Below are 144,179 nucleotides of genomic sequence, written 5' to 3'. Positions count from 1 at the left end.
CTATGTAACCTTTGATGCCACCTAGCCATTACACTTTAAGCTCCCCATCAGTAAAATGAAGGTTGATTCATATAATCTCTAAAGTCCTATGCAGAACTTGAAAAACCAAAGCAAAACTCTTTCACTCAGGGTTTCTCTGGAGCAAAATTAAAGCAAAGTAAGAGTTCGGGACATTGAAAGAGCAAAAACTGCTTTAGTGAGTGTTGGTCAAGGATAAGCTTCCTTCATTTCCTTCAGCCATCTCCCGGTGCAGAGATCCCACCTCCACAATAGCTAATAGATGGCCCCCAGTCTTGTCTTCAATACCTCCTGTGATAGGGAGCTCACTCTTCTGAAGGCTTTATCTGCTGCTGGGCAGCTCGCTTTATGTCTTCATTTGCTTCTATGGGAGGTCAAATTTCCTCATTATTAGCAGGTCTATTATCTGGAATTACACTAAACAAATCCGTTAAACTTGAGCTTGGTCCCTCTTAGTCATTCTAAAGTATATTTAACTGTTTTCTGAGGATGTGAGGATGTGGTTTTTGGACTCTTCACCATCTTGAATATCCAGAGCAAAATGGTTGTAGCTTGTATAAATGTCTGAATGCTGCTGTGACAGTCATGGCTTCTCCTCTTCAATCTCCTCTTCCATTGCTGGAATGAGAGCACAACTCAGACTCTCCCTTCCTGATAAAAATTTGTGGTTCTCCAGTGTGGGGGCTCCAGGAAAGGGGCTTGTGGAATGGCCCAGGAACCTCCTGTAGATTGTTAGCCATGAGTTGGCTGGAACTGAAGGCCCCTGTTTCCTAGAAAATCTATTAAGTGAAAAATTCAATCCACATGTTTTAAGAAGAGAAATTATATCCAAAATTCAGGGCAGGGCTGTACCTGGACCCTATTTGGGAAGGGCATCATGGCCTCTGGACTAGTGGTTTCTTTCTCATAGTGGGAGGAGCTATGGATTCCCATGGACCCTCAAGGATTCCAGGTCCTGGGGAGCTAACATTTCTCGGTACTCCCACAGTCAGCCTGCATTTAAGTTCAGGTGGCTTAGCACCAGAGACTGAGAAACTGTTTCTTCCCTTCACTAATAAGTCCACTTTCAAGCTTGTACCATAAAGAGGGCAGGGGTCTCCAAACTTCCTTGGATTACACGTTTCCCTAATAAGACTTGTACTTGATGCCTATTCTGAACGTTTGGAATTTACCCTCATCCACGTCACCTGGTTACAGTGTACACACACACACACACACACACACACAGGCATGCACATGTGATTCCCCTCCTAATTTCTTCCCTTTGCTGAGGGATTATGTCCTGGTTTTCGGATATAATTTCTCTTCTCAAAGCCATGTGGATTGAATTTTTCACTTAGTGTGTTATCTGAAAGCAAAAATATTAATTCCAACCACCTGTCTCTTACTCAAGAGGCAATACATGTTCTTACCCCACAAATATGCCTGCCAGCTAAAGATAAATTCTGGGGGAAGGAGGTGCAGGGGTCTCCCAGGCCTCCAGAACGTCCCTCTCTGGGTGACTCCTCCATTCAGCGTCTGGAGCACAGCCACACAGGGAACAGGAGCTGGTGTTTGTCCAGACTAATCTCTACCCCCTGAATCCAGCGTTCCCATAGTTTCTGTTCCCTCCAACCTGATCAATTATTATTCAAGCTGGCCTCTGGTCCCTTAGTCATCTTTCTGTTCAGCATGGTACAATTGACCCTCCATCACCAGCAAACAAGAAGGGGCAATGTCTTCTATTGGCAGGAAGTTCTAGGGTGGCAGTTGTCCATCTCCCTACTGGGGCAGAATTAGGGAACTTCATGAAGTTAAGGGACTTACAGATATCAGCTAAAGAATAGGAGGCCCTAGGGAATAGTTCATACCTGTTCTTTATGATCTGTTAAGAAACCTCTATATCATCTCAATCGGGTAAAAAGGCAGAGCCATTTCTTGGATCAGAAAGGCCCATTTATCTTATAAAAACAGATTAAATTTCCTCTGCATGGTTAGCACTTGTAGCATGTCTTCTGGCTATGACACTTCACTGTGAATATTTCAGCCTACTAATAGTAAGAGCTAGTTAGTGCTTATTTGGTATTTACTATGTGCCAGACACATTTCTGATTATTTCACAAATTTTAACCCTTTGAATCCAAAGAACAGGAATATGGAAAAGGCACTTGTATTAACTCCATTCTATAGATGAAGGAATGGAGGTGCTGAGAGCTGGTACTCTACTCTGGGTCACTCAAGGACATGGCAGACCCAGGACTGGGACCTAAACATCCAGTCTTCCAAAGGCAAGGCCTAATCACTGCGCCACCCTGGCTCTCCAGACATTACCACCCCTTCAGTATGGCCCTAGCTTACCTTTCCAAGTCAATCTTTTTACTTCCCACTAGGAAAATTGGAGAGCATTCACCCTTTTCTTTACAATATTCATTTTCCCCACCTTGGCGTCCTCTCATGATCTTTTCTGGGCCTAAAACACCTGTCTCCATGTCACTCTCTGCCTGTAAATCTCACACCCATTTAGGGGAGAATCCATCTCAAAGATACCAACAAAGCAAAAGAAACCAACATTCACTAAGTTCCTACTATCTTTTGGGTAACATACTATGGAAATTCACATAAAATATGTTTAGTCCTCAATCTGACTTTTGGACATAGGATACAAAGAAAAGGTTTTGAGTTGAGTTCCCTGCTCAGCCAGGAAAGGGCAGAGCTGCACTGTCTGTAGAAACGTGCACATGCCATGGGCACTAGGGTGTTCTCTCTTTTCCTATCCCTCCCACATAGTACTTTGAGCATCTTTCAGGACACTTTGCCATACCATATAGTACAGGTATTTGGGTAATGCCCCTACAACAAGACCTCTTCTTCTCTCTCTCTCTTTTTTTTTTTTTTTTTTTAAGATTTTATTTATTTATTTGACAGAGAAAGACCACAGGCAGGGGGAGCAGGAGAGGGAGAAGCAGACTCCTGGCTGAGCAGGGAACCCAACACCGGGCTCAATCCCAGGACCCTGGGATTATGACCCAAACTGAAGGCAGATACTTAACCAACTGAGCCACCCAGGAGCCCAACAACAAGACTTCTGATAGCAGAAATTGTGTCATGCTTCTTTTCCTCCTTGGGGTGCCCAGCCTGGTCCTTTATACCAAAGTCAATTAATGAAAGTTTGTGTAATTAAATGACACTGAATTGAGGATCAGGGAGGCAGCCTTCATGGGGAAGACAGGCTCGTGCATGCCAACCCCAACACTTCTTCCAAGTTCTGAAATAATGAGCTGTCAGTTTCCTTGAGTTGCTAAGCCTTTTGGGAAGGAAGATGTGAACAGAAACAAGCAAGTACCTGCCTCATTCCACCAGGAGGAAGCTCCTGCTTTCAGACATGACAAATTCAAAAAATATGTGGTGTTAACTCCAATAGCGTGCATCTAGCACAACCTGAGACTACATAGGCATGTGCAAACCGGCTCGGGAACAAAGAGACATCCTAACCCAAAAGGTGCCAGAACATATGACAACACCACAAAAGCAATATTAACTTGAATATTGCATGGTGTCTGCAAAAAGAAAATAAGTTGTAAATTTTCTTTTATCATATGCCATGTTTTTACTTAAGTGTGTCTAATTAGCCTGTGTTTGTTGTGGGCTAGCTGTGCAAGTAATTAGATAAGGAGCCCAGGGTACCATGTCTATTCCACCATGGCTGGATCCTGATTTCCAAAAAAATTAAAAAAAAAAAAAAACTTTTCAATTTTTGTGGCCCTTTCCTCTCTCATTCTGAAGCGGAGGGCTGAGAGCCATAAAGGTAAGCCTGCCATTCAGGGATTGCAAAAGAGCTTCAAGTTGCGAGCCCTCTTTATCCTGTCTTGATTCCAGATGGCTGGAAACATGAGTGCCTTTAAAATGCATAAACCCAATGATACTATTGCCAATTAAATACTAGAGGAAGAAAAGAAGGAGGTTAGCTTACATTTCATCCTATACATAAGAACACAGGGAGGTTAACAGTATGATGTGGTAGAAGTTGGGTCTGATATCCATCAACAAGTCTATACGTGGGAGTGATCAGTTTCAAGAGGGAAAAGAAATGGGTCCAGTGAGACCCAGAGAAAACCATTGTAATCATTTTCTGGAAGATGATAAGAACACCCTGTGTCATGTGAGAAGGACTGATGAAGCAATGACAAATCTGAGAAGTATCAGGGATATATTGGGAAAATGTGGGTAATCGATTAGTTGAGGATTGGTGAGGGAGCAAGGATGATTCCCTTTCTACACACCTGCTGGGTGGATAGTTTGTCAGCACCCGAAATGCAGAATACAAGAACAGCAGGAAGTGTGAGTAGAAGATGGTGTAGAAGTTATAGCAGCTTAAGCCTGCTTGCTCCAGTGTTCTGGGTAAGTTAAGATGCATCGCCACCTCCTAATAATGAGAGGCGTAGGAGTGCATGGTGAAGGTTTACAGTGGTAACTGAATATAGGGAAGACGCTGAACAAAGGTTAAAAAAATAAAAAAGCAAAGGGCAGAAGTGAGGACTCAGCAGAGCCTGGAGAACACAGATTGTCAGAACAGTATGACTTTCTCTAGTAATGTCAACTGCCCAGCTGTTGGAAAAGAAAGAGCAAAATGGGCACAAATGGACCCAGAAATAAGCTTCAAAAAGGTGACATTCTATAAGTCCGATTCTGGTCTTACGTACTCTGATTGCTAAAGTCTTGGCTGAGATAGGGAGTACCTATTCAGGCCAGACACTGATCTGAAGAGTTTTTGTTTTAAATGAATTGCTGTGTGAAGAAACATACTTTGAATAATCAATGTGAGAAAGATTTGAGGGAGCTAGGGAAGGAGGAAGGGAGACCCACCAGGAGGCAGTCTGTGCAAACAAGAAGGTTCTGGTCTAAGACATTATTAGTTGAGATATAACTCAGGACCTTATAAAAACAACAGAAAGGTGGATTTTTCATTTCTCTATTTGTTCCTCTGCATTGTTGTATGAATGAACATTTAAGAGAGAAAAAAATGCAGGTGTGTCATTTATAAGAGATGGTATGATTAGGCAGCTAAAAACACAGGCTCTGTTAAATCCCCTCCCCGCTGGGTTCAAATCCCAACTTTACATGTAAGAGTTGTGTGATCTTTGACAAGTTACTCAACACTCATCTGTAAAATGGAAATAAGGGTCTTACTTAAGTTATACAGTTATTGTAACAATTAAATATGTTAATACAGAAAAACTGCCCAGTCCATATTAAGAACTCAATAAATGTTGGTATTATTCTCATATACACTTAACTCAAATGTCATCATCCCTAAGAGTCATCTTGTTTTTTCTTTTTATTCAAATTCAGTTAGCCAACATATAGTATATCCTTAGTTTCAGATGTAGAGCTCAGTAATTTATCAGTTAATTATAACACCCCCTGCTCATCATATCACATGCTTCGTTAATGCCCACTACCCAGTTACCCCATACCCCCCGCAACCTCTGTTTGTTTCCCATAGGTAAGAGTCTCTCATGGTTTGTCTCCCTTTCTGATTACTTCCCTTTCAGTTTTCCCTTCCCTATGATTCTTTTTTTGTCTCTTATATTCCACATATGAGTGAAACCGTATGATAATTGTATTTCTTTTATTGACTAATTTTACTTAGCATAATAGACTCCAGTTTGATCCATGACAATGTAAATGGTAAGTATTCATCCTTTCTGATGGCTGTGTAATATTCCATTGTATATATACCACATCTTTTTTATCCATTCATCTGTCAATGGACATCTTAGCTCCTTCCACAATTTGGCTATTGTGGGCATTGCTGCTATAAACATCGAGGGGGCAGGTGCCCCTTCAGATCACTACCTTTGTATCTTTGGAGTAAATACCTACTAGGTCAATTGCTGGGTCACAGCGTAGCTATATTTTTAACTTCTTGAGGAAACTCCATACCGTTTTCCAGAGTGACTGCACCAGCTTGCATTCCCACCAACAGTGTAGAAGGGTTTCCCTTTCTCTGTATCCTCGCCAACATAGATTGTTTCCCAACTTGTCAATTTTAGCATTCTGACTGGTGTGAGGTGGCATCTCATTGTGGTTTTAATTTGTATTTCCCTGAGGTTGAGTGATGTGGAGCATTTTATCATGTGTCTTAGATACTAGCCCTTTACCTGATATGTCCTTTGCAAATATCTTCTCCCATTCTGTAGGTTGACTTTTAGTTTTGTTGGCTGTTCCTTTGCTCTACAGAGCTTTTTATTTTGATCAAGTCCCAATAGTTCATATTTGCTTTTGTTTCCCTTGCCTTGGACACTTGTCTTGTCTTGCAAGAAGCTGTTGTGGACAAGGCTGAAAGGTTGCTGCCTGTGTTCTTCTCTAGGATTTTGATGGATTCCTGTTTCACATTGAGGTCTTTCATCCATTTTGAGTATATCTTTGTGAATGGTGTAAGAAAATGGTCCAATTTCATTCTTCTGCATGTGGCTGTCTAATTTTCCCAACACCCTTCGTTGAAGAGACTCTCCTTTTTCCATTAGATACTCTTTCCTGTTTTGTTGAAGATTAATTGACCATAGAATTCAGGGTCCATTTTTAGGTTCTGTATTCTGTTCCATTGATCTATGTGTCTGTTTTTGTGCCAGTACCATACTGTCTTGATGATTACAGCTTTGTAATAGAGCTTGAAGTCTGACAATGTGATGCCACCAACTTTGGTTTTCTTTTTCAATCTTCCTTTGGCCATTTGTGGTCTTTTCTGGTTCTGTACAATTTTAGGATTAATTGTCCCAGCTCTGTGAAAAATGTTGATGGTATTTGGATAGGGGTTGCTTTGAATGTGTAGATGGCTCTCAGTAGTATAAATATTTTAACAATATTTATTCTTCCAATCCAGGAGTGTGGAATATTTTTCTATTTCTTTGTGTCTTCCTCAATTTCTTTCATAAGTGCTCAGTAGTTTTTAGAGTATTTTTTAGATCCTTTACCTCTCTGGTTAGGTTTATTCCTAGGTATCTTATGGTTCTTGGTGCAATTGTAATAGTTCAATTCCTTAATTTCTCTTTCTTCTGTATCATTATTAGTGTATAGAAATGCACTATTTCTGTGATTTTTTAATAATTTTTTTTATTTTTTAATAAACACATAATGTATTATTAGCCCCAAGGGTACAGGTCTGTGAATTGCCAGGTTTACACATTTCACAGCACTCACCATAGCACATACCCTCCTATTTCTGTGATTTTTATGCATTGATTTTATATCCTGCAGGAATTGCTGAATTCCTGTATGAGTTCTAGCAATTTTGGGGTAGAGTCTTTTAGGTTTTCCACATAAAGTATCATGTCATATGAGAAAAGTGAGAGTTTGACTTCTCCTTTGCCAATTTTGAATGCCTTTTATTTATTTTTCTTGTCTGATTGCTGAGTCTAGGACTTCCAGTGCTATGTTGAACAACAGTGGTGAGAATGGGCATCCCTGTTGTATTCCTGACCTTAGGGAAAAAGCTCTCAGTTTTTCCCCAATGAGAATGATATTTGCTGTGGGCTTTTTGGTAGGTAGCCTTTATGATGATGAGGTATGTACCCTCTACCCTTACACTGTGCAGAGTTTTAATCAAGAAAGGATGCTGTATTTTGTCAAATGCTTTTTCTGCATCATTGAGAGGATCATACAGTTCTTGTCCTTTCTTTTATTAATGTGATATATCATACTGATTGATTTGCAGATGTTGAACCACTCTTGCAGACCAGGAATAAATTCTACTTGGTTGTGGTGGATAATCTTTTTAATGTACTATTGGATCCTATTGGTTAGTATCTTGGTGAAAATTTTGATATCCATGTTCATCAAGGATATTGGTCTGTAAGTCTCCTTGTTGGTGTGGTCTTTGTCTGGTTTTGGGATCAAGATGATGCTGGCCTCATATGACGAGTTTGGAAGTTTTCCTTCCATTTCTATTTTGAAACAGTCTCAGAAGAATAGGTATTAGTTCTTCTTTAAATGTTTGGTAGAATTCCCCTAGAAAGTCATCTGGTTCTGGACTCTTTTTGGGAGAGTTTTGATTACTGATTCAATTTCCTTTCTGGTTATAGGTTCAGGTTTTCTATTTCTTCCTGTTTTGGTTTTGGTAGTTTATAAGTTTCTAGGAATGCATCTATTTCTTTCAGATTGCCTAATTTGTTGTCATATGGTTGCTCATAATATGATATTAAAATGGTTTGTATTTCCTTGGTGTTGGTCATGATTCCTCCTCTTTCAGTTATTATTCTATCAATTTGGGTCCTTTCTCTTTTCTTTTTGATAAGTCTGGCTAGGGACTTATTGATCTTATTAATTATTTCAAAGAACCAGCTTCTAGTTTCATTGATCTGTTCTAACGTTCTTTTGGTTTCTATTTCATTGATTTCTACTCCAATCTTTATTATTTCTCATCTCAGTTTGGGGGTAGGCTCTATTTGCTATTCTTTCTCTAGCTCCTTAGGTGTAAGGTTATCTTGTGTGTTTGATACTTTCCTAGTTTCTTGAGAAAGGCTTGTATTGATATGCACAGCTCTCTTAGGACCATTTTTGCTGCATCCCAAAGGTTTTTAATAGTTGTGTTTTCATTTTCATTTGTTTCCATGAGTTTTTTAAATTCTTTTTTAATTTCCTGGTTGACCCATTCTTTCCTTAGTAGGATATTCTTTAACCTCCAAGTATTTCATTCCTTCCAAATTTCCTCCTGTGATTGAGTTTGAATTTCAAAGCATTGTGATCTGAAGAAATGCAGGGAATAATCTCAGTCTTTTGGTACTGGCTGACACCTGATTTGTGACCCAGTGTGTAATCTAATCTGGAGAATGTTCCACTCAAGAAGAATGTGTATTCTGTTGTTTTAGGATGGAATGATCTGTATATATCTGTGAAGGCCATCTGGTCCAGTGGGTCATTCAAAGTCCTTGTTTCCTTTTTAATCTTCTGCTTAGATGATCTGTCCATTGCAGTGAGTGGGTTATTGAAGTCCCCTGCTGTTATTGTATTATTATCAATATGTTTATTTTATTTTGTTATTAATTGGTTTATATAATTGGCTGATCCCAAGTTAGGAGCATAAGTATTTATAATTATTAGATCTTCTTGTTGGATAGACCCTTTAAGTATGCTATAGTGTCCCTCTTCATCCCTTACTACAGTCTTTGGTTTAAAATCTAATTTGTCTGATATAAGCATTGATACCCAGATTTCTTTTAATGTTCATTAGCATGAGAAATGTTTCTCCACCCCCTCACTTTCAATCTGGAGGTGTCTTTGGGTCTAAAATGAGTCTCTTGTAGATAGCATATGGATGGGTCTTGATTTTTTATCCAATATGATACCCTGTGTCTTTTGATTGGAGCATTTAGCCTATTTACTTTCAGGGTCACTAATAAAAGATATGAATTTAGTGTCATGGTATTACCTGTAAAGTCCCCGTTTCTGTATATTATCTCTGTTTCTATCTGGTCTGTGTGACTCTTGGGCTCTCTCTTTGCTTACAGGATCCCCTTTAATAGTTCTTGCAGGCCTGGTTTAGTGATCACAAATTCTTTTAGTTTCTGTTTGTCCTGGAAGCTCTTTATCTCCCTTTTCATTCTGAATGACAGCATTGCTGGATAACGTTTTCTTGGCAGTATGTTATTCTCATAATACCCTGAATATATCATGCCAGCTCTTTCTGGCCCACCTATCTCTGTGGAAAGCTGTCGAGCTCTTGTCTCAAGTTACATTCAGGATTTTCTCTTTAGATCTGAAGTTTGAAAGCTTCACTAGTATATGTTGGCAGTGTCAATCTATTCTTATTGATCTTGAGGGGGGTTTTCTGTGGACTTGAATGCCTGTTTCCTTCCCCAGTTTAGGGACGTCCTCAGCTATGATTTCCTCAACTATACCTTCTCTCTCTCTCTCTCTCTCCCTTCTTCCTCTGGGACCCCAATAATTCTAATATTGTTTTGCTTTATGGTCTTGCTGATTTCTCAAAGCCTGCCCTCATGCTCCGTTGGTTGTTTTTCTTTCTTTTCCTCAGCTTCCTTCCTTTCCATCATTTTGTTTTCTATATCACTGACTCTCTTTTTTTGCCTCATTTACACTAGCCATTAAAGCATCTATTTTATTTTGATTTTTTAAAAAGATTTTATTTATTTATTTGACAGACAGAGATCACAAGTAGGCAGAGAGGCAGGTGGGGTGGGGTGGGGGGAACAGGCTCCCTGCTGAGCAGAGATCCCAGGACACTGGGATCATGACCTGAGCTGAAGGCAGAGGCTTAACCCACTGAGCCACCCAGGCACGCCTAGAGCATCCATTTTAGACTGCATCTCAGTTAAAGCATTTTTAAAACGATTTTAAAAAATTTATTTGAGAGAGAGCATGAGGGAGAGAGAGCACAAGCAGAGGGGGAAGTTAGAGGGAGAGGGAGAAGCAGACTCCCCGCTGAGCACAGAGCCAGATGCGAGACTCAATCCCAGGACCCGAGGATCATGACCCAAGCTGAAGGCAGATGCTAACAGACTGAGCCACCCAGGCACCCTCAGTTAAAGCATTTTTAACTTTGGCCTGATTAGATTTTATTTCTGCACTAAGAATTTTTTGGTGTCTATGTTTTTTTCAAGTCCAGCTAGTAACTTTGTAATCATTATTCTGAATTCTAGGTATGACATTTTGTTTATATCCATATTGATTAAATCTTTGTCAGAGAGTATTACCCCTGGTTCTTTCATTGTTGTGAATTTCTCCTTCTAGTCATTTTGTCCAGAGAAAAATGGATGAATGAGAGAACAAAATCAAGGATATCTACCACAAGCCCATGAGGCATACACTAGACACATCCAAAGAGATCAGAAACCAAAAAGGAAAACAAAAACAAAAACAAACCAGGGTTGAGGCAGAGAGAGAATATAATCTAACAGACACTTAGGGCGCCTGGGTGGCTCAGTGTGTTAAGCCTCTGCCTTCAGCTCAGGTCATGATCTCAGGGTTCTGGGATTGAGCCCTGAGTTGGACTCTGCTCAGTGGGGAGCCTGCTTCCCCCTCTCTCTCTGCCTGCCTCTCTTCCTATTTGTGATCTTGCTTTCTCTGTCAAATGAATAAATGAAATCTTAAAAAAAAATTAAATTAAATTAAAAAAATCTAACAGACACTAGATCCCAAAATTGTAAAGAAAGAAAAAAAAAATATATATATATATATATATTCACAAAAATAAAATTGAATACAATGAAAGGAAGCCCAAATGAAGAATATATCTATAAAATATAAATGTAAAAATATAAAATGTAAAAATGACTAAAAATTTAAAAAGACTTAAAAAAAGACTTGATAAAATAAACTACTTGAAAAGGGGGGAAAAAAGAAAAAGAAAATTTTAAACTGAAAGACTAAAGACTCATGAGAAAAAAATCTTGAATTCTATATACAATTTTCCCCTAGTTAAGGAGTTTTCCAGTCTGTGTGCTCTGTAAACTTGGTATCAGCCTGATGATTCTGCTGGTCTTCTGGGGGAGGGGCCTGTTGCCCTGATTCTCAGGTGTGTTTGCCTGGATGGAATTGCACCTCCCCTTGGCAGGGGACCAGGCTCAGTGTAAGCTCCTTTGGGTTGCTCTATGTGGCTTTTGTTCCCTGAAGGTTTTTCTTATCACTTTAGGGGAGGAAAAAGGAATAAAAATGGTGCAGCCCCATCTCCAGCCCTGGAGCTGAACAATTGCCGCCACCACTCTTCAGTGCACCCTCAGGGAAAAGCAATCAATCTCTTTTGTTTGTGCCAAACTCCACACACCCACTCCAATCCTCCCTAAGGAAGGAGGGGATGTCTCACTAGGCTCTACTGTTTGCTGGGCCCCTGCTCCAGGAGTGTTTGCCTGATCCTGCACACACCTGTGGAGCTTCTCACCAGGAGAAGGAGGGAGGTCATGTTGCTTATTGGGCCCCTGCTTAGAGAGCAGTCTTCAATCTTGTCTTGGTTGGCAGTTTATGGCAACACCTAGCTGAGAGGTTCAGCTAATTGAAGGTTCACTAATTGAAGCCAGCTTCCTGCTCCAATGCTTGGGAATTCTGCTGCACTCAGCTACCCCCATGCTTTCTGTGACCTTGGGGATCCTGAGACCACACTGCCCCACCTAGGATTCTGCCCTGCTTCACCACCTGAACACCCTTCAGCCAGAGAGTCCCTCAAAGGAGCAGAATTCTAAAAGTTCTGATTTTGTACTCCATTGCTCTATCACTTTCCAGCAGCCCAGTTTATGGAAGCTCCCTCCCCGCCCCCTCTGTGGTTTATCTTCCTATATATTCACTCAGATTCACTTCTCCACATTTCCTATCTTACAAAAAGTGATCACTTTTCTATTTGCCAAATTGCAGCAATTCTTTCTTAAATCTCAGGTTGAATTCACAAGTGTTCAGAATGATTTGATAGATACCCAACTGAATTCAAGAGATCAGATGAATCGAGGGTCCCCTACTCTTCCTCCATCTTCCCTCCCTCTCAAGACATCTTCTTTTTGATATTAAAATTAAAATGGCCAAAGAGCCTATCTTCAGTGCCCTCCCCCCATTCATGTACATTCCTGTAGCTTCTAGCAGCTCTTGCTCATTGAACTTTCACTTTTTTTCTCACCTCCTCTGCCACTTCTCTTTTATCTACCTATTGGTCCAAAGATAGAACACAGCGTCTTGTCCTAGATTTCCCCAATGTATCTCCATCACAAGGCAAGTCAGAAGAATTTTCTCTGAGGCTTTGAGGATAGCTTTGAGGCAGCTTGTAACACAGAGCTGAAACTTACCAGGGACTATCACACACCTCTGCTTTCAGCAGTCCATTGGACATGCCCATTTGCCAGGAATGTGTCCCTGCTGTGTCTCAAATGTTCTGTTCCTGAGCTCTTCCTCTTTCAGCTTCACCTTCTTCACCTTCCTTCCTTTTTAGTCTAGATGCTTCATGTTCTCTTTCCTGAGCTGCCAAAGGAGCTCCAACTATTTTTCTTTATTTTTCACAGCAACTAGCTTTCTCTTTGTGTCACACTTCCACCTTCCAGAACCATGTCCTATCAGGGTGTTTTGTCAAGTAAAAAAATAATATGTTCACTAGAAAAATGTTGCTGTTGACTTTTGAAATAATTCTTTTCTCACTAAAATTGCTTATGTTAATGATAAATGCTACATAGTGCTGTTCTACTATTAATGTCTCATTCTTCGATATATCAATGATTCTCAAACTCCAGTGAAAAGTCTCCTTTTATGAAGAAGTTTTCCATCTTTGTTCATGAGAGAGATTGATGTGCAGTTTTTTATTGAAATATTCTGGACAGTCTTTGGTGTCAAGATTATTCTGGCCTCAGAAAATTAGTTGGGATGCATACTCTTTTTCTCTTCTCTGGAAGAGTTTGTATAAAAGTACTGTTATGGCGGCACCTGGGTGGCTCAGTTCGTTAAAGCCTCTTCTTTTGGCTCAGGTCGTGATCCCAGGGTCCTGGGATCGGGCCCCATATCCAGCTCTCTGCTCAGCAGGGAGCCTGCTTCCTCCTCTCTCTCTGCCTGCCTCTCTGCCTACTTGTGATCTCTGTCTGTCAAATAAAATAAATAAAATCTTTAAAAAAAAAAAAGTACTGTTATGTCTTCTTTAATGTTTGGAAGAGTTTACAAGTAGGAACATTGGACCTGGACTCGTGTGTGTGTGTGAAGGTTTATTGATGGGAACTCAGATTGTTTTTGTTCTCATGTTTCTTATATGTGGAAAAAAAGAGAACTAGTTATAAACTCCACATGGTCCATAATTCCTATATAAATGTAAGGACAAAATTTATATGCTAAAAACCAACCAATCTATAAAAACCATAATAATAAAAATTAACAATATTATTTCAGTGGGATGGATTATTGTTTTCTTTGGCTGAGTTGCAATTTGAAATGTAGATGTAGTGTCGTTTGGGTCTTCTGAGTTTGCTGTACCTACACTCTCTCGTGCCAAGGGATGACTCAACCCTCCCTTCCCTTTTCTTCATCTGCGGTATGAGAACCTTTTCTCATAAGGTACACAGTGACATCACTGGGCCTTCATTTAGCAGAAATTCCTCATCTATGCATTAAGTCCTCAACCACTAGTTTTTACCCTAGTCTTAATCATTAAAATAGTCCATTTATTACTTGGTTGCAAGAGGTCGTTTCAAGTTGTCAGATCAATCTCATTTATTAACTAATATGTGAGATCGAGATTGCATGCTTTGGGAAAATCTTTTAATAGAAAACTATCTTTCAAAAGAGAACTTGCATGTTCATAACTGGTAAAATAATTCAACTTGAGTGTCATTGAGAGTAAGGGATAGTCATTTCTGTTTTGATATTAGGATACCTAAGGTCTGACTGCTGATACAACATCAGGCAAACATGCTTCCAATGCCTTAAAACTTAGATGTGGTCACTAAAAGTGATTCCTCTCAGCTACTACAAATGCAGGTGCAGGGGCTAAAATTGCATGATAGTATTCCTTGAGGGTAAAGTGGTTGTCTAGATGATTACTAATGTGTTGATAATATTTTTAAAGATTATCATCAAAAAGAATATGTAGACTTAAAGAATTTCTGTAGGGAATGTGTGAGCCATTAAAAATATACTTACAGACCCCCATGAGTCTAGGGACACTGGTTGAAACACTATTCCATATTAAGGAATCATTTTTTAAAAATTCTGCTACTGTCTGATGGCCTATTCATCATCCAGTTCTTTTTTTCTCTCCTGCGTGCAATCTGCTATTCTTGTCCCAAAGCCAAATTTCCCTTTTAACAGGGCTCTCACTGTTGGGCAGAGAGATTTCAGGCTTTGCATGTGCACATGTGGAGTTTATGCCAAGTGTTGAGCTAAGAAGACTTTGCTCTCCTGAACAGATACTGTAAAGGGAATGGCTGCCTACTATGGGGGGGATCATATTCACCCATGTGGTTTTTGTTATTTAGTTATTTGTTTATCCTGTGACCTGCCCCTCTTGGGACTAGACTAGAGGCTCCTGTTGTCCAGAGAAGAAATCAGGCCAGCAGACCCAGAAGATAAATGCCTTAAGTCCTTGGTTTTTAAGTGTCAAATGTCCTATCCTATCAAAACTGCCAAGTCTGTTTATTAGCTCTTCTGCTCCCTGCAAGGATGGAGTTTTAGAAGGAGTTAGGGGAAAACCTCGAGTAGAAGTAGAAAGCAGGATGATGGTGAGGATCTCTAAACAGGTGAGCTGCACCCTGCTTCTCTGCCTTATAGTTACCTCCAAGATGCGGGAGTGGGTAGATACTAGAACAATTCTTCAAAATATGAGAAGCCTTGAGTGACGGGGACAGGTGCTCTGCTTCCTTTCTAGAAATCTGGGAAGTGTTCATTCAGCAGCAGCATCTCATGCTTAGAGACAGAAACACGGAGAGCAGGGCTCGAGGGGTCTCAGGCAGCCCCTTCAAGTCTCCTGCAACCCATTTTAGAAGATCAAGGCGTTGGAAGGAGAGCCGAATTTTTCCATACCCTCAAGAAAGCACAAAAAATAGCTATGAGCAAACTGGCAGATCTGAAGTTGTTAGATCAGCTGCCAGGGGATATCATTAAAAGACAACAAAGGATGGTATATCTAGAAAGTCACTAAGAATGTGATTGTTTAGAAGCTGCCAGCAAGGAGTGGCGGGACCATGGCCATGGCTGTGACTGGGCAGGTGACTGTGGACAGGTGACTAAGGACTAGATGTCTCCCCGGATGCCATCATGGTACATGAACCCCAACTTAGACACCACCTCAGGCGAAGGAGGGGCAGGGGACAATCCCCAATGACTGAACCCAGGACAACTACAATGATCTGAGATTGACTAATCATATTTTACAAATTTTTCAGTATCTGGCAAAACTTTAAAAATCATAAACTTAATTGATAAGTATTGTCCTGTAAACATATTTACCAAAGAATTATATCCTGAGAGCAGGCACAAAGCTATTTTCTGAGAAGATATCTGGGCTCCAAACTGTTGAATTAAGAGTATGTCCAGTTTAGGCACATTTGCTGAGCTTTCCAGGTACCTTCATAGAGGGAGATCTTCTCTGGTAGACAAAATCTACAAAACAGGTTTATTTAAAGGCATCAATAATTTAAAACCTAGTAACCATAAAATGTAAATTTGAGAAAATTGTAGCCATTACATTTCTTGAAACACCGTATTTAAAAAGATAAATTCTAGAAAAGATAGTTAGACATGATGTTGAAGATAGGTAATGTAAAACACTGAAGTCTGTGAATATGTATAAACTAGAAATTTTTATATATTCTTACAAGGAAAGACAATTTTAAATTTTATTTATGAATAACATGGATATATAAAAGAGCAATAATAAGTGTTGAGTTCACTGAATTTTCATAAACTGGAATCATCCATCAGATGAAAAAAAAAATAGGACACTCCCAGGACCCCAGAAGCCCTCCTCCTCTGTCTGCCTACCCCTCTCAAGACAACCACTGTCTTGGCAACTATCACCATAGATTAGCTTTCCTGCTCCTTGAATTCTATTTATGACTTCTTTTGCATCTAGCTCCTTATGCTCGGTATTAAATTTGTGTGATTCATCCGTGATTTTGTATGTAGTGGTAGGTTGTTTATTCTCATTTTTATGTACCACAACTTTTTCATCTGTTCTTCTGCGGGTGGACATTTGTGATGTTTTCAGTTCGGGACTTTTGTGACTAGTGCTGTAAATGGCATAAGTGTGTTCTTGTGTAAGTCTTTTGACAAATATCTGTATGCTTTTCTGTTGGGTCTTATGGGTGGAATTCTTGGATTGTACGGTGTACATAGATTTAGCTTTAAAAGATGCTGCTAGGGGCGCCTGGGTGGCTCAGTGGGTTAAAGCCTCTGCCTTCAGCTCAGGTCATGATCTCAGGGTCCTGGGATCGAACCCCACATCTGGCTCTCTGCTCAGCGGGGAGCCTGCTTACCCCTGCCTCTCTGTCTGCCTCTCTGCCTACTTGTGATCTCTCTCTCTCTGTCAAATAAATAAATAAAATCTTTAAAAAAAAAAAAAAAGATGCTGCTAGACAGTTTGACAAAACGGTAATAGCGACGTACATGCTTATCTGTGGTACCTGTTCCAGATCCTGATGGCATCTTTATCCTGAGTAACATCTGCAGTTCTTCTTGTCCCACTTCTTTCTCCTTCTTTTTATCCTCTTTCCCTTCCTTCTCTTACTCCTCCTTTCCCCCTGCTTATCCTTCTTCTAATTTCTCCTCCTTCCTGTTTCCTTTTCCTCCTCCTCTTTCTTCTCTTCCTCCTTCTTTAGCTCTTTTTTCTGGTGGATATCTACTGGTAACATTCTGTGAATAATTTGCATTTCCTTGATGTCTAATGAACCAGACCATCTTTTCACATGTTCTAGCCATTTGAATATTCCCTATTGTGAAATACCTGTTCAAATCTTTTGCCCATTTTTAAAAACTTGAGTTACCTGCCTTTTGCTTATAGTTGTAGAGGTCATTACATATTCTGGATATGAGTCCTTTGTCAGATATGCATATTTCAAATATATCTTTTCACTTAAAAATTATTACTATTAAGTATGACATGTACTATACAGTTTTTATAATACTCCTTATCAGAAAATGAATTTCCTTTTGAGTCCTAATTTGCTGAAGTTTATCATAGTAGAGTGTTGCATTTTATTAAGTGCTTTTTTGCATCTCTCAAGTTGATCATGACCTTTTTCTCCTTTTTTCTGTTAATGCATGTGAGATACATTGATTGCATCTGGAATGATAAACCAACTTCAAGTTCTTGGAACAAACTCAATTTGGTCATTGTACACTTTCTTTTTCTTTATGTTTCAGAATTTTATTTTTTAGTATTTCATTTGAGGTTTTTGTATCTATATTGTTCAGAAATAATGATCCATAATTTCCCTATCTTTTTATGTCTAGCACAGGGTATCTCCAGGTTTTGATGACCCCATAATACAAGCTAGTAAATACTCTGTTTTTTCTATTCTCTGAAAAACATTATATAAAATCAATTGTTGATTCCAAAAATGTTTGGAAGAATTCACGGGTAAATCTATCTGGGTCTAGAATTTTCTTTGTGGGATGGTTTTAAATTACAGATTGAACATCTTTAATACATATAAAATTATTCAAGTTTTCAATGCCAGTTTTTGGAAGCTCTATTTTTCAAGGAACTGGTCTAGTTCATTTAAAATTTCAAATATGTAGACATAAAGTTACAACTTTTCATTATCATTTTAATATCAGTAGGATCCATAAGGATGGTTTTTTCCCCAATTCTGATATTGTATTTACAGTTTTTCCCCTTTTCCTTGATCAGTCTTCTTAGGAGTTTATTCTTTTCATTAGTCTTTGCAAACAACCACCTTTGGATTTGTTGAGTATTTCTATAAAGTACCAGCTTTCTATTTTAATAATCTTTGTTCTTTATTATTATTCCTCTTTTCTGCCTCCTTTAGATATAATTTGCTAATATCTGCATTTCACCAATACATTTTCTTATAAGCACAGCTTTAACAGCTCCCACACATTTTGATATGCCATATTTTTATTAACCTTTAGTTAAAAATATTTTTCATTTTCTGCTGTTATACCTTCTTTGATCCATAGTTAATTTCTAAGTAGTTGGAGATTTTTAACTTCTCTTTTTTTGTGGCTGATTTTGAGCTTAATTCCACTATCTTGACAGCATACTTTGTATGGCTTCAATATTTGAAATTCTTTGAGGCCAATGACTAAGTACGGTAACTATTCCATAGATAATTGCAAAGGAAGTGTATTCTGAGACTGTTGGTGCAGAGTTCTATATATGTAAATTAGAAGAAGTTTGTTACTCGTGTTGTTCAAATTGTGTATATCCTTACAGATTTTTAATCTGATTATTATAGCATTTACTTAGATATATATGTTAAAATCTTCTATTATGTTTGTGGATTATATAAATTTCCTTTTAGTCCTATAAGTTTTTGCTGTATATGTTTTGAAGCTAAATTATTAGATGACTATAGATTTAGTATTTAATGTGTTATAGTCAACTAACCCCTTTCCCACTAATAAATGACCTTTTTTATCTTTTGTAATGCTTCCTGCCTTAAGTACTATCCTGATACTAGTTAAAAGTTACCAATTTGGGGGGCCCCTGGCTGGGTCAGTCAGTTAAGCATCTGCCTTCAGCTCAGATCACGATCCCAGAAATCCCAGGGTCCTGGGATTAAGCCCCGCTTTGGACTCCCTGCTCAGTGGGGAGTCTGCTTCTCTCTCTCCCTCTCCCTCTCTCTCTTTTACTCTCTCTCAAATAAAAAAAAAATCTTAAAAAAAAAAAGACTTACTGGTTATATTTTGGTTAGAGTTTTTATGGGATATAATTTTCCATCCTTTTTACTCTTATTCTTTGTTTTTATATATCTGTTATAATCAGCATGTATTTGTGGGTTTTTAAAATTGGGTCTGACAGTTTTTGTCTTTTTATTTAAAGTATTTGTTCTATTTCTGTTTACTATAACTACTAATATATTTAAGTTTATACTCACCCTCTTACTACTTGTGTTCTCTTTGACCCACCTGTTCTGTTTTTCTCCACCTTCAATTTCTTTGGATTAATGAAATATTTTATTATTCTACTCTTCTGCTTGATTAGTTTGTTAATTACATACTCTAATACCATTCTTACACAGCTTGCCCTAGATATTACACCATGCATTCTTGACGGATTGCAGACTAATATGAATTGTCACTGTTACTACTTTTTGGATAATGCAAGAACCAGAGAACATTTTATTCACTCTTCCTATCCTTATGTTATTCTTGTATTCTGATTCTACACATATGCTAAACTCCTTAAGACATTATTGTCAGTGTTTTGTAGAAATAGCGTTTACTTAGATTAACTCCTCCCACTCTTCATTCTTCATTTCTATGCTTCCATCTTAGATCATTTTTCTACTGCTTAAAAAGTCTCTTAGTGTTTTTTTAGTAAAGGGTTCAGTTTTTCTCTTAAAAATAACTTTATTTTACTTTAGTTTTTTAAAAAATATTATCCTCAGTTTGTGTGGCAGTTACTTATGATCAATACTTTAAAAATTGTTTATCTTTGTCTTCTGGATTCTGTTATTTTTACTGGTAAGTCAACTCTCAGAATTATTGTTGTTCCCTTGAAGGTAATGCCTCTTAACCTGGTTGCTTTAAATTTATTTTGTTTTGTTTTGTTTTCAGTGATTTGATTATGCTGTGCCTAGGTGTGGTTTTCTTTGTATTTATCCTGGGTTCATAGGACTTTAAATTAGGCGATTTGATATATTGGTCAATTTTAGAAAATTCTCAAATATTGCTTCTGCCCCATTCTTTTCCTGAGTTCCAATTATTATATTGGAACTTATGTATATATATATATATATATATCTATATATATATATATCCCATTATATATATTCCATTATATAATACATATATATTACATATTATATATATATATATTTCTGTTTGTTTAAATTTAAAAAAAAATTTTTCCTCTTTTTATGTTTTAGATGCTGTACTACATCACTCACATTCCCCACTTAGGACTGAGAGGCTTATTTTCCCAGCTGCTGGGTGTGTTGGTGCTGACACTCTCAAGTGTTAAATACTACAGATTTAGTATTTAGAACCCCCACCCAACCAAGTGTTGGTCCTTTCCAAAAATTTAATTCAGCTGAAGCTAGCCACCTTCCCGAGGTTCATGCCCTCTTCCTGGGAATAGCCTGCACAAATCGATGATTAATGCAGAGGCATAAAACTGGGCCTTGTTGACCCCCCCCCCCTTAGTGAAATTCTGAAGGGCTCTCCCAGCTTGAGCACTTCCCGTTGGGTTGGCTGACCAAATAGGATCTGATTTTTCTCTGGGCCCAATTCTACTTCCTTCACTTTTTTTACTTCCCTCCAGACATTTAACCCAAGAGCTCTCCTGCCCAAAGTTCCTGAATTCTCATCTCTATCTTAAGAGTCTGCTTCCTGTGGAATCTGTCCTGCAACACTATCCTTCATTTTGCAGTTTTTCTATTAATCTATCTTGTAGTTCACTAATCTTGTCTATGGCTGTGACTAACCAATTCTTGCGTTTTTAAGTTTAGTTATCTAATTTATAGTTCTAGTTCCCTTAAGGTTTTTTTTTTTTAAGTAGATTTCACTTATTTGAAGAAACTCTTCGTCTTGCTAAAATCTAATGTGATAACCATAATATCTAAATCATCTGTGGGGTTTTCCTTTTGTTGTTCCTTTTTGCTAACATGCTTGCTGATTTTTTTAAATTGAATGTTAAACAATATGAAAAACCATGAAGATTTGGGGTGAGGTCTTTTTATCCCTCCCAGGAGAATTTAATTTTTTTCTGGCAGACAGAATAGGGTAGATTACCTCAATGCAGTTAAGCATAGATCTGACTTGAAGGTGAATACAAGCATTTGCAGAAACCTGTTTATTTCTGGCTCCCCTTGCTCCTGTGTTTAGGTGTGTAGGAGTCCTACTTCGAAACATAAAGTTTGTAATAGGCTCCTCTTACTTTTCTGGGTCCTGACTTCTATTTGTTTGTTTTCCAGCAAGTAAGACTTCTGAAAGCTCTGTTTATTTTCTCAGGCTCTTATCTGATGCTTTCTGCTCAGTTCAGGCTGCTAATTTGAAACAAATGCTCCAAATGAAAAAGTGTAGACCTACTGGGTTCACATCAATGATGTCTTCTCTCTGACGTCATGGTCTTCAAGCCTCAGACTCCTAGATAGTTCTGTAGTGTTTCAAAAGAAATCTTAAAAAACTTTCAATTCTAACTTCCTTGCTTTTCTTGGAGAGATGATTGGTTTCCAACAAAATTCTTGCATTAATTTTTAATGTTTAGGTAATCAAGATAAGTTTCTTTCAAATTTTGTTCTAATGTACAAAGGTATATTTTTAAGGGAGAATTTTCTTTTTAAAGAGCTTTTGAATAGAAGTCTTATACATGGATACCAAAATAACAAGCTGACTTATTGATAATGTTTATATATGCATTTATTTCTAGTGCCCGTTTTCCTTCCCCAAACTGTCCTCAGTTGGAAATAACACCACTGTATAACAAAGAATTTTAAACCTCGAATGCAGAGGCCTAATTTGAATCACTTCAGTAGAAAGTCATAGCCTCTCCTGTAATTACCAGACCTAAGAGGGTCAAGTAAAATCTCCTGGAGTGCTTTGTCCATAACAAATAGTAAAATTGAGGCCATACTGCATGCCATTTAACTCACCTGTGTGACTGTGAAGACCTAGATGTTGGAGAATGATAGTAGAGTATCAGAAGCTTAATCAAATGGTCACTTTAATTGCAACTGCTATTCCTGGATCCTGGGTTGTGATTCTTGAGCTGATTTTCATCTCTTTTCAATTATTTTATCCTTCTGTGTTATACTTATTCATTTTCACATCTCAAAGTATAGCCAGTAATTCACATTTAAGATAATCAACCAAGCAAAAAATTAAAATCACTTCTAGTTGCTCTAATTAGTATAAGTAACCTCAGATCTCTAAGTGCACCCATATCCTTACTTTCAGTTGATATAACAACGATAACCCCAGCCCCACCCAACTTGGTTTACTCAAGTACCATTAGAATCCATTTCCTTATTTATTTATTTATTTGGCCTACTTAGTTTTATTATTGTCATTACAAATATGTGGTAGGTTGAAAAAAGGGCTACAAATTATTTGCCCCACTTCCACCAAAAAGTGGAATCTACTTTTCTACTTCTTAAAAATGAGCAGGCTTCTGATTAGCTTTAACCAACAGAATGTAGAGAAAGTGATGTTGCTCAGTTTCTGAATTTAGGCTTCAAGAGGTTTTGTAGCTTCTCTCACAGTGGAAACCATTCTACTACCTTGTGAACAAACCCAAGCTAGCCCATTGGCGAATTCGAGATCCTGTGAATATTTCTCGGCTATCCACTTAAGATCCCAGACGTGTGAGTGAACTCAGATATGAATAATTGATCCCGACCCAGACCAGAAGGACCACCCAGGCCTTCTCAGCCTAAATTGACAACCAGACTCACGAGCTAGATAAAACTGTTGTTGCTTTAAGCTGCTAAGTTTTGGGTTGGAATGTTATGTAGCAATAAGGAAAATTAATTAGCAAAGTTTTGTAATTTTTTTGGCATGTGAACATTCTCCTCCTGGATTTGACTTTCTAATTGGTCTCCTGGGGAATGCTGGGATATAATCAAAAGTCTGAGGGCAATGAAAGATGGTATGTGTGGAACCTGAGGACACTTCAAGCAAGAATAGTGTCGGGCAGGCTGATGTGACTCTCAAAGGATGATTAGTTGAGTTTGGGGAATTCAGAATCCTCCTATTCCTCCCAGATGTTACCTAATTCTCATGGTTCCACTCTTCTTCGTCAGTGCTGTTTCACATAAAATACATTGTAAGTCTCAATGCCCCAACCAACATGACGAAACTCTGCATCTGATTTTTATCTATTTTATCTGTTTTATCTATATATCCATTTTATTTATATCTGTTTTTATCCATCTGTTTTATCTCCCTAGCTAGCTGTGTCATTCTTAAGTGGTTTTTTGTTTTTTCTTTTTAGAGTAACCTGAGAAACTCCTTGGTTCTCTGTCTTTGTCTAAACATTTACAACACTAAGCCTGCAATTTTCTTTAAGTTCTGAAGTGTAGTTAAAAGCCTTTAACACTCAGCACTCACATTTCATACTGTGCTATGGAAGAGACCCTCACATGCCTAAATCATTTCTTCAACAGGCACTTTCCGTGTATGGCTGTAAATGATAGTTTTTGTAGCTCTTTTGCCACTGCTAGTTGTGAATTCTAAGTATTCCATTCTTTTTTTTTTTTTTTTAAGGGAGAGAGAGAATCTTTTTTTTTAAGATTTTATCTATTCATTTGACAGAGAGAGAGAGATCACAAGTAGGCAGAGAGGCAGGCAGAAAGAGAGGGGGAAGCAGGCCCCCTGCTGAGCAGAAAGCCTGATGTGGGGCTCGATCCCAGGACCCTGAGATCATGACCTGAGCTGAAGGCAGAGGCCCCAACCCACTGAGCCACCCAGGCGCCCCCCGCCCCGTATTCCATTCTTAAATGGCGAACGGATCCTCACTCCTTTGCCACCCAACCAAGCCAGATAACCAGTCCCCTTCAGTCCCTGTACCTCACTGAAAGTTCAGTGGTAGATGACAGAACCCATTCAAGCTAGTCAGGGAGTTAGGGGAATTAGGAGAGATTTAGTTAGGGAATTAGGTGCTTATAAAACTTTGAAAGGTGAAGAAGCAGTCTCTAGGCTGAGCTTCTAGGAATGACTCCCAAAACGTTACCAAAAAACTTGTCTACCAAGTGAGGGAGCTTGTGCCTCTGTCATGACTAAGAACCTGGGGAAATAGGAAGCTGCCTCCACAACTGCTGGTTCTAGAGACCCTCTCACCCCTGACCTCCACCACGATATGGACAGTAAATGGATCTTCTGCTCCTTACTTCTCAACAAAACTAGGGATGGTCTAGGGAGCCAACTTCTTTTATGTCTGACACAGAAATACCCTTAAGACATTGTTTCCCAGAGGAATAGAGTTGTGTTCTATTTTTCTAGATCCCCTAGAATGTGAATCTTCCAAATTTCATGCAGGTGTAACTGCTTAGCCTAAGCTATGTGACTGGCTGAACTATAAAGGTATCTGAGAAGTAACCATTTTTATACTTTTCATCCTCTGTCTCCTGATTATGCAGAGTATATCTGTTGCCTGATGACCTCCTCATCCTCTGGAAAGGGATAGCCATGAGTGGGCTTATCTGTGGCCTATGACACAAGGACTAAAATATACATGATATATTTTGGATGAGTGCCAGTAACATGGGTAATGCTTAATTCATGCTTTTTTTTTTTTTTAAGATTTTATTTATTAGAGAGCATGAGCAAGGGAGGGGAGAAAGAGAGGGAGAAGCACACTCCCCTCTGGGCAGGCAGCCCAAGACAGGGCTGGACCCCAAGACCCTGAGATCACGACCTGAGCCAAAGGCAGATGCTTAACTGACTGAGCCACCCAGGCACCCCCTTTGTTGTTGTTGGCCTGGCATTGCTCAACAAGAGGGAAAAGACGGACTCCAGAGCAGGGACAATCTGAAAAATCAGGCCAGAGTAGAAACATGCCTTTTTAAATCTTCTTTTTGCCACCAGTGTTGTGCTCTTATGAAAGGCTTTTCCAAAATACCAGTACTGGAAGGGGATTCGTTTTCAATGAGCAGTTTTTCACACTGTCTCTCTCATCATTAACTCCCTTCAGCAATTACCTCAGTTTCCCACTGGAAACAATTTCACTTTCAGTCCTCGTCTAAGTTTCTCGATTCCCTCTGGTTTCCTCTCTTGCTCCCCTCCCTCTGTCTCCATTCCTGCCTTAAAAATAAGGATTTACATTATTAGAAACACTTTGTATTCTTTTTTTAGAGCTTTTGACTTTACTACTGTTGAGTTAATATTTGTAAAGCATTTAAAAGATGCATTTAAATGCATTTAAAGCATTTAAAAACACATAGTAAGCGTTGCTTGAAATATTCACTTTAATTTATTGACTAACTTAATTTACTAACTAAGAAATGACCTGCCTTAGGCATACTCCAGGGCCCACCATGCCTTATAGTGGTGTTCTTTCAAAACTTCAGGAACTAACCTGCTTTGGCTGTGATCCAAGATGGAACAATTGAATCCAAATTTTGCTCCTGAGAGAAGAACACTGGGAGATGATTCAGTGTTAGTACAGCAAAGATCCTACCCCCCCATAAATACTGTTGAAAACAAGCTGGTGCTGAATGTCAGGTCTAACTGCATGAGGCTAACCTTAAATATGATAAATAAAAACATCCCAGTTGTTGAAGATGCTCAGTTTCGCAGATCTTCAACACCTGTTCATGCGTACTTATACTCCTGCCCAACAAGACCAGATACAGGTTTTCCAGAAGAACCCAGGAATAACTGAAAGGGAATTGCACACCTATTCATCACACACACGTTTATGTTTGAGACAATTTTAATTATATCCTGAACTTTTTTTTTTAAAGCTTTTATTTATTTATTTGACAGAGAAGAGATCACAAGTAGGCAGAGAGGCAGGCAGAGAGAGAGGAAGGGAAGCAGGCTCCCTATGCAGGGCTCGATCCCAAGACCCTGGGATCATGACCGGAGCTGAAGGAGAGGCTTTAACCCACTGAGCCACCCAGGTGTCCCTATCCTGAACTTTTTTAAAGGCCTTGAAGTCCGTAAGAAAACAGGGATACACTGACACAGAATGAACACTTTCAAGTCTGAGAGAATGTACCAGAACCTACATTCAGAGCCTGAATCCTGGAAAGCCCATATCCAGGAGAACCTTGCTGGTGAAGATGTCATTTAAGATTCACAGGAGGCAGACAGTGGTTGTCAGTGGGAAAACCTGACTCTGGCTCACCTGGGCCCTTAGAGCTCTTAGCGGCTTTGTTTTCCTGTGCTTTAAGCCCAGTTGGGTTTAATAAGACTGGTTGATGGTCTTTTTTGTCTACACATGCTTCCTTATGTTTTCCTTAGCTGTGACCAGCGGATATGGAGACAGCTTGAAGAGCTCTCCACCTCTGAGATAGTAGTATTATCTCTTAAATCCATTCAGAGGAGCGTTTTATGGTCTTGGCCTCTCAGGTTTTGAATGTGAGGAAAAGATCATTTTAAACAAGGGTTGCAAAAGACCTCAAATTGGGCACCTTCGTTGTTAGATTTACCTCAGGAGTAAACAAGATGGCAGAATGGGAGGCTCTCAACCAGAATAGCCATTAGCACGAACACCAGGCTCTTTGCCAATCATCCCTTCCATGGAAGTACATACGTTGGAATGAAAGTTCTTCAACAATGCTGATGAAACCCCTAAATGATTTGCAGCCAAGCAAGGATCCAGCTGTTTTTTCCAACTCCAGTGTACAGTAGCCGGTATAGGCAGTGTGACTAATGACTACCTTACTGGTAGAAGGACTGTATAGCTCCATTTTCCAGACAGTCCTTGTTCATTCATATTGATTGTCCTGCATTCATCCAGCAAATCATCCCATTTAATTTCAATCGTATCTAGATTGATCTACTTTCAGGTATATCAATTATCAGGGTGATAAACTTTATGGACAACTTACTTTTAAAAAAGAGGTCAGGAAAAATAGACAGGATAATACAGCATCTCCTCTTGCCCTCTAGAGTTTCTGGAGTCCTGATGAATTATTGGGATTCGTGCTAGTTGAATTGGGACCTTAATGGAAACTTCAGTGAAAGTGGGGGAGCCTCCTTCCCACAGATCCATACCCTTCTGACTGCTGTGCCCTCCCTCTGGCCTTCCCTTAAAACCATACAAGTGTCTTGGCATCCATTAGCTCCTCTCCAGCCTTCCCACTTCCTCTCCATCTCCTAGCTGCTGCAACGATTGTTCCAGATTGCTTTTAAATTACGTTTGGGACTCTTCACTCAACAATTTCAATACATATTAGTTGTCCTATAGGAAATTATTTGTCTTAATGATATGCTCTCCTGGTTACTTGTTTATTTCTTCTGTTGTTTTATTTCTTGTCTCCTATCTCTTTCCCTTTCTTGGATTAGATTTTTATTTTTGAGTAATATTTTCATATTTATTTTTGAGAAATTATGTGGGCAGCAAAATTTCCAGATTGTTTGCATGTTCAAAATTATCTTCATTTTGCCCTCATACTTGAATGCTAATTTGGTTGGAAAAAGTTTCCAGATCTTTTTTCCTCGGAATATTTTGGCTATTCCTTTATGACGTCCTAGCTTCTCCACTTGGTAGGGAGAAGTCTGGTGCCAGGTTCAAACACACATTTCTAAATTGTAACTTTATTTGGAGTGGGAGATTTTCCTTACATGATGGTTATTAAAACCCCTAGACAAACTATTTAGAAAATAACCTTTTATTTCAGAAGGGTGTTGCTTACATGGTTTTCTGTCCTCTTATCTTCTCATTATTAATATTTTCTTTATAAATATCTTATCCCCTGCAATCAAATCAGATGACTAAATACTACCTGTACTAAGATATCTGAGATAAGAAGACTTGGTTCAAAGGTCATTTCTTTTAATTGTCAAAACACTTATTTTAGTTACAACAAAGAAAATACAGATAGAATTGATGAAGCATTTTTAAATCAACAAAATCCTAGAATGTACATCATAATACAGATTCATTGCTCTGAGCTTTAAGAAATGTTTGTATGCAGGTCTTTTTTTTTTCCCTCATCCGCCATTTCACCCCTCCCCCTACTCATGTCCCCTCTGTAGCCATCGGTTTGTTCTCTATATTTAAGAGTCTGTTTCTTGGTTGGTCTCTTACCCTTTGCTTGTTTCTCAAATCGCACATATGAGTAAAATCCTATGGCATTTGTCTTTCTCCCACTTATTTCACTTAGCATAATACTCTCTAGCTATACCCATGTTATTGCAAATGGCAAGATTTCAGTCTTTTTTATGGCAGAATAACATTCCATTGTATATAAATACCACCTCTTCTTTATCCATTCATCAGTTGATGGACATTTGGGGTGTTTCCATAGTTTGGCAATTGTAGATAATGCTGCCATAAACATAGGAGTGCATGTGGCCTTTTTGAACTAGTGTTTTTGTATTCTTTGGGTAAATACCCAGTAGTGTGAATCCTGAGCTGTAGGGTAGTTCTATTTTTGCTTTTTTGAGGAAACTCCATACTGTTGTCCAGAGTGGCTGCCCCAGTTTTCTTCCCCACCAACAGTACAAGAGGGTTCTTTTCTCTACATCCTCATCAACACTTGTTGTTTCTTGTGTTTTTTATCTTAGCCATTCTGACAGGTATGAAATGATATCTCATTGTGGTTTTGATTTGCATTTCTCTGATGGATGATGTTGAACATCTTTTGATATGTCTGCTGCCCATCTGCTGTCCCCTTCTCTGGGGACATGGCTAATCATGTCTTCTGCCAATTTTTTTACTTGGATTATTATTTTTTGGGGTATTGAAATGATTCAGTTCATTATATATTTTGGATACCAACTCTATCAGATATATCCTTTGCAAATACCTTTCCCATTCAATAGGTTGCCTTTTAGTTTTGTTGTTTCCTTTGCTGTGCAGAACCTTTCTATTTTGATGTAGTCCCAATAGTTTATTTTTGCTTTTGTTTTGCCTCAGACATATCTGGAAAAATGTCGCTATAGTGGATGTCAGACAGATTATTGCCTGTGCTCTCTTCAAGGATTTTTATGGTTTCAGGTCTCACATTTAGGTCTTTAATCCATTTTGAGCTTATTTTTGTGCATAGTGTAGGAAAGTGTCCAGTTTCATTCTTTTACATGTGGCTGTCCGGTTTTCCCAACACCATTTATTGAAGAGACTGTCTTTGTTCCATTGTATATTCATTCTTCCTTTGTCAAAGATTAATTGACCACATAATTATGGGTTTATTTCTGTATTTTCTGTTCTAGTCCATTGATCTATGTGGTTTTATTTTTATGCCAGTCCCACACTGTTTTAATTACTACCACTTTGTAATAAACTTGAAATCTGGGATTGTGACACATCCAGTTTTGTTTTTCTCTTTCAAGTTTGCTTTGGCTATTTAAGGTCTTTTGTGGTTACCTACAAATTTTAGGATGGTCTGTTCTAGTTCTGTATTGGTATCTTGATAGGGATTGCACTAAATCTATAGATTGCTTTGGGTAATATGGATTTTTTTTAAGATTTTATTTATTTATTTGACAGAGAGAGATCACAAGTAGGCACAGAGGCAGGCAGAGAAAGAGCAGAGGAAGCAGGCTCCCTGCTGAGCAGAGAGCCCAATGCAGGGCTTGATCCCAGGACCCTGAGATCATGACCTGAGCCGAAGGCAGAGGCTTTAACCCACTAAGCCACCCAGGTACCCCGGTAATATGGATATTTTAACAACATTTTTTCTTCCATGAGCATGGAATGTCTTTCCATTTCTTTCTGTTGTCTTCAATTTTTTTCATAAATGTCGTAGTTTTCAAAATCAGGTCTTTCACTTTTTTGGTTAAGTGTATTCCTAGATATTTTATTGTTTTGGGTGCATTTGTAAATGGGATAATTTTCTTAACTTCACTTTCTTCTGCTTCATTATTAGTGTATAGAAATGCAACAGATTTCTGTAGCTTCATTTTGTATCCTGTGACCTTACTGAATTCATTTATCAGTTCTAGTAGTTTTTTGGTGGTCTTTTTGGGTCTTCTCTACATAATATCATATCGTCTGAAAATACAGAGAGTTTTACTACTTCCTTGTCAATACGGTTGCCTTTTATTTCTTTATTTTTGTCAATTTGCTCTACGTAGGACTTCCAGTATGATGTTGAATAAAAGTGGTGAGCGTGGACAATCTTTTCTTGTTCCTGACCTTAGGGGAAAGGCTCTTAAGTTTTTCTCCATTGAGGAGGATGTTGGCTGTGGGTTTTTCATGTAAAGGCCTTACTTGCTGAGGTATGTTCACTCTAGACCTACTTTGCAGAGGATTTTCATCATGAATGGATGTTGTACTTTGTCAAATGCTTTTTCTGCATCTATTGAAGTGATCATATGATTTTTGTCCTTTCTCATGGTGATGTGGTTTATTATGTTGATGTTTTTGCAAATATTGAACCATCCTTGCATCCTGGGAATAAATCCTACTTGATCATATGTCCGATTCATAATGAATTGTTGGATTTGGTTTGTTAATATTTTGTTGAAGAGTTTTGCATCTGTGTTTTTCAGAGGGATTGGCCTGTAGTTCTCCTTTATTGGGATGTCTTTATCTGGTTTTTGTATCAACGTGATACTGGCTTCATAGACTGAATTTGGAAGTTTTCCTTCCTCTTGTATTTTTTGGAATAGTTTGAGAAAAATAAGTATTAACTCTTTAAGTGTTTGGCAGAATCTCCTGTGAAGCCATCTGGTCCTGAACTTTTGGTTTCTGGGAGGTTTATTTTTTATTATTATTATTATTTTTTATCACTGATTTAATTTCATTGCTGATAATTAATCTGTTCAAATTTTCTATTCCTGTCTCAGTTTTGGTAGGTTATGTTCAAATCATTTTAAACTCACATTAGCACAATGTGTATAAGAAACTGTTAATACAGATTAATAGAAAAATAATTATAATAGGAAAAAAATGGGTAAAGGATATAAACAAGCAAATTTCCAGTGATGGAACAGTGGTTATAAACATATTTCTAAATATGTATAAAATTTATGTTAACTAAAATGAAATACTATTTTCTCCATCATGAAGACATTTATCGAAATGACAATATTAAGGAGTTATCAAATTTTAAGGAGATGAATACTGTCTATTCTACTAGTGGGAGAATAAATTGATACAGTTTTGGAGAATAATTTGACCATTTCTATAAAAGTTGTATGTGCTATTTGGCCCACCTAGAAAAACACCTGCTGGGATTTTTGTAATAATGAAAAAATTACAAACAACAAATGACAGTGACTTGAGAAACAGTTAAAATGTGCTCTATTAAACGATGGAGTCATAGTGAAGGTGATAAACTCAATCTACATGAATCAATAAAAATTTCAAAAAATTTCAAAAAAATATGTTGGTAAAAAGTTATAGAAATAAAGATAGCATATAAACTTATGTTTAAAAATGATACAAAACAATTTCATATTTTTATCTATGACAAAGTCTACCAGCAAACTCTTAATACCAACTCCCCCTGAGAGTGTGAAAGTAGAAGCTTCCAGGCCTCTTGAAGAACTGGCATAGGATCCTTTCAACTATATGCTCTTGGTTAGAGCAAGTCTGAAGACCAGCCCAGGTTCAAGGGCACTTCATCTCTTAATGGGACAAGTGGAAAGTGTATGGGCAGAGCTGGTGGTTGTGGGATTTATGGCCACCGTCTTTGTAAACCGAATGCCATTTTCTTTCCCTTATTTCAGGCAATCAACATCCTCTAGCTTTTGGCTCCTTCACCTGCTCCTATATCAAAGCTTGCTTTTAAGGGAAGATTTTATAGAATTCTTTTACTTTAATTGAGAATTTAAAACAGATACACCATTCTAACAGGACATTTATATTTTATATCTCTCTCTGATCGTGGCAAGAAATAATTTATCTCTTAGGGCAAGTTCAGGCATTAATAAGTGGGAGAAGTGTTTTTCAGAGCCTTGCTTTTGAGTCACACTTCATAGTTTTCTAAGTGCTTCACCTCTTCCACCCTTCTAAAAGCTGGCTGGGGATAAAAGGGTAATGTCACCCTGGAGGGACTGAGCTCTCCATTCACAGATGCTGCCCAGAGCTTGGCTTGGAGCCTCTGAAGAGGTGTTCATTGCCTGGAACAGAGGTGTCTTTAACCATATTTTTTCTGGGCCACAGTTAGTTATTGGCCATGTCAGATATCAAATGGAAGGAGGGGGACAAGAAGAAGCTATCCACTCAGAAATACCTGGTGAGGACATTGTAGCTGGATATGATGCAGGGCATGGATGTACCAGTAGTGAGCAAGATGGGCTGAGAATGCCCTTACAGAGCCTCTAGTCTGGTGGGTTGTTTAGACAAAGAACCAGCAAGTATAGTATGTGTTAAGTATGATAGAGGGAAGGTGCTACAGGAAGACTGCAGAAGGATCTAAAAAGTGGGGTGCTGCTACGTTTACAACAACTAGGTTTACCAATGAAACAAAACTAAACTGTAAAGAAACCCCCTGATTTGCAGTATATGACAATTTTCCTGGTGTAGATTCCGCATTAATTTCATGCTACTGAAATGATCTCACCAAATGGAGTTATAAAGAGATGCATCCTGTGCAAGCCAGCACAGGCCAACCATGGCACACCACTGGCTCCAAGCAAGTCGCCAAAATACTGTCATAAAGCTCTACTAAACAGTACTTCATTTCATAACAGGATTTAAATAGAAAATGAACCATGTGATGAACATACTTCACAGGTAAGTTACTTGATGAAACAGTCCATTTTCTTTTCAGTTTCTTGAACAGCAAGATCATTGCCCTCTTAGCAGTAGCAAGACCCTTTTAGTAATGGCCGGCCCTCAGTGGCTGGCCAAGATGTATACCGTTAGGGAAAGAGCTAAATGTAAAAATGGCAACTGGTTTTTGGTCATCCTTAAATTGCCGCTTTTGCGTAAGTTGAAAGAAATGCTGATTACCCATCTGGGAACAGAAGTTTGGGCTGCAGATCAGACCAGGTTTAGACAATGTCTTACCTAGTAAAACTTGGTGGTTTTCCAAAATTTTAAGTTCCAAAGCTGGCAGTGATAAAACAAATATGTCCATCACTTTCTGGAGAACAGACAAGTTTTCCTTTCAGAAGAGAATACCAAGGACTGGACCATAAAGAAATCATTCTTGAGTAGCTTGTTTACAAATGACCCTGATAAAATGCTCTATGACCCAGTGTCAATGGAGCCTGAGCCATGAACAAGGAAGAATTGGGTTTCTGTCCTGTTCCCAGAACCTCCCAGGGCTGGTAGAAAATCTTCAGCTTCGGAACTCTTAAACTGAATGTCAAACTAAGTGTAAAGATTGCTGTGTAGGAGCCTTATTGCTGGAGCTACACATTGCCTGAGTCAGGCTGGGGACTTAGAGACCAGGAAGGCCAAGTGCAATGTGGAGGCCATTTTACTATCACCCTGTCATTCCTGGAGCCTCAATTTCCCTTTGGCAAAACAGATAGATACATTTTCTTATGAGTCTTGAAGCTAAGCAATTTGACCAAAATTACACTGATTTGGAATAATTCAGTTTGCAGTGAGTTCATGTTTTCTTTGGTCATCTTTTGTAACCCCGCCTTTGGTCTGGCCTGGCCCATCCAAACCACATGCATGCATGCATATGCACACACAAAACTATTCTAGAATTCAAGTGGCACACAGTGATGGAAACCATAACATTTTGTACTATTATGAACAGAAACTCTTTAAAAAAAAAAAAAAAGGAGCCCATATCCTATACACCAAAGTATGTGAATAAGGTTGTTTTGTTTTTTACAAAAATATTTTATTAAATTTAAGAGTGCCTACATTTTTAAGATGCACCATTGTATCACATATGACTAGAAGAAGAAAACTGCCAATTGAGACCCAATGCTTTTTAAAATTTTCATCAGTCTTGCCAAAAGTTTCTCAATTTGGAGTTTTCCAAGGAACTAGCTTTTTGTTTCCTGATTTTTCTCTATTGTTTTCGGCTTCACTCATACATGCTCTTACCTTTTACTAACTTCTTTCTGCTCCCTTTTGCTTTATTTTGCTCTTTTTCTACCTTTTTACTGTAGGAACTTAAATTATTGATTTGAGACCTTTCTTCATTTCTAATGTAATTTTTGAGGGCTACAAATTTCTCTCAGCACCACGTTAGACACATATTATATTCTGATGTTATTTTTTCATTTTTATTCAGTTCTACACACTCAATTTTCCTTTAATACTTTTGCTTTGACCCACAGATTGTGTAGAAGTGTATTCTTCAATTTCCATACCTTTCTGCTATTGGTTTCTAGTTGATTCCATTATGGTTAACAAACATCCTCCCTATGATTTCCGTTTTCTCTAACTGAGGATCATGCCACCCAAGACATGATCTATCTTGGTAAGTGTTCCCTGCATGCTTGAAAAACAAAACAAAACAAAAACTGTACTGTGTTCTTCCAGGTGGAGCATTCTATATATTTCAGTTAGAACCTTTTGGTTAAGTGTATTGCTCAGATGTTCTGTATCTTTGCTGATTTTCTAATAGTTCTATCAGCTTCTGAGAGATGGGTGCAGAAGTCTGCAACTATAATTATGGATTCATCTTTCTCCACTTGGTTTTTGCTTCAAAAGATAAAAGGCATGGAGAAGGTAATGTCTTTTGAGGCTCTGCTATTTGGTGTGTGTGCAAATTTAGAATTAGTATGTTTTCCTGCTGGATCACCCCTGTCAGATACATAATAAAAGGATCAAAGAACACCTTTATGTCTCCAATATTTTCTTTTCTCTTAAGTCTACTTTATCCAATGCGAATATAGCTACGCCCACTTTTCAATTTTTTTTTTTTTTTTTGCATGTGTATCTTTTACACCCTTTTACTTCCAACCATTACCTGTGTCAGTGAATTTGAAGTGAGTTTCTTATTCAGTATATAGTTAGGTCATGATTTTTATTTATTCCTTTAATTTTTTTATTGGTATACTTATACCATTTACATTTGATGTAATTATTGATGTTATTGCTTAAATCTGCCATTTTATGATTGCATCTTTGTTTTTTCTTGTTCTCATTCCTGTTTCTCTTGACTTCCAGTGGTTTAAATGTTTTTGAGAAATTCACCTTTAGTTACGGTATTTCTCAGTGTATCTCTTTGTGTAGTTTTTGTAGCAGTTGCTCTGGGACTGTAAGATACAAATATGACTTACATAGTCTACTGGTATCAACATTTTACCACCCAGAGCAAACTGGGAAAACCTCAGTTCTAGAAGTCCCTTTTACCTTCTTCACTTAAAAAAAAATCATTGCCTTGAATATTAGGTGATGATAATTTCTGTTTCAATCAGAAAATGTTATTTATGAAGCTCAGGAAGAAAAAGGTAGTCTATTGTGTGTACCCATATTTCTGGACCTTCCTTTGTTCTCTCCTGATTTTCTAACAGTTGAGTGTTTTTTTTGGTTTTTTTTTGTTTGTTTGTTTTTTGTTTCTTTATCATTTTCTGTTTGAAGAATATTCTTCATCTTTACAGGTAGGCCTGCAACCATTCACTTAGTTTTCCTTTCTCTGAGAATGTTATTTCCCCTTTATTCCTGAAAGATAGTTTTGCTGGATATAGAGTTTACTGTTGGAACTTTTCTTCCGGCGCTTGAAAAATGTTGTGCTGGTTCTTTGTGATCTCTATGTGTTTTGGTAAGAAAAGCTTAGACATCCAAATGAGTGTTCTGTATAGGTAATGTGTTTCTCACAGGATGCTTTCAAGACTTTTTATCTTATTTTCAGAAATTCTGATGATTGTGTGATTTCTTTGGGTTTTGCTTTTGAGAACTCACTGAGTTTTTTAAGTGTGTAGCTTGGTATCTTTCCAAATTTTTGAAGTTCTCTGCCATTGTTTCTTCAAATTGTCTTTTAGCTTTAATCCATCTCTTTTCCTTCTGGGACTCTGATAATACAAATGATGACTTTGTTTTTGTCACACAGGTCTATAGACCAGTTCTTTTTTTTTTTTTTTTTGGTTCAAATTAGATGAATTCTATTGATACTTACTCAGGTATGCTGATTCTAATTCTCCATCTCCATTCTACTGAGCACATCCAATGAGTTTTTCTTTAAGTTTAATTTCCATTTGGTTCTTTTCTTATAAACTTCTGTTTCTTTGCTGGGATGTTCTATTTTTTCATCTGGTTCAACATAATTTATAATTGATTATTGAAGCATTTTTAGGATGGCTCCTTTAAAATTCTTGCTAGGTAATTTGAATATCTGATTCATCCCAGTGTTCATATCAGGTGATTATCTTATTCAAATTGTCATTTTCTTGGTTCTTGGTATGGTGGATGTGTTTCAAGTACGTATCAGACATTCCGTTAAAATATTTCATCTTAGCAAGCAGTCACTCTGTTTAGATTTGGCACACAGGTCTTGGACTGCTTTGGGGCTATAGTACTCATCAGCTTAATTTTAAGGATCTTGTTTTACTTGGTCTGCTTGGTTTTTATGATTTTTCTGGGGCTTGTACTGATCTCTGCTCAAGCTGCCTGTAAGATAATCAAATGTGTTCTTTAAAGTTACTAAGTGTGTGGTAATTTGTTATAGCAGCAAAAGGAATCTAATACAGAGTAAGTGGGAGGTGTATGCATGTATGTGTCTGTATGTGTGGAGTGGGGAGTCATGGGAGAAATTGTGTTTTGTGTGTGCTGCTCTCTTTCTCCGTCTTTTTGTCTTACAACTTCAGTGTGTCCTTTGGGATTCAGCTTAACGGGCATCTGCTGCCAGAAATCTGACTACTCTTCTTTCCCCAAACTTGATTTGGGCATTCATTCTCCTTAGAGGTTCCATGGAATCCTGGGTATATGGCAGGCCATTTACCATTTTATATTATAAATATTTGTATACATGTGCCCCCTCTCTATACATAAGCTCCTTAAAGACAAGGACTACTCTGTATTCTCATGCGTAGGATGGTATCTGATGCATGGTTTTCACTGCATGCTTGTCCTTTAATTATTCAGCCTGAGTGGCAAGGAGGAGTATTCCCCAGAAGCAATTGACCTAATCTAACTCACTTCCAAGACCAAGCTGCAGAAATCATTGCTGCAAAGTATGCTTTGGAGATCTCTGATGATCCCTGACTTATGACTATCAAGCATTTGTACTAGAGCTACAACTATGCTATAAGGGCTTTCTGATTTCCAATGATTTCAAGCTAAATCATCTTAGGAATTGTATCACACAGAAATTACACCAACAGAAATGAAGAAAAAAAACTGAAGCTCAGTAAAATTAAGTGGCTTGCCCAAACAATGTATCTGACATCCTGGTCTATTGGCTATGCTACACCATTCTTCTTTAAGTCCTTTGCATGCCCCACCTCTGGAGATGTGCTGCCCCATCCTTTCAACTTCTGCTCTAGTCATTAATGACTGTTTCCTAATTGTGAATTGTACTCTCATCCAATTCTGCCTTTAGACTCAGCTGAAAATCTAAAAATGGGTAGAAATTGGCAGCATGTCTTAGTTTTTTCCAGAAAATATAAATTGAGAGAAAAAGGTCTACTTTTTTGTTGTTGTTAAAAAAGGAATATATAATCTCTGTAGAAAATTTAGAAAATAACAGAAATATTGGAGGATGAAGACTGACATCACTTACAATCTTACTACCTATGACATCTACTTTTATCATTATGTCTATTTCCTTTTTTCCTGTTTCTATTTTTCTATTCCATGCATTTTTAATATGTAAAACTGGTATAATAAAGCATTTATTCTTTTTTTTCCACTTTAATGTTACACCATAGTTTTTCATTTTATTAGTGATTATTCAAAAACTTTTTTAAAAAGATTTTTATTTATTTGTCAGAGCACAAAAGCAGGGGAAGCAGCAGGCAGAGGGAGAAGCAGTCTCCCCACTGAGCTGGGAGCCTGACAGGGGCCTTGATCCCAGGATCCCAGGATCATGACCTGAGCTGAAGGCAGATGCACAACACACTGAGCCACACAGACATTCCCCATTCAAAAATATTTTTAATGACTAGGCCTATTTCAGCCTATGAAGGTCCTAGAATTTATTCAATCATTCCATAGTTTTGGACTTTCGGAATGCTTCAAAAATGTACCTGATTATATAGTGATAGAGTACATTAGTAGACAGAAGTGAATTCACTTATCTGATTTCTTCCTAACAACAGATTCTTAGAAAAGTTAGTGGATCAAAAGCCATGAACATTGTATTTCCTAGTTTCCTGTTGCTACAACAAATTGTTACCAATTTAGCAGCTTAAAACAGCACTCCCTTATGACTCCACAGATCTGGAGGTCAGAAGTCTGGAGTCGGAAGTCTAAGTACTCTCCTTAAGGTGTCCCAAGCTTTAGATCGAAGTGTTGGTGCCCTGGGCTCCTAGCTGGAGGCCCAGGAGGAGAACCATTTTCTTGGCTCATTAAAGTTGTTGGCAGAACTTTCCGTTTCCACATGGTCTCTTCTGTCTTTAAGCCAGCATTGGCAGTTTGAGTCCCTCTCATGCTTTGACTCCTTCTGACTTCAGGTAAAGAAAGTTCTCTGATTTTAAGGGCTCATGTGATTAGATCTCTGGGGGGCAATTCCACCTAATACATCTTTCGGGATCTTTAAGTGTTGCCAGCATGCTTTCCGGGGAAGCTGAGCCAAGATTTCTGCCACCAGCGCTGAATAAGTGTTCTGCTCCACACACTCACCAGCACAACGGATTAACTTTTCTTCTTTTAGTAATACATCAGACAAAACAATTGTACTTGTGTTTCTACTTGCATGTCTTTGACACCTAGAGAGATCAAATAATTTATTTATTTTTCTTCAGTGATTTCCTATCCATTGACCATCTTCTATTAGATTCTTAGTAGTTCCCTTATTGGTTTTTACCTCTTCATACATTAAGGATCTCTTGGTCTGTATTTTATAGGAGGCGGTGTTTTGTTAATTGCTCTTTAATGCACTGCTATATAATCCCATCATTGCCCTTCTAATTTCCTTTACTGTGTCTTACTTCCTCAGGCAGCTGTCCTGTCATTCTTCCTAAAATGCTATATGCTTATGTACATATGCTTATGTATTGTCTTTCTTATTGCATTTCTCCACTTTGTTGTGTGGTATGAAGAAAGGCTCTAAACTGACTTTTTTTTTTTTTTCAATCAGTTTCTTCAATATGGTCTATTGAGTAATTAGTACCCAATATTTTCTTGGGAAAAGATGGTCACAAGAATACATGCAAATCTGCTTCACACATGGATGAAAACAGAGTCAAAAGCAAATGATACAACTTCCGAGCTGGTGAATAAGAGCCACATGAAGAGATTTCTTCTGTTTCATCTGTGTGTGCCTGTAACAAGAGCTGAAGAAACTAATGATGTTGATTACAAGTGGCCACAAAGGATTTTTGAGGTCCTGGGCCTATCTAAGTGGTAGTGGGTCTCCTAACCAAGAGAAAAAGTGACTTAGCAAAAGTTATTTTTAGACAATTACCTGTAACATATAAAACAAGAACTCTATTTGCATGTATTCAATAAAGCTCACTACCAGGCAAGGAAACCTACTACCTACCCCCACCCCAAAAAAGAGAAAAAGAAGACTTATTCTCTGCATTTGAAAATCTAAACATTAATAATAATACGATCCTAATTAATTTTATCTCAGTAAGACAGAAATTGCAGAGCTGCAGGCTACAAAGACACAGCCCCAGAAAGAATTAAGATACCTTTTGGCAAATGAATAGGCATGTCATAGACTGAGAAAATATATTTGCCATCTCACAAAGGATGTGTGTCCAGAATATATAAAGAACTGACACATCCACAATAAGAAGACAAACAACCTCATTCTTAAAATGGGTGAAAGATTGGGACAGACTCTTCACAAAAGGAAACCTGAATGGCCATGAAACACATGGAAAATTTCCAACACTAGTCACCAGGGAAATGGAAATGAAAATCACAAATAAGGAACCATTTCCCACCCACTGTAAAGGCTATGAAGTACAATGCCCAGTGTTGGCAAAGCTATGAAACACCTGGAGCCCATATATATTCTTGGTGAAAATGAAAACGGTAGAAAGGCTTTGGAGAACTACTTGGAACTTTCTTAGAAAGTCAAGCACACAACTTAGCACACAGGTCCTTTGAGTCCCACCACCTGTTGGTTTTGACCCAATCCTCTCATGTTGCTTTCTTTCTTCCATGTCTTGCATGTCCTTATTTGACTACTTTCATATTTCTTTTCTTTTTCCATCCCAAATGAATTCTCTCTTTTTAACCATAAAGAGCCACATTTTCCCATATCCATGCTATAGGTACATATGTGATGACCTAAATGAAAGTGATTGAGGATTAGCTGTGTATTTTGCCAAAAGAAGATGGTGACTATTTTTCTTCGACAGCTATAAAGGTTAGTTACATGTCAAGAGTACAATGAAAATGGAACATATGCCAGTAAACAAAAGACCATATGTCTTAAGTCTTTTTAAAGACTTAAAATGTTTTTCATATACAAATATTTAAAGCCTTCAACAACAGAAAATCAAATCATGGTCATTTGAAAAGTTCATTTATTATACCAATATACACTTTCTGTAATAAAAAAAAAAAAAGCCTCCCAGTACATTGAACCATCTTATAAATGAAATAAGAAAATAAAATTTTCATCTGTTCATAAATGGGGTTAAATTATCCAGTACAATATAGCATATGTAAGTCTGCCCTGCAGTCTGTGTAAGTTCTAATCCTGAATATGGCCATGAGAAGAAAAATGGTGCTTCATTATTTGGCACTGTAGTATTGCTCTTGAATATCTGTGTAATTGCAGAGGTTGATATTTTCAAGTTAGTCATATAAAAGGTGTAAAGCATTCAAAATATATATAGATTTTATACTTTCCCAATTTTTTGAATTAATCTTTGATATTTACATTTAAATACAATCAGATTAAAACTTCTTTTAACACTCAGAAGGTACCTTTTCCACTTTCTATTTTGAAACAGTCTTTAGGTGAACATAATTGGAAACCAATCTTAAAGATTATATTTGGCAAGTATTCTCCAATAATAATGACATAAAAATTATGATAGTTTTTAGTAATGTTCAATTTCCATGACGAAGTGCACCATTTGACAGTATTATGCCTCTAGAAAATGATACATAAAACAAATGTGTATTTTCTTAAGGCACATTCCAAAGCAACTATTGAAATATGATTTAATATTATACTGCTATGATACTTGTATTTCATACTTGGCTTTACTAAAATACAAAAATATACAATAAGTGTTCTTGCTACTGACTTGGGGGGAGAAAAGGGTGGCAAACTCCAGAAATTCTAGGCAGTGAGTGCTAGTTCTTAAATCCATTTCATGTAAGTGTGTTGCAGAAGTGAGCAAGAATAATAGTTTGTATTTCTCTGTAGTGTCAGCACTCCTATTTTTTATGGAGAGCCATTTAACATTGTGTTAAATGACAAATGAATGTCAGCAGACTCCTGTGCAAGCCAAAAGGAACTAAATCCTATTTTAGACATGCTCAGTTAAAAGAACAATCTTAGCACTGATAATTACTTGCAAACAAGGAACTTATTTTCTTGTGAATGATTGTATTATTATTGTAAACATTGGCGAGCATTCCTGAACTATGTATAACTTAGGTTTCAAATTTAAAATCCCCAATAGACAGATACGTACAAATGGATTTTTGAGCCCATCAACTTAATTCCCTGCCCTCACCCTCAATAGTATAAACAGTTTGACTGTGAAGAGAGAAAACTACACATGTAAAAAATAAAAATCAAATGTACCATACATTAAAATTCTGATGACTACAGAATAAGATTATATACATAAACATATAGCAATCACAGTTTCCTGCACTGAATGTTTACCAAATAAAAATGTATCAAACAATACTGGGTAATGTAGGTCCACATGAATCGTGGTCTATCTAAAACTTCTGGATGACAATGGAAGACGAGAGGGAGAGCATTGTTCAATGACAAGCATGACAAGAGGACTAGGAATAGTATTGAAAAGCAAATGCTTCCAGATCAGGCAGTTTAGCAATAAGAATTATTTTTGTTGTTGCTCTATCATTTAAATAAAGCTCCTCTCTCTGTTTAATAAGATGTTTTAATGTTTATAAAAAAAATATCAAACGAAGAAGGCACTCATTCAATTTCACAAACAGAATGGGCAAAACATTCCTTTACTGTTGACAATAAGGTGTTCTAGCCTGGTGTCTCATCATTCATGTATGTACCTTACAGGGACAGGTCCTAAGACATGCAGGCATATCTCGGACATTGCAGGTTTGGTTCCAGACCACCGCAAATATTACAAAAAAGCAAGTCAAATGGATTTTTTTTTTTTTTTTTTTGGTTTCCCAGTACCTACAAAAGTTATGTTTACACTATAGTCTATGAAGTGTGCAAACCTATTCTGTCTAAAAAAAAGCACATACCTTAATTAAAATATTTTATTGCTAAAAAATGCTAACCATATCTGAGCTTTCAGCAAGTCTTAATCACTGACCACAGATCACCATCACAAACATAATAATGAAAAAGTTTGAAATACTGTGAGAATTACCAAAATGTGACACAGAGACACACAGGGAACAGATGCCTTTGGGAAAATGATGCTCCATGCAAGGTTGCTGCAAACCAATTTGTAAAAAAAAAAAAAAACCCAAAAAACAAACAATCCCCCCAAAAACCTCAGTATCTGAACACAATAAAGTCAAGCAGAATAAAACAAGGTATGCCTGTGTTTAGTAAGATATTTCAACATTTACCAAAAATCTACTGGATGAAGAAGTTACTAATTCAATGTCACGAACAAAATGGGCAAGATAGTCCTTACTGTGGAGAGTAACGCATTGTAGCCTGCTGTCTGATCATTCATGTACCTTACAGGGACAGTTATAAGACCTGCCTTCTGCCTCTGTTATTCAGTAAACCCAGAGTATTGGGTGTTGGACTGCGGAAAGGCATTAAACAGTTAGATAGCTTTGCCTCCTGGGCATTTCTGTTTGATGTTCCAAGAATACAAGTATTTGGTAATTTGGGGGGGGGGAGGGTATTATCTGAGGACCATTACCTGCAGCTACCCTTACTCTGCTTGCATAACAGCAAAAATACATCCTCTCACACTGCTCTAGGAGAACATGGGTAGCAACATGCACCACAGGTTTTAAACACATAAACAGCCATTCTTGACAAAAATGTTGCTTTTTCTCTTCCTCAGGTGCCTGGTGATGTTACTCTAGACATCTTTGGAATCTTCCTGTTATTTCCTGTGAATAACATTCCAATCAACAGAACTCAATGTCTTTTGCAGCATAATTTTCAGCCATTTCCAATAGAAAAAGTATTTTTTTCCTTGGGTTAGTGATGCTTGGAATTTGGGGGATTGTAAATCCAGTCAATTATAATGAGTGCCATGCTTCCAATCATGAAGATGATTCCAACCACAAGGAAAATTAAAGCCTGTCAATCAGAGAGAACTGGTTAGGACACACAGAAACCATCTTTAGCACAGCTTGCTCTTCGTATGTTGTTTATAACTGAGGCAGCAATCTGATTGCATATTGAATTGTCTCATCCTTATAGCCCAGTTGGCTGTGCCTAGCGGCTCAGTGAGTTTAGAACCTGAGTTGGGGAAAGAGGGTGAGCTTTAACCCAAATCCTCAAAACAGAGAAATGGTTGACTTGGTACATTGAAATGATAGAATAGCCTGTAATCATTAAAAATCAAGTGACAGAAAAAGATTTAATGACATTGGGGGTGCTCACAATACTTTAGGTGAAAAAGGGCAGGTCCTAGATGGGTGTATCATAGTATATAGGATAGGATTAAATTTTATAAAACAAACAAATAAGAACAAAACCCTAATCTATATTTCATATTCCTTTTTAAAAAAAAAGGCGAAGTGTGTGTGTACACACACACACACACACACACACACTTGAAGAGGTCGTCTATATTACCACTCAGATCAATGTCTTCATTTTATATATAAGGAAGCAACAGTTAAAAAATTTTTATTCACTAGAAAGGATGTAGGAGACACTTTGGTTCTTACACCTGGTCAAACTCAGAATGGGTCACAAACAGGACAAGTAATCTGCCAAGTTCACACTGCCCTAAAAGTCCAAGGAAGATGGACTAAAGAGGGTAGGAATTCAGGGGTGAGCTGATGAGAGGAGCTTTTGATGCCAAACTGTTGTGAAGTCCCTGAACAGTCCTGAGGGGTGAATGACTCTCAGGCAAAATTCAGCGTAACTCACTAAGGGGCATTGTTTTTAAGCCTTAAATGGAAGACTTCATTAAATAGTCATTGATAATATTTAATTACTGGAAAAACAATTCTTTCTGGCATATGTTTCTATACCATCATTTTAGGAAAGAAATATGTTCTAGTTTAAAAAATTTATATCTTCTATCTTAAAAGGTTAACTGGAAAAGGAATGATTCTGTTCTGGATCTCTGTCCACACCAAGGTACTATGGAGGGGGAAACAAAGCAACATTTTTTCTTTTGGCCTCACAAACCTAACAGATATGACTGAAATGTTTAAATTATTTCCTAACACCGCCAGGGAACCCATTTTCTTCCCACATAATTTCCCGTAGATAGTGCTGCAGTCTTGGGTGGAAATTGGTATACATGTATGTCTGTGGGAAAACCCCATGAGTGTTCGACAGGTAGGAAGGACTCAACACAAGATACTTAATATGAAGGGAAAAGATCTGGAAGCATCTCAGTACCAGAAATCCACCCCCTGTTCTCTCCACTAGAGTTCCAGCCCATCTGATTTTTGGTTCTCCTTCATCAGCTTTTTGGAATTGTGTATTTTCTGCTTTAAGTAGTGGAAGAGCAACTTAAAAATGGGGGAAATTGAAAGCCTTACTTACCCCAACCTTTTGCGGTGACCTAAGGGGTTCTTTCTTGACAAGTTTAAGATAAAACACTGCTGGAAGGATGAAGATCAGCATAGTGGCAGAAGAAGCCCCTGAGGACAGAGGCACAGGACAGGTCAATGTCTTACTCACCAAAGCAGAGACCCAAGGTCATGAACTTCAAAGAAACCAGATCTAACCCCACCCTAATCTTAGCATTAAAGGTACCATCAACTTGTCTTGGTTGCTTATTCAAAGATCTGTTTATCAAGAAAATTTTAAATATACCTCACATCACAGTTGCATCCTAAGTGCACATAATATACAATTAACAATAAAAGGCTGCCTGTTAAAAATTCAAAGGAAATTGATAATGCAAACACATACTAAGAAAGCTGAGCTCATCACATACTCCTCCTATCCACTTCTAACTCTTCAAGTTGTTTACACCTAATTTTTAAAAAATCTTATATTGTCTTTATGAGTCATCCCTCAAATCGGGAGATGAAAACTAAGTTAATAGGCTACCCAGTTAAGAGAATATGCTTTGTAAGGCCAGCTTCCTCTACCTCCAGAGACAGCTGGCAATGCTCAGCTGATGCTCCCAGAGCTGAGAAAGCATCCTGTAGGTAAAATCAATCTTCCTTACTGTCTGATGCAGCTTTAAGACCTAAATCCAAAGCCTAGATCTACTGCAAGTCACAGGTATTCCCCAATTTTGAAAGTTCACATTACGCCCCTTTGGTTTTAGGGAAGACCTACATTAGTACCCATTTTTGCTAACGGAAAGAAACCTGAAGAGGATTTTTGGCTTTCTGAAAAAAAGGCAAAAAATGAAAATAGCATTCAGACTTTGTTGTGCAGCGAGCATGAAGAGAGGCAGTGTATCCTGAGCAGCGAGAGTGGCGTCGCCAGGTTCCTTCCCTGGGAGCTACCCTACATCTCGACATTAAGCTGCCTTAGCTTTTGAACTATGTCTGAATATCTGTGTTTTCTCTCAATTTGTTTTCTGCATTTGTTACCAATATGTCTCCTAAGGTATCAGAAAAGCCCAAGAAGTTGATTTTTTTTGGGGGGGGGGTCTGGGATGCTCAAAAATTTTCCATATAAACGAATGGTAATTGCTTCTTTGCTTTATGCCTTTTAGGCTTACAAAAGTTTTCCTAGGAACACTCAACTTTTGGATGGCGGGGGGAGGGTGGAGAAGCTTTATATGACTTGACTTTTATGGGGCTCAATTTCCTCATCTCTCAGCAAAGGCAGATGGATTAGATGGCCTCTAAGGTTTTTTTCTCATCCTATGAATAATTTTGAGTCACCTGAGAGGGAGGGAAGGTGACCAGCTGGAGCCTGGCTGGGCTAATAGGCATCCCATAAGCCTAAGATGGGACCAGGGATCCTTGACTCCCATCCACCAGCTCCCTGTCTGCCCTTTAAGGAGTTATCAACTTGAGTTGATAAAATAAAAGCTTTTCTCAAACTTACCTATGAATCCAAAGATGTATTTTATTGTTGGTACAAGGATGACCAAAACATTATTCAGTGCAAGAAGTATAGCTGCAATCAAGAAATGTCTTATCCAACTGAAGGGTCTTTTGGGAAATAAGAGCGTGGTCACTGATGTACGAATCTGCAAAAAGAAAGTCCCAAGTTGATTTTCATCTACAATTTCAAATATGTTTGTCCCTCTAAAGCATCTTCTGTGTTTTTTCTTTTTCTCCCTAAAATGATCTCAATGCTGATTTATCTTTCAAAATTTCATTATTGTGGTAAAGTATACATATTTACCATCTTACCCATTTTTAAGTGTACAGGTCAGTTATTAAGTACAGTGATACTATTGTGCAACTTTGATGCGGACATTTGTTTGAGAGAGTGTTTTCCTTGTGCTCACTTCCTCAGCTTTCAGACTTTAAAAATCTCAGAAAGATGAGGTACCTGGGTGGCTCAGTTGTTTAAGCAGCTGCTTTCGTCTCAGGTCATGATCTTGGAGTCCTGGGATCAAGTCCTACATCAGATGCCCTGCTCAACAGGGAGTCTGCTTCTCCCTCTGACCTCTCCCCTCTCATGCTCTCTCTCTCTCAAATAAATAAATAAAATCTTAAAAAAAAAAAAAACTCAGAAAGAGATAAAATAACAGGTAAGGCATAGAATTTAGGGACACGGTAAAACCTTTTCGATTTCTAAACACGTCTGTTAGACTGGATTAAGTTTTAAGGACAGGCACTGAATTGATTTATATACTGCTCATGAATAGAATTTTTACAAATCTTTTTAATTTGGCATTGTATTTAGCATTTTTGCCACACAATGTTTTTAAAAATATGATACTCTTTGTGTTTGCTCCTCTCTCATTTTTCCCTTCTGCCTCCCTCCTTCCCAATTCTAGATTATAAATGCAAGGCAAAGAATAGGGCCTAATAATTTTAACATTCTTCAAAGTTTGTAGTTTGGTGTTTTGCACAGAGCAGGCACTTAATACACGTTGAATTAAATTGAACGGAACAAATGCCTTCCCTCTCTTCAGGAGCCTTGGACAGACCTCAGCCCTATTTCGGCGGCTACAATAAATAGGTGAAGGGTCAAGAGAGGCTCCATTTGCAGCAGCCTTTCAAGTTACTGTGCTGTAACCCTGGATAAAAAGATCCTTTTGGCTAGAGGGAATGCTCTGCATGTTTGAACAGCTTAACAAAGTAGAAAATACTCTTATCGCTGGAATCTTTTAGAGGACACTTTTTGACTTAGGGGAATTACTCTGTTGGCTTTTCAATAAGTGAGCATGTCAGTGAAGCTAAGACTTCACATTTTTAGAAATGCTGGGGTTGATTTTTCACTTAAAATGTTACTTCTGAAGTCTCTTGCTGGTGGAGAGATGGGATCTCATTTGAGAGAGAAAATGTAAAATGCATTTAGAAACACATGCATGCACGACAAAAACTACCAGCAGAATTGCTTGTAGTGTCTAATGGGACATTCCTTTCATACCACTGCACCAAAAATTAAAGCCATCTGTTTGGGTTTCAAAAGCAATTTCATTTCCAGAATGGCAGACCAGATAGTCTCTGGAAATGGTTTAAGAGTGACTTTGTAAAGGATTTTAAAAATTGGATTAGTGAAAATTATGAAACTTGCTCTGAAAAGTAGGCTGAAGAAAGCAAATGGTTTGAGAACATTTTCCCCAGCTGCCCATAAATTCTACATTATGATCCACAATTCGTGCTTATTCAGTCTTGTCCAAACTGGTCTCATTAGGCTTAAAAATGAGCTTTCTATGGTATAGCCACATGGCTTCAGGACTTATTTGTCTGAGAATGCTAAACATCCAGAATGAGCAAGTAGCATGCAGGTTATTTTCAGGCAGAGGTCATACATATGTGCTTTTTTTGTCTTTTGTTAAAATAATACTATTTACTCAAGAGGCTGAGTTAGAGGTAAACCTATAGGTACAGGGTCCCCGAATGTAAATTCGGTTTCCTACTGTCTCCTGGCCCCCGGGAAGGCGAGGGTGGGGCTTGATGATGTAAGAGTACAGAAGTTTTACAGGACTCATGGTTGGAACAAGGGTGAAAGCTGGCTTCTCACGGCAAAGACAGAAGAAAATCCCCAACAGAACTGAAGGCATTTGGAGCTGCCAGTGCATTCCTAGGAAGGATAAGAGGGCACACTGGGAGGTCGCAGGTTGCATCTGGTGGTGGGGTGGGGTGGAAAAGAATAGAAGGAAACTTGCTGGTCCTTCTATGTTAAAATGCAGCCTTGAGAGGTGAGCCTGGATCAATGTGTCCTCCACAGTCTGTTTACCTATGGTCAGGAGCCTCAGGAGCAAGGGGGCTGGCCTGTTACCCACAGTGCAATGCCTGCTGTTCCACTTATCTAAGCGCCTTTTCTCTACTGACACAAACTGATAAGAACCTGGAAATGTGGGTCAGGTGCCAGGGTGGAGGGAGGAGGGAAGGCCCTAGCAACGGCCATGGCCTCTGACCCAGAATGATTCTAGAAAGGTCCTTGGAAGCTCTAGAAAAAAAAAAAAAATCTGTTATTTCCAGAGAGCATATTTGGAATAGGGAGTCTGTGAGGGGATGCCATATTCCAATCTGGGGACCCATTGAGAGGCAGAGTAGAAAGTGGAAACATTTATTAGGTCTGAACTCTCAAAAAAAAAAAAAAATCAAGACTATTGTTTAGAAGTGAATCACAGTTTCACTTCTAAGACTGCTTGGAACGAGGGTGTTGGAAATATCTGTGGATCATGAATATATTCCAGTTCACAGCAATATTCACCATATTTCTATGCCTATATCTAACAGGGGTTCTGAAGGCAGCAACCGTGAAAAGAAAGATTTTACTATCATAAAATAGAATAGAAGTAGCTAGAGAATCTGAGATATGATCTTTTTTTTTTTTTTTTTAAGGTGTGCAAATGGAATGTGAGTCTGTGTTCCTGATAAACTCATTAGGATTATCTGGTTTTCTGTTTTTCATGGTGATATGTGAACTTGAGAACATAAAGGGAAGTATAAGCTGAAAATGATGTTCATGGTCTTTGTGAAGGAGGTACAGTCCCATAATGGACAGCCCTGCCCATACCACCACCACCCCAACATTAGAAGCAGAAAGGTTGGGACACTAGTGAAAAAGCAATTCACTTCATTTATTCATTTGATTGATAATCATTTTTCACTCAAAATGTGTCTTTGTTTAAGAAGGAAAAAACTGACCTAAGTGGAGAAAACTAAGATAATAAATGGAATAATCTAAGGAAAATCCATCCAAACACCCAAGTACAGAAACACCTCTGTTGTCTCTTCTTGGGCTCCTAAGAAAAAGAGCCCACTTGTCATTTGTTGAAAGAAGTAAAATATAAAATTGTTCTTAAAATTGAGAGATTTTAATCCTAATAGACTAGGTTTTGTTTGTTTTTATGATTTGTATGTGGGTATATCAAAGCAAAGTAAATAAATTTCTTATTGGTCAAGTGTTTCATAATTCAAAGAAACCCTCAGGAGAACACTGCCACACATGACTGCATTTGACATGTTGAAAGTCATGGCTGTAAATCATAAGGAACAAATACACCACCAACTTCTTGCACTTTAGGGGGAAAGTGTCTGAAAGTAGCCTTGTGGGTTTAACTGGGACAAGGAGGCTTGCTTTCTTTCTTTCTTTTTTTTTTTTTTTTTTTTTTTTTGCCCTCCATGTTCACTTTTATGCCCTCCATCATACCCATGGAGGCTTGGATCATTTAGCCCAGATTCTCACCCAAATGAAGTTGATGGCAAATGTCAACAAGTGGAACAGCCTCTGCTTTTGCCGGAAAAGGCAGTTTATATGAAAAGGCAAGATTCCTTTGGAGACCATTTTTCTTAGCAACCACTGCTGAGCTCCTGAGCCAATCACTGTGCACATCCCTAACCTCCAGGACTTTTAACCCAGGGGAGAAGGTGGGCACTTACACAGATGATCTCAATGTAACATTGGAAGGTCAAAGACAGAATTACGTGCAAAGCGTTTCATAAACGTTAATGTTGGGTTAAAATTCTTACTTAAGGATAACAGTTATTTTTTGGAAATTTGGTTCTCATAGTCTGTTGATCCTAAGGGCCATCTCATAGGAGATGTTTCCCACCTACTACTGTACCTGATAGTCAGACTTATACCAGTGCCTTATCTGTCATGAGAGAAAGAACTTTTATGGAGAGATCTAGATTTCAAATGTTGAGGTGAAATGACCATCAGTATATGAAAGGCTGACTTCCACTTCCCATTATCTTGACCCCAGCCATCAGTGTCCTGCTGGGAGCACTGCATTGGTCAACTGTGACTGACTAGCTTCATGACCATGGCCAAGCCCATTAATCTCCTGAGACCACAACATGAAAGTGTTATATTTAGGGCACTTACAGAAGCACATAACAGATTTCTTTTCTACGTTACTTTGATTCAATAATGATGGGAGTGCCTCCTAAGTGCCAAAACTTAGTCGGTGATATCTTTACACACAAAAAGAAGGTCTTTCAACATTCTTTCCTCAGTCACTGTTTGCTTAGAAATTTTACCCTATGGTATACTTTCTGTCTACAGCTGTCTTCTGCTTTGTTCTCCTGATAGAGCTGATTTTAGGCTAAAGCTGCATGCACGTCATTGGAAATACTTTCAGACACATGAGAGGCGAGATATTATTTAAGAGTAAAATATTAGCCCTCCTGGCAATAAGGATCCGATTTCATGCACTCATGAAAAAGGAATGTGTCAAAAAATATTTCAGCACACAGGCTGCATTTAAAGTGACCACAGTGTCATTAGAGGAGTAGTTCTCATATGCTGGGCCCTACATGGAACATTCTGTACAGGACGGCGCTGGTTACTAGGTCGCTTATTTTTCCCCCTAAAATGAATGAGTAAATTCAGTGTTTATGAAAGGAGAAGAGTTGGCAGGAGAATGCAGACCCGTGTTTATCCATAGGTGGTGATTTTAACTCATGCAGCCCAAATCTCTTCAACCAGCCCTACCCTGTGATCTCATGACAAGTGACGCCAAAGGCAAATGCCAAGAAGAGGTAATTCCAGCAGGAGTCTCGCAGAGGACGTGGATCAGTTTGGGGGGTTGTAGAAAAGATGTATGATCGGTAATATAATTATTTTTCAAGAAATTTAGTTCTAGCATGTAATTTACTTAAGAGGATTCCCCTTCTCATTGGTCTTCAAGGAATCCAATGAAGGAGACTTTTTAATGTTACTGCAGCAGAACCCACTGGGGGAGGGGGGGAATTAAATACCATCAGAACTGGTGAAAATGCAATGTATTGAAAAGTAATGTGGTTTTGGCTTTCAAGTTTCAGAAGTTCTACAAACTCCTACTCATTTCTACTAACCCATAAGATCGAAACTCAGATCTGTTTTTTGAATTTGAACCTAACAATAAATTTTGACCTCAACAAAGCTGGAAAATAAATAAAGAAATACACTTGGTGATCCCCCCCCAATATTTTATAAGTGTTTAACGTCTAAATATTTGTTGTATTTACATATTAAATTGTCCATTTTAAATGGTTCCAAAGTGCTGTATAAAAATGACTTCTTCAGGCACTGCAACTGTAAACTCAGATCATAATGAAATCCACATCAAATCAGAACATATGTACTAATCTAGGAGGTTCAGCTGGATTCTTCCACCAAAGTTTCATGTACTTACTGGGAACAGGACAATAGGCACCGTTAGTGTCACTGCCACAAGGACTGCCAGGCGTACCATGAGGAGAGGGGTGTCGAATGTGTATACTTTGCTATAAGCGTGTAGTAATTCATCTTCAACTTCTCCTACAAAGAGGAAGAAGAGAATGGGTTCGCTTGGTGCTGTCAAGTCAATACCAACAGTAACATTTTGCAAAGGGAACACAGTATAATGGGAAAACAAAAACAAAAACCAAGCCCAGGTACGGGAATCTAGACCCCTCTGTTTTAATCATATCTCTGAGCTTATTAGTTGTGTGACCTTTCTTCAATGAACAAGGGAACCCTGAAGTTTATAAAGTTGCAGAAGCTAGAATCCAATTATGAAGGTGCCTCTCTAGCTCATTCACTTCATAAAGTCTATCTCTACTGCATAGAAACCTGGCAAAAGAGGTGACAAGCTGAGGTGCTCTGTTGAAGGGGATGAAAGAGCCAAGCCCCACCAGCCTGTCCCTCACAGCCTACCACCGCCTCCACTCCCACCTGCCCATGAGCTTTGATGCAGCTTCTCTGAACCTAGTATGGAAACCTTATGACAAATGAACTCTGACTTTTTTTTCAAGTTTAACAGTTATGACTCTGTCATGACACAGATACACAGACTTCTGGGGATTTTTCAAGCTTTTGCTTGTCTTATGAAACTCATTAGAGTCAGTATAAGGAACATGCAAGGATGAATTAGCGTGATTTTTACTGGGTCTCCTAATTAATATTGATCTAAGATTAAGATGTCACCCACCGAGGAAATTTATTCTTTCAGAATTCCAGATACAAATGACATGGAGATGCTTATAGAATCAGATGTAGTTCGATTTTTTTTTTTCTCCTTACTCCCATCCAAAGCAGACAGAGGGGAATAAAAATAGATTCCTTGGTATTAATCTGATTTTTTAAATTCACAATCCAACAAAGAGCTCATGTCCAATCATGTCCAAAGAGTGCTTGGTTAATAGTGAAATATTAGTCAAATGGAATAAAAAAAAAAAAAGTAAATGGTACCCTCTCCCCAGTCTTTTCCTCCACAATTTGTCTTGCAATCAATTTGATTTATTGAATCAGAAAAAAGAAAACTAAAGTAAAAAGTTAAAGAGGTTTATGTAAAAGATAGGTTTATGTTGCTAACACTGATTCATGACAACAGGTCAATGTTAGAATCCCTGAAATATGTCTATAGGGATTTTGTGTCCATTAAGATGCCATAGAGAAATTGTTTTTAGACATAATCTAAAGTGTCCATAGTTGCTTTTCTTTGTTTTTGGTAGTACATTCCCAGATTGCAGGGAATTGTCATGTCGTCTTTTTTTGGGAAACCATTCACTATAACAGAAGAGAATGAGATGAGCCAGAAAACTTGCCAAACGCTCCAAGCCTGCAGATCCCACTTCCCTGGTAAACAAAAAGCAGATTCCAACTCCAGGACTTTGTACTTTTCCTACCACTTGTTGGGTAGTTAGTTATTCTACCAAAAGAGTTTTCCAAAATACAACTGGACTCACTGTCATTGTTTCTAGCTTGAGATGGCCTACGGAGTCAAGCCAAAGAAATACAATCTATCCCTTAGGGAAAATAACTTAAATATGAAGGCTGGTTTTCATAAAATATGCGTGAATTCACAAGTGGTTGTATCCTGTTAACCAGGCTGGTTCAGGTCCCATTTTCTTAGGTCAAATGACAAGGCTCAAATAGCCTGTTAAATGATTATGTGTACTAGAGATCATGCTGCTTAGAGAAGGCGATTAAAAGAATTATACCTACCCAGGTTAATGATCAGCCCAACTAGGATTTGCACAAAGAGAATGACTTTGACAGGGTGACCTACCATAGAAGGTTAGGTAACCAAAGAGGGCAGCAAGCAGGTACATGACAAGCATTCCCGTGATGGAAATATTTGACACTGTTTGCATCTTCCTCCGGGACCGACTGAAAAGGAAACACCAAGCTTTGTGGGTTTTGTTTTGTTTTTTAACTTGTGAAAGTATCTCTTTTCATAATTAAAACTTTTAAAAAATAGTGAAAGAATGTATGCTTGTGTTGCTTTTATAAAACCACATTTCTAGTGCAGGAAACCTAGCTTGTTTCGATTTGTCTTTGAGAGCTGAGGAAGATTTGTCTCCATTTTTCTTTTTCTTTCTTTTCTTCTCTTTCTTTCTTTCTTTCATTCTTTCAGGTATTTATTTTGGGGGGAGAGAGAGAGAGAGAGAGAGAGAGAGAGAGAGAGAAAACATGAGCAGAGGGAGGGGGAGAGAGAGAGGGAGGGAAAGAATCTCCAGCCGACTCCCCGCCGAGGGTAGAACCCGACACAGGGCTCCATCTCACGACCCTGAGATCATGACCTTGAGGACCTTATAAAACACCTTTGAACATATGAGCACATTTTCAAAACAAATTAGCATGCTAACATGAGGGCTGCCTTACTCTTTAAGTTCGCTGTAGATGGGCAGGACCTCGGGGTGGCACACAAAAGCAAATGCTAGAATAGGAATCGCGTAGGCTGTCTGAAAAATAAAGATAACAATGCTGGTGTAGCCTTCCAACACAGAGGATGATCCCAAACCATTTCCCCTCATAAAACAGAGATTCGGCTGTAATATTAGGCTCATCACTCACCCGGGAGTTGAATACAAAGTATTTGGGTTGGCACTTGTCATCACTGTGTGCTTCATACTCTACTCCACTGCCATGAAGAGAACCCTTGGCCTGGTTCTCATCTAGCCCTGCAGGATTCTGGTGGGTGTAATCCATCATGAAGTTCACCCCACTACTCTCAGAGTTGTTAGGCAGCATTACCACGTGCACTGGAAGTGTATTGTTGAATGTCAGGTTTCCAACACTGTGATCCAGAACAGGCAGAGGGCAGGGTATTTGGAATTTCTTGTAAATCACCTAGGCCCAGGCATTAAAAAAAAAAAAAAAATCAAACTTTTGAGGAAAATAATGAAACAAAAATCCATATTTGTGGCTTATGGGGTAGAGGTGAGGGGTCTCTGCTGAGGACTTCTTTTAGACTAATGGACAATGGAGACTCCCTCCAGCCTCTGCTCTAAGGAAAGAGTTGGTACAATGGTTGCTCCTGAGAGTCAACAGGACAGTATTTTGCATGAATCCATCCTAAGCATCATTGATATTCTTCTGTGAGAAAGGTGGTCATTGCTTTACTACATTTTATCTCTTTTAGTTCTTCAAACTAATATAAAAATGGGTTACCAAAAATTCTCCTCTCCTCCTTTGCCTTCTTAGGGAAATGCTCTATACAACTTGGCATCCATGATATTATAAAAAGAAAAAAAAAAGTCTCCCTTTTGGTGCAGAGTGGGGGCAATGGGGAGAAGGATTTCTTCTTTAAATCCACTGGGTTTGCCCTCTTTTCACGGGTGGAATGTGCAGCAGAAAATGGCAGGTTGATGTAGATGTGGATAATTCTATAGCCTACTCATTTCTCCTCACTTCTTCCTTCACTTCTTCCTTCACCTTTCTAAATGATCAGTTGTTGTCACATTACTGCTTGAAGGATTCCTTTTGTCCAAATATACATCCTGTGTGCTTTGAACATACTACCAGCCATGGCCTTGGCATTCTAACTAAACTATTTTTAAACTCATGACTGTCCCTTTCCTCATTCCAAATTAGGATACTAGAAAATGGCTTGTGATGCAAGAAGCATTTCATGCTAGTGAAGTGCTTGAGAAAAATGAGGACACTAATTTAGGTACTAAGTGTCTCGTGCTCACTGACCTACAGGGATCATGTCAATAAATCACTTACCACACTGACAAAAAACACCATGCAGGTAAGAGAAAATCCACTGGTATAACCAAGGTAACCTAAAAGTTAGCAGAGAAATTCTGGAAGGTGAATATGGTATCTACAATTGGCTTACCTATTAGAATATGAAATGAAAATAAAAACTGAAAATGACTTTACCTAAATTTTTAAGAAGAGAAAGTGGAAGAATGATTCCAAGAGACACAAATATGACGAGGTAGTTGCCATTGAGGTACCATTCTCTGAAAGAGAAAGAGCGGCAAGGATATTAGGATGTGCCTGGGTGGCTCAGTTTGTTAAACATGCAACACTTGACTCATGATCTCCACATTGTAAGATCGAACCCCGCTTCAGGCTCCTTGCTGACCGTGAGCCTGCTTAAGATTCTCTCTCCCTCACCTCTTCCCCTCTCTCTAAAAGAAAAAAAAGAAAAAAAAAAAGGAAGGAAGGAAGGAAGGAAGGAAGGAAGGAAGGAAGAATCAGGATCAGAATAGACCAAGTAGAATGAGTCAACAGATGTTACAGAGAGAACATAAGACATAAGACATACCCAGTATTTTCTTCAAGTCCCATGAATGCTCTGATTACTTCAGGTAGTTCATATTTAATGATAAAGAGGTAGCTTGACATCGCTAAAATGGAAAACGTGACAGCTTAGTGGTGTACATAGCACTAAAGTCACAAGCAAGTTGTGAGAAGTCCCGGCATTTGGGACATTCAGTCTTCTGGTAAGATGAGCACCTAATCCCCCAGACAGAAAGAAAAGCCGCCCAGTGTGTTTTGTACAGCTTCCAAGTTCTTTTCCAAAATAGATATTTGGCCCTCTGGCTCTTGCACACAGACCTTTGCTAACAGTATCAATGGTGATTCTCTTTTTTTAATCCAGCTCTGAGGTTTTCAGTGACATTGCTCTTTCAAAGTTTCCCCCTAATTAGCTGTAAGTCATCATGGCCTATACGGAGTGCTTGTTTTAGTGTCCTTCACTTGGGCAGGGGTCTGGCCACAAAAGGCTTGGGACAGAGGAAAGAGGGAAGTTCCTAAGGGGGTGCTAGTCTAGTCCTCTGTAACCTCCCTGAGGGGCACCCAGCTCTTCAGAGCACAGATCATCTCAACTGGAGGCTGACTGGATTGATAAAAGAATGTAAGAGATGATAGCTTCTCCCACCTTGGTCAACAGATTTGCTTTCTCTATATCCCAGTCTCCCTTTCCCTAATAAGAAATTAAAGAGTATGGCAAAAGTTCTTGAGCATCTACATAAGTGATAGGATATGTGATAAATGTGATGAATGATGTGTTATCAGGTACTCTTCTGAAAATCTGTCGGTATAATCTATAAACCCTCTCCCTGGAAAAATGCGTATGTATACATACTCATAACATATAATGTTGCCTAAAGTTGTAGGGCTTGAGGCAACATCTCTTTCCCAAGTCCATCCATGCCATGAAGTATAATGCTAATTTGACACAGGGTCCAGGAAGTTAAAAATAAAATTCATTTTATTAATTTAAATTAAAAATAAGATTGACAAGTTTTGCATTGCAATGTTTAAGTGTATCCTACATCTTTCTGGTGAATTTTTGCTCACAGACATGTGAAAGCAGATATCTAAGTTGCAAATTGTACTATTAATAGTTTCAAAGGATTTCTTTAACCTCCAACAAAAGTAATAATGGTGATATTGATTCCTTATATTGGTCAGTCCTGCAGATTACTCCATTTGAGCAGCTGAAAAGCCATGTAAGACAACAAGGTGTAGGCTATTTTCATTCCACAGGTGAGGGTATAAAGGTTTAAAAGCTTCCTTGACATGTCCAAGATCTCACAGATTGAGAACAACAGACCACAAGCAAAATATAAGATCCCTCACTTCAGGCCAGTGTTTCTTCTCTATTGTGAAATGAAATTATTTTTACAATACCTGATGTGTCTTCTGTAAATATTATTTGGTTAATCTTTACAAAGACCTTGGCTAAAGCTAAATCTTACAGAGCGCAAACAGAGGAGATATTTCTGATTAACTGGCTCAGTGAGGTACCCTTCAATTTTAGAGCTGTTAATTGCTGACTTTCAGTGATGTCACCACTGTTAATGTGTTTGGTCTTTGAAAATTTAGAATGATCCAGACCTGTCTGGGTAATGTCAACATTATTCTGCTAATGTTGAAACATCTGCGGTAAATGTTAATTTTTCAGGGGATTGAGAAAATTAAACATTCTAAATGTGGAGTTGCTAAATACAGAAATACAAGTGATTTCCCTTAGGCTAATATAACTACTAATCACATAGAATAACCAAAGTGAGAGCATTTTCAGGAATGGTAGATGAAATTTTGTTTTATTCCCTTAAAGCCACACTTCCTCCATGGGTGTGCATCTTGACTGAGAGACCATTTTATCGTTTATGCCATTATTTAGAAGCATAATGGTAGCTACACTGTGAGCAAAAGACAGTGTTGTTGCCCCTTAGCTCATTGGGTTTAGGGCTAAATATGTGTTTGCCCAGTTATTTCAGTTATCCAAACAAGTAAATTAGATCAACTATGAGGTGATCTTATGAAATGCCTTACATTTTAAGTCTTGAAAAGGCTGAAAATTTGAACCAAATGTAAAGCAATCTATTCTGTGGGGGGTGGCTTGTGGCCCCAAACCAGTAAAATGTAGGAAACAATCCAGGGAATTACTGCCAAAATAGTCTCAATATATACAGATATGAAAAGAAATAAATACAAATCATTAAGAAATGCCTGGATTTTATTTAGCTGCTTACCAACCATACATTAGTAGGAGCAGGTTTAGTTGGATAAAACTTATTAAGAGAATTGCCTTATTCCAGAAATCCTAGATAACTCCAATGATTTTATTTAAGAAGGGTCACCTCCTTGCAAGATCTCTGTGCAAATTTACTTATTGCAGCAATTATTTGTCATAGTGAAAAATTGGAAACAATCCAACATCAATAAGGGATTCAGTAAGCCCATTATGGTACATTTGCGCAATGGAAAATTCAAAAGCCATTTAAAAGAATAGTATGCAAATACATTCAAGGCATATTGTCAAGTAAAAAAAGGAAGCTTCAAATCAGTATTATAAGATGATTTAATTTTATCAGTAACAATATATTTATTAAATTTTGCATAGAGGAAAACCTTGGAGTAGTTATTTCTAAGAGTGAGTTATATAAACATTTCTTTATAATTAATATATTTATGTAATGTTTTAGTTTTTCACAATTAGCATATATTTGTCTTATAATCATAAAAATGCCCATTTAAAAAATAATCAGGAAGGCTCCAGAGACATTGAATCCAAGAATGAGGGAGGAAAGGATGTACTGAACCCTTATTATGGGCCATATGTTATCTGATTTCACCCTCACAATGACCTTGTGAGATGAAATATTACTCTCATTTTTATAGATGGAAAAATTAGACAAGTAAAGTCACAGTGACAAAAACAGACTCAAATTTATGTGTACCAGACTCCCAAAGTCTATTCTCTACTCAAGTGCTTTAAAATATTTTAAAAAATCAGTGTTGTCTGATACATACAAACAGGGCCAAGGGAACCCGGAGGGACTAATATGTACTAGTCTAGAGAAGCAATGGGTCATGGGAGCAAACAGAAAGAAGATGTGTGTGTGTGGTGGGGGGTGGATTTGGGCTGGGGGACTCCAAGAGTAGGGGAACTGAATATGTTTGTTACGGTACGACAGGACATATAGAAGATAGCTATCTAGCTAGGTAGGTATGGGGATGGTAGGAAAGATATCCAAAAGGTACGCAGAAAAAAGATGAAGACCCTTATGTGATCGGCCAAGGAGTTTAAGTTTTATCCTGAAAATAACAAGGTCATGCTGAAGAATTTTATGCATGTGAGAAGCAAGACTAGATTTGCATCTGAGATAGTGAACTTGGAAGATAAATCGGAGATAGGAGCAGGAAGAAACTCAAGGTAGGAAGCCCAGTTAGAAGGCTACTGCAAGAGTCTGAGCACAAACAGTGACCACCTGAACTGTGATGGAGAGCTGGAAGGAGAGAACATCTCAAGACAGGTAAAAAACCAGAATGGACAGGAGCTGGTATTTGATTGGATATTCAGGGTTAAGGAGGGAGGGAGAGGTTATAGGATGACACCTATGATGTTTGGCTCAAGAAACTGGATGCTGCTGGTATTGTTCATTGAGGAAAGAAAGAAGAAAAGAATAAAATGGCAGGTTTGGGGACTGGAGAGGAAGTGAGGAAGTAAGCAGCACTGTGGGATGATAGATTCCAGGTGATCTAAGAGGATGTAGGCAGTAGGACATAGGAATCAAGGGTCTGGATGCCTTCTAAGGGTCAAAGACTCCATAGGGCTGGTGAAGCTGATGGGCAAACAGATGACCTGGAACGCTATTAAAAATACATATTCCTAGGTTCTACTCTGGTATTATAAGAATTTATAGAACCAAGGGATTTGTGGTTTTAATATAATGCTCCTGATGTCTACCTAGCCAGATTTTTCCTTTTGCACAACTTCTCGGGACACACTCCAATAGGCCGGCTCTGTGCAGGCTTCCTCAAGGACCCCTCATATTTTGCTATGCCTCTCAGATACTTAATTTTCAGGTTTATGAAATAGACTCAGTCATATGTATGAAACATCAACTGTTCTGGCAATGACAGAAATAAGCACTAATGCTTTAATCTTGTAAATTTAAATGAAAGCCATAATAGCCTTTGAAATCAAGAAAGCTTTTACTTTCTATTTTACTTCTAGAATTCATTTAGTGGGATCCTATATAATATTTTCTTAGATATTATTTTTAATTAAAGAAGGACAGCAAATCTACTTAAGAATCCTTATTTTTAAAATTTCTGAATATAAAGCAGTTGTTTTTCTGTATTTAAGGTGTTTGTTCATTGCTGTAAGAGTTTTCTGGTTTATTGAGCATTCTTTAGAAAGTTAAGTAGTAGCGAACATTATATGTCCTTACCGCCAATGTTCTGCATTGTAATGGAAACAAAAGCTCCAATTTTTCCAGGCCATCCAAATGCCTTTTCCCCTAGTTTTTCATAAATTAAAGACCCTATAATAAAAAGTAAAAGAAACAAAAAACAACCTTTTGAAAGTATTGTTTTAATGACTAAACTATTTCTATAATTGTACATTAGAGTCTCAAAGGTGTACATAAACACCACATAGAAATTATAAACCCCAAAGATGCAATCTTAGAAGCCAATACAAAACGTGTTAAATGTTCCGCAGATAAGAAGCAATGGCTTCATTCATCTTAGCTCTGTGCAGCAAGTCAGAGCTGTTATTTCTGTCATCCATCAAGACTCCTTTTTCCTATTTGGCTTGAACCTGAGCCAGTTGCCTTTCACTTCTCTTAGCTGCCCCAAATTACTAAAAACATTGAGAAGCCATGTTATTGGGGTCAGAAGAAAATGAAATGTGAAATTGACTAAAATCCTCCTGTAGTTAGAGAGTAATAGACTGAATTAGCTTTCAACAAGGTTCCAAATAGAACATCTTGGACTTGAGGGATAGCATACCTCCTTCCTTGGCGGTCTTTAATAAAAGGTGAACTGAGTAGAGTGATAATATTGCTACAGCAAGCAGCATGATTCTGGGAAGGGAACAGAGAGTAGACAGTAAATTTCTATAATAAATAAGACACACTCATGTTAGATATTATCATAAATTATCACACTGGTCCTTTCAATCATTAACTTTCCAAAAGTATGTGGATTTTGGGGAAGCTGAGAAATTCTTTGGAAGTCGCTCTATTTTATGTGCTAAAACATACCACCGGAAATTCCTCACATTTCTTTTTCTTTCTTTTTTTTTTTTTTTTTTTTTTTTCCCCCTTAGTAAAATTTGTTTCTTAACTCAGATGCTAAATGTATAGCAGAATTAGCAAATATTCTATCCACTTGTTCAGTTTATGAATATATGTCCATCATATTTGTGAGCTATTCTCAGCAACATTTATAATTGAAGGGCTACTTGACAAGCTGGCTAGCCTTTAATGTAAAATCTGGAAATACAGAAGCCAGAGCACACAGAGTCTAACCTGCATCACTACGGATCCTGCACATGAGACAATAAGATACTGTGTGAGCCAGAGGGTCAGGCGGTTGCCTGTATAACAGAGCAAACAGAGAAAGGGAAGGATAGGGCTCAGAAAAATGTCTTTTTTGTGTTGTGGTCAGAAAGAATCATTTCTGGGTCAGGACCGTCTACATGTCCATAGGCATGTATGAATTCCTTATGCATACAGTGATCATTGTTTCTCCAAAAACAAGAATTGGAAAGCAAAAACAAGAGCACAGATGAAAGCATCTATATAATAAATAAAGGAATAATACTAAATTTACCTGACATCATAAAAAAAAAACAACAAACCAAAAAACCCCTTACTCTTTGTTTTACACAGCCAGAACACATTAAACATTTTCCCCACAATTGATCTAATTCTTTGGTAATTCCTGATGAAGTCAATGTTGCAAATGTACATTTGGCCACGAGTTACACATTTTTATAACTACACTAGCTATCTTGTGCTCTTGTTTTCCACAAAATACATTTATCAGAACTGTCTAATCAATGACTTACTTATGTAAGTTTCCATACACCTGTGAACTCACCTAAGATGAGATTTGGATTACAAAATTTTGTTTCCTGGAAAAATAATGAGCATTCCCTGTGTTCTAAAACCATACTTCCTTTGGCAGGGAATACTAAAAGTAAAACCAATGAAATCCTGTGTCACTTGCTGTGAATTAAGGGGTATAACCAAATTCAATCTGTGCTCCTTGGATATACACCTTCCAATATCCCACAACGTAATTGCTCTGGACAGTATAATCTGTTAAATGTTTAGGCTTGAAATGAGGGCCTCGGTTTTAAAAGTGGAATATTGTCCTCCCATGAAAATCATCTTGTGGCCCTAGGCCTAGGGTCAGGGGAAGAGTCTCTTATTTCTATTCCTCAGTCATTGATGATAACTGCCTAATTGTAACGGTACGTATAATGAATAAGGAGAAGGCAGTCTGTCTTAGAGATAGGGCCTATGACAAAAGTATACAACTGTGTGTATGAATACATCTCTAAGCCATTAAGATTCAGAGGATTAAAAAAAATGACTTTGTTTCAAACGTGACATTGATATAAAAATGCATCCAGCTAAAAAATATTATACCCAAAACAGATCAGAGCAGTAACACAATATAAATATTTATAGTTCTGCCTGATCCTTAGCCCTCAAATAGCTGTGTGATTATCTAATCCTAAGTGATGCTCAATACATAAATGGCATATATTTATAACATAAGCATTGCATTCTTAGACAGCTATTTAACGCTCTAACATTGCATTAGAGATGGTGATCTGCATTCACACAGTTGCCTAATATTAGACTGTATTCCTGTGAAGAATTCCATGGCTGCCAACTGTGTCTTAGAAAATACCAGGCTGTATGTAATACACAGGAACATCTGTGGCTATTTGTCACAGACAATGTGGTATCCATCACCCAGGTCATGATGCTGCTGCCCTTAGGCAGCATTTGACAAGTACCTAGGTTTAGGAATAAACTCGGGCCTGTCTGTAAATATTTCTGTCCCAAGCACTATACTAGGTCTCGGGGATACAGACATGTGGTGAGTGAAAACAGACAGGGACCCAATCCCCTGGAGATTATAGTCTAGCAAAGGAGAGAGATACTAACCAAATAAATCTAATAACTGCACTAAAGAATTAAAATTGTGGGGTGTGTATAATAAGTATTTGTCCCAGTCATGGAGGTCAACAATGGCATAACTTGGGTGAGGGTGAGCTGTCCTATGAGAAGTCAACTAGATGAAGAAGAAAGGAAAAAGAATTGTAGGACCATGTGCAAAGGCCCTGTGGTGAGAGGGGAATATGGAACCTTCTGGGATGGAGAGAAAGCCAGTGTGTTCATTGTATCAGGCATCTAGAGGGTGTAGGGGATGGGGCACAAGATAGGACCAGGGCATGCAGGACTTTGTAAGCCTGGTTTGGGATGGGATCTTTTCCCTCACAGTGTGATACAGTTGTATCTGCTTCTGGGAAAGGTCTTTTTACAGAGAATCACTTTGTAAAATGCTTTCTTTGAACTGGTAGGGCTGCTCCAGTACTTTGGGTGGTTGAGCACATACATTTTCTGTGAGGTGGTTAGGGGCAGCTGGTTGAACAAGCACCATGATTAGTCTGCTCTGATTAGTCCTCAGGTTGTTATTTTATCTAGAAGCCAGAGAATATGTTAATACTTTCCCAGATCATTCCTGTTCACAAAGATCAAACTTGAGATTGTTAATTAAAAAAACACAAGGCATACATGGTCTTTGAACCAGATATACTTACATAAAAAGTATGATCCCTGTGTTGGCCATGGCATAGGACAGGCCCAAGATTCCACTGCCCATGATGGCATTACTCAGGTTGAATGAAGACATTCCAAAGGAGGTGGTTCCAGGATGCTTCAAGAAAAAAGTGTGTATTTTAAGCAAATATTTGCCAAAGGATGAACCCTTTTCAAATTATCCTTATTCTCACATTATCTTTACTGGAGGAGTTTATGGTTTAAAAATGAAGAGTAAGATAAAAATCACAGTGAATAAAAGCTTTTGCTTCCATAAAAGCATATAATTTTCAAAGGAATGCTTGGTTTCAGCAGGGGTCTTGGGGAAAAAAATAGAAAATACCGGTTGGGTAACGTAAAGAAGGGAAAGTATGTCTGATTGCAGATTACATTTGGATTAGAATGATTTCTCCAAAAAACAAATGAATTTCATAAATGATTTATGTAGCCATATGGTGAACAGGAAAAACAAGTCCTTATTCCAGTAAGGGCCTGAATAAACAGAGAATGTGCTGATCAAGGCTTGGAAAATTTCAGTCACATTGTTTTCCCACAGAGACCTAGGTAGATCAGGCACCCTCGAGTCCTGTTTACTGCCCCAAAGCAGAGATTCACTTACATGTTCATCATCATAATTGGCCAGCTTCTTTTCCCCTAAAAATCCATTCGTCAGGAATTTCTGACTTTCAGCATCTTCATTAGTAAATTGACTGGATACACATAAAAAAAAGAAAATGAAGGAAAAACATCTAAGTAAATGCTCTGAATTATAGTTCTGTTTCCGGTGAGCTAAGTCACTGAATCTGGGAGGAAAAACAAAGCACTTAAAAAAAATTTTTTTTTCCTTGCAGAAAAGAGCTGGGCTCCATTCCTGAATAGACCTTGGGAAGGAGAGAAGTTATGAAGGAAGAAAATAATTTTTTAAAACACATTTTTTCTTCCCACATGAACTTTGCAAAAAAAAAAAAAAAAAAAAGAATAGTTACATCTAATTTTGTTTTCATTTTGAGCCCTCCCAAAGAGAAAGTACAGAGCAGTGACTGCGTTTTCTCCACGACTACCACACCAAAATCAGACGATTGTATTAATTCAATAAATATTAAGTGCCTAGGCATGGGATCCTCCTCTCATTGAATGTTCAAATATCTCTACGAGAGGAACTTTCATGTCCCTGCTCTACAGATGAGATGACCCTGCCTCAGAAAACGGAAATAACATGCCCACACCCACCGAGCTCCAAGTCTAGGGTCTTCCATGGCACCTTGCAGTCCCAGGCAGGACTCCATAGCTGGTGTTTTCCTCTTTTCTTGGCTCCACCTGTGTAGTCACATATTCCTTGCTGGAATGTAGTTCACTGTTAGCTCTGTGTTGTGTTTGGTTGTTTTTGTGTGTGAGTGCATAGATTTTCATGACTCTGAAGATATACTTGGAAGGAAACAGGGCTTTCCACCGTCACCATTTACAAAAACTGTGATTGTGGTCTACCTGGGCAGAGGCTGGTCTCCACATACAGCTGTCCTGTACAGATCCTGGGGTTATATGCCAGGGGTTTGAGGAGACAAATCTAGTCCAACCACATATCCAAAAGGCTTGACTAGTAACTATAGGAGATTTGTACAAATTACCCTTTATAACAGAAGCTAATCCTGAAAATATCTTGTGAGAAAGAGAGATAACAGGGTCACTTTGGGAGAGTAAAGGAGAAGAATGTCAAGTACAGGTAGAACCGGCAGACAAAGTTACTAAGTTTGATGTGCTTTTCTAGATATTCACTGTGTATAAATTAGGAACATCTCCCAGCATTCTCCTCTTTCTCTTAGGAAGCATAATGTCCGTTGGTGGTTTTTTTCCATCCCTGCATGAACCCCCTTACTCCCTGTTCCCTTTTTGTGCTTTATTCTAATAATCTCTAGTTAATAGACTTGTTATGTGGAGACTGGTACATAATGTTCGTATTTGGAAACAGACAAAATAAGATGAAATGGAGCCTAAAACAGGCCTAAGGATTAGAAAGCAAAAGTGTCACCTGGATTTAAACTCTGGAATGCCAACATTCTATTTTTTTTTTTTTTTACCTCAGTCAATAAATTAGAATCCTTTAGTCCGTGAGTAGTTTTTAAAATTTAAAGTGTGGAAGTAAATAGATTTTTCTTTCTCGAGGCATTCACATGTTTTTATTTTGGCATGAGATGAATTATAATCATAAAACATGACAAGATTGGATAAAATATATGAGAAATGTTTTGAATGTCTTAAATGTTTTGATACCGAATCCAGCATGTATTGAGAACATAAGTATAATGATTCCAAATAAATGAATTATGTTCAATTTCCCAGCAACTTACATTGAAGGGATCAATCCCAACCAAACATAAGCAAAACCCATTTTTTTTATTTTATTTTTTATAAACATATATATATTTTTTTCCCCCAGGAGTACAGGTCTGTGAATCTCCAGGTTTACACACTTCACAGCACTCACCATAGCACATACCCTACCCAATGTCCATAACCCCAAAAACCCATCTTCTTAAAGTGATTATAAAATTGCAAAATGATGACCTGGGTCTGAGTCAGGAGTTAAAAGCTAAGTCACTGTAAGTAGTCCAGAACACATTGTACAAAGCTTAACAAAAGCATTCCCATCTTTCCACTGTGGCTTTTAGAGGACCAAAATTGAATGACTCTATAGGACTGTTCTCAGGATGATGCCTCCTCCTCTCTGTCACCTCTGCAGGGTTCATATCTCTGGGCCTCCTTCTTTGGAACAAGAGCCCCCAGAGTTGGTACATTGGCAAGTAGGTACTGCGTTTTTCACTGAAGCTCACGAGAAGATAAATATCTTCTTGCAACTCAGGCAACCACTCTGCAGATCCCAAAGCCCTGAGTTCTGCCACCCTGTATCTTCTCAAGAGTGGCTCAATCGAGAAAATGCCACGAGTTACTTCTCCATCATCTCTCTAGTCCATCGGCTTACAAACCAACTGTATGGGCTCCACGGAGGAAGAACAGGGCTTCCTCCTGATGGTCTTTCCTGAATGTTGTGATATGAAATGAGATGTCCTTGTTTGAGGGTCATATTCTCTACTTCAGGCCTAGAGCTGGTCAAACATTTCCTTTTAAATGTCTGAAGTCATGCATCTTTTGTATTATATACCATTTTGTGAGAAATGAATTTCCTTTATCAAATGGCTATTGTGTACCTACTATGTTCCAGGCAGTATCCAATTGCTGGGTCCACAGAAGCCAGTTGCCTGTTGTCGTGGAATGATGGAGAGAGAGGGCACACAAGGGAGGGGGTGGTCACTTCTACCCGAGGGAAGGCTCTATAGGAGTTCCACTTTTGAACTATATCTTGGAGGATGAATGGTATCAATAGACAAAGGGGAAGGTGGGTGGGTGACACAAAAAGATGGCATTTCAGACAGATGGAGCAGGATGAGTGAAGGTGCAGGGAGCTGGGAGTGGCCCAACAAGGCTTTCCTACAAAAAGGGAGCAGAGCAAGAGATGGACAGGAGAGCCAGGTCAGGGATAGGTCATGAAGGCCTTACATGCCAAGCAATGTAGGGCCCAATCTTTGTCTTATAGCTAATGGGGAGTCTTTACTAAGGGATGGAACCCAAGTCACTTTGCAATTGTAAAAGATTAGTTTTGCAGGGATGTGAAGAGCAGTTGAAGGTGAGTAAAATGTAAGAGAGGGAGACAAAAGAGAAGTTTTATAGGTGACAGATGATGTGATCCTAGAGTAAGATGGCAGCAGAATGGGTACAGAGAAGAGGGTGGATTTGAAACATTAAAGAGCTAGAACCAACCAGAAATAATCAAACACACTGGATGTGTGATTGGGGGAAGGGACGATATGCGATTAATAGTCCGGGTCTACTAAAACTGAGTTGTATAGGACAGTGGCGACTTTTACCTAATGACAATTACTGGAGGAGGAGGAGATTTTGAAGAGAAATACAGGAGTTCAATATTAGACATCACAAGTCTGACTTTATAAATGAGGCAATTCAGACACACAAGGCACCCGGCAGAGATATGTGGTAGACAGTTGGATAGAGTGACCTGAAATGAACTTGAGAAGTCTAACAGGCTGAAGACATGGCGCACACTCTGAGTGGAACCATGAGAGTTGTCAATGAACTTGCTCACAGGTCCATTTTAGTGACCAAAGACTCCCTACAGAATTCTGGAGATGCCGCAACACTGAGGAGGCAGTGAAAGGAAGAGGACAATAGTCCAGAAGGTGAAAGGAGTGATAGGTTAAGATAACTTCAAATGTTCTATATTAGTGGGGACAAGAACACTGTAACCTCAATTCTAGTCACACACAGTCTAAATCAGAGTGACATATAGTAATGATATAATAATGAACTTCAGGATCAGAGAGTTGATGTGTGAACATCGATGTCATGGTTATCTTGCAATTAGGTAATGCATCCAGTTCCTCCTGACAAAAACCTTGTTTTGCACATCTGTAAGCCTGACATTTTTCCATGGGACCTGGTCATTTTTAATCCCATACCTGCTCATCGCTGCCTTGTCTAAATTTCCCATCCCGGTGTAGCTATCTTGAGCACTTTCTCCACTGATGCTCTCATCCTCCGGCTCAGTGTTGACGTTTCTCAGCTCCATGGGGTCCATTTGAGCTGCCAGCGTCTCTTGTCCACACACCAGCTCCTTCAGTGTAAACAGTACACTGCACCTTCAGCCTCAGGCTCTTCCACTTTAGGTTGGTGTTCAGAACACTCTTATCTGCAAGCAGAACGTGATATAAATCATGATTTTCTTTAAATTAGATAAATGACTATGAATCACCTACTTTGTGTAGGATCTCTATAGAAATATAGAAAGAAAGTACACTCCTGAAAATGTCCTATGAATTTATGTCTGGCAAGTTTCCTTTACCGAATATAAAAACAGAAAATCAAAGAAGAAGGAAAGTCATTGAATAAATTGCTACATCAGCGGATATTTACAGAGAGCCTGTGTAGGTGAACATGGCAGGTGCTTTGCTAGTCACTGTGGGAAGAAAAAACAGTAAGAGCTGGCATCCAGCTTCAAGCAGCTTTCCTGTTTATAAGCAAACTGCCTAAGGGAAAAGACGACGAAAGTAAATTGTTGACGAAGACCTGATAAGGCAGAGTCTAACAGTGTCTCGACTAGCAGTAAGATAAGAAAATTACTGCTTGAATTTGCTAATTGGGTATGAGAGAATTCCCATCACCAGAACGCCTGATAGCATGCAACACAGGGTAAGAACACTAAGGGAGCTGCTTTCCAGGCACTTGGACCAGGAAGCCAAAGCTAAGAATGTACCAAAAGGAAGTACAGTTTTATCTCTGAATAAGTATCTGTCACCATCCATATAAAATTAAAATGCATTTTAACAGCAAAGAGACTCAGCTTTTAGGTTCTGTTCTGCCTTTAATTCATTGGACCCCAGCACAAGTTAACATTTTTTTTTTAAATTAAGATTTTATTTATTTATTTTTGCAAGAGAGAGAGCATGCACAGAGAGTGAAGGAGAAAGAGCACAAGTAGGGGGAGGAGCAGAGGGAGAAGCACACTCCCCGCTGAGCGAGGAGCCCACCTCTGCAATCTAGCACCTGGGCAGCACATCTGTGGCAGGCAACTCACACTCGCCTGCCAAGTTCACAACCCTAAAGTACAAAAGCCACAGAACATACATGGGAACTCAGGGTGAGCATCAGAGTGTGAGAAAGAAGATTCATATCGGAGTAACTGGAGCTAGCAAAGCAATCTAAAAGGGACTTTAACACTATATAATGAAAACTAATAGGAAGTTTCAAAATAAGAAATAACATCCATAAAATAAGAACATTGAAGAAGATGATCAGGTTGGTTTGAAAAAGAGCCAAAAAAGGAATTCTAACAAAAAAAATATAGTCCTTGAAATAAAGAGAACTCAGCTGAAGGGAGAGTCATGAAACTGAAAGATAGATCCATGGAAATCACTCAAATTATAACACAAATAGGTTAAAAAGACAAATATGAAGTTAAGGGACATGGTAGGGGAAACAAGAATAAGAACCCTAATATACCCCACTTGACCTCCTATTATGAGAAAAGTATGAGGCCAGGGAAAAGCAAAATAGAAAGACACACTGGCAGAAAACTGCCCAGAACCAAAAAAAAAAAAAAGATAGTAGCTCCCAGGATCTTTTTAAAAAAGCACATAGTATTACAAGCAAAAGGAATAAAAATGAATATACTCATTAATATGACAAAGATAAAGAGAAAAATATAAAAGTCAACAGAGGGGATAGAAGATAAGCATATGGTTAAAGAAAAAATAGAAACTTACATTAAATGAGTAAAGAAGTTTCTCCTATGCATCACACAGACCAGTTTCCCCTAAGAGGAGGAACTCTGAATGATCATTTCTATTTTAGCTCCTTATTTAAAGTTAGTTATTCTAAATTTAAATTATTCACTAAAACCTCTCTGACATGGTTTATCAATTCTAGACTTGAACATATGACAGGTGAGGAAATTAGCATACTTCCTTCTATCTGTCCCTCTCACAAGCTCCTAATTGTTTTAGTTAATGAAAGACTTATAAAATGTTGAGTTTCATAAATACTTTCCTACTATTCTGTAAAACAATGAAATCTCTCACGATTTTCTGTAGGTTGTTTCTGAACACTGAAAGCCCACAATCAGCATTGACAACATTATGATTGTGTGAATGGAACATTCCAAAGAGCCAAGGGATAATAAATGATAATAAATACATAATAAATGATCTAGAAGTCCTCTGTTAGTAAAACTTTGCAAATGAATGTCCCATCCTTTTACTTTCTGAATGGTTTCCTTCTCCATCCTCTGGGTCTCACTCAGCTGCCAGTGTCTTCTGAACGCCATTCCATCTTCTTTCTTCCATTCATTTTGCATCGCGCTGAAATCTACCTCGAATAACTCTTTTCACACAATGTGTCTATGAGTGTAAACAAAATTTCTGTGTTGTTTCATGTTGGATAAAAGCTTTACTTTGCCCTTAAACTTTGTTTGATGAAGTACTGAGTAGAGTAGAAAAATGCAGTTTAGTTTTTTAATTTTTTATTTAAATTCTAGTGAGATAACATACAGTATAATATTACTTTCAGGTGTCTGATATAGTGATTCAGCACTTCCATAGATCACCCAGTGGTCTTCAGGACAATTGTTCTCCTTCATCCCCATCCTCTATTTCCCCCCTCCCATCCATAACCACCAGTTTGTTCTCTATAGTTGAGAGTCTGTTTCTTGGTTTATCTCTCGCTCTTTTAATCCCACCTTTCTTGTTGTTTTCTTTCTTAAATCCCACGATGAATGAAATCATATGATATGTGTCTTTCTTGGACTGACTTATCTCATTTAGCAGAATACTCTTGTAGCTCCAAGCATGTCACTGCAAATGGCAAGATTTCCTTCTTTTTTATGGCAGAATACTATTCCATTGTATAACACTGTTTACTTTTAAGCTATATCTATTTTATCTTTCACCCTGTCCACTAATTATTTTTTCACAATCATGTTTTTAATTTGTAATAGTTTGGTCTTCATCTTCTCCTTCTTTTTGCATCCTACCTTTTTTGTTTGTTTTATGGTGTCAGTGTTTTCTCAAATCTTTCTAAGGATATTGACTGGAAGTTTTCAGAAGCTCCTTTTGTTCCCTAAATTATGTCTTTTTTTCTGGGATTAATTCTGTTTGTTCATCTTGGTCCCTCTCTCACTCTCAGGTTTTCCTTAAATTCTTAGTGATCCTAAATTGTCTGTTCATCTTTATGAATGAAGAGTATTGGGGTTTACTGAGATAGGTAGCACTTGAGGTTTCTCTTCAATCTTACAGCCCCATTTCATTAATGGGTTGCTCTCCTGTAGGTCCCAGAAGTGGCTTCTCTGTAAGTGTCTATGTGTGGAGCATCCTGGAGAATGCCACTCCCGGATGCAGCAGGTGCTCTTGGACAGGTTTCTTTCTTTCTTTCTTTCTTTCTTTCTTTCTTTCTTTCTTTCTTTCTTTCTTTCTTTCTTTCTTTCTTTCTTTCTTTCTCTTTCTTTCTTTCTTTCTTTCTTTCTTTCTTTCTTTCTTTCTTTCTTTCTCTTTCTTTCTTTCTTTCTTTCTTTCTTTCTTTCTTTTTAAGATTTTATTTATGTATTTGGCAGAGAGAGAGAGACAGTGGGATGTGAAATACAAGCAGGGCGAGTGGGAAAGGGAGAAGCAGGCTTCCCGCTGAGCAGGGAGCCCGATGTTGGGCTCAATCCCAGAACCCTGAGCCGTAGGCAGACGCTTAAGAAATGCTGTCACGAATTTTCTTCTTGGGTGGAGCTTCCATTCCTGCTTGTAACTCCTCTTTGTCTGCTGTGGAGGCCCGAGTGCCTTTTGTAAAGTTGGGCATTCTTTTAAAAATATGTATATTTTAAAGATTTTGTTTATTTGAGAGAGAGAAAGAAAGACAGCACAAGTCAGGGGCAGGGGAGCAGAGGAAGAGGGAGAAACAGACTCCCCACTGAACGCAGAGCCCAATGTGGGGCTGGTCTCAGGACACCAAAATCAAGACCTGAGCTGAAGTCAGATGATTAACTGACTGAGCCACACAGCAGCCCCCCCCCCAAATCTTTCTTTTAATAATCAGAATTTAATTGCTGTCTTTATCTGCATGTAAACATACATAGTATTTTATACACATATCTATAATTTTTATAAAAGAGGACTTTACAATTCTCAAAACGCACAAAACAATGTAAGCAAGGTAGGTACCCTTCCCAAATAAGGAAAGTGAGACCTAATCTCATGGCATTTATATAATGGTATAAAACATTACATTCTCTTTTGACTATGACATGACATAGTCCCTGAAATATGAAACAGTGATTTAAGGTCTTGGCCCCAAATCCTAATTTTAGCCCTGGGCAAGGGCATCTTCTCATAAAAGCTGGAACACATTTTCATAGCTTATATCTTTAGCTCTGAAGATTCTATTATTGACCTACTTTAAGGAAACAACAGCTAAAACAAAATTGAAAAAGAATTAAAACATTATGAGCAATTAGACATTCTGCACCTTTTGCCTACAGCATAAAGTACATACCTTGAAACATTCAGACCATATTATAATTTTAAAATTTATTAACATGGTTATACTTCAGGGTGGAAGTGTTTTACAGATAGCATTTATTCATTCAACAAATATTGAAAATGGAGTATGAGCCAGAAACTATGAAAGAGAAAGCATGAGTAAGACAGAATCCCATGGGGCACCAGATGGCTCAGTCAGCTCAGCATCTCACTCTTGGTTTCAGCTCAGGTCATGATCTCAGGATCGTGGGACTAAGCCCCAGGTCGGGCTCTGTTCTCAGCATGGAGTTTACTTGAGATTCTCTCCCTCCCTCTCCCTCTGGCCCCACCTCCTGCTTGTACACTCTCCCTGATAAATAAATAATAAATAAATAAAATAAAATCTTTTTAAAAAGAAAGAGGCAAAATCCCTGCACCAGATGAACTGTTAGGTAAAACAAAACAAAACAAAACAAAACATAATTTACAGTTTTACTTACTTTTTCTCTCTAAATAACTACTTAATGAATAATCAATGAATCTTTGCATGGGTAGGTTAGGAAGAATGATGTTGGCATACACCTCGATTGAAAAAATACATTACTTGTAATATGTGATACGTAATATGTAACATTATGAGAGAATAAAATTTTCATAGGCAGAGATTCTTCTACTGCTCTCCATCTTAGTAGACAATACTTCATTAACCCAATTGCTCATGGGAAGAGTTTGGCTATGGATATTGACAACTCTCATTGTCGATCCTGAATCTCCCTACCCACATCCAATCTGTCATCAAGTCCTATCAATCTTTCTTTCAATGTTTAAAAGTAATTAATTCACTGCTCTCTCATTGACCAATGTTATTCCAAAGGACTATCTGCTAAAGGCCCTGAAATGATTTTTTTCATCATTTTTTAGAACAAAGTCCAAGTTCCTAGTATTTTCTAAGGCTCTATCTGTCTCTACATACTTTAACCCCCACACACAGCTCTTTGGGCCCATATTGAACCACACCTCCCCTCATTCACTGGATACCCTGAGCTGTTTTCATTTCTCCTTGTCACCTCGGGACATTGTAACAGGCTGTTCTCTCTGCCTGAAGGTTATTCTCCACATTCTTAAGCCCAAGTGCCTCCCAAAGTTAAAAAAAAAAAAAAAAAAAACCTAAAAATCTTTAAATGCCAAATGGTCAGAAAAGCCCCAACCAAACTAGACCCCCCATTATATGCTCTGGTACCATATTCTCCTCTCCTTCACGTCCTTTTCACACTTTGCATTTCTGTTTTAAATTATGTGACTATTTGATAAATACCTGTCTCTTCTACTAGGCAGAGAGCTTCATGAAGGTGGGAAGAGTGCTGGGTTTGTAGATCCTATATGTTCCCAGCACAGTGGCACAGTGCCTGGTGTCATATTCTACTAAGGCCATTGCATCTCTATATGGTCTCCTTTATAGATACAAGAATGCATTCTTGTTACACCTTAAAAAGTTAATATTTCAAAGTGAAATGGAAGTGTTTCCCTCTGGCTACCAGAAGAAAGAACAGTTTTGCTCCACAAAGAATGTTCAAAATTATTCTAAAAGAAAAAGCAAATTTGGTCTGACAGAATTTTCTGTAGTCTAGCTTTTCAATGAAGTGAAGTTTCTGTGTGATACAAAGACTTCTTCAGTGCTCTGGTCATCGGCACTGTTGCTTCAATTCACTTATTCATGAAAATAAAAAATCAGAACTTGAAACAGAGGTATTTAGAATACTCTTACTGTCAGAAGGCTTTGTTTCTTCACATTTATTGAGAGCTATCTAAATGTCCTAATTTGTAGCCAAATTCCAGTTATTAAAAATTTGTGTCTTGTTCTTTGAATAGGTACTCAAGAAACATAGCATGGGAGATTCTCAGCAAAGCAGACTTCTATTTTACTTAGGTAGTTCAACTTCAAAGAAAGACCTCAAATCTGGAAAGCAAAGCTGTCCTTGAGTTGAGGCAAAAGTTATGACCTTCCCTAGTGACTGCAAACATTTATTTTACCTGATAAGCAAATGTGAAGAGGAAGCTGACATTGGCAGGGCATTTCCCACCATCCCAGTCTGTCTCGTCTTTCATGCCTACCTATTTCTGATGAATCTTCTCTGAAATCTAGCCTTAGTTAGCAGATTGCCTCCCATGTCATTTACCTTCTGGTTGAGCAAGTGGAAAGTAGCTGGTCATACAACTTCTAAAAGCTAAATGATCTTTGCATCCAAGGAACTGACTTAAATCCACATCCTAAATGTACCTTAGGTAAATGAATACAGCTTTAACGATGAAGGCAATCTACTATCACTTTTATATTAAATTCTTTTGAACAATTTCCCCAATAATGCCATTCTAGTTGAATATTGAGAGTCAGATGTCTTGTTAGTTTGTGGCATGATTTTTCACAGGAATTAGCTTCCATAAAAACATTCAGTATCATTCAGTCTGAGATACAGCTTAGAAAAGAAACTGCTAATGACAGCAAAACTGTATTTACTTGACTACTTCCTATTGCTGGGGCTCCTCTTCTAGCATTTCCATTCCTTTCCTCTACTCAGACATAGCTTAGAAATAATACGTAGGGAGAACCAGAAGAGTTAAAAGAAATAACCCTATGTTGAGAACTTTTCCTTTTGCTAAGAATATTAAATGCTTGCTAATATAAGAGTTCCAGCAGCCATTGGATGAGGTATAAAGGCTAAAATATAATAAAATATAATATAAAGGCTAAAATAAAATATAAGCAAAATAATATTTCTAGCTGTTTTTAGAAAGCAACCTAGATTCTCTAGTCATCTTAATAAGAAATATCTTAAATTTGTGCATAAATTTCAGTTCCTCTTTTCCCAATCAGTAGTTTCTAGAAATGCAGAAATATATATACCATGTATGATATTATCATAGTGAACTCTTCATGCTTCATGTATTAAAGCATGGCATTTAAGAACCTAAATTGTGGATGCAGTAAATTCTAAAATGTCTACATTCTGTATAATAGATACGGGGCCATCTCTAGAGGTACTTTTTTTTTTTAAATCATTTTATTTTCTCTAAAGTAACTCATGTATTAAAAATAACAACTTTAGTAACCTACAAAGCATCCAGTATAACATAGTTATAGAAAACTCGAAAGTTTAGTCCGTAAAACTATACTTCTCAGTGCTTAAATCTTGCTGACATACTTCTTAAGAGTAGGAAAATGAAGACGTTCAAGAAAACCCTAAAACATTACCTAAGTATAAATCTGAAGAACTGGAGGATCTTGGCCTGTAGACTATACGGTAGTCTTTTCTAGAAAACACACCTACATTTCTTTAGTGTGTCAAAAATCAAACTTTCAGCCAACTGTCCATGACTGTGAAATACATCCTCTGTCTAAATATTTTTTTCACTGAGTTAGGAAGTACTCTTTGCTATCAGCTGGGCATTTAGTTAAACCATAACTATACGCTCTGTAAGATACCCAAAACATGGGGATACTCAAATCCACCAAGAATTCTCCTCCATCTAACTGATAAATTTGAGGAGTACAGCTCTATTTTTAGATAACTGATTTTAACCCTTCCAAATCTAAAGCTATGTTTTTATTCTCTTCAATTACCTGGTTTCTTCTAGTAAGTTTACTCTAAAAATACTTCTTCATTAAAAGGGACATATAAGATAAAAAGGCAAGTCACAACTCTCTTTTCTTTTTCATTTGATAATGGTGTAGCTCAAACTCTTAGCCATCTATATCTGCTGCAGTCATGGGATATTCCTCCTTTGGTTAGTTTTTGTGGGTGTTTTTGTTTTCAAGATTAAAATAATCTTCAATGTTATAGTATTGAGAATGTACTTCCAAAACCTTACATATTTTTTAAGACAAATTATGTCCACTCTTTATTCAATGATTAACCAGGAGATGTAAATAACTAAATATTTGTTATCTACCATTTTTTTTGCTATATTTCCCTTTTCTATTATCCACTGTCCTAATTTTATGCCCAAACCTAAAATTATCTGCAAAAGAAAGCTGCAATTAAGACCTAGGTAAATAATTTCAATGTCTGACATTATACTGAAGTTACTTTTTTAAAATGAGAAAAAAATTCAAATATTTAACCTGTAAAAAATAAATACTCTACGCCATAAAAAGAAGAAAGCAGCATCATTTTAACTCTGTAATTATTCATATAAAAAGAGCTTTACCTTAATTATTTATCCAGTCCTGTGCAATCTTTCTGGAATTGTTTGGAATGGCAGACCCCTGTAACAGTGTTGACTTATATGAACCTTTGGGGATCTAGACAATGATTTAAAGACCAGTGGGCGTGAATGAGACAAGCCAATCACACCACCACCATCTCGCCCCAACACCTCCCTCTGTCCAACTTGCGTCAGCTCTTCAAAAAACAAAAAAAGAGAAGCTAACTCAGTTTACTGTTGTACATGTGGATTAAACATCAGTTACACCAATTTCTATTTGTTTTTAGAATTTTGGCTTTTATACAGCAAAATACTCACTTACTGAAAGTTTAATCTTGATTGGTATCATTCTGTATCAAGATGTTACAGGTTGGTTGATAAAACTTTTAGAAAATCAACATTTCTAGATTTATGAACCGAAGGCAAAGTATAATAATAAAATAACAATGATAGTTATGGAGTCAAATTGTTTAATGAAATTATAATAAGAATACATAGAAAATATTAATTATAGGGGAGAAGAGTTATTTTTCTTTGAATTGCTGGCTTATTCAGAGGAAATTTTACAGGATGACAGACACTTACAAATGGCACCAACTCCTCAAGGCACTGCAAGACTAAAATCGTCGGTTCCATCCGCCACTCTTACCATTCCAAAGGCACGGTGCTGAGTAAGCAAAACGCTGTTTGGAGTTTTTAAAGAATTTCTTAATGAACATTTCGTACTTTTCAAAGAAATCTACGTGGCTTTCCAACATCAGAGAAGGAGTTAAAATGTATTGGCATATAATTTATTCTGTTACCAAAATGCATTAGTTGCACTTATCAAAGTGAGGTGAGAAAAAGATTAAAAATCAATCCAGAATTAAGGGTCCTCTGCCTTTTAAATATTTATGACATGAGGGAACAATCTGATGACCAATCAGAAGAAATGCTGGATTACAACAGATGAGTCAACTCCCAATTTCCATAAAAACACAAGTAAACATTGTTCTTTGAGTAAGAAATTCTTAAGCGGAGGCAAGGCATTAAATATTAAGTAAAATGTCCAGTTACCCATTTCTTATTTTCTTTTCAAATGTGCCCATTTGGGCTATTAACTTATATATGGTATATTTGCTTATATAGCTTGCTCTTTATTTTTCAAAATTACTCTGTAGATTTGTCTTTTATTGGATGAAAACTATTATGGTCTAAGAAAATTTTTAACAAATATATTAATCTTAATTTCAGAAAAATTTAAAGAGTATTCCTTTTCAAATTACTTCCATCATTTAACTGTGATCTGTCCAACTTAAGATTTCCTTCTTTTTGTAAAGTTAACAGATGAAATGAGCAAAAACCTGCATTGATTCTTAAAAGATTAAATATCTCTCTTCTAGTAAAATTCCATTTCATAGTGGATCAACTGAAAAAAAAAAGAGGATTCAAATATGTGAATTTCATACTATGATATCTTCATATAAAAAAGGATAGAGATAAAGGTCTAAGTACCTCAAGTTTTACCTCTCTTAAAATTTCAAGTTTAGATTTCATTTATAATTCAGATCCCCTTCAAGTATACTAAATTATAGTATTAGATTAAAATAAAGAGCACACTTAAAAGACTTCTATGAAGGATCTTGTATTTCCTTTGAGCCTATTCTAATTGCAAAATTCTTATCACAAACTTTCCTAATATTCCCTTAAAAATCAAATATATACTTTGAAAATTAATTTGACAAAAGTAGCTGAATTAAAATAGCTTAGGAACTTTGTTGTCTATTTTCATCCCTCGATTTTTGTTATGTTTAGCTATGTTAATTAATGAAAAAATGTGTAGTCTGGTCTTGACAGAACTCATTTTAAGTTTCCATTCATGAGGAAAATACATATTTAACACTATCGTTTAATGTTCTGCATGTTTCTTAAATTCATACATGATGTAATTTCATATACACTTGATAATATGCCTATGCTCTTTTGATTTTTGAAGCATGGCAAATGCAACATGTTCATTTAGTCTCTGATTTGGTTCCAGGGCCACTGTAGAAAGAAGTGATGAGCCAGAATATGTCCCAACTTACAAACAGGAATACAATGAAAAATATGTAGGTAGTAAATAATGAAGCCAGTCTGAACAGGGAGATGACAAACACTCTAACTGATCCTCCATATAAGGAATTCGTATAAGTACCACCAGGAACAGATTCATGGGTTGTAGGGCAGGGAAAGGAGGCCCAAAGGGTAAGATATGCCCACATAAAGGGATACCTGACTTCCCAGACTATAACACAGTTAACGTCAGCAGATTTGCACAATATTCTCCAGGACTCCAGAAGATGAAGAGTCCCCTGGGGCAGAGGCCATCTAAGAAGGCATGAGGGTACCCACGGACCTTTGGGGGGGCACTTAAAAGTTCACATGAGATCCCAATAGGTAGAAAGAAAAGGGAAAGTCATCCTGGGTGAAAATTGTAGATAGGCTAAAGCACATTCTGGCAAGAGTGAGAACCAGTCTGGTTGTAGCGGAGACTTTAAGGGGGAAAAGTAGAATAGAATGGAATAGTCCAGACTGTAAAAGCCATTAAGTCTACAAAGCACAGAATTTTAGTGATAAGGATCTCTTGAAGTCTTCTGGAAAAAAAAAATCAAAGTCAGCAGGGAAGGAAGGCATGCAGGGAGGAAGATGGGTTGGAGATAGAGATAGAGACACGGAGGGCAATGAGGAGGCTGAATGATAGTTTGGTTCGGGTGATTTCTGCTGTTATTCTCAGGCAAATGAAAAGGCAGATGGAAAGGATTTACACTGAGGTCAGTGGTAGTTTGACTCTTTTGGTACTGTTTCCATTTATCACTTTCACTGGTTCACAATACAGGCCATGAATTTTATGTGACTCTTCTATGAAAAACAAGAAACTTGCAATAAGACCTTCATTTTCCTTTAGGTACCGAAAAAGACTATATAGTGATACTCCTCCACTTCAGCATCCTTTCCATCCATCTGTGGTTATCATTTTCAAACAGTGCAGAGAAGGTCTTAAAAGAGTGTATATCCCAATATGTTATCTATGGGAGGTACCAAACTGTTCGCTCGAAATAAATCCAGATCATACCTGTGCACTGAATTAACCTTTTTCTTGCTCATCTTTAAAATCCTTGATCATCTTGTTTAAAATTTCTACCTTTCATGATGTCTTCAAAGAGAAAGTTCCAGCTGGATCAAGGCAAAATGAGTCAACAATCAAAAAAAAAAATGCCTTAGCCAGACCATCGTGGCATTTTGCAATGACACTGGGAAAGATAACCTCTTGTTCTCATCGGGACTGCACCCAAATTTCTAATACTAGTCATGAGACAAAATAGTACTTGGGAGTAGGATCTGGTTATAGCCAAACTGGAAAATGACGGGTTGAAACCGTAATGACTAAGAAACCAAATTACCTAATTTTTAATAATTTTGTATTGTGTCTGTATCTGCATTTACTTCCTTTTGCTTTTACTTCAATTTCTCTTTAAGTCCCCTACCTTTTTCTTCTCTTTCTCTTTAACTTTTTTATACTACATTCTTTTTCTGATGCCTTGTTTTCCAGGAAGAGTTACTTTTAAACAAATTATTTATTTGAGAGAGAGAGAGAGAGCGCTCATGCACGCTGAATTGGGGGCAGGGGAGGAGAGGGATAGAGAGAATCTCAAGCAGACTCCCTGTCTGGCATGGAGCCCAATGTGGGGCTTGATCTCAGGACTCTGAGATCATGACCTGAGCTGAAATCAGGAGTTGGATCCTTAACTGACTGAACCACACAGGTGCCCCAAGAAAAGTTATGTTTTAGCATTTTCAGCCTTTAGCTTCATAAACTCAAAATCTAATCAAGTAGATCAAGTCCCAAGACCCTATGTCTGTCATCCTACAGTCAGTATTAGTGCTTCCAAATGCAGACACATCAATCCAACTATTTCTTATCATATTGTAGGAAAATGTCTATCTGATCTACTAAGCCACTCCCCAAAATGAAAGGTACTAGCACAACTGCAGTTAGAAACAAGATCTTGATTACTTCTTTTTGAAGGATTTACCCTCTGGATTTTGATTTTCAGGCTTATAGTGCTGAAGAGAACTTGTGATCTTTTTTGATGTCATGCTTTCACACTCCAAAATCTTCAGTTTATCTCTTTTAATATGGATAGATGCAAGAAAGGAAAAAAAAAATCCATTCTGAAATGGTACAGAAATCTTCCTAAATTATTCCAATAGCAGAATTTTGTGTTCTCCTGAAGGTGAGTTGAGTACTTCTATCCCTGTGCTATTGTAGTCTTTGTTTCATTTGTAGAAGAATGAAAGCTTAATATTGCTATTGGTATCTCTTTTCACGGTTATGTAATTATTAACCTCAATTTATAGAATAAAAAATACAGAATAAAAGAAGATAAGACTGAATATTACTCTGAAGAGCCAAATGTCAAAGTAATTATAGACAGAAGTAAAGATTAATACTTTCTAATTCTCCATCAGAACAACCTCTCAGATATCCATGGAATCTTAGGCCACCTCCATTTTTTTGACTTAAATCCACTACAGGGTTACTAAAGCGTAGTACATTGTCAACGTAGCTATTTAGCAAATTAACACTTAAATGCACGCACAATCCAAATGACTTTCAATGGCCTCATTTGAAGATACCTTCAAAAAATTCTATATTCAGGACACTCTCAAAAATGAGGCTCCAAAGGGCTTCCCAGCCCAGGCCCCTGGGAGAGGCCTGGCTTTTCTGCTCTAAAAACCTTCCTGGCCAAGAAAAAAATGCAATGACCCTAAATTCTGAGGAAATTGCTTAGTTGATGGTATGCCCCTCTCTTCAACCCAGCTGAAAACACCTTCACGGTTTACAATGGTGCATTCTGGAAATGTTTGAATTGTCAACTACTATGTTGCAAAATTAGCAAACAAGTTTGGTGCAGATTGACAAACTAACTGACTTTGCCACAGAGCTAAATAGAAAATTCCTTTTAGCCTCAACTGACAGAAAGAAAAAAAAAAGGTTAGAAGACAGCTCATGTCATCGATATCCTGTTCTCTACCATTTGCCTTTGAAGCAACTCAAATTCTTGTCCAATTTTAGGTCTTGATTCCTCATTGCTATGATGAAGAGAAAAAAATGTATCAGAAGTTCATTCTAGGCCTCTGCTTAAGCATATCTATTAGGATAAAGAAGAATAACAAGGTCTATGAGGCTTATGGCTCATTACAACTTAAATAATACACTGAAATTCTAAATGTTAAATTAGAGCTTCTAAAAGTTGGTTCTAAAGAATGATTCCTACCCTTTGCAATGCCCGCTTGAGTAAACAGCACTGGGAAGGAAGGAGATGTGTAACTATAATGATAACACCACACCCAGATCAATCACCTTGTTAATCTCTTTGTACGGAATGTAGTATTAACACAATGGTAATTTGGGGGGATTGCCTTTCTAATGAATAGCAAGGGATGGTTTAAAGCTTACATTCTTTGGGGGCCACGGCATGTTAATTTCCATTGCTCTCTTTCATAGACCCATCAATCCCTTTCCTATAAAAATGAATTCTCTAGCAGAGCAAGTTCTATACATTTTGATTTTGTAATTTCATCAGTGATTGGAGATTATAACACAGGTGCCCTCTTGCTTGCATTGGGACTCCCAACAGTATCTCGAGCTGTGACTCAGTGACAATTCTTAATGTACCTGCTCTTAGGGAACACAGAGACTTTCCTGGGTCAGGGCTGTGCAGTAAATGAAAGGCATAGGTTTCTGTCAAGAATGTTCATTTCTCTGGCTGGACTGTAAGCAACTCTAGGGCAGGGCTGCACGAGTCAGAGCTCTTCATGGGCCACCTGCAGACAGATGTACCATCCTTTGCTACAGGGGTTAGCAATGCCTAGTGCAGTAAGACGACCTGATCTTTTTGTACTTTATGGGTTGCTTGAGTGAGGAGCCTGGAGGGCTGGCTGTCAAGTTAGTAGCATCAATCTTTCCTTAAATATTGACTCCATTAAAGTAAATGTCTTGACCTTACTTAGCAGGACAGCAGCAGATACGAGACATTGGGTCAGGTGGTTTAGGAGGTTTGGGGATGGATTCGAGTATTCTAGACGGATTCGAGGATTCTAGACAGCCAATTTAGATTCGTTTGTAAACAGTCTCTTTTGCTTGTTTCCCTTGATTAATTTTAGCCTCTGCTTGGGTTATAATGGGTACTGTATAAATGTTGAATTAATGAAAAAATCTCTATTAAGGACACTGGTTGGATCTGTGCATCCAAAACCTTTCTTTGGAACTTATATATGAGGTTTTAACAAGCAACATTGTAATAATTATTTCAACTGACCAATCCTGCAGTAGGTACTTCCTTCTTCTGCTCAGAGCCAATGGCGAGATGGTAGAACGATTGGTCATACTATACACATTAGCTCCTTTATAACGAGCTGCCTGCCCAGAATATAAAGCAGTAATTACCAATCATGTGCTCAAAGAATATTCAAGGAATAATAAAGGCACAGGGAAATTATAAAAGTTTTAAAAGCAAGATACAAAATCTACTAGTAATATGATCCCTATGTTTTTAAAATTATGGACATTTAATATATACTAACATATGCAGAGGAAAAATGCCTGAAAGTATATCTATCAAAATATGAGTAAGCAGTTATTTCTTGATTGTGGAAATGTGGGTAATCTTTTTCCTCACCTGTATCTGCAACTAACCTTTAAAAATTATAGGTTACTTTCCCTATGAGAGAAACAGTAGACATTTATTAAAAACAAAAGCAACAAAAACAAAGAGTTCCTCTCCTAGGTTTTGCAACAACTGTTAATCAATCCCGGATATTAGCCACTAGCCGAATGTCTATTTTTAATGAGAATATTTTGGGTGCTTGACCAGCAACAATCAACTCTCTTAAAAAATCTTTGATTCTGAATAGGCACTTATGAGTTATTTAGAGCCCCAACAAAATTATACATGTCCAGTTTGTTCTGAAAGGAAGGATTGGTTTTTTTTCCCCACCAGCAGGAGGTACACAAATAGATCTCAAAATGTTGTCAAGAAAAATGGACATAGATACTTTTTTCGTAATGCTGTGAGATAGTCAATTTCTGTTATAGTTTACACGTTTAAACATTGGCTCTGAGACAGGTCCAGGGATATGTACCATGTTCATGTGCCAAGAACACGCTTGTAAACACAACTATAGTTCAAACTGGCTAAATAGTTATTTCTTCCTGGGGAGCTCCTTTGGCCACTGCTCAGACCACAAAACTTAGAAATATAAGCAGTAGGTAGCTGCACTTCTCTGGTAGTCAGAGAAATACCAAAATGGTTGTCCAGGAGAGACCTGTTAGACATAAAAATTGATATGTTGACATCAAATCCCAATTCTACATGTTTCAGTTTAATTAATTCTCATCACAATTTTCACCAAAGTTAAAAGGTGAACAACAGAGAATGCATCGTTTCTAGTCTTTTTTTTTCTTTTTTTCCTGTTATCATTAAGTCAATCAAGCAGTCAGTCAATCAGCCACTGAACATCTGTTATATGCCCAGAAGGATGTTCATCACTGTCTCCATGTCTTTAGGCTTTCCTTTCACTTTTGAGCAGAACAGTGGACTCTGTTTTTTGTTTTGTTTTGTTTTTCTGATTGACTATGAGCCTTAGAATAACTGGTACTTTACAGTTGACTTGACACACATCAGAGTTCTGCTGGTATCTATGTATCTATGATGTGTTATAAGGATTACGCACGCATGCATTCTATGTTACATAGATGAGAGGGAGGTCTGTATACCTGTATCTAGTCTACACTTGTATCTGTTAGGAACCACAGCTCTTTCTTTTTTCCTATTCAGAGAAGTCCAGCCTTTATCCTGTGGTTCATAGGCTGTGTTCCTGTAAGTGCATTGTTTGCTCACTGCCGTTCCAAACTCTTATCAAATACAGGCTTGCCCTATGAAATGGAGAACACATTCACTCTGGATTCCAAACTCATGGATTCTAATCTGATTCTCATTCTGCTGCTTGCCAGCTGAGAACCTTTAGACAAGTTTTAGTTGATCTTTCCTTCTTCGTACTGCTTCCGATAAGCTGTACCGACATATTTGTCTACACATCTGCCCTTTTGGACTTTGAAGTCCTTGGGAGCAGACACTGTGCCTTATTCAGCACAACACAAGGTCAGAGAATATAGGTTGTGGGGCTTGAATGCTTAGACTTAAATCCGATTCCCGTCCTTCATCAGCTGTCCAACTCAGGAGCGAGCTGTTTGCCATTTCTCTGTGTCAGGCTTCTCATCAATAAAGAGGAGGTAATAACTGTACTCACCTTACACTGCTGTTCTGAGGAATAATGAAATTAATATTTGTAGACAATTTAGAAGAGTGGCACATAGTAAGTGTTATGTAAGTATCTGCATATTTGAAAGATTGTCTCTAACTTCAAAACCTAGCATGGCACCTACTTAATCTTCATTGAGTAAGTCATGTAAATATTCTGGAACTCAATTTTCTCTTTAAAACTGGTCTAACAAAAGTCATTATACCAGCTAACTGTGAGCTGTCACTGAAATAATGGATGTTTAATCATTATAAATGTAAAAGGTACATGTGGGGTTTTTCTTTGTTTTGTTTTGATTTTTGTTTTGTTTTGCTTTTTTGCTGCTCATTTATAAGGGCGATTTGATATTAGCAAAACTAATCATAAATAGTTTCAGCACAGTTGCTTTGGAAGCATCCTGTCACTGTTTAATCAGACTGTTATTCCGTTTGTTAAACTATTGATTAGCACTGTAGAAAAACTAGAAAACGGCAGGTTTTGACCCTGACCCATGGAATCTCAGAAAACAAGCTCGTAAGAAGACATGATTTGCAATGCATTTGTTTAACATTAACCAACCTGTGAAGTTGATCAGCACCATGGTACACATCCCTGGACCTGTCCTCAGACCCAGTGTTCAAACGTGTAAATATACTTATAGATTTCAGGGGGGTTGGGGGGCTGGTTTGGCTTTGCTTTGGTTTATTTTTTCTTTTTGGTGAGACTGACAAAATGTCAAGACTCAAAGATATATCAAGAACACATTTTCCAAATGCCAAAAAGTAAGTGACTTACATGTTGCTTACACTCTAGGATTTGAGATTGTTGGGCATTTTAGTACTCCTTCTCAGCCGGGCCAATCCCAGTTCTGGTCTAATCGTCATCACTTAATTCAGTTCCAAGACACTTTTCATCGTTATCAATTTGTGGATGAATAAGAGGGCAACAGGAACGGATGACTGGCTCTCCAAGGCAGCTTCTTGAGCAAACAGAACCCTGTAACTTCCATCTTTATGTCTCTTACATACAAAGAAGTCTCACAAGCATGCCTAGATGCTACTTCTCATTAATTTGAGGTTAACCTGTATACGATTGTTTAGAATCTGAATTGAAGTTTAAAAGACTGTGCAGTCAAATCCTTGGTTAATTTCAGTTCAATTCATTCTTTATGAGATAGACATGAGGAAACATACATGCAGATGTTTTCCAACAGAACGCTTTTTAGAAATTAAAAAGAACATTGATTAAAATCTTTAACATTCTTATAAAATATTCTTAAACTAGCTGAAAAACATGCCAGTTTTTTTTTTTTTAGCCATCGGGTGGAATGGGTATAAATGTGAGTAAGTGTACCACTGATGGAAGCTAGGGTGATGTACGCTCTCGTATTTTATTTTCTTTCCACCTCTTCCCCTTTTAAAGAGTTGGTCTTCCGGTCGCTGACATACTGAGCTGATCTCACCTGAGTGTGAATATGTTTGCATGCACAAGTCCCTGTTGTCCTCCAAAACTGAGTAATACTGAAGCGTATTTATTAAACAAGTATAGACGTCTTTTGGCTTGGTACCTACCCAGACTACTAAGATTCATGGTCTCAACAACCCGCTTTGAATTTTATAAGGCAAATGTAGTTTAAAAAAAAAATCAGTTCTGCTATTTGGTGGTAGAATAACCACAGCTAGTCTGCTGAATTTGTCATTGTCCAATGTATAGGCTGCTTTTCCTGGGGCCAAACCCAGGTTTTCCTGTACCAAAGCCGGATAAAGAAAAGAAACAGTAGGAGCAAGAGCTACACTATGAAATAGGAGAGAGAATGAGGCCACAGGGAGCTGCTGGAAGCCTCCCCAAGATCTTACTTGGTGTGTTCTGGTCATGTTTTGTATCACAAGAAACATTATTTAAATATTTCTTAAATATCCAATACAGCTTATTTTTATTACACTAATACAAGGATTGAGAACTATGTGGCAAAAAGATGAAACACATTTTCAAATGTCTTAGAGAAATCTCCTTATGATGACATCAGTTAGCTAAATCATTCCAGCTGGAGTGAAAAACTGAGGGCTCTGTTTATTCTTTTTCCTGGGATTTCAGCAAATAAAAGCACTCAGTTTTTATTATAGACATCATCATAAATGTTTGGATATACCCAAATGATTCATTTTTAGTATGCAGAAATAGATGAGATCACCTGGCTTTGTGGCATGTGAGTTTTCACCTAAAATGTTTAAGAAATGATTTTCTTTTAAAGCATCCCATTAGCTCACCTAATCACAATTCATTATCCTATGTTGTGGTCACTGAAATCAATTGAGAATTGACACAATTGATACATAAGAGTACATCTGTATTGACCAGATTTGGGCAGAAAATTATTTTTCAAGGGCCCTTCGTAGTTAGAGGGTCTATCTCATTCTCAATAGCTCTATGAATCCTATGGAAATGGTCCTCACTTTATGTCGTAAGTAGATGGGTAAAAAGACCTCTTTTTATTTTTTAGTCCCTTTCTTCCTTATTTTTGCACAGACCAGTAGCTTATTAAAGTAGGCATGTGTATTCTTTGTTTACTTTTCTGTAAGATAATGACATGTAAAGAGCTTACAACAGGGCCTGGGATATAGTAAGAGCTAAGTAAATATTACTTGTTGTTGTTGCTGGTTGTATATTTTTAAATCCGTGAACCACATAAAATAGCTTAGGTTCTTAAAATTTTTATGAGAACCTACTTTTTTTTTTTAAAGATTTTATTTATTTATTTGAAAGAGAAAGAGAGAGCACGGAGGGAGAATGAGAAGGAGAAGCAGACTCCCCACTGATCAGAGACCCTCCCCCCACCAAATGCAGGGCTTGATCCCAGGACCCTGAGATCATGCCCTGGGCTAAAGGCAGATGCCTAACCGATACAGCCACCCAGGTGCTTCTATGAGAACCTACTCGAGGGGCACCTGGGTAGCTCAGTGGGTTAAAGCCTCTGCCTTTGGCTCAGGTCATGATCCCAGGGTCCTGGGATGGAGCCCTGCATCCCGCTCTCTGCTCAGCAGGGTGCCTGCTTCCTTTCCTCTCTATGCCTGCCTCTCTGCCTACTTGTGACCTATCTGTCAAATAAGTAAAGAAAATCTTTAAAAAAAAAAAAAAAGAACCTACTCTTAAGCAGGACATTATTTTTGAAGAACAACTATCATATACCAACCAAACCATAATTCAAAAATTTTAGTTGGTATTCTTGCCTGAAAACCAAATAGCAAGTTTAATTTCAAGGCCTATTGGTAAACAGTTCGGGAACGGCCTCCAAACTTCTATTATTTATAATATCCACAGATCTCCAGAAGAAATGGCTTTCCTTTTATTTCCTGTTTTAGGACCCCATGAAACATTCAGCCACTTGGGCATTAGCATTTGTTGTCTTGTGTGAACTTGTCACACAGTTCACTTTTCACATGTAGGAAGCTCTGAAAAAACAGGTATCTGTAACAGACATGGCTACAAAGTCTTGATGCCTCCAGTAGTACCTGGGTCTGCTGCAATGTCTGTTTACTCTGGTCTGGTCTTTAATAAAATATACAGACTTGCCTTGACAACCACTGCAGCACAAAGCATAGATGTGTTTCTAAGATAAGGAGAACTTATTTATTAAAGGAACATTCAAAAATATGTTGGATGTACATAATAGTGACTCTGGCAGAGAAGAAACAACTCTAGCAATGTGAGAATTGGGGTTAATGACTATCGTTTTATTAAAAACATAATACGGAAATATGCCTTATTATTTTGTCTGATATTTTCTATGTATGTTTGGAGTGTATTTGTGAAAAGTGAACCCCGAAGAATTGAAAAAGAACCCCAAACACTCTATACCAATTTCTAAAGAGCAAATTTAAAACATTTCTTCCTTGGTTATTGTGAGAAGATTATTTATACTTTATATGTCAGAAGGATAAATGATTCAGGCTTCTGTGGCCTCAATTAGTGTATTTGGTGACCGAAATCCCATGGAATTTGCAGTCTGTCATACCTATTTCCTTACTTTCTCTATTCAAAAGTATACTGTCCTAATTTATTTTTCTCAATTAATTTTGGTAGAGAATAAAAGAGCAATAAAAATGTACTCATATAGGCTATAGAATTGTTTTTCTAAATTGTTGGAAAAACTTAAAATGCCTACAAATCTACAAGCTCAGAAATATATACATATATAATAGTTTTACTAAAGGAATTACAAAGGGGCACCAAACGGCTTTTTATTTTAATTCTGATTAATTTTTTTTTAAAGTAACTATGGAGGAAGTAACAGCTCAGAGGAACTGGGGGATCTGGGTATAGAATAACTTCTCACCAGTTGAGAGGATCAAATTCTTAAAGTCTATGACAGGAGAATTCCAGGTTGGGTAACTTAATAGCTTACTGAGCTTATGGAGAAAACATAGTTTATGGGGTTGGGGCCAAGCCTGTGTGAATCTGTAAAATATTTTTACACTCATAAAAGTAAACATATTACCAATGATGTTATTACATATTTTAAATTGGTAATAATAAAGACAATTAAATGTAGATTTTTCACTTTTTGCTCACTAAAATGTCTTTGGAATCTCTCCCAGAGTTCCAACAATTGCAAACTCGTACTCCTTTGTTGTACATAAATGCACATCTACTCGGACACATTCTTAGTGTATGACCTTATTTCTATAAAATGTTTAATGCTTTTTTGAGCTTATGGATTAGAGGCATTGTCTCCTGCTTGCTATCTCCCAGAGTGGGCCCAGGAACAAGAGGAATGTAGATGCTCGAGATGGAGAAACTTCTGGAAGCCTTCATTCACCTACTAGGCCTAGATGAGTAGGTGTTTCTCAAGCCTATTCCTCTGTCTCTCAAAGTAGGGGTTTCTAACCTGGGACATAAAAACTACATCCTAAGGCACAAATTGCTTGGATCTCCCTCCCCTTGAAGCAAGAACCCAACAGGACTGACCCCGAGCCCTAAGTTCCCCTTAGGTGTTCCAAGCCTTCACACAAAAGCCTTTCCTCTTACTGTGCATCCATTTTTCTTTCCTTTCCATTTTCAGCCTCAGTTCTTACTCTTTTCCCCTGTATTATCCTCAACTGGACTGACTGGGACTTTGTACGTACTGCTTGGTATTAAGTTCACATGAGTTTGGAAAAGATGTCATGAAGCAGATCCATACGTGAGTTTTGCAGGTGCACGGCTGATCACAGTTAAAGATTACCATTATGAATCCTTTAAATATGATGCTAATGAAACAACAAAATTATTAATGAAGGCTGTATGTCCGTTAAAAAGCACTCCCTAGTTTATATGGCTAATGTAAGCATAAGTGTTAAATTCCCTTATTTTTCAACAGTTGAACAAAACAAAGAGCGATTGGACTAAAGTTAAAAGCTTGGCAGGTCTCTGAATATGTCTGTGTTTGACTTTCACCTTGGGAGACAGGACCTGTAGGTTCTTCTGGCGCAGTAGCAGGGAGAGCTAGAAGTGTAACCTACATAATTCCAGAATCTCTTTCTTCATGGGATGATCAAGTAATTTGTGTCCCTCCTCTTCTGGGAGTCTTTGGTCAGCAATTAGGAGAGTACAGGGTCATGTCCCTGAATTCTGCCACACCAGTAACTTAAGTAGGGCAGCTTAGACAAATCACAGACCTAGGGAGCACCTCTCCCTGAGTCCTATTTTCAATCATTCCAAACCACGTCCCCCTTTTATTTAAATATATCTATATGGTGATTTTATTTTACTTTGGAGCTGACTTGGTTTTAGGCAAACCAGACTTAGGAAATAGGAAAAACGAGTGCCTTGCTCCTTAGGCACGATTTTCTGATGATCTTTAGCAAAGGTGTTCCAGCATCAGCCCTAAAATGAAATGTTTCATTATTTAGCTTAGGTGACATAACGTAATTCATTTCTATTTCTTATTAAGGAAAATTTCAAATGTATACAAATAAAGGTAGAATAATACAGTGTAACTCAACAGACGCATTATTTAGCTTGAGCAATTACCAACCATGGCCAATCTTAAATCCACACCAGCCCTCCCCCTACCCCATTATTTTTAAAGCAAATCCAAGTATATAATTTCCTACTAAATATATCTGTGTATGTCAGCAATCAAAAAGTACTTTTTAAAAAGTAGTCATGTGGCACAATTTTTAAAATCAAGACAACCTACTGATTACTGGTGATGTCTTTTTTTTTTTTTTTAAGATTTTATTTATTTGTGTGTGTGTATGTGTAAGAGAGAGAGAGAATGTGTGCATGTGAGCACGAGCCGGGGGTGGGGGCAGAGGGAGAAGCAGACTCCCCCACTGAGCCGGGAGCCCAATGTGGGACTCCACCCCAGGACCCCAAAATCATGACCTGAGCCAAAAGCAGACGCTTAACCGCTTAACCTTCTTAGCCACACAGGTACCCTATTGGGGATGTCTTGAGACAATTTAGAGAAAGCTGAGTAAGCACTTGGGGGAGGAGGCCGGTACACATTTTGAAACCTGACCGAAGGGCATTTCAGGTTGGCCAGGTTCTATCAGGAGGGAGTGTTAGGTAAGTCATGGGTATTAAAAAGAAGGATATTTGGGCAAAGCTGAGCAAAATGTAGGCTGGAAAATCCTCAAGGAAACAGGCAAAGAAATGACAAGGTATAATTGTTCTTTAAAAGAGAAGCAATTTTATAAGGGTTAGATTTTAAGAAGGCAGACTATTGAAGCTTGAGGATGACATTTTAAATCAACAAAATTCAGAATATGGGAAATTTTATAGGACAAGTGACTTGGTTTCCCCATCCAATAAATTGCAAGAGAGAAAAAGAGCGATGAGGCTTGGTTGAACTTATGTCTCTTAAGTCTCTTTGCTTCTGCATCAATCAATGAGTGTGTGAACCCCATTGGAGACAATCAGGCCTATGTGAATATGGCCTAGATATTGGATATTAAGAAAATGGTTCATTTTAGGTGTGATAATTTGGTTTCTTTAAGAATTATCTTTGTGAGATAGATAGTGAATTCTACATGGCTCAAATTATATGATGACTTGAATTTGCTTGGAAATAATGTAGTAATGGTTGTGATAAGGGTAGCAAGGAGGAAAGGTATGCATAAGGATGAAATAGAACAGACAAGTATCAGTAGTTGTTGAAGTTTTGTGAAGACAGAGTGTTCTGGTTCTACACGCAACTTTGGAATACATTAGAAATTTTCCATATTAAGAAGGTTTAAGTTTCCTAGTTTAGAACTTCTACATGTATTATTCTTGATATCTCTCCCAAAAGTCTGAAAGCAGAAGGAAGATACTATAAATTCCTTCAACCAACCAGAAATTTCTATTACCTAGCATCTTTGTGTTTTGATAGATGAAAACAATAGAGTAAGCCTAAGGCACACTAAAACATTAAATCATTTTCAATAAATTTGAATTTTAAAATGGATCTTGCTGTATTCTAATTCTTTGAAAATTGATGATCCATGGCAGGTATAATCTCCTCTTAACCAGAACACTGTACTCTCTAATTATGTAACAGAGTTTTTCTCAATCCTTAGCTAGACAAATGAGACTTGTAAACAGAATTTTTCTCTTCTGTGTCTGTGAATTTATGAATATCCATGTGTGCATGTATCCCTCCGTGAATTTTGGAGGACATCTTAGAGGTTGGGGGTTATTATTTTGGAATACTTATACACAGAGAGGTCCACTCACTTGACAAAGAGTAATTACTGAACGTAGCGCCCCAGGAATAGTATAAAATCAGAATCTATATGTGACTATCTGCCCCACCCAACCCAAATCCAATCTACTTTGCAATTTATTTAAAGAACTGTTGTTCTGTTTGTAATCACATGCTATGGTCTAAACACATCATTTTTAGATCTGTACTTCAAAACACAAAAAGGGTTTGTTTAGACATCAGTGTAAGCAAGAGAGCACTAATGGTTCTGCCTTTGATTGGAATGAAGCTATGCTTCAGTGAAATACCAACCAATTTGTAGGGGAATATCAAAAAAACCTACTAATTTGGTATTATGCAGATCAAACCACCAGTTAATTTATTGAAGTCTTCACTTTCCTAAGGCTACAGATTGGATCTGTAATAGCTTCACGGACAGATGACTCATCATGAAACTATTTTAATGACTCTCTGAAGCCAATATCTAGGATGTGTTCCCTTCTTCACATCATCATTTGATTACTGTTTACCAAAAATAAAATATGTGCCAAGCCACACATAGTTCTGTTACATCTAAGAAGGAAAGAATCTTTCTGCTTCAATCTGTCTGTGTCCCATCTTCATGGGTGGGACCAGAGATTGTCTCCTGTATGGATAGGCATAGAGGGACCCTGTCCCTTCTGATGACAGCATTTATGGTTAAGAGACACAGAGAAGCCCGAACAATCAAGTTTTCTACTCTACAACCTCCTCTCTGACCATAAGTAATTTTTAAGTCTGAAGTCTCATTTTTTTATGTTCTCATTAGTAATAATCATATATGTGACAGCCAGCCCTATGCTAAGCCCATCACATATACTAAATGAGTAACACCCTCATCTTTGGGATAAGTAATATTATTATCCCCATTTTACAAGTGAGGCTTGTAACTCCTCTGATGCTCAAGAGGATTGAGTAATTTACTCAAAGCGGAAACCTGATGAGTAAATGAGTAAGCCAGGATGTACAGCCACACATCTAACTGCAGAGCCCAGCTCCCTAACAGCATTCCATCACCGCTGGGTACCTACTTTTCGTTGGACACTATTCATAACAGGATACTGTCTTCAAGACATGGAACTGAGCTGGAGAGCTCAGTGTGGGAGCTGGGGTAAACAAAACAGGTATCATGGAAGAAGAATGGTATGACTCCAGAGAGAGAGGAAGGTGGTTCCAGGCAAGAGAAATGGGATCAGAAGTTTGGCCCCAGTTTTACCCAAACAACTAGAGTCTACTTTAGCTCACGTTGGGATGTCTGTGTAGAGTCTGGCTAAGATTCACCTTGACTGCCAGGTTGAAGAGTTTGAACTTTCTGGAATTCTGGTGTAAAGAATAATGTAAAACATTATATATGGTGTCATTCTTCAAAGGGTGGATACTGCTATAGTATTACAAAGTTGTTTGAAAGGAATTATACAGCTGTTTGGTTTTTGTCTACATTGATATAGTACATGAAGCATTTCTATTTTATTTTTCTTTCAGAGACGTTCTATTTTTTTTTGTTTGTTTTTAAAGAAAAAGTTTAAGAAACAAATACTACTCCCCCTACACACACACACCACTACCACCAGTTACCCCTTCAATCAAAAAACAAAGCCTGTAATGTTGGGAACCATAGCCTGTGTCTGCATTTCATATCACACCTTGGAATGGCTGTCATTATTAGTTAAATAAGTAAATAGCATAATATAAGAGAGGTAAACAAAATTCAGCATACCTTTTGGTCAGTCTCCTGACTTGGATGGAAGTGTTCACTTCCTACAGATTGCAGAGCCACATTCTCTGCCCTGTCCCACGCTGTGGGACCTTAGGGGCCACATACCAGAGATATAATCCACAAGAACAGCCTGCAAAGCTATGTGAGGTGTCTAACATTTACACAAAAATAAAATAAATTACACAGACAGTACGAAGATTCCCTTCCATTTGGTAAGATTCAGAAAAGCAGATTTGCCTATAAAAAGAGTTATAAATGATTTGAGTTATGGCAGCTCTATATGTGTTTCAGCTTTGGAATCAGCACCCCCTTCCTACCCTTCATCTACCGGTAAAGTCTGGAATAAGGACTATTTTTTTGGTAACAGAAATCATTAAAATAACGACTCAGCGCAATGCCTTCAGCTCGACTTGGATCTGGTCAGGGTTCTAAACTGAGAATTCTGTTATTTTGTGAATTGATACTATGTATCTGAAAGCCCAAAGAGTGAAAATCTAAAAACATAAAGGGGTATTTATACTTTCAAATGGCAGTGGCCATTTGTTCTCTCCTTTGTGTGGGGAGGACAGAGTCAGGCAAGAACTCTCCCACAGGTACTGGCTGAAGGGAGGCATTGAGCCAAACTCTTCTAGGTACTGTTCAGAAGTGTGGCATTTCCCTTAGTGAGCTACAGCCTTTGGAGAGTCCAGGTTCCCCTTGCTTGTGGGTGTTCAGGTGAAAAGTCATGTCCTCCTTTTAAAACCTGACTTCAGTGAACTCTGGGAGATACTCCTCCCACCGGTGGGTGGTGCCAGTGGCCAGAATAGAACATTGACAGTCTCAGGACCCTTGATGGTTTCCCCCCGGGACTAAAGAAGTTATTTTGACTCTGGTGACCCCTTGTCAAACTGGAGAGCCACTCATGGTCATTTCCAACCGGGGCCCTGAGTTATCAGCTATGTGACTGAGCACAGACTGGCAGGGATTCCTACTGCAGAAGCATTTTTAAAATTAGCTTCAGGAAATCTGAGTGGTCCTAACTAAAGATAAAAACCACAGAACAGATTATCCTATTGGTGTGGAAATCTTAAAAAGTGCCAGGTTTTCTATCTTAACGGTCTAACTACATACTTTGCTCTGCCACCTTCCTTTTTTCCTTTCCACTCCTCCAGTGGTGTCTGTTTTGAATTAAGATGTAGTTTATACCTCCCTTTGCCCTATCACACACAAATGTCATTTTAAAGTTGAAAACATCCAAATTTTGTCCTCACACTTTTACCAAGTACCCTTAGCATCCGACTGAAGATCTAGACAAAGATATCAATTGAGAAAAAACCTCACCACTAAATATGGTGACGCAACTGGAATAACATGCAGCAATAAAAAGGACCCAACTATTGATACAACAACTTGAACAGATGTCAAGAATGTTACACCCAATGGGGGGAAAAATCAACCTCAAAAAGATCACAGATAATATGATTTTGTTACCTAACATTCACAAGACAATTAAAATACAAGGACGGAAAATATCTCATTGACTAGGGAAGGGAGAAGGAGACGAGTTTGCTTGTAGAGGATTTGCACAAGGGAGGACTTCTGGGTGATGGAAGTTCTGTATCTCGCTCATAGTGGTGGCTGCACAAATCTGTGCGTGTGATAAAATGACGTGGAAGCTAGGCATCCATTTTGTGCACACGTCTTGTGTGTGCACACATCAATTTCCTGGTTTTGATCTTGTATGAAAATCACGTTGGATGTAACCATTGGAGGAAACTGGGTCAAACGATATGGGGCCTCTCTGTGCGACCTTTACAACTTCCTGTGACTGTATAATTACTTCAAAATAAAACGTTTAAATACGTGTAAGTCCACCAAAGCATGGATCCCTCTGTACAGCAAGTATAATTAAATATAGCATAGTGACACATGCCAAAAAAGTGTCAGATATTTTCTTTTAAGTGTGCTCTTTCTAGAAAATTGCTTCAGAAACCCAAAAGAAATAATATAGGGATGATATGTGTTCTCGGGTCTGTAATAAAACCACCCTGTGTCTGCAGTGCTCTGAACCATCTGACTGCTTTTCAAGCACTCACAAAGCCTGGGTGGAAACAAGAATGCTTTTAGTTAGATCACTTTCACAGTCAAGATCAGTCCGATCATACAGTTTATAAAAACATTTTGCATCTATGGACTACATTCCTTCCATCTGAAGAAAAGTGCAGAAAATAAGACCATAGCATGAGTATAGCCCCACGTTGCAGGCAGGAAACCTTCCTTAACACAGAACGGGCTGCCCTCCCCCTTCCCTCCTTTCTCAGTTGCTCTCTACTTCTCTTTCTGAGTTCATCTCCCTCACTCGCCTGGTTTCTCTAGCGCAGTCCCAGCAAAAGCAGGCAAGCTTGGGAACGGTGCCTGTACCCCAGCCGGCGGCTGCCCGCGGTCCTCCCTGGTGCCGCCAGGCAGCTCCTGCTCCCAGCGCCGCCTGCACGCACCCAAGGACGGCGGGGCAGGATGCGTGTCCCCGGTGAGCCCCCAGCCACCGCCAGAGATGCTGCTGGAAGGCACACGGCGCGTACTGACACTGCAAACACCCCAACACCCGACCAGCTGTCGGCCAAAGTTGCCTCTTGGGGGATTACATCTTTTTTTTTTCCTTTCTTTTTCTTCTTTAACATTTTTATAGTATCCCGAGTGTACCCAGGGTTATAAAATTATGCCAAAACAAAGAGCAAAGTCCTTGTCCTAGGAGTATGCGGTGTAAAAAGGCGCGAATGACGCAAGGCAAAATGACAGGACAAATACGGGGTGGGTGGGGAGGAAGTTACCGTGAAATGTAAGGTAGAATCAGTAAGACTTTTAGTGGGCCCCCAAAATGGTAAAGCCAAGTCAGGGCTGGGAAAAATAGAAGTAAGGGGTTGCAGTAGTAGCCCTAGGAAGAGGGATATTTTGGAGGGCTTATTACACAGAGTCCTCACACTCATCTATAAGGTAGGTATTAGCAGTCCATCTAATTGGAAAACCAGGGTTTCTTTTAACTGTTTAAAAAACACCCCAATGCTCACCATGTGCCATACATAATTTTATTTTACCTTCCTAAAAGCCTCATGAAGTAGGAAGTGTTTTCCTCATTTTATAGGTGAAGAGAAGGAAACAGTCAGGCTAAGACACTAGCTCTCTCTGCGTCACTCAGGTAGGAAGTGGGAGAGCCAGAGTTGGAAGCAGCCCAAAGCCGAATCCAGGAAACCCCACTGTGTGATGGCACAGGCATCCTTTCCACACACCCCGCTTCCCCGGCCCGCGTGCTTAATTGTGTGCAGTAACGCACACTGAATAAACAATTTAATTAAACAATATTTATATAGACTGTCAGCAGTGCATACATTCACTTTGCAGAGGCCTTTCATATTTCAGGGAAAACATGCTTCCCTGAAGAATAAGTACTATTGTAAAAAACACAAGAGGTTCGTTCTCCTTCCTTCCTTCATTCAGCCAACATGGACGGGTAGCTGTTTGTGACGGGAACCATGGGAGGCCCCACAGAGACAAGAATGACCAGAAGAGGCAAGAAGGAGAGAAAACAAGGGAACTGGAGATGATGTTCATTTTAATGACGGAGGCACACTAGATTTATCAGGAGAAATAGGGGCAAATAGCCAACAGGAAATAAGGGAACATTTCAACCTTATTATTATACAGGGAATGACGTTATTCTGGGGCTGGACTGTCCTGCGTATTCTTTATCCCTCTTTTCATTTCCTCTCTTCTGTTTCCTTCATTTTAGTTATGACAGAGGAAAACCCACTGTCAAGGAACACCTAGTATAGACATTTGTTAACATTTCAAATACTTCTCTGGGTAGCAGAGTAATACCATTAAACAGTAATGTCTGTCCTACATTGAGTGCTCACTATGAATCAGGCGTTAGTTTAAGCATTTTACATGTGTTAACTCATTTAATCCTCATAACAATCCCATGAGGTAGGTGCTATTATGATCTCATTTTGTAGCCAAAGACATTGAGGCTCAAAAAGATTCATATACTTGCCTAAGGATATAATGCTAAAAAGTGGAGGATTTAATGTATTAACTGAAATTAGGCTTTGGATTATTTGTGGATTTCATTTACCCTTTGAATTCCCTTCCAAGTAACAGTTTGACTGCGAGTATTTTATAAGCGTGGAAATGGTGCAGAGGCATGCAGACCTCTGAGCCAGGGATGAGAGGTTGTTATGAAAGATCCCTAAAGAAACAAGAGACCCTGGGAGTTGTGTTTTCCAAGTCTGCTATCAAAAGCCAGAATCTTAACTGGCATAAACATCTACTTTGGAACTAGGAGGTTGCCATCATTACTGTCACTCCATGCCCTATCTCATGTTATTTTTTTAAACACATTTTTCCTTCCAGACTCTTATGTACCACACTAAAATAAATCAAGCCACTAAAAACTAAAATAAGGAGAGAAATCCTCCCAGTTAGCCCTCCCCAACCAGAAAAACACAGAAAAGCATTTGTTTGGAAATATTTTTTGTGATTGTGTACATTGTACCTTAGTTCAAATAGACTATCCCTTTGAGAGCCAGAAAAATAATTTGATTTTCCCATAAGGAAGACAACAAAGTCAAGTCTTTCCATTTGAGCGCAGTGTTTAAAACATTACAAGGAGTCTGAAGCACTATAGTTCTGTATTATAGGAGCATAATATAATGATAAAATAATAAAATGTGTTGCTGATTCCTGTATTCAGTCATTTTGTCCCTTGTTAGCACAGTTAACTTCTGAAATTTCAAGGGCAGGCAGAGCTTTGGGACCCTTGCTGAGAGGATGAGCTAGGACATCACAGACCACACCTTCCTCCCAGCCTCCTCCCTCCTAAGTTCCCAGAGTGGCTTCCACTTTCTCCTTTCTCCCTTCAGGCCAGTCTCTGTTGGGAATTCTCTCCTGCTTACTTTTATTTCTGCTTCATTACCTAGTCTTGAAATGTTCTCTGACCCCTTTCCTGAGCCAGCTTCAGTGGTGGCATGCTCAAGTCTGAATTCTTCCTGGCTCTCAACATGCTGTTAGTATGCCTGTTTGCTTGCTTATTCTTTCCTTCCCCTAGACTAATTCATTTATTCAACAACCATTTCTTGGGCACCTAGTATTTGCCCAGGACTGCGGTAGGTGTTAGGGAAACAGGGATAAAAAGAGACTCCCTACCAGGGTTCCTGGAAGATAATGATAGTCAGTGATTGTTTCTGGAATGAATGAATGGAATTAGGTCATTACAAAAATAGTAGAAGAAAGACCAGGGGAAGATTAGCAGTCACACGAAAGACATTTGGCAGTTCCATTTCTCCCATCGTGCACATCCTTCCCTGTTGGGTAACATCTTCGTAAGCCTCTTTCCTCCTTAAGTTTTCGTTTTCCTAGTTGACTTTCTTTCTGCCAGCTTTATTGGAAGCAGGAACTCTGGCATAGAAGGGACTTAGTTCTGATGCAAGCACTGTCATTTACTAGCTGGGTGACCCTTGGCTCTTTCCTTAATTTCCATGGGCTTCGATTTCCTCCAGTGTAAAATAGAGATAGCAAACATCTATAACATGGAGGTTTGTGTGAAGATTAAATGGGAGTCACATTTGAAAAGGGCTTAGCTAAAACCTGGCTTTTAGAAAGTTCTCCTTTCCTTTCTCTTTCCCTTCTCCTACTTCCACTCCTTACCCTTCCTACAGGATGTCATCAAGGCAGTGGTGGCTTGTAAGATGGCCTTGTGATACATGAAGCATATTTTTTAAAAAACTAGATTATTTTGATAAATATAAAAAATATCTAAGTAGCCATAGATCCCATTAACTTTTGTGTGTGTGTTTTTTTAAATAGAAATCATTGCTTTGGATATGTAAAAATTTAAAAAAAAAACAAAGTAAGGCTTAAGTTTTTAAAAAAATAGTTAGAAAATATTAGTAAGTCAGTACAAAGGTGAGGAGGAAAGATAGAGGAATTAACTCCTGAAAAACACTGAGGAAATAAACAATGACAATGACACAAAAGCAGAAAAACATTTCACACAGAAGGCCAAAGCTGCTGTATTTATTACGCTTGGCCTCAGCATTTGATAAACCGAGAGGTAACCATTACCATACTATGCATTTCTCAAACGTCACTTATTGAAAAAAACTAGTTCTGGAGCCGCAAGGATTCAGTCTATAGCTATATGATCCTGTCTTGGCTTTCTTAGTATTGGATTAGTCTGTAACAGGCCAAATGGTCAGCTTTGGGTCCCTAAAAGTCACCTTTTCAGTCCTGCTCCTGTAAAGTACACAGTGAAAGAGAATTGTTCATTTGGATTTAAGAATAACGAATGACCCCATAGGACTTCCGAAGAGGTTCTGTGTTCCCCAGACTGTGTATGTCTCTGTCCTGCTCTGTAAAATGAGTATAATAATAGAGTCTATAGCATAAGGCTGTTATGAAGATTTAACATAAAAGAAATACGGTAATTGATATATAGGTGTGAGCCACTGTGCTCATTCACCTAGAACAGACTAGCTTCCTTGAGCGCCTGGTACTGCATACTCAGCCAGAAGAGCTCATCCAGCCCAGCGGCCTTGAGAATGATCTATCCCCTTACACCAATCTCCCTGCTTCTTAAAGTTTTGTGATAGAATCGGCCCAGTGAGAACTTTAGTCTCTGAACACATGGCATTGGAGAGTCCACTTGCTCTCCCTCAGTTTCTCTGTCCTCACCAGCTTCACCCACACCATGGATTTTCTGTAGATTCATTTATTAGCATCTGAGAAGCTGTGTTACACACGTGCGCGCGCACACATGCATTCCTCGTGTTCCGGGTGAGAGTTCCCCAATCTCCATACTCTTTTTCTTTTTTTTAAAGATTTTATTTATTTATTTGATCACAAGTAGGCAGAGAGGCAGGCAGAGAGAGAGAGGAGGAAGCAGGCTCCTCGCTGAGCAAAGAGCCCTATGCAGGGCTCCATCCCAGGACCCTGAGATCATGACCTGAGCTGAAGGCAGAGGCTTTAACCCACTGAGCCACCCAGGCGCCCCTATTCTTGAGGGGCAGTTTGCAGTGGGGCTCATGTCCCAAACCCCACCTCTCCCCAAAGTTAAGTCTATAAAAGGCTCTAACCAAACAAACCCAAACCAGAGCCCTGGCCACCAGGCCCTGGAAATCGTGATCTAGGTGTCTCAAGTTCTTTTCACAACATAAGACAATTCGGTCAAAACGACTCAACCCGGGGCAGCAGCTCTTCCTGCCCATGGGTCCTGTTCCCATGCTTTAATAAACCACCATTTTACACCAAAAACAAACAAACAAACAAAAAAACCCAACCACCAACCAACCAAAACAACAACAACAACAAAAAACCACGTCTCGGTCTGCGCTGCCTGGAAGCAAATAAATATGAACATAACAACCCAGGAAATTGGGAGACCGGCCCTCTAGTCTTCCTCCCTTCCCGAAGAGTGAGAGGCTGCGCCACTCAGAAGTGCATAACAAAGAAAGCCGGGCCAAAAGCCGGGTGCGGAGGGGGCGGAGCGGGTGGAGGGGCGGACGGAAAAGGTGTAGGTATGACCTGCGCTCGGAGGGCGTCCGCTTACACCTCCTGGGCCGCCGCTACCGCTCCGTCTCTTTTCTCAGGATCTAAGATGCTCCTGAGACCGGTAGAGATGCAGTTTTGTACTGAGAAATTGGCATCAAGATCCTCCTGTTCGGCTAGGCCCAGGTATCTAAACACTTGTGCTTAGAACTGTGGCTCCGGGTCTCCCGGTCCTCACCAAGCCTCTCAAGGTCCCACCTACTGCCCGGTACACACACTGGCACACCACTGACCAAGCCTCCCAGGTTGAGCTTCCCAGTTTAATTCATCCTTTTCCTCTAACCAAGTCAAAAGGCGGGTGCGCATCTCCTGGGCTATCGGCCCAGGCGGGACACTCCCCCACTCTCCCTGCTGGATCACTAACAGGAGCTGAGAGCCCGCGGGGCGCACTCCACACCCCGGCGCCACCGCCCCAACCCTGGAGCCTCCACCCCTGCCCGTGGCCAGGGTGCAGCGCCCACCCGTGCCACGGCCAGCGAAGAGCCACTCCCTGCGCGGCTCCCAGAGCCGGGCCCGTTGGTGCCTGCGCTCACCTCTCTCCCCTCTCCGGACTCCCACGAGCTCCCACCTCCCCCTCCAACCCCCCAAGGGGCTCCCTGCGTCCAGGCTCCCTTCTTTCTTCACTTCTTTCATTCGTTCTCTTATCTCCATTTCCCTCAGACACTCACGCACTCCCGCTCTAGCCTCTTACCCCTCTTTGCCTTCTCCCCTCCTCCCTGTGCTTGTCTCCTCTCTCCGATGCCCCCTCTCCGTCCCCTCGTCTCCACTGGCCTTTCCCTCTCCGGGTTTCTGCGCTTCCCCTGCCTTCTCTCCAGCGCGCCCCAGGCTTTCCAGTCCCACGGCGCTGGACGCCTCCCTTGGAACTTCGGACTCAGGGTTCCCACCACCGCCGCCACGGCCCCCAGACCCAGCGCAGCTTTCGCCTTCCTCCTCTGTTGAAGGAGACTCTGGGGACTCCCAGGCCCGCAGCCCCCCACCCAGGGAACCGTGCTGGCCGGGCCCAGGCAGCCCAGCTGTCAGGGACAGCGGGTCTATTTTAGGTCCAGCACCCAATGTCCCCGCCCTGAGGACATGGGCCCGCAACTTGGGTAGCACTTTCCTATCCAGATCCCAAGCTGACTCGAGCTAGGCTGGTGGCGCGGCCAGGGCTGTGGAAGGCGGTCCCGGGACACCTAACTGGAAATCCAAGTGCCTAGGGTATCTGGGACCGGGGGCAGGGGTAGCTGAGCAGCGCTCCCGGGAATGGGCTACCTTGGCACAGCCACCTCTCTTGCAAAGAGAGGTGACTGGCATGCCAGTCAGTCCCCTTAACCCCGTATGCCCTGGTTTCCTTAATTTCTAGTCAACCCGGTCATTAGCCTGCAATAACCCACCCAAAGCGCGATCCTTTGTGAAACCACAAGAAGAATTAGGGTCAATCAACAAATAAATTACAAAAAGCTGTAATACCTAACCTAAGCCCCAGACGGTTGAGAGACCAGACTGCACACGTGTGCATGTCCCTGTGCGCACACGCACACAGAAGTGCACAAACACCAGTCCGGGCTGGGATCCAGCCACAAGTTTGCACACTGACAAGTCTCTAAGCCTAGCAGAAAATAGAAAAGTTTCACTCACCTGTGCCGCCTTCTACCTCTGCGACTGGGATCCAGGGAAAGTATCGGAAAAGGGTGGATTGAGAGACCCTCCTTTCTTTTCTTTTCGGCCTTTCCGAAGAGTGGAAATTTCCATCATGTGATAGGGGGCAGCATCCTCAGTGTCGCGTTTCCTGCGGACCCTCCCTTCCAGCCCAGCCACCAATCGTTGGGCGGCAACCTGAGATGTAAACAAAAGCATCCTCCCAGGTGGGCTGAGTTGTCCAGCTGTCCCGCCAGAGCCAAGCCTGGGAGCCGCCAGCCCCTGATCCCTCTTTTCTGGGTCCCCCGACAACAGAGAGGATCTTGGTGTGAGTTGGGGTTTTCGTTGTTGTTTGGTTGGTTATTGGTTCTATAATTAAGTCTCTTCATGTCAATGTGGCCTTTGTTGGATCTGCCCTATATGCGGGAATAGGTGTTGATCTTCACTTCGAAGTCAGTAAAATAGTCTTTCTGGTAGGTGATTCTAAACTGCCACCAGGTTTAGGGTTATCAAACACAAACTTGACATAAAGGAGGAAAAAAAATTGAGGAAGGGGTACAAATGAAAAACACGGTTAAAGTCACTTTGTGATCAGTGAAGTTGGGGATAACTTGGTAGCATTTAACCATGAGTGGGGATCTTTGGCAATTTTTTTTTCTGAGACTTCAATTTAAACATAATTCCCAGTACATATGGAGAAAGAATTAGGATACAATAAATAGCACTGTAATTTTTACTCTGTTTATTAAAAGCTTTAACCTACCACTTTAAGGAAACCTGTTTATATTAAAACTATTTTCTGATTTAAGCAAAATTCTTGTTTCAAAAAGGCCTGTGTAACAAATATGTTCACAACCCTCTGTTTATTTTAATACTCATTTGTCATTCTTTGGGGAAAAAATATTCTCCAATGGAGAACTGATTACACAGTTCAGGAAACTCACTAGGCAACAGAAATTGCTTTCTGAACTCTGGCTTGTCCAGTATCACTGTATTCAGAAGGTTAAGTCTCACTCTTTGATCATTCCATGAAAGCCTAGAACCATCTTCTCTTACTTAGAGTTCCCATTGACTAAAACACCAGCATCACCTTAGCACATCAAAAAATAGAATGATAACAATTACCCAGATAATGTATAATGATCAAGAACACTCAAGAAACAACATTAATATACACATATGCATATGTACATACATACATACACATCAAACTGTACTAAAACCTCCAACAATGCAAATTCAACAGAAGGATGATGCAATAAATACCTTCACTGGGGTTTCCATTTTGGAGCCTAAATATAAATAAAATCAGTATTTAAATAGTACTTGTTTGGGGGCATCTGTGTGGCTCAGTCAGTTGAGTGGCTGGCCCTTGGTTTCAGCTCAGGTCCTGGGATGAGCCCCACATAGGGCTCCAGGCTCAAGGGGGAGTCTCCTTGAAGATTCTCTCTCTCCCTCTCTCTCTGCCCCTCCCTCTGCTTGTACACCTGTGCTCTCACACTCTCTCTCTATATATAAAATACATAAATCCTTAAAAACATAAAAAATAAAAAATATCTGTTTTATGAAAGCAGATTACTCCCTCCTGACCAATTACTGTATACCTCCATAGTTTGTCATAATAAGAAGTTTCCATTCCGAGAAATTAGAATACATCAGAATGATTTTTAAGTCCCTTTAAACTTGCTGAAACCAGATTATTTTTGTGCTCACGCTTCCCATTGATTCTTATTTAATGAACATAAGTATATTTTGCAAAGGTACTGAAGTGTCAAAGTTAGTAGGATTGAGAGACGATTAGTGAGAGATCAAGACAGATGTGTATTCCTCTCTGCCTAACCTAACGTTTATTAAAGACAAAACTCAGGTTTCTAAAATGAAAAGCTATTCCAGAAAAAAACAAATGAAGATGATGTCATGCAATTCAAGACAGATACTAGTTAACTAACTGTGCAACTGCTCAACTCTTTCATGAACTGTTCAATCAATTCTTGGAATCTATATCCTAGTACAGAAAAGATTAAAAAACAGTGTTTCATTGCCTAATTTGCTGGAGCCCAGTGGGTTAGTCATCTATATAAACTGTTGCTATCAGGTGTGTGTTGAGGTAAAATGAGATGCATTCATCTGTGAATCAGTGAAGTGGCGGACAAAGTTCAAGTGTATCATCTTTTGCAGCTACTGTCCATTAGAGTTAAAGAAGAGCTCAAAGCCATGTCTCCAGTCTCCATGGTATGAGGCAACTGACAGCCCTTTATCTTCCCTGCTACAACCCAAACCTGAGCTTCTGACAGCTCCGTTGAATCTACCCAATCTTCAAAGATCTGCTTATACCAGTCTTTGAAATGATGAGAAGAAGCCCTAACCAGCAACATGAATACATCTGCAGGACCACAGTGTAAAACACATTTGATTTACCATCAGATCATTCACTGGCTCCGGAGGTGTTAGCTTAAGTTTGAATCTCAGAGCTACCACTCTTGAGCTATGTGACCTTGGCCCAATCACTAAGTTCTTTGTGACTCATTTTCTCCTTCTGAAAAATGGAGCGCACTTCTTGATATATTGTTTTCCTGACTGAAGTTATTTTCAGATGGTACTAAAAACTCACCTAGTGATGGAGGGAAATGAAATGTTTGCAATTGAGAAAAAAGTTTACAGAGCAGATAGCATTTACTACCATCTTGACAAAGCTGGCTTGATCAAAGCTGTCTGTTCTAAAATTGTATTAACACATTAGCACATATATTAACACAAAATTATATGAGCACATCAAAGCTCTCTGTTCTAAAAGCACATTAACCTAGGAATGGTTATTAGTTTTGTCATGAATACTTTTCTTTTTAAGAAAAGTCTAGGGGTGCCTGGGTGGCTCAGTGTGTTAAAGCTTCTGCCTTCGGCTCAGGTCATGATCCCAGCATCCTGGATTGAACCCCGCATCGGGCTCTCTGCTCTGCGGAGAGCCTGCTTCCTCCTCTCTCTGCCTGCCTCCCTGCCTGCTTGTGATCTCTCTCCCTGTCAAATAAATAAAATCTTTAAAAAAAAAAGTCTATATGGAAAAATATTCCCCCCAAATAGTCTTTTGAACCAAAGCTAATACTTGAAAACAGAGCTCTGTGTTCCAGGAAGTTTGAAAAACATTGTGTCAAAAGTTCTTATGGGATTCCTCAGAGGTTTTAATCAATCTCCCTAAGGAGCATGAAATATTTCTCCACGACTGTGAGCCCATTTTGGAGGAACATCTCCCAGGGCTGATGATCCAGAGTATACCCATTACCAGATTTTAGCATAAATGAATGTCTGATGGAAGGAATTAGAACAGAATTATTATTTAAGGCCGCATGACAGCGCTATCAAATTCCTTGGTTTACGGACTATTGTTGAGAAGTTTGATGGCAGTGATTTTAGCAGACTTCGTATAAATATTTTTCTTTGATAGTAGACTTTTAACAAGGATCATTTTTCCAACTAATAGTTATTAAAATTGGTTAAAATGGCTTTAGGCTATAAAATACCTGAACATGTATTATGGCACCGGATACTAAAATAAGCTAGCCGTAATATTATTATTCTCCCTATTTAATTAGAAAGGAAACAAAGGTTCAGGGAGGTTAGGTGGTTTGTCCAAAGACACAGAACTAATAATTGGCAGACTGGAGCATGAACCATTGGCTTCAAGTTCAGTATCTCCCACAGCTCACCTTCCTTTTCTTGTGAGCATTTTCTCTTTTAAGACTGATGACTGTTTTCCTGCCTATAATGTAGCCAACACTGAATAGCCTGCTTAGCCATAAAATTATGTTTTTTTAAATAATTACTATCAAAGCAATTATCTATCATAATTGCATGAATTCTAATGTCAGTATAATGACTTTATTTTCTATGAATTTGAGCTGGATTTATGTGAGAAACTGAGTAATACCAGGAATTGTATTTGGTTGAATTTTAGTGTTATGTTCTCTAAATGGGCTACAATTTCTTACTGGTACTAGGAAAAAGATAGCTGAATAGATCACTCACCATCTCAGTTTCACACATGACGAAATAACTAGCAACCTGTTCTCAAAACAAAATATCAGAATAGATCTAGGCTCTCAGGAGACTCAAGTCTCATTTCCAATATTGGGATACAGGGGATAAACTCTGGGGTCCCCTCCAGGGGTGAAAAGGGAGCGCAGAGCCCACATGTTGCATATGGATAGTTCAGAGAGCAAAATGTGCCCTGTGTGGTCAGCATTCAACACCAGCCTCAAGGACGTTAGCTCCCGTCTCTCTGGTCTGGAAATGGCATTACATGCAGTCACCTGAACAGTCATAGTCAACAAACACAACACCTTCCTTTTCCAACTCGACACACGTGGCACAAATCAACTACAGCCATCTATACAACCCATCTTCTAAACTGCTCACTTCCCCCTGGCTCCCCAACACCATGGTCTTCCATGCCTTCATGCCTTTGAGTGTATTCTGTCCACTTTCTGGAAGCCCTTGCCACTGACTCTGCCTGTCAACTTCACCTTTTGCTCATCTTTCTAGTCCCAGCTCACATATCACCACTTAAGTGAATGAAACCCTTCCCGACTCCAGTTATCTTTTCTCTTGGTAGGCTGGGGACGTGGGGTGGAGGTGGAGAGCTCAATGAAGGCTGGAAAAAGAGAACCAGCATGTTTTGGACATGGAATTTAGTACTTAACAAGCACCCTGGGAGATGGATGTTTTTACCCTTGCTTTTCAGATGAGAAAACAGGGACTGAGTTCCGTGGCTTGCAAGAGGTGGGATTTGAATTAGGACTCAGGTAGACGGGATTCCAAAGCTCTCCTCATTCCGTCCCATGATTAAACTGGGCTCCAGAAATAGATCATAATACATTGTTTGGCCCCCATTAGACTCTGGGTCCCTCGACAGCCAGTCTCTGTTATTCTGATCTGTGTTCCCACCATTTGCCATAGCATCTGACACTAGGAACTCAGTACCCATAGCCAATGAGTGAGTGAGTGAATGAAGCTCTATGATTTGCATACTGTAACAAACACTTTTTATTACTGAGTTATTAAATGAAATGGCCTGTGATTTATCCCTAAGGATAATCTGTATCTTTTCTCTATTTATTTTTTTGTAAGTCACGAGGCACCACGATTAGGTGTCCAGCTCTAGTTTTGGTGCCCAGAGAGACAGTGATGAAATCTGCCAGGCCACCAGCTACTCTGACGTGCTTTGCACAACTGGTGTTTGAACAGGGACTGACATTGATTTGACATCGCCAGGTAACACAATAGCATGGCAGCTTTCGGAAAATGATATCAAGGTAGTCTAAAAGCAAATTTTACCCCGTGTGACATTCCTCCGAGAGTTAAAAACTAATTCATGTCAGTCTTAACTTCATATTTTCTTTATCAGGAAAAACCAAATGAAAAGACTTATCAGCCCAAACCAGACATGTTTAGGGAGAATTACCACATTGAATACATCTATAGGTACAAATATATGTACAAAAATTTATGTACGAACTCCAAATGTATAGAAGACAGAAAATGAGAAGTGAAACACTTGGTTTCGGATTTCTAGAACCAGATGCCCTACATTTGAATTCCAGCTCTGAATTCACTTACCAGCTAATAACTACTTAGTAGTTACACAGTAATTAGGCAAATGATCGACCTCTCTATCCTTCAGTTTCCTCATCCGTTATTTGGGGATAATAGTTGTACCTATTCACAGAGTTGGGTTTTTTGTTTTGATTGATTGATTGATTGATTTGTCAGAGAGAGACATAGTAAGAGTGGGAACATAAACAGAGGGAGTAAGAGAGGATGAAGCAGGCTCCCTGGTGAGCAGGGAGCCTGATGCAGGGCTCGATCCCAGGACTCTGGGATCATGACCTGACCTGAAGGCAGACACTTAATGACTGAGCCACCTAGGTGCCCCTCACAGAGTTGTTTTAAAAACTTTAATTAAGTCACTTGCACCACATACCCTTTTCAAATAGAAAATGTTGGGATGCCTGGGTGGCTCAGTTGTGTAGGTGGCTGCCTTTGGCTCAGATCATGATCCCAATGTCTCGGGATCGAGTCCCACATCGGGCTCCTTGCCCAGTGGGGAGCCTGCTTCTCCCTCTGCCTGCTGCTCCCCCTGCTTGTGCTCTCTCTGACCAATAAATAAATCTTTAAACGCACACACACACACACACACACACACACACACACACAATGGAAAATGCTGATAACAGTCACATAATTTGTTGGTGAAAAATTCTTATAACCACCCCAGAACTTGATTCAGGTCCCCTGGGCCTGTTTCCTCATCCTTAGTACAAGAGGCAGACTGTTTGACCTTTGCATCCTGTGTGATCTACACTCTACAAATGAATAGCTTCTGAGTGTTCTTTTATTCCCTTGCCATCACCACAAAACCCCAGTTTCCTATTTGCCTTCTGAAGAGATGGAGGACAGGAAACAATTATTAATCTACTTCTTAATTTTCAGAAGACTCAATCTAAAATAGAACAAAACAAAACTTGCTAAGTTCCATGAAAGCATTTAACTTCCAGTCTTCAAATGTAGGAGAGGTGGTGTGAAAGAGTACAGAAATATGTGCTCACTTCTGTGTTGGGCTCTAGCCTCCAGCAGTCCCAAGGGTAGAGCATTACTTCATTCTTTCTCCTTGTTTGCATGGTTTCTCTTGAGACTGTGAGTTCTGTTGCTGTTTTGTCAAGACATATTTGCTGAATAAATAAAAGAATGGATGGGTACATCAAAGATGTCTCTCTGTTTTTCAAGAAGTTGAAAAGCTGAGTAAGAAAAAATGGACTTTTTACAAAACAAAAATATTTCAGATTAAAATACTATGTGAAGATGACTTTGGCACTTATTGGTCTTAAAATTATAACCTGGTGTTACTGGGGAGCCTATCTTACTTCATTCTGGAAGGGGAGATATTCCTCACCTATAAGGGACCTTGGAGAAGTTGAGTCTAACTGAGATCATCTTCTGTGTCATTCCAGCCACTGACCAGGGTGGAGTCTGCCTTCTGTTCTTCCCAGAGTGGAAGCATTCTTCCAGCCCCTTCTTTGATGAGGGTCTCAGCAAAGTAGGAGGTCTGGGCCCTTGTCTTCTGTAGCATTCCTACCCAGTCAGCCCTCAACTTCCCACAAACACAGAACTATGTAGATGTGTTAAATTCTGAAGAGTGAGGCACATCTCAGAAGAGTATTCCAAAGTGAGAGTTTGAAGGTTGAAAATGGGACAAATTTGAGTGTACAAAGGATGGCTCTGACAGAAAGCCTCTTGAACACTCCCTTCACTTGAGATATTCCTCACCTCTGGACTCTGCCTACATACAGCTAGCCTCTCCATTCAAATCTGGTGACCCCATCTCCTCCCTCAGAAAACCCAGTCCTGTCCATAACTACTCACCTTCTGACTTAATTGACACTTAGTGGGTGCCCTTCAGTGTTAGGTGCTAGGGACAGAACTATGAGCAAAACGGACATGATCCCTGTCCTTGTGGAGTTTATAATGTGGCAAGAGAAAATATTTTCATCAAAGTGTGACACAAATAAATAGAAAATGACAAAGATTGTAGTGAAGGAAGGATCCACTGGGCCCAGGGAAAGACTTCCTTTAGACCATGACTTAAGGATCAGCATGAGAGTTTTGTTTCTTAAGACAGTCATGATTTTGGCATATTCATATGCCCACGGGCAGCCCATGCCTGATTTGAGCGGTTGTTCCTGAGATAGGAGAGGTGCAGATCCATTTCAGGTCGCAAGAAGGACTCCTCTCCAGAGGCGGACAAGCTCCTATGTCGAAAATGAGGTAAATGTGGGATTCTGATTCTAGTTCTGTCTCCCTGCCAGTAAGAGCCATGAACTGACTGTTCTGTTACTAGGTCCCCCGTGAATCTCGCAGAACATGCTTTACCCACCTAGAGATAACTAGAATTACTTAATCTTTTGCTTGATTCTTTAAGAATCATAGAGCTTCTCATCACACCTGAATACTGTGCTTTCAATTCATTTTCTGTACTTTTAGACCAACCACACTGCAACGGGCATCATTGTGTGTTAGTTGTCAAGGCTGCTCCCTTTGCTGTCTGGAAGGAATGATCCAGCCTGATGGAATCTTTTTCATTCTGGATCGTCTGGTGATGATTGAGGTGGGAGAGGGAGGCATTTGTTAGTTCAACTTGCCATCGAGAGCTCAAGAGGAAAAAAAAAAAAATTCTGGTTCTTTTAAAAAGCCTGACTATAAACTGAAGGGCTATCTGAGTGAGTCAGTAAGAAATTAGCCCCAAACATGGGGCATGGGGTACCTCCATTTAGAGAAAGCTATGGTCCACGAACCAGAGGTTCCTTTAAACCTCGAACAAACAAAAATGGTAAATTCAGTTTGGAAGTGAAATTTACAGTCAGTCCCTGCATTTTTTCTTAAACTTATGTTGACATATTGCAGCATGTAGTACATTAGGAAAGACATGTTGCAATATTCTGCAATATTTAATGTGTAAAGGACAAAGTCACACCTCAATCCCATGTTCTGAGTTTTGTGGGGTTTTTTTGTTTGTTTGTTTTGTTTTGTTTTTTACTCCGTAATCCCCACCACCTGTTTAATCCATCCTCCCACCTACCTCCACTCTGGTAACGATCAGTTTGTTCTCTATAATTAAGAGTCTGTTTCTTGATTTGTCTTTCTTACTCTTATTTTTTTCCCTTTGCTTATTTGTTTTGTTTCTTTAATTCCACATATTAGTGAAATCATAGGGTATTTTCTTTCTCTGACTTATTTTGCTTAGCATTGTACACTCTACCTCTATCCATATTATTGCAAATGGCAAGATTTCATTCTTTTTTATGGATGACTAATATTCCATTACACACACATGCACAAACACACACACCCCACTTCTTCAGACATTCATCAACCGATGGCCACCTGGACTGCTTCCATATCTTGGCTGTTGTAAACAATGCTGTGATAAACAGAGGAGTACATGTATCTCTTCGAACAAACGTTCTTGTATTCATTGGGTAAATGCCCAGTGGTGTTGGGTCATAGGGTAGCTCTATTTTCAAGTTTTTGAGGAACCTCCATACTGTTTTCCAAAGTGGCTGCATCAGTTTACATTCCCACCCACAGTGTAAGAGGGTCTCCCTTTTTCCGCATCCAAGCCTTCATTTGTAACTTTATTTATATGAATCCTTTCTCTTTTTTTCTTGATTAACCTGGCTAGAAGTTTATCAATTTTATTGATTTTTTTTCAAAGAACCATCTCCTGGTTTCATTGATCTGTTCTATTGTTTTTTTACTTTCTGTATCATTTATTTCTGCTCTAATCATCATTTCTAATCTTCATCATTTCTTTCCTTCTGCTGGCTTTACATTTTGTTTGCTGTTCTTTTTCTAGCTCCTATAGGTGCAAGGTTAGGTTATTCATTTGAGATTTTTTTTGCTTTTTGAGGGAGGCCTGTATGGCTGTGAGCCTCCCTCTTAGAACCACTTTTACTGCACCCCAGAGGTTTGAGGCCATTGTGTTTTCATTTTCACTTGTTTCCATGCATATTTTTTATATCTTCTTTTATTTCCTGGTTGACCCATTCATTGTTTCATAGCTTGTTATTTAACCTCCATGTATTTATGGTCTTTCCAGATTTTCTCTTGTGATTGACTTCTAGATGCATAAGAGATTTGTGTTTTTCAGTGTAGCCAATTTTTATGCCAGCAATTTAACTTATAACATAAAGAGAGAATCCTACCAAAGGTGACTTCGTATGTAAGTCTGTCATCATGATCATGACATTTGGTTTAAAACTATAATTTCCAAATAGCCTCATCAAACCAAATATGCTTATAGGCCTGCTCTTATTTAAATATCAGCACCTGAATGTGTAAGGCAAGTAGGCCTTTAGGTACTCCTTAAACCCAAACCTACAGAGTTGCCTCCTCAGCTTGCTTGCAAAGCAGGCCCTGGAGAGAGCTGTTAGGGCAGCCAAAGAGGTATCCTGAAATGGGAGAGGCATCACCCTTTCTGGAACTGGCCTTGGCTCTAAAAATGAATGCTTGGCATCTAATTTATCTTCCACTTTCTCTGGCCCCATGAAAGGTGGTGTGTGTCTGTGGCAGGGGATGGAGGTGCGGAATTGGAAGGGGCAGTGCCCTCCCATTCTCATCCTTCTCCATATCAAAACATGCTCAGAAGCAAGGCCTGATAAACTCCCTGGCTTTGAGGTGTGAGGGTTTAAAGTACTATCTTCTATGTATTAAGCAGCAATTTACTGAATATTTTTATGCTAGATAATGTCTAAGATACAAGAGAGATAAATTAGACATTCTCAGTTTTTAAAAATGTGCAATCTAGTGGAGGAGGTCATACATGCAAGAGTAATTATTGTAAATGAGAGTCCTTGTCAGCACTGGGTGGAGACCGGTGCTGAGGAGGTCATCCAGAGGAATATGAAGTAAGCAGCCTCGTGGTTCCGGTTGGGACATGGTAGGACCATATCTCTGTACCTTCCCAAAAGCAGCAAGGTAGTGTTTAACGTTAATTATTTTCTCTGGCACTTGAAGCAGGCTTCTTCTTTAATGATGTTTACTATTAACAGAATAATAAAACAATCTTTGGGCCAAAGGGCCTAGACCCTCTACATTGAAATTTCAGATACCCAGAAGGAAGGTGCTCTGTCCCTATAGTCCCAGATCACTGACAGGTCTGTGTGGAGGTTTACACCAGATTGATGCAGAGCAGAGGGTAAAATAGAAACTCTCAGACTGCATTCTGGAGAAGCTGATTCAATAATGTTGGCCTTTGCCTCTAGAGTTTAACCACCTACCCCAGGTCATTTTCATGTATGGCCAAGTTTGAAAATTTCATGATGTCCTGAAATGCCTGAAATTATACCAGATTGGGGCATGTCTATTTGGAAGTCCAGCTCTCGCCCTTTCCTGGCACCATAGCTCAGTGTCAAACAGTGACTTTGGCCCCAAACAGATGGGATTCATTGTGTTTCAGTGTCCATATGTGTTACATGGATGCTGCTTGCTCCAGAATCCTGGTCCATGAACTTCAGCAGGATGGGACTTGGGGCCAGATCAATAGTTTGCAAGCAGTGTCCCTGGATGGCTACTTGAATAAGAGTTCTCCAGGGTGCTTGTGGAAAATTCCCGAATCCTACCCCAGGCCTGTTGAATCAGAATCTCAGGAATGAGCAGGAATCTAATTTTAACAAGTTTAGTCCATATTAAAAGTATTCCTCAAGTGGTTCTTGCTCCTATTGAGAACATCTAGACCAGGTTCACCAACTGAGGAGACAGATGAGGGCAGCGTCGGGAAGGTGACAGGTCCAGGTAGCCAAATATAGTACCTATAGGGTCTGGTGACAACTCACCATAATGGAAAAGAGCGTGGTGTCTGCACAAGGGGAGTGGCTGAGGAGGAAATTCTAGGGGGTGCTATGGGGAGGGTGGAGGGAGGCCCTGATGTAGGAGATTCAGGAAATACTTTTGTCATGGATTCTCTCAGCAGAAGGACCCTAGTTACAGCACTGGGAATTGGGGGCAGGACACCAGTCCTCCAAGGAGACCAGGGTCCGAGGCGGATCCCCAAAGAAGAATTAAGATGGGAGGCAAAATGTAGCAATTTGCTGTGAACTCTGGGTAGAGCAGTGACTCGAGGTGGAGTCTCTGAATATGAGATTCCTCCAAACTGAGTTGAATGGGCTTCTGCAGGTAGCAGTCAAAGGGCCACCATGAGTAAAGAGAAGTATAAGGCTGAAGAAGGCAGCACTTGACAGCCTGGCATTGCTGGGAAGGCTGAGATGCAGAGGAGGATAACCACAGCACCCTAACAGCTGGAAGAAAGCCATGTCCCTGAACTCTGGGGTGATCATTCTAGAGTACCATCTTTTCATGGTACAAGAAAATGATTATAAGAAAACTGAACCCTGAGTAGTTGTAAAAAACCCATTTGGGGGCACCTGCGTGGCTCAGTCTGTTGAGCGTCTGCCTCTAGCTTAGGTCATGATCCTGGAGTTCCAGGGTTGAGGCCCGCATAAGGTTCCCCCAGCTCAGCGGGCAGCCTGCTTCTCCCTCTGTCAGTCCCCCTGCTTGTGCTCTTTCTTTCTCTCAAATAAATAAATAAAATCTTAAAAAAAAACAACAAAAAACATCATTTCTAGTTTCACTTATGAAAAGCAGCTGCTTTATATAACCAATAAGATTGGGCCAGTTTATACAGCCAGTAAATGGGGAAAACTTTTGCCCATTTTAATAACAAAAAGGAATTTAAAAAAGAATGCAAAGAACTGCGCATAACTAAGTACACAAGTAGGCGTTAGTTAAAACAATGCCATTCTGGAGGGTTGTTTTTTTTTTATTTTATCAGTAATTAGTGTTATGGGAATTGGAATAAATAACAAATTTTTTAAATGTGTAATTAAGGGGGTGCCTGGGTGGCTCAGTGGGTTAAGCCTCTGCCTTCGGCTCAGGTCATGATCTCAGGGTCCTGGGATCGAGCCCCGCACAGGGCTCTCTACTCAGCTGGGGGCCCATTTCCCTCTCTCTCTGCTTGCCTCTCTGCCTACCTGTGATTGTTCTCTCTGTCAAATAAATAAAATATTAAAAACAAATAAATAAATAAATGTGTAATAAAATAATAAAAGGATAAAGTCACCCATTTTCTCTTTCTACACGCCTATGTATAAAGGCATTAGACAGAACTTTAGCATCCTAAAGTTATGTTTTTTCACTCATAGATATTTATTGCCTATTTATCCTAAGATACAATGTTGTCTGTACCAACATATAAGCCTAAATTTAATAAAGGTTAAATAGTACTATATTATATACATTGTATAATATGTAATATAACATATGGTATTATATTATCATATATAATATATATTAACATTTGTTACATACTGTGTTATATTATTTACATAATATATTACATGTACATGTGTGTGCATGTATATACTTACACATATATATTACATGTTATGTGTATATGCACACATATATAATATATACATAGATATGTAATCTCCTATCAAAGTAACGGAAGGAGCTAGTTCCTCTCCTTTCAAAGTGCCCCAGTTATTTCCAAGTATGTCCAAAGGCGACACCTCACACATTTCCACAGACCAATCATTATGGTCTTCCATAGTCAACACGCTGTTCTTCCTTTCCTCCTCTGGCACCCATTCCACCACAGCTGTCCAAGGAGCCACATGGAAAAGCTCAGAGTATTTCCTAGCCCACACTCACAGTGTGGTCTCCAGAATTCCTGTGCATCCATTAGTGCCCAGAGGGGCTGGGACAGTGGTGGAAAGAATGTACTTCTCTGTTCCTTGGGCCATAGGCAGGAAGAAGAACCCATCAGTGCCAGCATCTGCCTCCTCCTCTAGCTCAGTCTCTAGCCTTCCAGTGATAAAAGTCTTCCCCACACATGGTACTGGCAGGAAATGACTAAATGGGGCGGGGTGGGGGGGTGCAGGTTTGGTGAGAAGGAGCTGAGACCCGGCAGCTTCTAGAGTGATAGCTGAACCCACGCTTGGGAGAAAATAATTATATCCTGTTTTTAATAAGCTTTCAGACAACTACCAAGGAATATTGCCTTTCATTCCTATGGTCTTTAGGCAAAAATTGTTTGTAGGCTAGTGTTGTTTTTCCTCTACGTGAGATAGGAGAAGGGGGAAGAATATTGGAAGTGCTTATAATGCTAGTATTTTGTTAACTTAATTTGTCCTTCTGGAAAATCTGTTTTTACTGCTATGGGAAACATACAAAGATCCAATACTAAGATTTCATTTAAAGTCCTAGGGAATGTGGCTCTCCATTCCTGCATATTACCACCTCACACATAAGTACAGTAACTAGTACCCACACTGACAAAGGAATTGGGACCCACGTGCGGCTATGATCTGTTTCAAGTTGAGAGAGAAAGGCCTTCACTTTAGGAAGCTGAGGCCCCCCAGGTCCTGTCTGGGAGAATGAGCTGCCCTCCCTTCCTCTCTGGGACCCCAGTGTTAGATGCTGGGTCAGGGGTGCCTTGTGGGCAAGACTGAGGAGGGAGGATGTAAAGAGCTGTTTCCACTTTCCTGGACTCGTGCTGTGTGTCTTTGAGGTCTCCTTGGCTTCCTAGTACCTGAGACCCCTGGAAAAGAGTGGTGCAAATATAACCCTGTCTGACATTGAAAACAGAGCACTCTTTAGGCTCTCCTGACAAACACACCGGAATCCCATGGTTTGCTGGATTTCTCCCATTTCTCTGTCCTCTTATGCAGCCTCTGACAAGAAATTTAGAGATCAGCTCTTTCAGTAACATCTCTACCCAAGAGCCTGGACCGCTTTGGGGTGAATGATGCCTCAAAAACCCTGAGATAGAATTTCCAAGCCATCACTTCAAATTACTGCATAACTGTGTTCATGGAAGTAGTAATGATGATGCTAATACATGTGTGGGAAAGGAAGAAAAGGAAGAATCTGGGCAACTCAACTCAATGAGGTAATACCCTTGGTTTCTTTTCTTTTTTCTTTCTTTCTTTTTTCTTTTTTTTTTTTGTGAAGGGAAAAGTTGAAGTTTTTTATTCATTTGATGACCATTTCCTCAACACCTCTCTTCTCTCTACTATGACACAGTACAAACATGAGGAAAGAGCTCACAATTTCATGGGGGTGACAGAAGTGGGTTTTCAAGATGGTAGTGGAGGGACAGAGGCATGCTAAGCATAAGGTGCCCACCCAGAGCCAGACAAGGAACTTGGCACCTGGGGGCAGAGGGAATGAGAAGAGGTGTTCTAACCTGATGCCTTTGGTTTCTCAGTGCCGCAGACCCGGTGGCTTGTTAACAACAGAGATCTATTTCTGTGATTGATAGTCTGAGATCAAGGTGTCAGCATGGTGGGGTTCTGGGGAGATCTCCCTTCCAGCTGCAGACTGCTAATTTCTTGTGTCATCTCTTATGGCAGAAAGAGGGTTGGTGAACCCTCTGGGGTCCCTTTTATAATAGCACTCATCCCATTTATGAGGTCTCCACTATTATGACCTCATCACCTCCCAAATATAATTATCTTCACATTGTGGGTTAGGACTTCAACAGATGAATTTTGGGGAGACACATGCAGTCTATAACACCTGAATCTCAAAGAATCATGAAGGATGGGGACTCGGGGAAGCATGGTCTTGCTGACAGATGAAGGTGGAACATGGAATCCAGAGGAAATACTCCCATTAGACCAGAGTTCTACAAAACAAATATTTCTCTGCAAAAACATGGAGTTTGGGTTTCAATTTGGAGGAATACTTTTGCCCTACTTCTTGAGGGGCACTTACCAAATATGTCTTCATTGGACAGATTTATTTAAAATGGTTCAGGTGTAATTAGTTGGTTTCTTAGTGATTTGGCAGTGGAACTGCTTCTGAGAAAACCTGGTCACTACAATTAGTGATTGCCCAGTTAGAATGTGAAAGATAATATGGCAACAGAAAAGAGACTTGGGGAATGCCTGGGTGGTTCAGTTGGTTAGTGTCTGACTCTTAGTTTTGACTCAGGTCATGGTCTTAGTGTCTTGAGATGGAGCCCCACATCAGGCTCTATACTTAACATGGAGTCTGCTTGGCCCTCTCTCTCCTTCTGCCCCTCCCTACTCATGGTCTCTCTCTCTAAAAATAAAATAGAATAAAATCTTAAAAAAAAGAGAGAGAGAGAGAGGGTGAGAGAAAGAGACTTGGTTCTGCTGATGAATAATGTGAATGAACACCTGCGGAAAACAAGTTTTCTAGTTTGTAAATGCAACTTAATCAGGTGTATTAATGAGACTGTCTCTGAACAGCACCGTGTCCTTTCCCAAAGTGCTTTTCCTGTACATTCTTTCATCAAATCTGCTGATTTTACTGAATAGCTTCCTGAAACAAGAACTTGTGTATATTTATGGTTGTTTATTGGCTGTTTACTAGGAGCTGAGCACCAGGACAAGCACTTCCCATGCTGTTCAGCTTGTTGATGCTGCCCCATGAAGTAAGAGCTTGACTGTCCCATACTACAGAGCTCACATGGCAGACACCACCAGAACTCATCACTGCCTCTTTCATCCCATGACTACATCTTTGATATTATCCTTTAATATTATGTATTAAATTAATATTACATTAATATTAATATTATGTATCCAACTGTCTTTTTAAAAATATTTTTTATTTATTTATTTGACAGAGATCACAAGCAGGCAAACAGGCAAGCAGAGAGAGAGGAAGGGAAACAGGCTCTCGGCTGAGCAAAGACCCCAATGCAGGGCTCGATCCCAGGACTCCGGGATCATGACCCAAGCCAAAGGCAGAGGCTTTAACCCACTGAGCCACCCAGGCACCCCCCAACTATCTTTAAATACTTTCTATACCTACTCTTCCTTCATTGGTTGGTAGATCAGATACAACTTACTTAGTTTAAGAAAAATCTTCCAGTTCAGTGTCTTACTGGATTCTGAGAAACATGGGATTCTTAGAATTGTGAGCAACTATCTACCACAGTGGCTTTGGGGAGTCTCCCTGGGCTTGTACCCTGGTTCCACTGGTCACTCCCTGAGTGAGCTATTGTACTTCTCTGTGCTGCCCTTAGTACAACTGGGGGAGTAATGTTACACTTCACGAGACCGTTTGAGGCTGGATAGACAATACAGAAAATGGAATAAAATTGTGCTGCATGTAATAAATACTCAGTAAACACCAGATTTTAATATTATTGTTTAGGGCTGTCATTGATTCCATTACTTTCTCACATTTGCATTTGCAACTAACACTCTTTAAACTGTTCTCTCTTACCTGTATTTATGTGAGATAGGTTTAGGTAATATATTAATATTATATATATTATTTAATCATAGGAAAAGAACTTGCTCTCTTGCCCACCATCTGCAAGCCCCAACTCGCATGGGTCTTCCTCTTTGAAACCCCTGCTGACCCACACTCCCATGGGAGTCACCACTAAGCTTTGCGACATACGTCTTCAGTATCGCTCATGGCGCTCATTAAAGCGAGTTGCTTACATATCTAGCTCCCTAATAATAACTCTGGATTTGTTAGGATCAGGGAGCATGCCTTATTTATCCTTTTGACCTCAGTCCATTGCAGATTTCGAATTATATTCCATTAATGAGCGGACGACTGAATTAACAAACCTAAAAGGATGATATTATTCATTTTTAAAATAAAGTCTGCACATCAGAGCAGGAAGAGGCTTAGGAATAACTAAGTCCATTCTCTCTTTTCCCATTGTCCCTTCCTTTAGAGGTGAAGAAGCAGAGGTACAAAGGGGCAAGACTTGCCTAATGTCACATGGATAGTTAAGTGGTCAGAGTAAGCCCGTGGAAGTGCGTGGCCCTTGACAGACAATCAGAAATAGTTGCCACACAAGAAAACAAAATCCAAATCCAGGTCTTTTTTTTTTTTTTTAACTGTTTTGTCCCTTTTTATCATGATTAATTTTTTCAGTGAAGCTGCTTTTAGCTATAATTAACAGAAAATGCAACTCAGTTTGGCTTAAATAATAAAGGTTCCCCCCTCCCCGGCTCCTGTGATTCAAAAATCTAGAGGGGAGGGCCGATTTCAGGGCTGGTGTGATTCAGCAACTTAGTGATATTGTGGTTTTCTTTCTGTGTCTCCATGTTGCCTCCTGAAGTATGAGCCTTATACTAAAGCTGCCTCCTTTTTTTTAAATTTAATTTTATTTTATCAGTGTTCCAAGATTCATTGTTTATGCACCACACCCAGTGCTCCATGCAATACGTGCCTTCCTTAATACCCACCACTAGGTTCACCCAACACCCCACCCTACTCCCCTCCCAAACCCTCAGTTTGTTTCTCAGAGTCCACAGTCTCTCATGGTTGTCTCCCTCTCCGATTTGCCCCAATTTACTTTTCCTTTCCTTCTCCTAATGTCCTCCATGTTATTCCTTATGCTCCACAAGTAAGTGAAACCATATGAAAATTGACTTTCTCTGCTTGACTTATTTCACTCAGCATAATCTCCTCCAGTCCCGTCCATGTTAATACAAAAGTTGGATACTCATCCTTTCTGATAAAGGCATAATACTCCATTGTCTATATGGACCATATCTTCTTTATCCATTTGTCCATTGAAGGGCATCTTGGCTCTTTCCACAGTTTGGTGATTATAGTCATTGCTGCTATGAACATTGGGGTACAGATGGCCCTTCTTTCCACTGCATCTGTATCTTTGGGATAAATACCCAATAGTGCAATTGCAGGGTCATAGGGTAGCTCTATTTTTAATTTCTTAAGGAATCTCCACACTGTTTTCCAAAGTGGCTGCACAAACTTGCATTCCCACCAACAGTGTGAGAGGGTCCCCCTTTCTCCACATCCTCTCCAACACTTGTTGTTTCTTGTCTTGTTAATTTTGGACATTCTCACTGGTGTAAGGTGGTATCTCAATGAGATTTTGATTTGAATTTCCCTGATGGCTAACAATGATGAACATTTTTTCATGTGTCTGTTAGCCATTTGTATGTCTTCTTTGGAGAAGTGTCTGTTCATATTTTCTGCCCATTTTTTGACATGATTATCTGGTTTTTGGGTGTTGAGTTTGAGGGGTTCTTTATAAATCTTAGATATCAGCCCTTTGTCTGTAGTGTCATTTGTGAATATCTTCTCCCATCCCATGGGTTGTTTCTTTGTTTTGTTGACTGTTTCCTTTGCTGTGCAGAAGATTTTGATTTTGATGAAGTCCCAAAAGTCCATTTTTGCTTTTGTTTCCTTTGCCTTTGGAGACATATCTTGAAAGAAGTTGCTGTGGTAGATGTCGAAGAGGTTGCTGCTTATGTTCTCTTCTAGGATTTTGATAGATTTCCTGCCTCATTTTGAGGCTTTTTGTCCATTTCAAGTTTATCTTTGTGTATGGAGTAAGAGAATGGTTGAGTTTCATTCTTCTATACATAGCTGTCCAATTTTCCCAACACCATTTATTGAAGGGACTATCTTTTTTCCACTGTATATTTTTTCCTGCTTTGTCGAAGATTATTTGACCATAGATCTGTGGGTCCATTATCTGGGCTCTCTACTCTGTTCCACTGGTCTATGTGTCTGTTTTTGTGCCAGTACCATGCTGTCTTGGTGGTCACAGCTTTTCAGTAAAGCTTGAAATCAGGCAACGTGATGCTCCCAGTTTTGTTTTTCTTTTTCAACATTTCCTTAGCAATTCGGGGGCTTTTCTGGTTCCAAACAAATTTTAGGATTGTTTGCTCCAGCACTTTGAAAAATACCAGTGGAATTTTGATTGGGATGGCATTGAAAGTGTAGATTGCTCTAGTCAGTATAGACATTTTAACAATGTTTATTCTTCCAATCCATGAGCATGGAATGATTTTCTACCTTTTTGTGTCTTCTTCAATTTCTTTCATGAGTGTTCTGTAGTTACTCCAGTATAGATCCTTTACCTTTTTTGGTTAGGTTTATTCCAAGGTATCTTATGGTTCTTGGTGCTATAGTAAATGGAATCAATTTTCTAATTTCCCTTTCTATATTTTCATTGTTAATATAAAAGAAAGTGACTGATTTCTGTACATTGATTTTGTATCCTGCCACATTACTGAATTGCTGGATGAGTTCTAGTAATTTGGGGGTGGAGTCTTTTGGGTTTTCCATATAAGGTATCATGTCATCTGCAAAGAGAGAGAGTTTGACTTCTTCTTTGCCAATTTGAATACCTTTTATTTCTTTTTGTTGTCTGATTGCTGTTGGTAGGACTTCTAGTACTATGTTGAACAACAGTGGCGAGAGTGAGCATCATTGTCATGTTCCCGAGCTCAGAGGAAGGCTATCAACTTTTCCCCATTGAGAATGATATTTGCTTTTGATTTTTCATAGATAGATTTTATGAAGCTGAGGAATGTTCCCTCTATCCCTATACTTTGAAGAGGTTTAATCAGGAACAGATGCTGTATTTTGTCAAATGCTTTTTCTACATCAATTGAGAGGAACACATGGTTCTTCTCTCTTCTCTTATTGATTTGTTCTATCACATTGATTGATTTGCGAATGTTTAACCACCCTTGCCTCCCAAAGATAAATCTTATCTGGTCATGGTGGATAATCTTTTTAATGTACTGTGGGATCCTATTAGCTAGGATCTTGTTGAGAATCTTGGCATCCATGTTCATCAGGGATATTGGTCTGCAGTTTTCCTTTTTGATGGGGTCTTTGCCTGGTTTGGGGATCAGGGTAATGCTGGCTTCATAGAAAGAGTCTAAAAGTTTTCCTTCTGTTTCTATTTTTTGAAACAGCTTCAGGAGAATAGGTATTATTTCTTCTTTGACTGTTTGGTAGAATTCTTCAGGGACTCTGTCAGGTCCTGGGTCTTGTTTTTTGGGGAGGTTTTTATTCACAGCTTCAATCTCGTTACTAGATATTGGTCCAATCAGGTTGTCAATTTCTTCTTGTTTCAGTCTTGGAAGGCCACCTTCTTCTTAAGGATGGCTGCCAGCTACTCTTGGGGCTACGTGCATGACACCCCCAACCAGAAAAGAGAGAAAGTGAGGGACTGGTTGTGGATGGGGGTGGGGATTAAGGATGTGGTGGGGGGAGGTGTGAGTCACTGCTAATGGGTATGAGATGTCTTTGGGGGGTGAGGAAAACGTTCTTGAGTTGATTGTGGTAATTGGTGTAAGTGTATGAATATACTTAAAACCATTTAATTGTACACTTGAAGTGAATTGCATGATATGTGAATTATATCTCGATAAAGCTGTTTTATTGTTATAAGTGAGAAAAACAATGCTCTACCTGATAGCTCATTCTCTGCCTATACCCAAGAAGTTTTGCATGACCTTGATTGAATTGAAGCATGCTTTATCCCAAGTTATGTGTAATCTTCAGAACAACATGAATGTGGACACAGGTGAGATGTGTGGCTCTGCTGTGCATGAAGTCTGAAGGTCATTAGAAGAAGACAGGAAGAGAAGAGAAGAGGACATGGACATTGGGGAAACTTTACCTGTAGGGGAATTCTTTTTTTTTTTTTTTAATTTTTTTTTTAAGATTTTATTTATTTATTTGACAGACAGAGATCACAAATAGGCAGAGAGAGAGAGGAGGAAGCAGGCTCTCTGCTCAGCACAGAGCCCGATGCGGGGCTTGATCCAGGACCTGAGCTGAAGGCAGAGGCTTTAACCCACTGAGCCACCCTGGCACCCCCTACCTGTAGGGGAATTCTAATGGAACTCAAGCATCAGTTTTCCCCTCCTCCTTTGGATTACCTCCTTCTAGCATTTGGGAGGAAGTGGTACGGCCACATTTATGTCCATTTCTTTTTACTTATTTACTTTTAAGATTTTATTTATCTACTCAAAGGGAGTGAAATAGAGATTGGGCACGGGAGGGGAGGGGCAGAGAGAAAGAGAATCCCAAGCAGACTCCCTGCGGAGCCTGGAGCCAGACCTGGGGCTCAACCGCACAACCCTGACATAATGATCAGAGCCAAAATCAAGAGCCAGATGCTCAACTGACTGAGCCACCCAGGCACCCTGGACTTACATAGATTTCTAAGCAGTCTACTCGAACTGCTCCTGTTCCACTCTGCTCCTCAGCTCTCAGTAACAGGCCACTGCCTACTTTACTGCTCTTCACAGCCCCGAATTCAAGGATTCTAGTCACTCTCAAAGAAGTGTTGCCAACCTCACAGGGCGTTTGCAGAGATGTGTTAGTTTGCTGGGGCTGTTGTAACAAATTATCTCAAACTGGGCAACTTAAAACAACAGAAATTTGTTCTTCCCAGTTCAGGAGGCTGGAGGTCTGACATCAAGGTATTGGCAGGGTTGGTTCCTTCTGGAATGAATTCTGCACCTCTCTCCTAGCTTCTGACGACCACAGACAGTCCTTAATGTTCCTTGGCTAATGGGTCTCTCTAATCTCTGGCTCTGTCTTCACATGGTTTATTCTCTTCATCTCTAGGCTTTCTTCCTTTCTGTATTTTATAAAGGACACTACTAATCACTGGATTTAGGGCACACCCTATCCAGGATAATCTAATCTAGAGATCTTTGCCTGAATTACATCTGCAAAGGCTTATTCAAAATGAGATCACATTCTAAAGTCCCAGGTGGGGCATGAGTTATTGGAGGACACTATTCAACCCACTACAAAACGTGAAGCAATCCTTGCACTTGGAGCCTATCCTTTTATCCCCTCTATAATGTCATCATACACAGTTATGTGGGTTCATCAGATTTTGATGAAATTTGTCGAGAATAAAAAGAAACTATTAGCCTATAAGGGGAAGCATCTATAACCTCACCATGATAAAAGACAAAAGATTCCTCAAGAAATGAAAACTTTCATAGCCATCATGCCATGAATAACAGACCTTCTACCTCAGGCCCATGAACCATGCAGGAGGACTCCCTTCTTTAAGCCTTCACAGTACAGCTGTCCCTTCAGTACTCCAGGGATTGCCCTCATCCTAGAGCCCTTCCCTTTCCCCAGCATGTAGTCCAAGGGACCAGTCATCATTAACCATTTCCTTAAGTCTGAGTTACTTACTAATAGAAGAACACCATAGGGAATGAGTCAAACAGGATGGTCCAAGATGGGGTTGGCAGCCCTGGAGTTTGGTAGGAAAATCAGGGCTGGATATAGCACTCCATACAACATCCTTGTGAGCTACAGCTATGGCCCTTTCTTTTTCTAATTATCTCCACATCTCTCCAGCCTAGCTTCTCAAAACTATGGAGTTTGTATTCTTCTAGGTACTGTGAGAAAACGTCCATCATTGAGCCATATATCCCTTAATATAAGGGCCAGAGTAAGTTTTTAGAGGTGATATGCTTCAACAATCCTCCTCTTGGGGGTAGTGAACAAGAAGAGACAGTGGTGGTTGTGGTAGTTGGTGGTATTGGGGAGGCAGACGGTGGTTTCATTGTCCTGTTATACTACCAAAGTCATTGCCAATTAGACATCACTTGTAGATCACTAGTCTTGTTTCAGATGTAGCTTGCTTCCAAACTTTAAGTATGCTATGTATAGAAGGCTCACAAAAGTACCATCTATTCATTAAACCAGGCAAATGACTTTTATGTGCAGCCAAAACAAATAATATTGGCCAATTTCTTGCTTCTCATTGTCTTGAAATATAAATAGAGCCAAGATTTTATTTGTTATGGTCTCCATAATGCTGGAAATTCCTGAAAACGTATCAACAGAATCCCTCAGGGCACATCTTCTTAGGCTGTGCCAAAACCTTCCATATTGGGGCCAAATGACTCCTTGGCCATATCTCTAATCCTTTTTTTTTTTTTTTTTCCCTTAACTGCTTCTGGTATTTAATTTTCTGGCCTGAATTTTCATTGACTTAGTCTCTATTCACTGGAACACTTTATTGTTACTACTTGTTTAATTATGAAATATTTCACTCAAACAGAACCTACAAAGACATATAAGAAGCACCTATGTATTCACCCCTAGAAAACAAATATTGTTACCTTGCATGCTTTGGAATTTTTTTAAAAAATAAGTAAAACATTATGATTCATTTGGGGCCAGAGAGGTGCAGGGTTCTTTGTTTTGTTTTTTAATCTTCTTATTGATGCTAATATTTCAAAATAAGAGAAATTTTATTTTAAGAACTTGCTAAATTTCTTCAGAACATGTTTTTCTTTTAAATGATCAGAAAGTGAGTCCTTTCAATGACGGCTTTTTGGATGTCTCTATCCAAGGCCTCCTCTCACTCTCCAGTTCTTCCTGACTTGTCTCATTCATGCTTATGGCTTGATTACAACTCCACTGATGACTCCTTAGTTCCTATCTTCAACCCAGGTCTCTCTTTGAAATTCTAGACTGGTATAGCCAGAAACCACCTTGTTGTGCCACAAGGCCTTCCATCTTAACATAACCCACCAAACCCATGATTTCTTCCAACTGCTTTTTCCTATCTTTGCAAATGGTGCCATCACTCATGTAGTTAGTCCTCTCCAACTCCCGAGACTATGGCACTTCTTTAAATCTATCTGCATGTCCTACTAATTCTACTTCCTCAAATAGATATTAAACTCTTCAACTTCTCTGTCTTCCCCCGTGACCACCACACTAGTCTAAGGCAATAGCCTCCTGACTCTTCTCTATCCTTCCTGAGACCCTCTGGCAGATTTTCCACACAGTAGTAGATTTTTCAGAACACAAATCTGATAAGACCCCCCATCCTGCTGGACTCTGAGTCTTAATATAAAAAAGAGCACGGTCAGCATAGTCTGGCCCAGGCTACTCCTCTTGGACCCTTCTGTTACCCTCACTGTATGCCCTGACTGCTAGGTTTTGAAAGCAATATGCCTCTTCTACCCAGAGCCTTTGCGTGTGCTGTTCTCTCCTTATGAAGCACTCACCCGTTTATGGGCTTCACTTCCATTCATCACTTAGATCTTAACTCACATGTTATTTCCTTAGGGAAGCTTCCTTGACCTCCCAATCTGGGTCAAGTTTCTTTACTATCAGTTTGTATTCAACTGTACTCTTTTTGGGAGTACTCTTTCTGGGACTTTTCTTAGGTGTAAAAATATACTCTTTCATTTATTTGATTAAAATTGGTCTTCCCACCTCTCCCCATACCTTATGGATGTATTGTAAGAACTGGAAAACGTGATTTATAGTCTTTCCTGGATCATGTGGAAACAAGTTGGGGGGTGGGTAGTTCCGGTAACAATCTTATGACTTCCTGGGTTTCCATTGCTATGATCTCTCTCTCTCAAAAATAATATCAGGCCATAAGCTAATGATACCACTTGTGTAATAAGATCAATGAGGGGAAAGCTCCTGGCATAAAATGCTTGAAGAAAAATGGGCTTTAGATTTATTTTTTCGTACCTTAGGGAAATGTAAAGAGCCGTGGATCCAAATTCTTAGTGTACTTCTTAAGAACTCTTAGATGGCAGCCAGGAGGGACAACTGCTAGCCTCAGTTTCAGCTTCTAAAGTGACAATATGGGGCGCCTGCATGGCTCAGTGGGTTAAGCCTCTGCTTTCAGCTCGGGTCATGATCTCAGGGTCCTGGGATGGAGTCCCACATCGGGCTTTCTGCTCGGCGGGGGGCCCGCTTCCCCCCTCTCTCTCTGCCTGCCTCTCTGCCTACTTGTGATCTCTGTCTGTCAAATAAATAATAAATAAAATATTAAAAAAAAAATAAAGTGACAATATGCTATTTTCTAAGTAAGTTGTAATAACTAAGGATTACACTTGCACAGCACCTATACCAAGGTAAGAGTCAGTAAATATTTGCAGCCTAAAGAAATAACTGAGGGGCACCTGGGTGGCTGAGGCAGTTAAACGTCTGCCTCTGGCTCAGGTCATGATCCTGGGGGCCTGGAATCGAGTCCCCCATCTGGCTCTCTGCTCAGCGGGGTGCCTACTTCTCCCTTTACCTCTGCCTGCTTCCTCTGGCAAATAAATAAATAAAATTTTAAAAAAAATAACCAAATGCATACATTAGTGAAAGGGAAATACCCAAATAGCAAATGTTCCATGAATTATAACCATGATACTATTATAAAAAGATGGGAAAGCATGCTTTCTTGTAAGGAAAAGGAAGCCGTGAGCAGGGTTTTGTGTCCACACATGGTGCCTGGGCAGCTTCTCTATGTTAACCACTCGAGAATGGGCAGACACCTAGAGCCGGTTGCCTCCTGATACCTGAGGTCCACGGCAGCAGTAGATAAGTGAGTGGAGACGTAGGGCCTCACCCCAGAAAGGATGAGCCACGGACAGAGCGGCAGAGCCTGCAGAGTGGTGGGTATGTCAGAGAGGCCAAATGAGGAGGCGGTGGTCACAGCTCCAAAGGGTCTGTCAGAGGAAGTGGGTTGGGCCTCTGCCTTCGGCTCAGGTCGTGATCTCAGGGTCCTGGGATCGAGGCCCGCATCGGGCTCTCTGCTCAGCGGGGAGCCTGCTTTCTCCTCTCTCTCTCTATGCCTGCCTCTCTGCCTACTTGTGATCTCTCTCTCTGTTTCAAATAAATAAATAAAATCTTTAAAAAAAAAAAAAGAGGGAAACAAGACTGTGTAATCTGGATCTAATGACAGCAATATGGAGGCCAAGGATGACTTTGGCAGAGACGGTTTTCAGGGAAGTGGTGGGACAGAAGGCAGAATCAACCAAGCCAATCCGCGAGTAAGGGGCGAGGAACACAGACACGGAGCTTGGGTTGGGTCTTTCAAGAAATGTGTCTGAAATTGGCAGAAGAGAGCCTGGGTGGGGGTACGTTGAAGAGGAGACAGGGTTGAGAGAGAGGCTTTTTGTTTGTTTTTAGGTGAAGAGGCTTAGCATATTTATAGTCTGAGAAATGAATTGGAACTAGTGTACAGGGGAGAGAGAGGATAATTAATAGGTTGAAGTTCCAAAGAGGTATCTGAGTGCCAGTCCAGCCCTCATCAGCCCCCTGGAACACCCCAAAATTTAAAAAAAATGCATTCTCGTTATCCCTTCTTGATTCATCGATATGGTGCTGGACCCTCTCGCTTGGTCTGGGCTTGTATGTGCATTCTTGACCTCCTGCTGGATTCCCCTGACCTTTTATTTTGCCTCTTATTTCCTTTAGCCTGCTCTCACCCTTAAGGTCTGATGACGGATTTAGCTTGTCGGGCACGCAGCCACTGTTCCCCTTGACGACACTATTGCTTTCACCCTCAGCTGTTGCTACTCTTGGCCACCTTGAGCAGAGGCCCTGCCAAGCGCCCCCTCCCTGACTCGTCCACGTGGAGGGGAAGTGCTTCCAGAAGGGGCTCGCAGCAAGAGGATGAAATCTGGGCTCAGGGGGAAGGTGAGCTTGGAGGCCAGCGAGGAGGTGAGGAAGGGAGCCAGTGGAATTTCCCCACAGAGGGCGACTTGGATAATTCAATTCCCTTCCATCCGATTCTGTACTATTCTGGGTTTTTAGTTTTTTTTTTTCCCCATGACAATATATTCTGTTAAAAACAAAACTTTTGTGTTTAAAACAAAAACTGATCAAGAAGGGAAAGGAAGTGGGTTCCTGCCTTCATGCAACAGATACTTATGGAACCCCAGGGAGACCACGTGCTGGTACTTGTAGGGGACACCGGTGAACAGATTCCATCCCCGATCTCAGGGAGCTTTCCGCGCTGCAGGTGAGATGCACAGACATTAAACAAATCATTACACACTTCTTTATGTCAGTGCAGAAGTTGGGACTCTGGCAGAGTTCTCCTCTCCCTAAAAGGTAGGAGGCAAGGTCATTTGTTCAGAAAGGGGCTAGAACTGCGTGTGTACGGGGCTTGAAAGCCAGGGTGAAGATTAGGAAGAAGGTTGCAGGAAAGAGGGGAACATGTAAACAAAAACAGAGCTACGCATACTTCTTGCTTGAAGGTCTCCAAACTCAGGTGCGCCGAGCTTGATTTTGAGCTGTTCATGCGTGTCACGTATTCGCTTTAAGCAAATCCCTTTTCTTTAGGCTCTGTTAATCACCATTCTCCTTTTAACTCTGCCAGCAAGGATCTCCTTTGGCAAACTATCTTCAATCCACAGTACTTGTACTGGTAATAGCCAATCGTGTCTTCAGGACTGTTAAATGACAGGATAGATCTTTAGATTAAAAGCAATACAACTGTGTCCTTATTAGGTTCTTAATTAGAGTTTAATGTGCTTCTCTTTAGAGTCCCTCAGCCCTCCTCCCCTGAGATTTGGCAAGCTCAGAACCATTGCCTTCCCAGGTCATTGGCACCATAGCCCTGGTTCAGTTTTAAGAGTGTTTTACCAATAAAGTGACTCGCGTTTCATCTAGCATATTTAAACAGTAACACCTTAGTCATAGTCTTGTAAATTATGTGTCTTGGAACTTTTTTCTTAATCTTACATATACATTTCTTAATATCATTCACTATTTTATGAGCATATATTTTCCAAATATTGGAAAAGAGAATTAGAAAAAAAAAAAGAGAGAGAGAAGTATCTCCTAACATTTTTCTCTTGCAGAAAGCAGTGCTTTATTTCATTGATCCATAGGTTTATGGATCTCCAAATTTATTTTTAAAGATTTTATTTATTTGTCAGAGAAAGAGAGAGCACATGCACAGGCAGTGTGGGGTGGGGGGCAGCAGACAGAGGGAGAAGCAGACTCCCCACCGAGCAGGGAGCAGATGCGGAACTCGATCCCAGGACCCTGGGACCATGTTCTGAGCTGAAGGCAGACGCTTAACTGACTGAGCCCCCAGGCACCCCTCCAAATATATTTAGAGTTTGCTATTGTGTGCTGTACTAAAATCAGGGTGTCTTCAGATGTTAAAGAATAACAAAACAAGGGGTTGTGACAAAGAAGAGTCTTTCACTAATATTTTCTAGAAAACAGATTCATTTGTTTTGTGCATATCTTGCCTAAATCCCTCCATGCATTTTATTTGTTTTTGCAGGAGGTTTCTATCTGGGGCAGCTAAATCTGTTTATGAGGTGTGAAGAAAGAGACAAGGAGAGACAAGATTTGTTGCTGAATTTAAAAAAAATCTGCCTATGTTTCACATAATAGGCAAATAATAAATGTTTACTAAATTGACTTAAATGGACCCGGGATCAAGGACGTGTGGCTTATAGTTGAAATGCTCCTTGCTGTGGTATGCAGTTGAATCAACAGTACTGAGATCCAGAGTCCCCTACTGCATTGAGGCACCAGAGTCCCCTGTGTTTTAAAATGCCAGGTTGAAGTCCAAATAAAGGAAACAGTACCAAGTAAGTGCTATGGCCTTCTCCGTTGCTCAGGGCCAGACCCAATTCATGTGTCTGGAGAAGTCCTCACCTTGGAGTCTGGTTGGGCGGCTCAGACATTGCTTATCCTTAAAGCAAAAATAAATCAGCGACTGACTTTCTTCACCTCCTCTGGAACAAGGGCTGAAAGCAACTTGAGAGTCTCCCACCCGGGGGCCAGAGAGACTCGGGAGGACACAGTCCAGTGCGGTGGACAGAGCCTGCGTTTACCTGATCACCCCCAGTCTGCACTGCTCAAGGTGGCAGTGATGGCTTCTTTAGACCAGCCCTCTGGTGGAATGGGGGCATTTTCTAGGTCTGTCACCCTACCCTGACATCTCCACCCAAGGCCTCAGCGAGCTTGTGAGGGGCCTTTCTGTGCAGAAGAAAAAGCTGCCCCCTCCTGGCAGGGGCGGGTCTCTGCCAGTATAGGGCCCTTCTGCTCCAGCCCTTTCAGGGGGTCCCAGAGCTATCCGTGCTCCTTTTCCTAAGTTTCTGTTCTGTCAAAAGCCACCCAAATTTGCCTTGTGGCTGACAACGACAAACCCCTGCTGATATAATAAGGCTACCACACTTGTCCAGTTATTTTCAGAGGCCTTTCATAATATTATGTGCCTCTGAAAATAGAATTCTTTTATTAAGACATATATTATCTGGCGTTAACCCAGGACCTGTTCTATCCCCCCTAAAATAACAGAACTAGCCAGTGTTTCTACTTAGTTAGCCCTGGTCTACTAACCCAGAGGAAATCATTAGCTTAGACCTTTAAATGTTCATATTCAACAATATAAAGGGATCAACTGCCAATATCTACATGAGATATTTTAAAAGTTGAGTTTATCGCACCCTGGGAAGGAGGAAAAGGAAAAGACTGGAGTTATCAGCTTGTACCTGGAGGACCCTTAAAGTACACATGGCACAAACCCATTCTTGGAAAGAATAATCTGGGTCACTGGTGACCCCATTCCCTCTGCCACTGAGAGACTCCAGCTTCAGCCTTGCTGTGCATCTTTTCCAAACATCCTCTGGTCCCAGTGCCTACCATCGCCAGTGAAGGCACACATACCTCCCACTATTGTCAGTGGGCTTACTTCCAGGACATGGTCAAGTCCTACTAAATCATGGTGGTCCCCTCCTCCTTTACACCTCCTATCTGAATTTCTGTGGGTCCCATGAAACATAGGCAGGCATCTCTGGTCACCTACCATCCACTGAGGGCTCCTTCCCACGTTGCTGTTTTCTCTGTCCTATCTGTTAAACCTAGCCCTGAGCCTCTCCCCACCCTCCTACCCAACCCCTGTGACCTCTGGAATTCCTGCCCCATAATCATTCATCTTCCTTACCTTCAACTTCTTTCTTGGACATTGGCTCTGCTTCCTTGACATCACTGAAATAATCCCCCTGGTGACATTATACCTCCTGGAGACTTTTCACCTGAAACCTGTTTCTTTTTGTGCTTGCCATTGTCCTTTCTGTATTCACAGAAAGTGTTATGTACAAGTGTTGCCATAGTTACCCAAAACATGTATCTCCTTGAGTGCTCCTCTCACCTTTCCAAAGATCTTGAGCTACTAATGATCACAACTCCTTTTATGCAGATCCCTCTGGAGAGGAAACTCTAGCCTCTCCCCTCTTATTGATGTGTCATCGATATCGTCTCCCAGGGTGTGGTTTGTCATTTCATTCTTTGCAGTGTTTTTTGATGAACACAAACTTTTAACTTCAATGTGATTAAATCCATCAATCATTTACAGTTAATGAACCTTATATAATATTTACAACATAACTGTTATTTACAATTTACAGTTTACCTTTATTTACTTAGGACTAACATTCATAATTTATGACCTTAAAGCCCTAAAGATAGTCTATGATATCATCTTCATAATGTTTAATAATTTTTGGCTTTCTTATTTAGATATTTGGTCTACCTGATTATTTTTTATTTCTGGTGTGAGAAAGGCATTTGACTTTGTTTTTGTCTGAAAGGAGGGTCAACTTCCCAGGATGATTTATTGAAAAAAAATCATAATTTCCCTACTGACCTGCAGTACCATAGCCCATTTTTAAATGCATCTATTTGGGAAGACTAGATTTTTCTCTGCCTGCACCAACAACTTATGGTCTTAATTACTTTAGCTTGGTAGTACTTTATGTAAGCAATGTCTACTTGTCAACTCACCTATTTTTTTCCTTCAAAAGTGTATTAGTTATTCTTGACTTTTTGCATTATGCAAAATTTATAATCAGCTTATTAATTTTCAAAAAAGAAAAACCTGTTGGGTATATGACTTTTTCACTGAATCAACTTAGAGAGTCAACCTTTTTTAAATATTGTTTTCCAATCAATAAACATGGTCTATCTTCCCATTTACTTAGGCCTCCTTAAACATCATTTAGTAAAGTTTTATACATTTATCCAGAAAGTTTTTGCCTCTGTTATCATTTTTGTTACTACATACTTTTTTCTATTATTTTAAAATCAGATGTTTAATTTTATTTTTCAACTACTGCTGGTCTGTCTGTGAAATGTATGCCAACATTTATTTGATTTTATTTCCAGCAATTTGCTAAATAAATTCTCTTGTTATTTCTACTAATTTTCTGAAGCATCTTTTGCAGTGTTTTTGCACAAAACCACATCATTTGCAAGTAATTTCAATTTTGTTTCTTCCTTTCTAAGCTTTGCAGTTTTACTTTCTTCTCCTTGTCTTCTTCCATACAGGCATGCTAAATTGAAAGAATTGTGTGGTGTTATAAGCAGATGTGTTACACAAATTCCACTTTTGTAAGCATTTATTTGCAATAGTTCATTGTTATTAAGTGGAGAGGTAAACATATAATGATAAATGTTCAACAAAACTTTTAAATGTCATGTTAATGAAAACTCCTAAGATGTTACAGATGTTACAATGCTATCTCATCTTGATGCCATTATGTAAACTTCACAGAACTATCAATTTGTGCCTCATTAAAAATGCCATTTGAAGATATTTCATTGGCAAATGTTGACTACCATGACATCTGATTACCTTGAACTAGCAAGCAATACTTTGATGTTAGTAACATCATTTTTTACAATAGATTAGAGAGTAAGCATTTGCATTTGTATTGTTGCTTAAAAAAAAAAAAAGACACAGACTTCATCTTTCAACTATTAAGTCAAGCCCTGGCAATTTAGTTTCTGCAAAACAATTGTCTTTCGCAACAGTGTATTAATGTCCCGAATTTGAGATATATTTTTCTCCATGTTTAATTTGTAAAGTTATTTGGTCTTATGTGGATAAGAGCAATGATTACACAGTGTTTATGCTTAGTTTTAGTACATATTTTAGTAACATTGTAATTAAAATAGCTTAAATCAGTCCTGGTTGCCTGGTTGAAATTGTGTCTCATTTCATTACTTAACATTGGAGAAATTCTGTTCTAATGAGCTAGGAGACACTCCTTGGTCTCACTTTGGAGGACCCTAGCTTTGCTGGTCTTCCTAAATGTGTAAATCACCTACTTACATTGGGTAGATAAACCTGACTACATCTATTTCTCCATGGAGAAACAGTGAGGGCTCCTGAGTGCTCTTTTTTTTTTTTTTTTTTTTAAGATTTTATTTATTCGACAGACAGAGATCACAAGAAGGCAGAGGCAGGCAGAGAGAGAGGAGAAAGCAGGCTCCCTGAGGAACAGAGAGCCTGATATGGGGCTCAATCCCAGGACCCTGGGATCATGACCTGAGCCGAAGGCAGAGGCTTTAACCCACTGAGCCACCCAGGCGCCCCCTGAGTGATCTTTTTAAAATGCAGATCTGATTTAGCCTTTGTCTACTTAGAAGTATTCAATAACTTTATTTTTAAGATGATGTTAGAAATTCTTTCTTTAGTTTTATTGAAATATTTGTATAAATGTGTAAGTGTATATACACTGTTAAGTGTAAATACACAGCATAATGACTTGACATACCTATATTACAAAATGATTATTATCACAGTAAGTTAGTTAATATCCAACTCATACAGTTACAAAAAGAATTTTCCCCTTGTGATGAGAACTTTGAGATCTACTCTCTTTCAAAATTCTCAACGTAACTCAGAAAACTGTATAATGTACTTCTTATCCATCTCTCTAAACTCACCTTTGCAAACTGCTCCATTCACAGTTAACTCTAAGTAGAAACCTCAGCCTTCCTCAGCCTTTGCTCAGACCAAACTCCAGAGTCACCCTGGGCTCTTCCCAATTATACAGCACATCAGCAACTCATTCAGGTTCTACTTTCAAAATACATAGAAATGGACCATTTCTTATCTCTCTCATACAGATGTATGGTCCAGCCCACCAACACGTAGTCACAATTCTGCAATAACTTCCTGATTAGTGTCCATGCCCTTACCCCTTTGTTAGTTTTCTGTTGCTGTAACAAATTATCAGAAACTCAGCATCTTAAAACAACACTAGTTATTAACTTGTGGTTCCGTAGCAATCTAATAGGTTTGGCTGGTTTTCTCTTCTGGGAACTACAAAGTCAAAGGTGCCTGGAAGCTCTGGGGAGGAATCCACTTTCAAGCTCATTCAAGTTGTTGGCAGCATTCAGCTCCATGTGGATGTAAGCAGCCCAGTGTTTCTGCTCAGAAACACATACAGGCTGAGGGTCTTTACAGCATTGTGGGTGTTACTCCAGTGGCTGAACTGGCTCTGGTTGAGCATGGGAGAAATGCACACAGCCTCAATGCACTGCTAGAGAGTGTTTTATATAAAAGGTTCTGTGTGTGTGTGTGTGTGTGTGTGTGTGTATCTTTGAACAAATAAATGTTTCATACATAGGCTGGCTTTAAAGGATATATGTGTGCTCTTGCATGACCATTTAATATGAGGCCCTTGCCCTGCTAGACTGTAAGCTTCCAGAGAGCAGAGGCTGGGCTTATGTTACTCTATCCTCAGTGCTAAACACAGTGCCTGGAACAGAGGAAGCACTCAGTGAACACATGTGGAAGAAATACTTGAACAATATCGGTTAATGTTACCTTCATAATCAAGATAAAAGCACTTGGGTCTCTAATACTTCTGAGTGGATTTAGGAGAAAAGATCTCTATCAGAAGTAAACTTCTGCTCCTGAAGCAATAGTCCTGGGGCAAATCAACCAGAGAGGAGCAGATCCTGCTCCAGTGGATAGATGTGGCCTGAGACTTGAGCCCACAGCAAGTTGGGGCTGCTGGTATACCTAGCTCACTGGTAGGCTGATACTTTGAGACAGACCCATTCTTTGTGTCTTGTCCCTCTGGCAAGAAGGCAAGGATGGAGATCCAGTGGCAATCAAGCCTTGGTCTGACAGGGAAGTCTAATATCACACTCAGGCCAAACACAGCCACCCCAAGGGAGACTATGTAGACTCTCAAAATTTATTACTTTAGAACTTACAGAGAAGGCCGCATGGGGGATGGGTTGGTCAGCCTTCCTGAATTTTTTTTTTTAAAGATTTTATTTATTTATTTGTCAGAGAGAGAGAGAGAGAGAGCACAGGCAGACAGAGTGGCAGAGGGAGAAGCAGGCTCCCTGTGGAGAAAGGAGCCCGATGTAGGACTTAATCCCAGGATGCTAGGATCATGACCTGAGCCGAAGGCAGCCGCTTAACCAACTGAGCCACCCAGGCGTCCCCTGAATTTTTTTTATTGATCACTCTTCCCTTTGAGTAGGCCCTTCTTCCTTTTGTGAGGGCCTGGTATTGAGGGCTCAAGTCCATCGGAGAATGTGGGTGGGTTACATTGGCTCTCTATAAATCCACTCAACTAGCAGAGAAGATATCCAGATTAAATTGTGCAAAATAAAGACAGTTAACTCCTGCTGTTTGCAAAGACTTTTCTCTACTTCCAATATTATGGAAGCTAAAAAGAAGGGCTATACTAATCTATGGAACCTAGTCCATAAACCAGAAAATACTCAGTAAGCTAGTGATGAACATGACTCATAAAAATCCTACCTCTTTAGCCAGGAAACTAGCTCCACATTTTAAAAGTAGGCTTGTATTTTTTCCGTTCATACATTCAACAGGCATTTAAAATAATCATTATTCAACTTTTGTTAATGGTTCAAAAAAGAAAGTTGTATTGGATAACCCCCTATGGGTGTTCTGTGGGTTTCTTGAATTTCCCCAGTACATATCAAGGTCAAAGCCAAGTAGACGAAACCACTTGCGGTGAGAGCTAATGGTTTGCCATATGATTTCAGATGCGGTTTTCTGATCTATCCGGGCTCCATTCCCTGGTCTCTGACAGGAGGCGAACATTTCTTCTTCAGGGTTTTGAGAAACAATCAACAAGCTCATTATAAAATACTTTGCCAAAATACCATGCCACACACAACCGCTCTATAATAAAGGCTGCTTTGTAATTTCAGAGTGTTTTGAAAGTTGATCAGAGATGACGAGGGTGATGTTCATTTTGGAGCTAATGTTTTGGTTAGATTTTGTTTTCTTTTCCCGAGGGGTGGTCCTGTGAGCAGCACTGTAGGTCATGGGCGGGGGGTCAGTGACTTAGGTCTGGCCACACCGGGTGGCAGGCATTTTGACAAGCCAAGGAAAGACAGCAGTGAATAAGTAGTTCTTGCCTTCAAGGAGCTTCACAAATGGGAAAGCAGAGAAAGATGCACAGTATGTCCTTGTGACAAGTGCTTTGAGAGCACAGATGCTAGTGTTGTGAAATAGAAGGAGAACCCTCAGAGAACAGCTAGATCCCAAGAGAATTAGCAAAGGGGAGAAGAAGATAGGAAAATATGGTCCCAGAGGAGTGAAGACAGAGAAAGCCAGAGATCTTAGGGGAACTAAAAGTGGCTCTGTCTGGCTGAAATGCAGAGAAGAGTGGCCTCACAGTGGGGTAGTGAGGGCTTTCCTCCACATTAGAGTTTAAACTTTTTCCTAAGGGCAGGAGGTAACTATTGAAAAGTATTAAACAGGAAAAACAGCAACAACAAAAAACAATGCAATTAGAAAATAGACAAAAAACACACACCATCATTTTATTGGGGAGGATACACAGATAGCAAATAAGCACCCTGAAGAGGTTCAATATCATTAGCTATTAGGGACATGTGTATGAAAACTCTGGTGAGCTATTACTACATGCCTAACAGAGGAGCTAAAACAAAAGATAACGAGAACACCAAATGCTGGTGAGGATGCTGAGAAACTGCATCACTCGCACTTTGCTGTGGGAATGTTATTGGTAGAACCACTCTGAAAAACAGTTTGGGAGTTCTTCATAAAACCAAACATGCAACTACATACCACCCAGAAACTATATTCTTAGGCACTTACCCCAAGAGAAATGAAAACTTATGCTCATACAAAAATCTTTACATGAATGTCCATAGCCACTTTATTGGTTATAGCCAAAAAACTGGAATCAACCTAAAATGTCCTCCCACAGGAATGATTCCACAGACTATGGTACATACTTACTCTAGAAACTACTCAGCCATAAAAAAAGAACAAACTATTGACACACAACAACTAATTATGTTGAGTGAAAAAAAAAAAAAAACAATCCCAAAAGGCTACTTACTATATGATTTTGGTTCTCTAACATTTTCGAAATGACAAAAGTTTAAGAATGGAGACAAGATTGAAGGTTGCTGAGGGTGAGGGACAAGCAAGGTGTAGGGTGTGCTAGAGGGAAGCAGGTACAGTTAGAAAAGACAAACTGAGGGGTCTCTGTGGTGTTGGAACTTGTCTGAGATAGTTGATGAATAAACAGACACAGGTAATAAAACTGTATGGAGTTAAGAAATAAGTCAATCAGAGAAAGACAATTATCATATGATCTCTCTGATATGAGGAATTTAAGAGTCAGGGCAGGGGGGTGGGGGAAGGGAGGGAAAAATGAAACAAGATGGGATGGGGAGTGAGACAAACAGTAAGAGACTCAATCTCAGGAAGCAAACTGAGGATTGCTGGAGGGTTGGGGGGAGGGACAGGGTGGCTGGGTGATGGACATTGGGGAGGGTATGTGCTATGGTGAGGGCCGTGAATTGTGTAAGACTGATGATTCACAGACCTGTACCTCTGGGGCAAATAATACATTGTATGTTAATAAAAATTTTTTTTAATTAAAAAATAACTCTATGGAGCTTAATAGGCACATGTGTGCCCACCCACTAACCATACTACTACAAGTAAAATGCTGAAATCTGAATAAAATAGGTACATCAGAGCAATGTTAAAATCCTGGTTATGACACTATCCTATAGTTTTGCAAAATGTTACTATTAAGGGAGCTGGACAAAGTGTACAAAACATCTCCCCATATGATTTCTTACCACTGCTTGGGAATCTACAGTGATCACAATAAAAAAATTCAATTAAAAAAAAAAGCACTCGGACTGCCTTGTAGAGAATGGATTTGAAGCGGAAGCTGTCCCACTTCAGTGTCTGGGGGGTTTATCAAACAGATTACTGGGCTTTACCCCCAGAATTTCTGAGACAGGCAGTCTGGGGTGGGGCCTCAGAATCTGCATTCCTCCCAAGTTCCCAGGTGGTACTCAGACTTCCAGTGGGGAAACTGCACTTTGAGAAACGCTGAAGTAGAGGGTCACTGTGGCTTTCCGCCACTTAAGGGGAGAAACAGAGTTTGGCTTTTCCTCCGTGTTGCTTTTTACCAAGAGTTGACTCTCATGATGGGCTTCTGGATCTCACAAGATGCCCTTGTGTTCTAGGGCAGCTGTGAACTCCCTGCTTAGGGCAGTAGTGCTTAAAGGATGACCCCTCCAGCATCACCTAGGAACTTCCTAGAACTGTGAAGTTTGGGGCTTCCCCCTAGATTTAGTGACTAGGAAGTCCCAGGGTGGGACCCAGCCACCTGTGTTTTAACAAGCCTAGCAGGTGGTTCTGACGTATGCCAAAGTTTGAGGACCCCAGGATTAGAGAGAGGCAAGAAGAGAGGATGCTGGGACACTATTTAGGCCCTTTTGAGTGAATATTAACAGATATGAAGGGCTTTCCAGATGTATCTAATTCCAAAACAAGATGTGGCACAGGAAAAATCAAGGTGTGGTCTCCATAGGGTTGTGGTTATTGGCTTCTCTAGTCTCTTACGAGTAGACACAAAAGGCAACAATAACTTACTGCCTTCACAGCCAATGCTGGGCTAATTAACCAATTTAGGGATCATAAAGCCCACAGAAAGAATAAGCCTAAGATTGGCGCTAAGTGGCAATTAGTGGTATTAGGCAGTGCCCATTATATGCTCATAAACATATCAACATGTTGATCTTAAAAGGGAATACAACCAGACAGTGTTCATCAGCTGCCAGGCTTTCAAGGGCCTCTTACTTACTGCAAGTCACAGGATCAATAGCCCCTTGAACAATTACATTTCAGGTTGGTTAATTCCACCATCCCCAAATTTAATCTTTCAGCTACCTATTGCAAACCTACTCCAGTTTTTCCGTAATGTGCCAGGAGGTTTCTGGAAGTAAAGAGCGGTATCTGATTTCTCAGTCCTCTTCTATTCCTAGCTGTGATTTTAGATGTGGCTGACTGTCAACATTCAGAGACCCGTTACGTCCCTGGGGACCACAGCTCAGGGTGCATGTGTGAGCCAGTGGGTTTATTACTGACTCTGTGCAAATGAGTCATCACTGCTCTATTTGTGGAACGGGGCAAAGATCGCCGGGTCATCATCAATGCCTGACTTGGCTCAACAGCTATCTAAGTGGATATTAATTTGGAATAAGTTTACTCACTTACTGCTCTGCTTGCAAATTAACCAGTGGTAGTCTAAAACCTGTAACGCTTTTTTAGAACATTGTTAGCAGAAAACTGACAGTTCTCAAAAATGCTCCTTTGTTGAGAACTTCCCCATGGTCTTCTTAAATTTCTCACTAATATCTGACTTCCTAAAGAGATAATATAGTGTAGAGGGAAGAACCTGAGTGTTGAAATAAAATAGATTCATGTTTAAATAGCAGAACCGTCACTTCATAGCTGTTTGGCCGAGGGCTTACGTTCTCTAAGCCTCAAGTTTCCATCCATAACATGGGCTCAAGTGCCTGTCTTGTGTGGTTGATTTGAGAAAAAATAAATGACAATGTACAGAGCATGGCATGCATTTGACACAATGTTAATTTCTCCTAGTGCTGGGGAGAATCCCTTGGTCTTGGTGTTAGTCTCTCCCCCATAAACTTAATAATCTATGGAAAAAATTCCAATTACTGTGTGACAGGTCCACTTTTCTTTTCCTTGGTTTCTTTTCTCCACTGTTTCAGTCGGCATCAAGTCAGTCCTTCTGAGGTTCAGTCAGTTCTAGTTCATTTGCCAAGTATCTTGTCACTCCTTTTATGGTCTGAAAAGTGATATTCATATCTGGAAGGCATCCAAGACATAATGATACTCCAGCTCATGTTTGTCAGACAGGACTGCAAAAAGCATACTATAAAATATTAAAAGGAACAGAATTGTTTTCCTATACCCTCAAAAGAGCTGAACGAAAAAAAACAACTGAATGTTTTCACCAGGATGAGCCAAATCATACTACGATACAGGATTCTAACAAAATGGATGTAGTAGGATACAAGTTGTTAATATTCAGCTCCACAGATAATAGTAAATTCACTCTGGGTGACTGCATCAGGCCTTTGGGAATTCTGAAAATAAGTTTTCCTTTAGCGTAAATATTTAAAATATTTGGGGGGAATAGAACCCAATAGACATAGAATCTAGCTGAAAATCAGTTTTGTTAGATAACATAATATTGTGTAACATTTAATGCAAATGCCTTTGGACTGGGTATGTAT

At 39.3% G+C, this 144,179-nt stretch overlaps 1 protein-coding gene and 1 long non-coding RNA gene across 3 annotated transcripts; one reads left to right on the top strand and one right to left on the bottom strand.

Moving 5' to 3' along the window:
- Positions 1-42,899: 42,899 nt before the first annotated feature.
- On the bottom strand, positions 42,900-104,770 carry SLC38A4 (solute carrier family 38 member 4). Of its 2 annotated transcripts, none has more exons than XM_032876960.1 (16): positions 104,673-104,770; positions 68,992-69,221; positions 65,082-65,172; positions 64,465-64,580; positions 61,632-61,705; positions 61,070-61,162; positions 56,647-56,728; positions 56,256-56,338; positions 56,097-56,155; positions 54,942-55,217; positions 54,750-54,829; positions 54,154-54,254; positions 52,297-52,421; positions 46,593-46,737; positions 45,123-45,220; positions 42,900-43,694 (listed from the first exon to the last, which is right to left on the bottom strand). In XM_032876960.1, exons 2-16 carry the CDS (start codon positions 69,108-69,110, stop codon positions 43,593-43,595), a joined length of 1,644 nt encoding a protein of 547 aa, XP_032732851.1. In that variant the 5' UTR covers positions 69,111-69,221; positions 104,673-104,770; the 3' UTR covers positions 42,900-43,592. The 2 variants fall into 2 exon arrangements, with proteins under 2 accessions (XP_032732851.1, XP_032732850.1); XM_032876959.1 differs by lacking the exon at positions 104,673-104,770 and adding an exon at positions 77,734-77,837.
- A 207-nt stretch (positions 104,771-104,977) lies between these two features.
- LOC116879040 lies at positions 104,978-131,286 on the top strand. Its single transcript, XR_004384948.1, has 4 exons — positions 104,978-105,000; positions 118,949-119,169; positions 120,621-120,681; positions 131,250-131,286. It is a non-coding gene; the product is annotated as an uncharacterized LOC116879040 (long non-coding RNA).
- The last annotated feature ends 12,893 nt before the right edge of the window (positions 131,287-144,179 follow it).

This window comes from Lontra canadensis, unplaced genomic scaffold (genome assembly GCF_010015895.1).
Source record: "Lontra canadensis isolate GAN:19392208 unplaced genomic scaffold, GSC_riverotter_1.0 scaffold59, whole genome shotgun sequence".
Lineage (NCBI taxonomy): Eukaryota > Metazoa > Chordata > Mammalia > Carnivora > Mustelidae > Lontra > Lontra canadensis.
This window is presented reverse-complemented; position numbering and strand designations above follow the sequence as displayed.

Bases quoted from the DNA above. Each gene is read 5' to 3' on its own strand.
- SLC38A4 (XM_032876960.1), bottom strand. From the start codon at position 69,110: ATGGACCCCATGGAGCTGAGAAACGTCAACACTGAGCCGGAGGATGAG. The intron at 64,581-65,081 runs GTAAGTGAATCT...TTTTTCTTGAAG, and splicing joins CCAATTATGATGATGAACAT to CATCCTGGAACCACCTCCTT. The intron at 55,218-56,096 runs GTAAGTGATTTA...GCCTGGGCCTAG, and splicing joins TGGTGTTTTTTGTCAGTGTG to GTGATTTACAAGAAATTCCA.